Source organism: Nuphar pumila, chromosome 10, assembly GCF_984573655.1.
Source record: "Nuphar pumila chromosome 10, dmNupPumi1.hap1.1, whole genome shotgun sequence".
Lineage (NCBI taxonomy): Eukaryota > Viridiplantae > Streptophyta > Magnoliopsida > Nymphaeales > Nymphaeaceae > Nuphar > Nuphar pumila.
Genome location: NC_143258.1, coordinates 80,775,389 through 80,919,567, shown reverse-complemented (window position 1 = coordinate 80,919,567; position 144,179 = coordinate 80,775,389). Strand labels below are relative to the sequence as shown.

Sequence of the window (144,179 nt, the reverse complement as noted above, 5' to 3'; positions counted from 1 at the left end):
AGAGGTTGGATAAAGATTAAGGATCTACTCAGACCAGCAGTTGCAAGAAAACACTGGACAATTAAGTGCAGCTTCAGTTCATCATCAAATGGTAGTGGAAGTATGGCAGAGAATTTTAATGAGAATGATGAAGAATATGTTAATTCTAGTGTTGTTGAAGCTGGTATGCTATAATCTTTACCATTCTAGCATTACTTAAAGTTTAAGAACTTATCTCAGGACTATGTACTCCTGGTCAAGTTACTCATTAAGTTTATGCTGAATTGTTCTCAGGGTGTGCACTAATGCTAGATTCATTATTCCAGTGAATGATAGTCACTCAAAACAACAATTTATTGCATATCTTGTATGAACCATTTTTTCCATTCTTCATATAATGGATCCACACTGAGTTACTTTTAGAAACATACCCAACTTTATGAAATTTTGAAATATACAGAATTTTATGTCTATTTAACACAGTTAGTTATGCAGCTGTCTATTTTTCATTCCCTTTGTGAAAACATTTACCATGCCTTAACTCATGAGAGAACATGACATATGCAGCCTTTTGTGATTTAAAACTTTTTACTCCATTTTACATTACATTTTGTCTTTATAGTTGTCCCATGATATAGCTGTTAGGTTCCATGACCTGTTCAAGGATGTAAGCAAAATGCATGTTTTTTTCAATGTCAACTTGTTCTTTTAAATTTTACTTGTTTTTTAACTGTGCCATTAGTTCCTATTCATGTTTGACTGTGGTCTTCTCCATCTCTGAACTTTTGAGGCCATATATGAGCTAATTTATAATAGACATGATTTTCTATTTCGGTGAGTTATGCATTTGGGTCTGCAGTCATCAGTATACTTGTATTACATGGCATCAGGGTATGCAGGATTAGCTATGTCATTACCCTGAAACAATTTCTACGTGTTACATAATTTGAGTTTGTGATTGATTTCACTTACATCCTTACAATATTATTTTTGTTTAAAAATAATATAAACTTGTTGAAGCTATCAGATTCTCATGTGGACTGCTTTCACAGTTGAGGTAAGAAGTGGTGCAGAGGGTTTTCTAATTAAAATGCGGAATGGTCGGCATGTAAGGTGTGAGCATAACAACCCTCATGGTGGACCTCTACCAGATTATGCTTCTCATCCTGCAATTGTGTTGAAGATGGAAGATGGAAGTGGTCTTCTTCTTCCAATCATTGTCAGTATGTACTTGCTTCCTGAGAAACATAAGTTCGTGTTCCCCTATAAATTAAACTTAAAGGCATTTAATGACAAGTTATTATACGATGCATCATCATGTTTAACTCATTCTTATGCTGAGAACATGGATATGATATTGAACAATCTGTTGTTAAACGCAGTGGAGATGCCAAGTGTATTGCTGATGGCTGCAGTTCGCAATGTCCAGATTGTCTGTTCCCTGTTCCTCTAAAACCTACTCCATCATCTGTTTTATTGAGATCTGCTGTTTAGGTTTAGGATTTGGTTGCATCTGTCATGATTGGTCTGTAATTATACTGAACTTTTTACCCCAGGCAAGGCCAACACTTTATCAGATACTAAAGGATATGATTTCAAAGATGGGTTATGAGGTAATATTTTCTGAAAGGTGGCTTTGATATGTTTGTGTACTTTTCTCTTTATAGTGATTCTGTATCATCTTATTGTGGAGATACTGGATGCATCACTGAAGGTGATTCTCATTTTCAGGTAAAACTAGTTCGAGTTACAAAGAGAGTGCATGAGGCTTATTTTGCTCAATTGTATCTTGCAAAGGTACAACTACTATTTTTTAATCATTCAGACATAAAGTAGAAGCTATGCAAGCAGTAGAGTTCTAAATCTCAGTTATTTTTCTGTTATATAATTTACAGGTTGGTGATAGTACAGAAAGGTTCTGCTTTGATCTGCGTCCATCAGATGCTATTAATATTGCAGTAAGATGTCAGGTACCTGTATTGTTCATCAGAATTATAAATTATCAGTATATGTCTCCATACCTATGTTGTTTAGTACCAAAAAATGGCATATCAACTTAGAAATTCTTATAATTAAATCTCTACTGCTTAGTACATGCATGCAGTTTCTGTTTTGGTTTGAATCTTAAGGTTGATTCCATAATCTGTCTCGTTCTTCAACTGGTTAATATCATATCTTGGAAGTTCTCTTATACTGTGTTGCTATTAGTTTGTTTTCCAATAATGTTAATATGGATTAAGCAACCTTATGACCATTGGTGCTGATAAACAAGCTGGGCCTCTGGTGGAAATCTATTGGAATGGAAAGTAACAAAGTCATAAAGTTATTATTCACTCTTGGAGAAATTTATTTATTGTGCAGAACTACCATATTTGAGAACATCTAGCAAACTTTATGGTCTTTCCTTAAGGCGGTGAATGGTGGAGAAGAAAAACTGTGTTTCACAAGAATCAGCAAGTTATGTTTTAACACTACCAGGATAGAACTATGTCATATGGGAAGGGACATCCTATTATTTTGTAATTTCCCATCACAAATAGCACATAAGGGTACATGACACGGCAGAATTTGAATACTCCTGTAGGACAGTAAAAATTGAGGACTCATTGATCTTAAGAATGTAAAATGGCGTGCAGTTCCTGGGAAAACAGTGCTTCTAAATTAGAATTTCTCATTTGTTAAGTAACATTATTGGGCCTATCAACATACCTGAGAATGTGTTTGGAGGTAAATTGATGTGCATTATGGATGAGGAAGATAAAATGTTCTAGCTAGGAAAGATGTAAACAAGAGATGGCGAGGTGAACATGTCTCAGTTGGTAACTCTTGAGAGGTGTGATGATATTGTAGCATTGGCTTCATCATATTGTTTGTTTGCTTTTTCGCATTCTTTTAAGAGCCAAACAGAATGTAAGAATTTAACATCATTTTCTTGTGGATCGTGTCATGACTTCGATTAGCTTGGGAAAATGATTGAAAATCTTGTCTCTTAGTGCACTGATGAATGTAGTTTCAGTTTAGTCAGAATCTCAAGCATGTGGAGTATGATTGTATGAAATCTCTTGATGATAGACATTGGCATTCAAGGTCCTGTCAGTTGTTCTATGTGAAAGCCTTCACAACAGGAGCTAAATATTTGCTACCGTCCACAGTATGTTCAATCTAGTTGGAAAATCATAGTTGTAAGTTGTATACACTCAATCTGACATCATAGATGTGTTCAACATGTTTTGTTTTCTAGGTAACACACCTTGGATCATATTTTTTTGACATCAAAATATGTTTTTTTTATTCATGAAATTTTGGCACATTGTGGGCCGTTGATTATCGAAGCCCTTGAAAAACTTGCTTACATGTTGCAAACGCATGGTCCAAAACCTATTTTTTACTAAACAAATCATGTAGACCACATCTATAGGGTTAGATCCCCCCAAAATTTGCAAAAATTTGAAAAAAATGGTTTTGTTATTTTAAATTAGATTGTATGTACAAACGACTGTATCATATATATATATATATATATATATATATATATATACACAGTGTTGTTAGGTACTTGCCCTTCGAGGCATGAAGCGTACACATCAAAGTGCAGTGTGTGCTTGATACCTCGAAGCGTAAGGCTGAGGCACATGAAGTCTTGAGGCGTGTGCCTCAAACCATGAAGCACATGCCTTGCTCGAGGCATCGCCTCAAAGGTGAGCCGTGCATTTTATTTACATGAACAAATGAGGGGTCAAGGGGAGTGGGGATGCAGGCATGGAGTGGACCACACACATCCCATGTCCCCCTTCTTTACATTTTTTTAATGAATTTATTGGTCAAATGAAGGGTCCTGCATGCCCACTCTCTTCTCATTCTGTAGAATCTGTGTATAGCTGCTGCCCACCAGCACTGGACTGAGACACCACTGGTGGCTGATGAAAAGCCACCAGCCCACCTCTCTCTGTCTCTCTCAGTTTACAGTTATATTTAACCAGAATTTGTCATCTCTTGCTTCTCCTTTTTCTCTCTCATTTTGCTCTCATGTAGTGAAACACATAGGCCAGCCATTTATATTTTGCTTGTTTGGTTTAACTGAAAATAAACAGTAACAATTACACCTCTAATTCCATCTTTTTTTACCTTTTGGGTGATATATTATATGCAACATCCAGATTTTGCATTATTTTGATTAAGGTAAAAGTAGGTGTTCCATCAAAAGAATCGTATAATAAACAAAAAAAACTACTTAATAAGGGCAAGTCTAACTTTTTCTGACAGCTTTAAAATTAAGATAAGATGTCTAATTTTGCATTGCATTTTTAAAAGAAGATAGATACCCTTAATGTAGAGAAAAAAGATTTCTTATCAACTTTGTATTTATAAAAAAATTATATATTGGCTATTCTTGCCAGTATAATACTCATGTAAAAACCACCCAATTTATATTATATTACATATAATTCTCTTGGATTCAATGAAAGACCCGTACAAGAAAACACTCTATTAATTTAGGGCATTTTATAGCATAATATTTATCATTTTTATTTGTTGATACCTTTCCAAGATTACTACTAGCTATGAATTCCTTCTCTTTAAATATTGTTTAACTGTTTTATGCAAATAATAAATATTACTTGCAAAAGGATAAAACTCTTATAATCTTTTATGGACTTTGATTGTTTGTTGGCTTATGGTTTTTATAATTACTTTGAATTTAAGATATTTTGTTAATTAAATTGTGATACTAACGTTTCACCGCCTCAACACTTATGCATCGCTTCATGGATGTTGTAACGCTTAGCTTTGCCTCAACCCTTCTAACAACATATATATATATATATATATATATATATATATATAAGGAAATGGAAACCTTCAAACCGCAAAACCTACTAAATGAAATATGCTATTTGATTTTCATGAATTTCTGCTGTTTTTTTTTTAATTCTGACAATTCAGATGTGATCTATATGCTTGTTTTTATAGGAATCACTTCTTGGAACATTTGATTTTGATGTATGGATAGGTTTTTATAAGGTTTCAAAAATCAACAACCTACAATTTTTATAATTTTTCGATGCTCTAAATACCATTTTTTCATCCAAAATGCATGAGTCAATTGTCGATTTCTAGTAAATCAATCGTGATGAACACATCTATCGTGTCGGAATTTCGAAATAAACACCGGAAATCCAGTTTCATTTAGTAGGTTTCCATTTTCCTATATATATATATATATATATATATATATATGAAAAATATTTGCTACTTCACATTGAAAACAAGTTTTCTACTAAACAAACCATGTAGATCACATCTTTAACATTTGATCTACAAAAAATTGAATTTTTTTTGGAGAAAAGAGTGATTTCTACTCATCAGTTCCTTACCTTCATTGGTAGCCAATATATATATATATATATATATATATATATATATATATATATATATATATATATAGAGAGAGAGAGAGAGAGAGAGAGAGAGAGAGAGAGGAATGTGTAAGTTTCAGGCCATTTATCTCCCAAACCGTCTCTGACCCCTTTAAAAACATTTTTACATGTATTTTTTACTTAATCTAAATGCACAGATATGTTCTCTATGCTTTATTTAGTAGGAAACATGTATCGGTTTAAACTTTTTTTATGTTTAGATGTGTTTTTAGATGAACAAAAAAATCAACAGTTTATATTATGCCAAAAACTTGATTAACTAAAAATCAAAGTTTTTTGTTTAATTGATTTAATCCAAAGCATGATTCTTAGTGAATAAGTAATGATAAACACATCTACAAGCTTGGTTTAAGCATTCAACACATGCAAGACCCTTTTTTAGAGGGGTCTGGGTTGGCCTGTGAGATAAATGGTCTGGAACTTGCACATTATATATATATATATATATATATATATATATATATATATATATATATATATATATATATATATATATATATATATATGACCATGTCCCCATCTCCTAGTTTTACACAATATTCATTACTCATGTCTTTGGTCTATGTGACATAGGTTCTACTTATTTGCAGCAGTCAGATTGCTGAGTGCTCATGTATGCGGGATTATAGCATTTGAATTTATGATATTTGTCAGCTATTACTAGCTAAATTTTTAAGAGATTGGAAGCCTATATCCTATTTTATATTTCTAATGCAATGCAGGTGCCTATACAAGTAAACAAGCAGTTGGCATACAGTGATGGAATGCGAATAGTTGAGCCAAAGAAGCTTGCTATTGATACTCCTTTCTCTGATGGTCTGCTGTTCACAGAACTTGATAGGTGATAAGATAAAAAGCTGAAATTATCTACTCATGCTTATTCATTCATTCCATATCTATTATTCTGTCAGATGTTCAGATCACAAGTAAATGGTAATTTACATGGTTGAGAATCTTTCAGGCCAGATGGTCAACCTTGTATTGAAACCACGGAATTTGAGTTGGTTTGTAATATGCTAATGGCTGCTGGTGAAGAACGCTATGGGGATGCAGGTATTTTTCTTCTCTTATTCCAAATTATTATGTGTTTAATGATTATCAAATGGTTTCTGTGTCATATTGATATCAGTGTTGTGAGAGGTGTGTTGAAATGTAAAACTGTACACATATGTATATATAATAATATTATATTATATATATATATATATATATATAAATACATTTTTCATTTCTTTCTTTTCTGTAATTTTTTTCCTTTATTTTTATTTTTTGTCTTTATGTCATCTAGTTCAGTTTGAACTAGAATGACTGTTGCTAGTCAAGTCCTGTCCAGACTTGACTAGCAATGTCAGTCCAACAGCTCTTAATAGAGTTGTTGGACTGACACATTCCAACAGCTCTATTGAGTCTTCTTTCAGCTGTGTATATAAAGGGGTGCAGCCCCTCTTGTATTTCATTCCAATGCTTCTTAAGCAATTGGTTTTTCATATCAATAAAGAATACATTTTTATTTTTATTTTGTTTCCAGTTATACCCTTTTTAAGGGTTATGCTTTAGTGTCATTCTTGACACTTTCCCTTGTTAATCTAAGCTCGTGTTTCGAAGATCCCCATTTCATTTCATGGTATCAGAGCCGCGGAAGTACTAAATCTTGAGGAAAAGCTGCCTCGGTTTCCGTGCCCATTTGCAAAAGTGTTCGCCACTTGAAGAGAAGTATTTTATCACTTCATTAGAGAAGATTTCACATCTTGTTGTATTGTTTTTTTCCTTCTTTCTTTTTCATTTTCCTTCTTATTTCTCTTCTATCCCTATTCTTTCTCTCCTTGTAATCAATGGATGACAATGATAAAGTCACCATCATGCCTATGAAACTAAGCGATACGAACTATGTAACATGGGCTTCAATCATGAAGCACCATATATGGGGAAAAGGCTTATGGGGGATTGTGGATGGTTCCGATTCGGAACCTAAGCTATCTCTTACTAAAAATGAGGGAGATAAAGAGGTCCCTCTATCGGAAGAAGAGAAAATCAAGGCTATTGCCTCATACGAGAAGAAATGGAAAGAATGGAGAATATCTCATGCGAAGATAATGTCATGGCTTATCAATAGCGTTGACATTAAAAAATGCTCAAGTCTTGCCAAATTTGATCATGCCGATAAGGCATGGGAATACCTTAAGAATATGTATTCCCTTAAAGATATTGCACACGTGTGCAACCTCCAAGAAAAAGTTTGAATGATGACACAAGGAGACAAAACTATTCGTGAATATTACAATGGGTTGTCCGAACTTTGGGAAGAACTTTCTCTTTTAGAACCAAAGTGGCATTGTGCCGAAGACATCGAGCTTCGTCAGAAACAACTCGATGCTGAACATTTTTACCAGTTTATCACTAGATTAAGGCCGGAATTTAAAACCACTAAATCGGCCCTACTTCACCGGGGAAAAATTCCTTCTATTGTTGAAACTATTGAAGAGTTAACAATGGAAGAAAATCGTCTCCGGAAAGGTTCTTTAAAAATTGAAGATGATTCTGTTTTAGCCGTGTCTAGACCAGGGAATCATGTTCGATCATATAGGCCTCCTCACTTTAACCGACAAAATGGTGACTATGATAAGAAGAAAGTTATTTGTCATCACTGTCATGAGCCGGGATACTACAGGCCACAATGTCCCAAACTTAAGGAACTGAGAGAAAAAAAAGTTGCAATTGCTGGATCGGAGCCTAAAGATCAGGATGCACCAGTTTCCCTGGCCCAACTAATGGAGATTCTTCAGCCTCTCATCAAAGGTGCCTCTTCCTCATCTGAAGCTTCAACCGGCGCAGCAGCCTCATCTTTTTCTGATCTAGGTAAAATTTCTTGGCTTCTTGACTCTGGTGCATCTTTTCATATGACCCCAAATAATCAAAGTCTATCCAAATGTGTTAAAAATAAAACAAGTGTGTCAAAGGTCTTTACTGCTGATGGGACTTCTCTTGAAATAGAAGGAATAGGAAATTTTGAAAAAATTTATAAAACAAAAAAAAAATTATTCCAGAAATTAGACATGTTCCCAAATTAAATTTAAATCTTTTATCTGTATCTCGAATTTCTGATTATGGGTGTAATATTTTTTTTTCTTCTTATGGTTGTTGGGTACAGGATCGCCAGTCAGGCAAGCTGATTGGGGAAGGCCATAGAGAAGGAGGACTCTATTACATAGATTTTTTGGAAATGCCGAAAAAAGCTTTTTGTTATAATATTCAAAAAATAGAGTTGGAACTGTGGCATGAGAGACTTGGTCACCCACATATAGCCAAAATCCAACATTTGCCAAATCTAGGGAAATTTTGTAACTCTGAATCATTTGATTGTAAAGATTGTATTCTCGGCAAAATGAAAAGATTACCATTTCAGAACAGAACCTTTTTCTCTTCAAGACCACTTGAATTAATACACTCGGATGTTTGGGGTCCTGCACTAGTAATTTCTAAAGGAGGATTTGTTTACTATGTTATTTTTGTCGATGATTTCTCCCGACATACGTGGATGTACTTTCTCAAACATAAGTCTGAAGTATTTTCATACTTTCAAACTTTTCATAATATGGTTAAAAACAAGTTTCAAAATGATATTACTATTTTTCACACAGATTCAGGGGGAGAGTTTTTATCCACAGATTTTCAAAATTATCTTAAATTGCATGGCATCACACATTAAAGATCTTGTCCTTATACACCTCAATAAAATGGACTGGCAGAACGAAAACATCGCCATATTATAGAAACCACTAAGACTTTATTAATAGCAAATCAAGTCCCGAAAGACTTTTGGGCAGAAGCTGCCTTAACTGCCACCTATCTCATTAATAGGATGCCATCTTCTTCGTTACAAAATATCACTCTCATTGAAAAACTTATGAACATTTCTCTAGACTACTCTAGACTAAGAATATTTGGGTGCAAATGTTTCATATTTACTGACAAAAATGATAAACTTTCCCCTCGTGCGATTCCCTGTGCCTTTTTAGGATATGCTGAAAATCAGAAAGGTTATAGATGTTTTGACTTCAAAAATAATAAACTATATGTGTCTAGAAATGTTTCTTTTCTTGAAAAGGAGAGCTTCTTTGATTTTAGAAAATTAAAAGACGTCACTGAGTACTCCTTTTTGCTAGATCTAATATCAACATCTGATGAATATGACCTTGATTGTAACTTTGATGATGATCAAAGAATTATTGATCTTAATATTGAAAATGAAGAAGTTCATAGAGATACTAGTATTCAATATTCCAGGCGACAAGAGTCTAATCCTCCATGTGCACTTGAAAAATATTTTAACATTCCAACTAGACAATCATCCCGAATCTCGAGGCCTCCAGGAAAGTTTGTATCATACGAGTCTTTCTCACCCACATATAGGGCAGTTATTGCATTAATTCGCTCATATCAAGAACCATCCACATATTTTCAAGCAAAAAATGATATCAAATGGATAGAAGCCATGAAAGCTGAATTAGATGCACTTGAAAAGGCTTCTACATGGAATATTCAAGATCTTCCTTCAGGGAAGAAAACTATAGGATGTCGATGGGTTTATAAAATTAAAACCAAGAGTGATGGTACTCTTGAAAGATATAAAGCCCGTTTAGTAGCCAAAGGTTATGCCCAAGAATATGGGATTGATTATGAAGAAACCTTTGCTCCGGTGGCTCGTATGACTACTGTCCGAACCTTAATTGCCTTAGCTTCTATCAAAAAATAGTGTATTTTTCAAATGGATGTCAAAAATGTTTTTTTAAATGGAAAGCTAGTTAAAGAAGTATACATGGAACCCCCTCCTGGTCTAAGTATTCATAAGGGTAAAGTCTTTCGCTTAGAAAAAGTTCTTTATGGACTTAAACAAGCACCAAAAGCTTGGTATGATAGGTTTAGTCGTGTTATGATTGATATTGGTTTTCAATTCTGTTTAACTGACACTGCTTTGTTTATTAAGAATTCTGATGCAGGGATCATTGTGCTTCTTCTCTATGTGGATGATATGATCATCACCGGAAGCGATAAACAGGGAGTTGAAACAATCAAAACACTTCTTAAATCTCATTTTGAAATGACTGATTTGGGCTTGTTGAGATATTTTTTAGGCATTGAAGTTGCTTATTCTCTTAGAGGATATTTATTATCTCAGACTAAATTTGCTTTTGATATTGTTTTCAGGTCTGGTATTACTGATGATAAGAAAGTTGACACTCCAGAAGTTGTTAATGTTAAAATGAAGATTGATGATGAAGAACTTTTTGCAGACCCTACTCCTTACAGACAACTTGTCGGGGCACTTTCCTATCTATCCATTACCAGACCAGATATAGCACATGTTGTTCATACAGCAAGTCAATTTCAACATGCTCCTACTTCTGTTCATATGGGAGCAGTCATGCGTATTATCAGATACATCAAGTCCTCTCTTTCACGAGGACTTTTCTTATCTTCCTCCTCTTCTCTTGATTTAATTGCATATACTGATGATGATTGGGGAGGTGATCCCAATAACAGACACTCAACCACTGGTTTTTGTGTCTTTTTAGGGGAATCATTGATCTCGTGGAGGTGTAAAAAGCAACAGAAGGTATCTCTCTCATCCACCGAAGCTGAATACAGAGCCATGGCAACCACGACCATGGAAGTAGTTTGGCTCCAACGACTACTTGCTGACATGGGAGCTGAAGCAACAAAGGCTTCACAAATGTGTTGTGACAACAAAAGTGCGATCTACATTGTCAGTAACAGAACATTCCACGAACGCACCAAACACATCGAAATGGATTGTCACTACGTCAGAGAGGAATATCTACACGGGATAATTGATCTACCATATGTCACTTCAAAATATCAGTTAGCAGACTTATTTACAAAACCTCTCGCTGCTCCCCGATTTCACTTTCTCTTAGACAAACTTTCACTCATTGTACCGTAAGTTTGAGGGGGAGTGTTAAAATGTAAAACTGTACACATATGTATATATAATAATATTATATTATTATATATATATAAATACATTTTTCATTTCTTTCTTTTCTGTAATTTTTTTTCCTTTATTTTTATTTTTTGTCTTTATGTCATCTAGTTCAGTTTGAACTAGAATGACTGCTTGACTAGCAATAGAGTTGTTGGACTGTGTCCAACAGCTCTATTGAGTCTTCTTTCAGCTGTGTATATAAAGGGGTGCAACTCCTCTTGTATTTCATTCCAATGCTTCTTAAGCAATTGGTTTTTCATATCAATAAAGAATACATTTTTATTTTTATTTTGTTTCCAGTTATACCCTTTTTAAGGGTTATGCTTTAGTATCATTCTTGACACTTGCCCTTGTTAATCTAAGCTCGTGTTTCGAAGATCCCCATTTCATTTCAAGGTGAACACCTCAGTACCTGAAGCGTACGCCTCATAGGCGAAGCGCAAGCTCAAGGAACCGAGGCGCTGTAGTGAGGCGTTTGCAGGCTCGAAGCGCACGCTTCACATGGGTGAAGGGCACGCCTCGCATCGAGGCACCCTTCGCTTCTAAGGCGTACGCATCATGTTATTGTGAAGCCCACGAAAATAAAAAACACAGGGGGGGGGGGGCGAGGGTTTCTTTTAAACCTTTATTTCCCCACCCCCGCATTCCCCCCTTTCCCCTATGCAAGTAAGGAAACCCCCTTGGGGTTTCCCTTTTCGTGCCTCCCCAAACCCTCTTTAAAAATCGCAGAGGGGAGGGAGGGCTTTCTCAGCCTGTGCCTCCCTCCTCCTCTCCTCTCCTCGTCTTTCGCTCCCAGCGCCGACAACCTCGCTTCTGATGCCTCTCAGGGGAGCCAACGCCGCCTCCTCCCTCGTGTTTCAATTAACACCGTCGCCGCCATCGCCGGCGACCTCGAAGGTACGTACCCTCTCTACCTCTGTCTTCTTCTTCTCCTTCTCCCCCCTTTCTTCTGTGTTCGTCGGGAGGCCGACAGGAAGTCGACGCCCCCCTGTCGTGCCTCCCCTCTCTTTCTACATACGTCGGGGGAGCGGCAGGAGGTTAGCGGACCCCTGCCACGCCTTTCACCTCTCTCTCCCTTTCTGTTTTTGGTAGGCAGGGGCAACGCCCCTGCCGCCTCTCTGTTTTTGACAGGCAGGGGGTGATGCCCCTGCCACCCTTTTGTTTCTGGGCAGGCAGGGGAAGCCCCTACCGCCTCTCTATTGATGGCAGGCAGGGACTCGCACCCTGCCGCCTCTCTGTTTCCGATAGGTAGGGGCGATGCCCCTACCACCCTTTTGTTTCTGGGCAGGCAGGGGATGCCCCTGCCACCTCTCTATTGATGGCAGGCAGGGACTCGCCCCCTGCCGCCTCTCTGTTTCCGATAGGCAGGGGCGATGCCCCTGCCACCCTTTTGGTTTCTGGGCAGACAGGGGATGCCCTTACCGCCTCTCTATTTTTGACAGGCAGGGGCATGCCACCCTTTTGTTTCTGGGCAGGCAAGGGACGCCCCTGTCGCCTCTCTATTGATGGCAGGCAGGGACTTGCCCCCTACCACCTCTCTATTTTCGACAGGAAGGGTGATGCCCCTGCCACCCTTTTGGTTTCTGGGCAGGCAGGGGACGCCCCTGCCACCTCTTTATTGATGGCAGGCAGGGACTCACCCCCTACCGCCTCTCTGTTTCCGACAGGTCCTTTTGTTTCTGGGCAGGCAGGGGACGCTCCTGCCGCCTCTCTATTGATGGTAGGCAGGGACTCAGCCCCTGCCACCTCTCTGATTTCTACAGGCAGGGGCACGCCCCTGTCGCTTCTTTGATTTTCGCTGGCAGGGGCACACCCCTGCCGCCTCTCTTTTTTGGTCGGCAGGCAGGGGCGATGCCTCTGCCTGATTCTCTATTCCACCTCTCTATTGATGTCTGGCAGGGACTAGTGCATCCACTATCTTATAAGAGTATGTTTTAAGAATACTCTTATGAAAAAATTTAGGAAACTTAAGAATAGTCCTGTATTGAGCGTGATTTTGTAAATTTGATATTGTTTAAGACTTATGACTTGTTAAATATTTGATATTATTTAAGATTTGTGACGTTGAAAAGATTCAACTTTATGTTATTTGCCTTTAAGGAGACATTTAAGACTTATGTCTTTTTAAATATTTGATGTTATTTCACTTGAAGAGGTATCTTGTTTACATTTTGTTAAATATTTGAAGAGATGTTTTTAATTTTATTTATTCATTTGTGATTCTGTGAATGTTAGTTTTGTACAATAGTGGAGGAATTAACTTTTTTTATATTAATTGTGCATTTGAACTCCATTATTACAATAAAAAATTTTGTGCATAGAAGGTATTTCTAGAACAGGTCGATTTGGATATGGCCCCACATGTATTCAATATGATTTCATGATTGTAGATATAACTTGTTTTATTTTTCACTATGAGTCTAACTTAATTGTGGTTTACATGTGCATGCATATAAGAAAATGAATAATACAGGTTAATTATAGGAAAGTAGTATTTATTTTATATTGTCATTTATTAGTAGTTTTTATTTAAAATTTTCATTATTGTATTAATATTATATATTTTATTATTTTGATCATGAAGCTTACACTTCAACGCCTCGCTTCGCCTCATTGCATTTAACAACCTTGATTGATATTTTGTTAAAAAAAATTTAAATTATAGTGGAGGAGAGCAGAATCTCAACATAAACTTTTCTAGGTTTTGTCATTTTTCTTTAGGGTAATTAGTTTCTTTTGAGTGGGAGTGGCCCTTAGAAATTTGTGCTTGCAGTAATCATTTCAAGTCTGAAACAGTATAGATTATTTCTGAAAAGGACCATATCAGATCCCTGGCAAAATCTTGTAGCAGTTCTTTGGAAAACTATTTGATCCTGAGATACCAAAGATATTTGTGGTTTGAATAAAGTTTCGTTGAATTTTTCTTGGGAGCCTTTTAAAACATCTTTAAGAGTTATTGTCATCAACTCTAAACTTGATATCATTGTTAGGCCGTTAGAACTTCAAAACTAAAAGACTGTCACAATGATACTCCATTTGTGCTCCCATATTGCATCTCCTTGTATACCATTTGTAATGGAAAACTTCACCAAAACGGCCGTTTTCAATATCTGCAGCCCTGTCCACTTGACATAGACAGATGCAATCCAACTTTTTCTTTTCTTTTTGTTTTTTGCTTCTATATTCACAATTACAAAGCTTTTTTTATTTTTCAAACTGGTCCTTCATTGCACTTGTCCATTCTCTATCTGGGCCTGGAGCCTAGTCCTGTTACAATCGTCTGGTTGGAGCTTTGAAGCAGTCCATCCAATTTTCAGGGAGTGGTAGAACCTTCTCGCATCTTAATTAGTGCCTTTCGGATAGTGTTAGAACCTTCTCACGGCTTAGCATCCGTCAAAATATGACTGATAATGATATAGGGCATATTTATGGGCCCCATCATGCTGGCCACCGTCCAACTATATACTCATTCGTTGCATTATATGTTGGCCGTGCTGTAACATGCATCTTTGTACTGATTTATCGTGCTGTGTACTGGGTAAGTTTCACTCGGCATGCATCTATGGGCGTTTGAAGGTGTGATTTTCTTGTCATCATCGTGTGTTGACCCTGTTCATTTTCTTTTATGTTAATTCAGCTCAATGGAGAGACAAACTCACCCAATTGCGGTCCAAGATGAAGAATCGGGCTTGGTAGCTTGACGGGTATGACTTTCATGCGTCTGGTAACACAAAAAAATTTACCGAGTTCTAAGTTGGGTTTGCTTTGAAGGGCCAAGGAAAACACTGAACATCTTCCTTGTGGTCCACCATTCACAACCACCCAAGTTTGAGTTCCATCTTTTCACATGTTCACCCACTGCAATTTATATGGATCCACAGCGAAATACTCTTCTGAGTCTCTGACTATTGAGCTGTGTGCTGCAGGGATTTGGATGCACACATTGTACAGAAGGTTGTCCAAAGCATGCAAGCTCAGCCTTTTGGCTTTATGTATATGTATCTGCTAAGCGTTGTGTATAATGTGGTGTAAATGAATATTGACTCTTCCTAGTGTATCATCTGTACGTATATAATATCTCTTAATGCCATCCTCTTACAGTAATACTCTATATTGTGACCAAGAATTCTCTTCTCACTGAGATGGTCCATGCCTATCGAATAAAAAACAGAACAGGAAATGGTAATCTAACGAACCCATTATATTGAAAGAACATTTAGTAATTTAAAGCAACGTTTTGCCGACATTGTAATCTATTTGGTGCCTACTGCACGGTCTGTGCATATGAGTAGGGAGAAAACGATGGTTTTACCGCCAACCTTCCCTCTTACCACAGTGGGTCCCACTCGTGCAGTCTGCGCATAAGAGGTGATTGGTCTTGTCGACTCACATTACGACGCGTATGGGACTTCGTGCTTCCCCTTTCATTATTACGTGTGGAACACCTGTTCAGGTAAAACTTTTTACTTGCTATTCTGTCACCAAACGATATTAAGAGTTAAAGACTCTATCAGGAAAGTGGCAGTTGGGATGGGAGTTTATGCATTTGGTAGATACGTGGTCAAACCAGTTGGTGGTGGCTGTTTAGGAGAATGGCATTGACGAGGTAGACTTTGCATTTGGAAGAGGTGACGTCTCCTTTTTGTATTTGCACTAAAACTTGGGTTTGGTAACTACTACCTCCTAGAGTTGTAGCTTCCAAATCCAGGAATTTGCAGCTGACATTTCTCAAAGTGTTCGTATCAGGTCAGGGGTGCCCTTGGTGCTGCTCATCCATGTGATGAACAGCATGTGATGAACAGCATCGCGAAGGCAATGGTTTAGGTTCTAGATGCCGTTCTTCTAGAGCATCAATGGCTCTGAACAAAATTTGTGGAATCCATGTAAGGAGCCAGCAATCCAACCATGGCAACATGGATGTTGTCCGTCGCCTGGGTGAATGGCAGTATAAGGATCCCTTGATCTGATCCGCATTCTTTTCCAAATGCATTAGTTCCCTCCAACTGCAAATTCCCACAGAGAGTGGATTAGGTCAGGGGTACCTCCTGACGGTTATCCCTCACCTCTGATGCCGTTCATCGCCTGAAATAAAGTCAACTATCATTCCAAATTGTGATGTCAAGCATGTAAAGGAAACACTCTCTTGCTTTTGTGCAGGTAGCGGCCATTATTAATAGTTCTTTTGGCATCTTTGAGAAGCTTTTACTATTTACTGTTAAATTTACTGTTACTGTGAAAGCACCAACTCTGGATGTTTGCCACTGCCACCGTGTTGTCCTGTGTATTTTCTGACTCCCATCTGCGTTCGCATTAATGACTCGATGCAAGTCTCTGAGTTGTGGGATCTTGAGTCGCGGTATAAATGCGTTGTTGCGGTGTTAGTGTGAAACTTTTGAAAGATATCATTTTCTGAACACACTGTAGTCTGTGTCGTTTAGGTACTCGCTCAAAACCGCAAACTGATAGATGCTGGGCAGAATTTTTAATACATAAAGAAGTATAATAATTAGGTTGTGGTTGCGAAAGTCCTATCATTGATTATTCCTTTTGCTTTCGTCGGGCAATAAAGGTCATTGATGGCAACGAAGCCCGTTGATCGTGGAAAGGTCACCCATATGCGTCGTTGCATTTAATTGGGCCTTGGCTTATCTTATAAAAAATGATTAGGTCTGGATTTGTAGGTATTAATTTAAAATGCCCTTTTAAAGGGCGTTTGGTGGCACCGATAGAACTGTATACAACATGCCTGTCTGGACACTGCTGGCCGGGCATGGAAGTTTGTCCTTAATTTTTTTTTTTTTTTTGGATTTTTTGTCGCACCACTATTCCAAGAGGAGGGGTGAAACACCTAGATGCATGGGACACCATGTTCATGTGTCCACCGTTTGTGTCAAGTGCGTGGGGGCACAGACACCAACGAGCAACCTGAGGACACTGTTGTCCTCGTGATCTGACACCCCCTTAGGGTGAGAACCACACTTGTGAAGTGGAAAGCGCCATGCTATTCTGAGCACAAACTTACTTCTCACTTGTGGGAGTCCGCATTTTTTTTATAGGCAAGCTGGGGTTAGGCAGACCCCTACCAGTTATACAACTATACCATTGGGTTTTGAACCATCACAATCCCAACACAAGGTGACGTAGACTAGCAGTTCAGCACCATCAAACGCCCTACAGTTCGGGGGCTTATTTGATGGATTAACATAGCTAGAAACTTGTCAAGCACAAGTCAAGCTGAAATTTCTGCTACCACAGTTCCACTTGTTGGGATCCTCTACGTGTAAGAAGTTCGGAGGTGTACCTGAAGAAGCCATTCCAATCCGGTAATGACAGATGGTGTTTCGCAAAGCAGAAGAAACGAGAAAGATTCGCTCCTCAGCCGGATCGCAGCCCTCCAATGAGCGCATACACCTTAAGCAACCGGTGAGCAGAATCCCTTTCCCTCTTTAGTGAAAAATTCAAAAAAGGTAATTTTTTTCTTAATCCTTTTCTTTGTTTTTCTCTTGATACGGGTTTCTCATTGACACCCATTTATATAATGTAAATCTTTATTAGGGAATAGTTACAATAATTGTTTCTTTCCAAAATCGTGAAGTTTACGATAGGGACACCTTCATGGGAGTCCTTTAATGTGGGTAATGCCCACATTACGTGGGTGACTCCAACATTCTTCCACTTGTCCCAGCGATAAACCCTTGACCGAATACCTTCTGGGAATTGCTTGATGAATAGATTGACCTTTAAAATCTATTTTACAGATCTTTAGTTAAATCTCTAATCCTGATGAGATTAACAACAACTATAATGAGAATCAATAAACTCTATGTGATCATTTTATTCATATGCATATGTCAAAATAAAGAGTTTAACAAGTTCATCCTCAATACATGTTCGTAATACAATCCTGATGCTAGCTTTTTAGTAAGAAGATCAACAATCATCTCTTTGGTACCAATATTAATAATATGCACTAGATGATTCTTTGTCCTTTCTTTAACAACACAGTACTTTAATTTCATATGCTTACATGACGTAGTACTTTTATTGTTATTCGAAAAGGACACTGCAGCTTCATTATCACAGTAAACCTTCAGTGGCTTCTCAATAGAATCAATCACATTTAACTGTGATATAAAGTTCTTCAACATATAGCCTGCGAAGTAGTTTCATACAATGCTACAAACTCTGCCTCCATAGTGTGAGTAGCAGTGGTCGTCTGTTTCCCACTCCTCTAAGAGATCGCTCCCCCAACAAGTAAGAAGACATACCCATTAGTAAACTTTCTACTATCAATACATCCTCATATATAAGTCTGTATTTGAGTAGCCAATGACCTCGAGGTGATTAACCTTATGATATGTCAACATATAGTCTTTTGTCCCTTGCAAATACCGCAAGACTTTCTTAGCTGCCTTCCAATGTGATATGTCTGGGTTAGACTGAAATCTACCAAGCATCTCTACTGCGAAGAAAATATCTGGACGTGAATAAGTCTGTGCGTATTGCAAGTTGCCAACAACTGATGCATATGGATAAGTGCTCATCTGTGCTTTGTCAATTTTGCTTTGTGGACAATCCTTTAGGCTCAATTTGTCACATTTTGATATGGGTCTTGTACCAGGAGAATAATTCTTCATCCTATATCGCTTTAATACCTTATTTATGTAGGATCTTTGAGAGAGGCCTAAAAATTCTTTTGCTCTGTCTCGACAGATCTCTATGCTAAGTACATAAACAGCCTCACTCATATCTTTCATATCAAAATATGATCCAAGAAACGGTTTTGTCTTTGTAAGTAACTTTATATCGTTGGTTGTCAGCAAAATGTCATCCACATACAACATCAATATAATGAACTTACTCCCACTTTCCTTAAGGTATATACATTGATCAATAATGTTTTCTGTAAATCCAAAAGTCACAATGTCTTAAAAAAATTTAATATACCACTGTCAGGGGGCATGTTTAAGTCCATATATTGATTTGTTAAGCTTGCAAACCAAACAATCATCTTAAGATAAACCAAGAGGTTGTTCCATGTATACCTCTTCATTCAGATCTCCATTAAGGAACATTATTTTCACATCCATATGATGTAATTCTAAATCATAATGAGCTACGAGGGTCAAAATTATCCTCATTGACTCCTTAGTTAAGACGAGAGAGAATGTCTCATTATAGTCAATGCCCTTCAACTGAGTGAATCCTTTAGCAACTAATCTTGCCTTATGTCTCTTTATGTCACATTTGGAGTCTCTTTTGATCTTAAATACTCATTTATATCTTATGAATTTTACACTTTTAGGTAACTCGACAAGATCCCACACTTGATTCTTAGCCATAGTGTTCAATTCTTCTTTTATGACTTTTATCCAGTGTGAAAATTATTTGCTTTCAACAACTTTCATAAAAGTCAACGGGTCATCATCTATATCTATGAAATCATCAAGCTCCTGAAGGTACAACACATTATCAGGATATATGATAGATTTTTTAATTCTTGTGGATCTCCAAACAGGTCATTCCACAGGTTTAGATTGAATTTGTTCATCTTATTTGTGCTCTTCTGCATTATCTAGAATATATTTATTTTGGATTTGTGCATCAACAATCGGGTGATCAACCACATCATCATTATGGATAACAATATGGTATCTTTCGGTGTTTTCCTTAACAGGTAATAAAACTGGATCCTGTATTTCTTCAAAACCAAAGTTTTGAAGTGCACTTAATCCAACTGAATCATCTTCAAGGAATTTTGCCTTATTCATTTCAACAATCTGTGGTGAATGAGATGAGCAATAAAACCTGTATCTTTTTTATTTCTTTGGATAACCAATGAAATATCCATTGGTTGTTTTTGGATTAAAGACTTTAATGTAGAGGTGATACAACTTAGCCTCTGCAAGACATCCCCATATGTGCATATAAGACAATGATGGTTTTCTACCTGTCTACAACTCGTAAGAAGTTTCAGGCACAAATTTCATAGGAACCTTATTCAAAATATGCATAACAGTCCTTAAAAGTTCACCCCACAACTTCATGGGAAGTATTGAAAAATTCAACATGTCCCTGACCATTTCTTTAAGCGTACGATTTCTTCTTTTAGCTACACTATTCTGGTAGGCACTACCAGGTAGGGGTGGCAATCGGGTCGGGTTGGTGGGTCGCGTCGACAGGTCAGCATACCTCAACACGAACCTGACCCGTTTATTAACGAGTTGGTTGTGGCAAACACGAACCTGACCCATTTATTAAATGGGTAACCCGATACGACACAGTTAACCCATTTAATAAACGGGCCGGGTAAACGGTTTGGCGGTTTAGCGAGCGGGTTGGTGGGTCGGGTTCGTGTTAGCGGGCGGGTTGGTGGGTTAGCGAGCGGGTTGGGCAGGTTGGCGGGTCGAGTTCGGGTAAACAGGTTGACCCACCCACCTAACTCATTTATTAAGCGAGTCAGGCGGGTTGGCATACCCCTAACACGAACCCGACCCATTTAATAAACGGGTTAGGCGGATCGACCCGTTTACGACACAAACCCGTTTAAGCCAAACCCGCCTAAGAAGCGGGTTGGCGAGTCGTGTCAGATTTTGCCACCCCTACTACCAGGTATGGTATATTGAGGCACAATGTCTTCCTCTTTGAAAAATCGCGCTAATGGTCCTGAATATGCTTATTTTCGGGCGAATGCAGGGGGTCATTGAAGTCTTACTTTGGTAAGAACTCTAACATGCGTAATCACTTCTCCTACCGACTACAGTTGGTAAAACTAAGGCTCATGTGAAGCTAGACTATCAACACATAGTACCTTGGATACTCATGTACGATGTATCTCAACACACTTGTCTTATTCTGCCCTACTTAAAATTCTAAACACGATAAAACTATCTTTGAGTCGTTTGTCGTTTCATGAATTTAAGTACAACAATAATATTGGCTAAAGCTATATGATAGAACAAAAAAATTGACAACATACGTGTATTCAATCACTTTGGTGACATGAATTCACTAAGTCTTCTAACTATCCTTGATTCCAATATTATACATTCACCTATGCATGCATAATTATAAATAAAATACATGAACAATAAAGGCCAAACTTAAATGGGTAAAACCCAGGGTCCATAAGCAGGAACCAGTCTGAAAACACCCTGAACTGGTCTAAAACAGCCCCAAACCGGTCATCTAAGGGTCTGAACCAGTTCTAAACCTTATGAACCAGAGTCAAGTATGAACAAAAGTTCATAAAAACCCTATAATCGCATGCTAAAATCCCTATATCTTCTTATATTTACGAAAACAGGGTCTTAGCATCTCAAAACCGGTAAAAAACTGAAAAGAACCGGTAAAAAACAATTCCAAACTGATCCTAGAAAAGACTGAATCAGTCACAGATCTAGTTCAGTTTCAAATAGTGTCAGGATCCTGATTCAGTTCATATTAGATATGGGTCTGACCCGGTATATACTATATCCGGGTCTGACCCGGTTCTAACCGGAGTTGGGTCTGACCTGGTACATACTAGATCTAGGTCTGACCCAATTCTAGCTGGATCCAGGTCTGACTCGGTACAACCAAATTCGGGTCTGACCCGGTAAAAAAATGATTTTGGGTCTAACTCGGTACAAGTCGGATCCGGGTCAGACCCAATCCAATCATAACCCGACAATTCTGGATCAGACCCATACCCGGAAGCATTATGGGTCCGGGTCTGATTCAAGGATGACGACAGACCCGATCCACCCTGAATGGGTTTGGATCGGGCCTGTCACTGGGTCAAAAAATACCGGACCCGAACCGGTTCCAACATTAAAACAGAAACCCGAGTTCTGTTTACAGATCCTGAGAAACCGAAAGGGTTTATCTCAGGATTCACGGTGACCCATGTCACCTGCCAATGATCCACACCGGAGCCCCACCGGCGACCCACACTGGAGCCCCACCGACGATGCTCCTCCCACCTCGCCCAACGGTAGAGGGGAAGCCGAAAAAAGAAAAAAGAGGGCTTTGCCGCCTTGAATGCCGCATGACGCCGAACGAACCACGACACCGATGAAGGCCGACTCTTTTCGACGACGCACCCACAGTGTCTTGCAGACGTCAGCGAGAAAGCCATACTGCTCGACGATAGATAGAACAAAGAATGGGAAAAGGGGGGGGGGGGGGGGGGGTTTAAAACCCTTGTTGCTGCACGTCGTCGGACGGATGCCGACAATCCGACGAAAACAACTCCCCCACCCCCCATCCCTCGGCGACAGTCCGAGGCAACCCCGATGTCGGTCGGCCTCCCTGCAACCCAACGACGCAGGTAAAACCCCAACTCTATTTTTTTTTGTATCCGGTTGCCCCCGCCTGCGACCAACATCGTCCCACGGTGACTTCGCTCCACCGATGGCCGAATACCAATGAACTACATCACCTTCTGGTGATGAGCTGCTGAAAAACACTGTCGCCCCATGGCGACAGCCGCCGGAAAAATGCCAACAAGCCCACACAGCAGAAAAGCATGGCGTGGGCCCATAACCCAATGTTAGGATGCTCTACGCGTAAGAAGTTCGAAGGTGTACCTGAAGAAGCCATTCCAATCCGGCAATGGCATATGGTGTTTCACAGAGTAGAAGAAATGAAGAAGATTCACTCTTCAGCCGGATCACAACCCTCCAATGAGCGCAGGAACCTTCACCGGATCCATTTTTCTCTTTAGTGAAAAATTCAGAAAAGGTAATTTCTTCCTTAATCATTTTTTTTGATTTTCTCTTGATACGGGTTTCTCATTGACACTCGTTTATATCATGTAAATTTTTATTAGGGAACAGTTTTGATAACTGTTTCTTTTCAAAATCGTGAAGTTTATGGGAGTCCTTTAATTCCTTTATGGGAGTCCTTTAATTCAGGTAACGCCCACATTACATGGGTGACTCCAATACCACTAAGATATGATTAGGGGTGGCAATTTCTGACACGACCCGCCAACCCGCCTCTTAGGCGGGTTCGGGTTGGGCTTAAGCCAACCCGTTTATTAAACGGGTCGACCCGTGTAACCCGTTTATTAAACAGGTCGGGTTCGGGTTGGGGGTATGCCAACCCACCAACCCGCCAACCCGCCAACCCGTTTAATAAATGGGTTAGGCGGGTGGGTCGACCCGCCAACCCGACCCGTCAACCCGCCAACCCGACCCGCCAACCTGCCTACCTGCCAACCCGATCCATCAACCCGCCAACCCGACCCGCCAACCTGACCCGCGAACCTGAAAATCTGTTTACCCGACCCAACCCATTTATTAAATGGGTTGGCGGGTCGTGTCGGGTTACCCGTTTGCCACAGCCGACCCGTTTAATAAACGGGTCGGGTTCGGGTTGAGGTATGCTGACACACCAACCCGACCCGATTGCCACCCCTAGATATGATAATTTTACTCCACGATTTTTACCAAATTCTGATATGAAGCATCCCTTGATTTGGGCCGAATGCGGTGTGCACAGAAGATGAGAAAAACTAAATGTAGCAAAATGACAAACATGAGTGTTGAACTTACTGGAGTGACTAATTCTTCAGCAATCCTTCCCATATCCGAAACTGACAAAAGTGTCTATTTAAATATTAATGGCACATGGAATAAGATGCTTCCAGGATGTCCTCATTTTGGGAGCGTCCACCTCATAACAGTAATCATATTTTTATATCTGTGGGGGCAAGGGAACAGTTTTATGTTTTGAACTAGTGTTGAAACCAAGTTTAAATATCTGACGTGCTGTGAGAGACTTAAAACATGACCCAAATGGCCAACTCCAAAAAGACATCACATTTAGAATAGGATAGGGAGCAAGGAAAACAAAAAACAGGAGCGAGTGACCCAAATGCCTCTCAACAATTCAAAGTCTCAAGCAAGCCATTCACAATTATGGTTTGAGACAGAGAGAGAGATCCAAATGGCCCCCGTTGCTCATCAATTCAAATTAACAAGCAATCACAATTAGAATATATGATGATGACCGAGGGGGGTTGTTCCATTGAATGGAAATTTTGCAGAAGAAATAAAATTGTCAGCCAAAACGAACGGTATTCAAAAACATGGAACACGGATCCCATCATTTGAAATGGGATGGGTTTCATCATACATTCAATCCTAGTCATCCAATCAACGGCTATATGGTTATGCTGGATGGCTGGGATTGAATGTATGATGGAACCCATCCTATTCCAAATGATGGGATCGGTGTTCAAAAACATGATCCACATGGCTGGCCCTAAATCCACTGCCTTCATTTGAGTCAAGGCCAAACCTTGTGGATTGCATTGGTCTCAGGGCTCTGGTATTGGCTTGTCTTTGGCTAGGTCAACTTGGTTATGGCCGTTGATTCTGCTCCTCACCTCTGTCAACCAAACGGGATTTTAATAAATAATGAAAGAGTACTGTTATCTCACCGACAAGCTCTATATCAGGGGTGGGTCACACGGGTCCATGTGGCCGTTACTTGTCCATATTTTCATGGTTTTATCAAATCCATACAGCTGTTTGGAAGGTCTCTCAAATTTCCGTTGAGGATTCCCCACTTTTATTTCTAAGTTGTTTGGAATGGGGACCTCATGCTATTAATAACACTCGGAGGGTCAACCAAGAGACATTTGAGGCTCCATGGCAAGATCAATTGGGGGCCTCAGTTATAAATTATCAACTCCTTCTCATGGACGTCGATATGTGGAAATGTCATCGGCCAATGCATTTTGAAATGTTTTTTTTTCTCTCATTTTTCCAATGTTCCAAATTATAGTTGATGCTAGTAAATCCCCAGTTCCTCTCCAATGGTGGGCTCCCAAACAGAGCCTAAACTCTCTTTTCCATGTTTCTAAAACTTTAAGAGCGGCTGGATCACCTCCTTTTCAAGGAGAGCTAATGCTTTGTTAGTTAGTTTGGCATTGCTTCACACCTAAAAAGACGAGTGAGTCATGCCATGTCTGAGATAAGCTTGAAGATGAAAGTCTTTTTTCATTTCTCAACACCGAAGTAAGATTAAGTTTATGAGAGGTCAGAACAAGTTGATAAGGCTCCTCTTTTTAAGTCTCCATGTCTTTCTCTAATAGCAATATAGGAACACAAATAAAAAAAAAAAGGAAAAGAGAGGGATGGGGTTTATCTCACTTTTGACATAGCAGACCTCTCCACTAAAGGTACATTTGGAAGCAAGAAAAACTCTTATAGGAAAAAAAAATTGCAAATTTTTAATTGTTTGGATAGTATGAGAAAAATAAAAATAGAAAATCTTAAAAAAAATGAGAGAAATGAGGGTGGTGGCCGTGGAGCTTCTCCTACAAAGTGTTTTGGGAGGTGGGTGATGGTGGTTGGCAAGATGGATGGTGCTGGTAGTGCTGAAGCTTCTCTAATGCCGCTTTTGGAGGGGTAGGTGACGGTGGGTGGTGATGGTGAAAAATCATCGTGGGGTGGTAGGGGTGGATTTTCTCAAACGTGGTTTTCTGAGAGGTTGATGATGATGATGGTGGTGGTGAGATAGATGAAAAACGATGGTGAGAAAGGTTATTTTTAGTGATGGTAGGTGGTGGTGAGATGATGTGAGATGGGTGGTGGGGAATGTAAATAATCATATTTGATAAAAAAAACCTTAAGGTTTTTTCACCTTGCAACTTTCTCATTTTCAAATGTGCCTAAGAAATTCTGCAGTAAGAAATTCTGCAGTGGTAGAGAGTACCCTTGATAATTGTGTTGTTGTGTCAGCCACATGGATAATTCGATGTACTCACCAGCGCCTTAATAGGAGATGCAGATAATATTCAATTGGAGTTTGAAACAAAAGGTCTCTTTGGGAGGATAAACGAAGCAATTAAGGTGAGGCACCATGGCTTTTGTTCTAAACAACTGTCTTTGGATCCCAGCTTTATGTTAGATCTTTATGGAATAAAAGGAACCCCAAACAACACGTCTTCAAAAACCAAAACCTACGAGATCACCCCGAATATATAATGATTATTGTTGGTAAAAAAGACTTAAAATATATTTAATAAAAAAATACAGGTTTTGACCGCATTGTCGTGTTGTTTATTAATAATTCTCATTTATTTATTTTTTTTAAAATTATCTTTTACCTCATCCTAAATAGCCTGTTAAAAGATGTGTAGGTATTTTGCTCAATCTGACATAATTTTTTTTTTTTAAAGAAGTTAGTAATTCCTCTCCTTTCTTTGCTTTTCCAAGATATTTCAAAGTAATCATATTTTTGTAAACGTCTGGAACTTGTCAGGGTCATTTTCGTCTTTACACAGGGCTCCACGTGGAGCTATGAAAGTGGGACCCACACTGGAAACCCGCTCGACTCCCCAAAAAAGAATCCCGAGACAAGAACACCTCTCTCTCTCTCCTCGCAATAAAATCGGCGAAACTCGGCGATCTTTTTCCCTTTTCTCCTCCCCTCCACGAGGCCGACGCCCTCAACGCCATTGAAGAAGCTCCGGCACAGCTCCCCGGATCTCAGATCAAGATCTTCGTTGTGAATTTCTTTCTTTTTTCTTTTTCCCTCTCTATGCTTCTTGTTCTCCCGGCCCCGTTTGGATCGGATCTTTTCTTGATTCTAGTTTTTGTTTCTTGTCTCGTTTTTTTGTGCGAATTGCCGTTTGGTTTTGGCTAATGCAGGCAGGGTTTGTAATGAAATCAAGGGATTCTGGTTAGGTCCGAGGTTTCTTCTTCCCAATCATTTATTAGCGTTTCGATGTCGGGCCCTCTCGATCGGTTCGCTCTTCCCTGTGAGTAAATTTTCCATGTTTTTTAGTCTTCTCTCGGGGATTTGTGTTTCTTTCGTTTTTTTTTGTATTTTTTGAGATTTTTTGGTGGATTTTTTATACTTGATCGATGAATTTGGGATTCCGTGTTGTTCTTGCTAATGGCTCTTGGGGCGTTGTGGTTGATTTAGGGTTGGACCGTTTTGTCTTCTGCTAGGATTTGAAGATTAGGGTTTTAGCGATTGTTTTTTAGTGTTTACTTTTATATATTTTCTTTCTTTAAGTGAAATTTTGTTTTTTTTTTTCATACATTTGTGCATGCTGGGCATCTAATTGATAAGATTGATCTTGTTGCCTCTGGAAGACTTCTGATATTGTCTCTAAAATAATGTTATTATCGATGTGCTTCTTCTTTTTTGAAGAAATTGTTTGTGATATGGAAACAGCAAAGATTGATCTGCTTTCTATGTAACATTTTGTTTTTAGAGAAGACTGCGGCTGTAATGATTATCTTGTTCTCCGTAATTCATATTTGCAAGGATTGTATGAATTTCTCTTTCCCCACATTGTGCGGTTAGGGCTTGGGGATATGCTTGAGGTGGCACAAGAAAGAGAATTTGGCGTCGATTTTGAATGTTACTACTTCGTTGATGGTTAATGAAAAGCGTCATTGCCCTTCTCTTGTTGCTATTATTTGTAATGCGTCCATGGCTTTGTAGAGTTTTTTGTTGCATGGCATTTTTGGATTTTCCATGAACATGTAGATAGCAGGTCCTGGAGTTATCTCCTGATTAATATTTAGGTCTTCACAAGAACTGAATCAATATGAACCGTTGTTAATATGTTTGCCATACTTGGAAGATCTTCAGTGCAAGTGAGCTAATGATTAATTGTTCTAGATGAAAATCAGTCTAGCATTATGTAATATACTTCAATCCACTTGACGTTGAGACTGATTTAGCAAACACCGAGGTACAGAACACATATATAATGGAAATCAACACAATATATGGTGAGGAATTTTGATAAGTAAAATTTTGTTAAACAATCATGATCAGGGGTCTGCTAAGGCACCTCTTACAGATTTCTAATCCTTCAATATTCCAACTTTAGACTTTAGTCGTATGCTTGTTCTTGTTTCCTGAATTTTGTGACCACTGTTTCTCCTATTTTTCTTTTTTCACTTATCTTCATCTTTCACATTTTCCTTTGTTTGCAATATTTTCATCCATTCGTGCAACTTTATCAGCAGCAATTTACTCTATTCCATATTAACAGTCAGCGGTTCCAAGAGTAATTTTTTCATGTTCCAATGTTGGACCAGAGTTACCAGAAGCTTCATAGATAGCTGGGAAGCCCGCTTCCTGGAACTCGCTTCGAAAGCGCGATAATCCTTGCTTCCGAAACTTGATGGGAATCTCCATTCTCCCATGCTTCTCCTATGCTTTCCAAACGCTTCATATATTCTTCTTATATGTTCTTTTACTCTACTTTTCTTGTTTTTTATGTGTTTCCTCTCATGCTTCTCACTCACTTCCATGTGCTTTCTCTAAATTGACAGTCATTATTTTTTAGATTTTGTTTAAAATTTAATTCTTACACTAAAAAATCATGAAATTTAAGAATAAACACTTTTATTTTAGTTTTTATTTATGTTCCATTTTGATTCCCATTCAATTCTTATATTGTTTTTTTATTCCTCGCTTCCTGCTTCGTATACATTTTCAAATGCATCACTTCTCACTTCCGCTGCCTGCATCGTTTCCGCTTCCTCGTCTGACAACCTTATATTAGACTTATAGGTTTCCCTTTAATTAGGTTACAAATGTCATAATTGTAATCAATAATCAGGATTGATCTTTGTATTGATTGAGTAGTAGAACTAACTAATTTACATAAAGCCCTAAAGGTTGAAATACAAGCGAGATGGTTGAACCGTCTAGGTCTGTCTAAAGTTGTATAATAAATTGAAAATGTCAATGCTACAAATAAGTAAAACATAAGAGAATTATTTCATAAGTGATGCATTACAACATTGTGTAAGAATAAGAACAGGTGGAACATCAACAAAGGATAGCAGGTAGTGTAAAATGATATCTTGATGCTGATGGAATTTTATGTGGCCTTCCATAACTTTTTAATGAAATCCATGGATATTTAAATGAATTTCTTGTTTTGTTCATAAACAATTTCATATAATTGCATGCAATTGTAACTTGTATAAGATTATATTATGGTACTAACCGGTTGTTTACATGATGGGCTCATCTAAAAAATTAAATATGAATTGTCAATTTGATATGAAAAAACCTCAGCCTTAGAATTTTTGGATACATTGCTTTTCAAGTCTCACATATCAGGTTAGGGGTAAATCTCGAGTGAGTTGGGGTGATGCAATGTGTCTCTTTTTGTTTTTTCTGCAGTATGGTCTTTCGAAAAAGAGGCCTTTAAGAGATGGATCTACTCATGGTGCCAGTATAGGAAAAACACTCGAGGACCCAATAGAAAATCATGGAGCATGGAACTGATGCAGGGCAGGATGAACCCAGACCCATACCGCATGACCCGTGACCCGGATCCAGATGGGGCTTTTAAAAGCCTCATCTAGGGTTGCGTGCAGGAGGATAGATTTTTTGGAGAATACGTCAGTCTTTCTTTTTGGCTTTTCTTTCAGCATTTGTTCCCTTTTTTTTTTCCCCAGTCGTTCTTTCATTTGCTTAATACTGTTCAGAGTTTTGTCTTTAGTCTTCTTTAATATTCAGCATATTGTTTGGTTAACATTTGATTGAAATAAAATCAAGCTTCGTGGGCATTGCTATTCCATTTGTTCTGTGCACGACTGTGTGGGTCGTGCCTTTCACAACAGCCATCAAAACTCGTGAAGGCTGCATCGAAGAGTCGTGCCTTCATCACCACCAGCAAGGATCGTCAAGGAACGAGGAAGCCGACACCCCCACTGCATCAAAGTGGTATCAGAGCCAGCGCCTTTCCCCTCGCTAGCAAGATGGGTTTGGAGGTGAGGGGCGATCCGGCGACAAAAATCGAGCAGGATGCCGACAACGTAGATCCAATGTTGCGGATGATGGAAATGATGACAAAGATGCAAGAGAACGTGCTGCGTATCAGCCGGGACGTGGCCGACATATCCCGACGACTTGATGGGGTCGAAAATCGGGTTGCGAGGATCGAGTCATCGGCGGCAACACCTACGCCTTCTACACAGCAAATGGATCCGATTAGGGGCGGCAACGCTGTCGTCCTCGTTGAAGCGGTGGTTGACGATCCAGCCCAACCAACTCTTCAGGTTGTCACACCATCAGAAAACGCAGGGAGGGAACTGCGCAGGAACGCCAGCCTCGTATCGCCCCACTCCGAGGTATCAATGATGGCCTGTGGCGAGACAACCACTCGGCTGGGGGAAGAGGGGGGTCCCAGTGGCAACTTGGGTGCGCCTGCTTGGTACCGACCCACGCAGCAAGGGCTGCAGGTCGGGCACGACACACGTGGCCCGAACGTGATGTCAGACCAGACCGAAGCGGGGCTCCCCAACCGTAGTTTGGGTGTGCCTGCCTGGCACCGACCCACGCAGCAGGGGCTGCAGGTTGGGCAAGGCCCGCGTGGCCCGACCGTGCCGCCGGGTCAGGCAGCCGACGCGCCAGCCTTAGCCCGGACTGGGGAGGGTCTGTCGACCTTCCCAGCACCTGCGCGCGGGGGTACTGTCGCAACCCACCTGCGGGTTAAGGGGGCTGACCCTTTGTGGGCTGGATCTGACCTCTCAGGGTTCGGTCAAGACCCTATGTTAATTGGGTCCAGACTCGGTTACCGAGGACCACCCTTTGGGTTCTCAGGAGCGGGTCCGAGTCTAACACCCTCCTACCCAGTCTACCTAGTTGGGTTCGGTTTGCAGTTTCCTACGAATCTGCCCCAACCCGTTAATTTTGAACCCCAAAACGGATCCTATACCGACCCAAACTTGTATCGGACCTAGATGGAGCTCCAGTTTGATTTCGAGCTGGGTCAAAACCAGACCCATAATCGTATGGATCGCGGATCGAGTTCAAACCAAGCCTTTTACCCCCACAACTCAATCCCCGATCCAACCTATCCAAATTTGGGTTCGACGAATAGTTTAGGATTAGGCCCGATCCATATCCAGTTGGGCGAATCATCTCAGTCCTATACCAACCCAACCAGATACCAGAACTCAAACCAACCCATTAACCCCTTACCGATCCAAAACCAGGTCCAACACCCTTGTCATAACCCAAACCCGTTTTACCCCGTTCCTACCCACTTAGAGCCCGAGGCCCAACAAACCCGTCCGCCTTTAGTAGGACCTCCTTACATCCCGTTGCAACAACGTCAGCCACAGATGGCCCCCATCCGAGCCCGAGGCCCAACAAACCCGTCCGCCTTTAGTAGGACCTCCTTATATCCCGTTGCAACAGCGTCAGCCACAGATGGCCCCCACCCGCGGGCCAGCCAGATCGAGGCAGATTCAGCAGGGACCGACGCGACCTGAGCGTTGTCCACACATCGTCGGAGTACCACAACACCATCAGCCAGGCGAGCAGAACCACGATGATAGAGCAGTGTGGGACAATGCTGCTTTTTGGAACGAGTACCCTGCAGGCATGGTGGAGGCTCGTCAACAGAGAGCACCAGAGTGCCCCTCCACGTTCGGGGTAAAGTTGGAGCTTCCAGAGTTCGCAGGTCGGTTCGATGCAGAGCAGTTTTTCGATTGGTCATATGCCGTCCAGTGCTTCTTCGACTACCACGAGGTCGTTGAGCATCGTCGTGTCTCCCTAGCCTCTACCCGGTTGAGAGGCCTAGCATAAACATGGTGGGTTGAGCTGTAGAGGTCGAGGGAGCGACAAGGATTAGTGCATGTACAAACTTGGGAAGAGATGCAGCAGTTGATGCAGTCTAAGTTTGTGCTGTTAGATCACGCCGAGAGAGCCTACAAAGAGTACCTGATCCTGCGTCAAGGCACCAATACTGTGGCGGATTACACTACTGAGTTCTATCATCTTTCCCTACGAGTGCGGATCGAGGAGACCGTCCGCTAGCAAGTCACGAGGTATATTTTTGGTCTCCGTCCTGCTATTTTTGACGACTTCAGTTATATCACAATCGAGTCATTGGATCAGACAAGTAGTTATGTCATGAATGTGGAGGAGAAACTGACAAGGCGGCAGGAACATAGAACATCCCGTAGTGATCAATCCAGTCACCCAAAGTCGAGTTTCCCAACTAGGGGAGCGAGCTCCCCTAGGAAAGAAGACTCAAAGTCCACCCCAGGAGTCGACCCTAGCAAACCAGATCAGTCTGGACCCGCGTCCCACACCAGATCGAAGGGTAAACCCAGTGAGTCCACCGTTCGTTGTTTTAGGTGTCAAGAGTTAGGTCATATTGCGTCCAAGTGTCCCACCATGAGTAAGAACACCCATCTAACAAAGGGCATTGTTGAGTCTGCGTTCGATAGTGAGAGCGAGGGTGAGTCGCTTGTTGAAGGGAATGACGAGGTGAAAGTCGTAGAGTTCGATGGCAGCATCGAAAATTTGTTAACCATCCGTCATGTGTTGACTACATCTCAAGAGTCGGCCCCGACAAAATGGTTGCAAAATAATATTTTTAGAACCCGGTGCAACTGTGAGGGGCGTGCGTGTGATGTTATCATTGATACCGGGGCGTGCGTGTGATGTTATCATTGATACCGGGGCGTGCGAGAATATGGTATTCGAGAGTGTCGTATCCACCTTGAACCTAAAAACAAAAAAATTGTCTCAACCTTATAAAATGGCATGGTTCAAGAAAGGCAACGATGTGCCCATCACCCTGCGTAGTCTAGTTCGGTTCTCCATGAGGGAGCATTAACACGATGAAGTGTGGTGTGATGTGGCACTTATGAGTGCGTGTCACATCCTATTGGGACATCCCTGGCAGTTTGACCGTAAGACCACCCATGATGGCTGTAGTAATACATACACATTTGTCTTTAAGGGTCATAGGATAGTTCTCCTTCCCACCAAGGAGACCGGGTTGCCCCGGCTAGCGGGCCTATCTGACCGATCTTCCCTCCTTGGACTGACCGAAACTTGGCACCTTTCTCCTACATTTAATGTGTCTGATCTATATGCTTACTGTGGAGACAACAAGTCGTCAGAGCTGATTTCTTTCCCACCAGGGGAGAATGATGCAGGGCAGGATGTACCCAGACCCATACCGCATGACTCGTGACCCGGATCCAGATGGGGCTTTTAAAAGCCTCATCTAGGGTTGCATGCAGGAGGACAATTTTTCTGAGAATACGACAGTCTTTCTTTTTGGCTTTTCTTTCAGCATTTGTTCCTTTTTTTTTTCCCAGTCGTTCTTTCATTTGCTTAATCCTGTTCAGAGTTTTGTCTTTAGTCTTTTTTAATATTCAGCATATTGTTTGGTTAACATTTGATTGAAATAAAATCAAGCTTCGTGGGCATTGCTATTCCATTTGTTCTGTGCACGACTGTGTGGGTCGTGTTTTTTCACAACAGCCATCAAAACTCGTGAAGGCTGCATCGAAGAGTCGTGCCTTCATCGCCACCAGCAAGGATCGCCAAGGAACGAGGAAGCTGACACCCCCACTGCATCAGGAACACACATGCTTTCATGAGACCCCCATTGTCTCCCTATGTCGGTTAGACATTTCGGTGTACGAAGGGCAAGTAGTCGTCTTAAGAGATGATGGTTAGCAACCATACTCGTTAGTTACTTTCAGGTTGGAATTGACTAAGAGAACTTTGGTCTTGGACAATTAACGTGCCAATTATTGGTCTATATATCCATGTACTGAGGAAGCAGGATTTTTTTAATACCCGTTACGATACCCAACGTGAACACACTATACAAGCCAAACCTCTAGTACATCTTTCAATGTGACTTATATTAATATATAATAATAATTAAGTATATTGAGTTAAAAACATGATTTACCAAACAAATTTTTATAAATCATGTTTTTGTGGTCATGTTCGCAAACTAAAATTGTTAGCTATTATTTTGGTATCCCTAAAATCTCTACAAATTTCTTTTAAAAGGGTCTTAATTTCTTAATTAATATTACTTGATGAGAGTTTGACTTGGTTTTTGGAAAGTGTGGTTGGAGATAAGGCTAACTGGAACTCCCTATCTTAATGGGAGAAGGGGTCCCCAATACTATAAATAAGGGTCAATACTTTAAATAGGGGTCTCACTCTGGAGGGGACCATTGAAATCCTTCTGGGTAGCCTAGTGAAATTGAGTCAAGAGGCATGTAATGCCCCAAATTTCAAACTTGCAAACCTTTTCAAAAAAACAGGCAAGAGACTAGAAATATCTCTTTCCTTTAGAGTTTGTTTATGAAATCAGCGAAAGATTCTTCTTTTGTTAAATCAGAAGGCAAGCTGACAACTTTGGGCACGTTAGCTAAAAGAACCAAAACTCACAAAATTCGGGTATCCTAAGGGAAATCCGATACAAACCCAAAGCATCCAGGACGCGAGCTAAGAGCAGGAAGAGGAAGTCTTGGAGCCATCTTGCAATCGCGCCATCGCCCGTCGAGTACCTAATCATCACCTGTACCCATAGAATGGGTTAGTTTCGCGAAAAACTAGTAGGTGCACAAGAGAGGCTACAAGAAACTAAATTAAGTACATTTAATTCAGTAGGTTACGCAGATTAAAACAGATATGCAGTTAAACCGGTAAGCAATGCAAGCAGGTGAATAGTGCAAACGTGTAAGTAGTACAAGCGAATAAGTAGTGCGAGCGAGTAAGTAGTGCAAGCGAGCAAGCAATGCAAGCGCGTAAGCAGTGCAAATGCGTAAGTAGTGCAAACAGTAAGCAGTTCAAAGCAAGTAAGCAGTGCTACTGACAAACGCAGCATACGATTCAATTGATCGTAGACTGTGAACCACCATGCAACTAGCTTGTTCTCGTTCCTAGAACGAGGTCTCTGCATTGAATCAGTATCAAGACATCGTTTGTCGCTCTCACGACTTCTAATAAACGCTTTGTCCTGAACAACCTTAATCTATTCCCATCTCTCAAACCCTTACGCGGCCAACAGTCACTGGTTATGACTCACTAAGGCGTCATACTTTCTCAGAAAAGCCCACCCTTTCGTAGGAGGTCCAAAACATGATCACTAACTCAAATCACTAACAATCTGAATCTCACACCTGAGTCATGCATGTAATCATGCTAAAACAGAAAGCCGAAACTATGAATTCATAGTTGGCCATCACAAACAATCTCAGAAGATCATCACAGCTCACCATAACTTTTTATGGTAAGCAAAAACACAAGATCCACGTCGGATTGCTCGGTTCGGGTGATATACGACCTGACAAGGAATTACCGCCCTAGAGGGTATACCTGATCTTGAACCATACACTTCCTCAAAGGAGTTCACCGTCTTTGCGGCTACCCGTTCGTGGAAAGTGTACGTCCTCACAGAGAATCTCCCACTCTAGCTGGGTCACCTGATCTTGATGATACATACCCCCACAACAAAACCTTTGGGAAACCGGTCCCTAACAAATGCCATATCCAATGAAAATCATTGTGATACACACATCAACACAAATGACCGCTCTCAGGGTCGATAGCCACTGATACAAACAACAAGATCAACGCCGGATCACCTGGTCTGGAAAATGTATAACCTCACAAGGAATTCCGCCCTAGATGGTATACCTGGTCTTGGACCATACACTTCCTCACAGGAGCTCACCGTCTTTGCGGCTACCCGTTCGTGGACAGTGTACATCCTCACAGAGAATCTACCCCTCTAGCCGGGTACATGGTCTTGATTATACACGCCCTCGCAGATAATCCTTTGAAGATCCGGTCCTCAACAGACACCCTACTCGGTGATACATGCATCAATACAGCCGACTGCTCCGAACAATTGACCACTCTTGGGGTCAGTAGCCACAATATGGGCACAAGCATGTAAATTAGCATATGCATCGTATCACTTCACATAGAAGCATATAATCCTACACATCGTATTATTGCCACAAGGAATATTGCAATCCTCAAATAGGCCCTCAAAGCATGCGTAAACGACACATGAGAACGCGTAGATATGGCAATCCAGTTGATCTTATGGGCGAAGAGTAACTAACTCTACCCGTCAGCCAAACAAAACAACTGAATAAGACAAGCACTCATAACAATGCTCGTAAAACATACAATTACCATAAAATGACTCAGTCCATCAACAAGTAATTAAATTAATCGTAACGCATAAACCGTTGCATCATAAGCCATTCATAAGCAATCATACGACAACAGTTATATCACAATATGTAAGCAGCTTATAAGACAAGCGACCACATCAATCCTAGTTGCCACCAGTTTGTAGATTACGAGCTGTATGCAATCACATCAATCATAAGAGATGCAAGCCAACAAGTGCTACGCTACAATAAACACCAAACAGTTCGACCAAGGGATAAAGCAAGTCACATGCTAATATGTAGCAATTAACATAATGCTATTATTATAAACATTTAACTAGTATGAGAAGCTCCTTATTACTCCGCAAAAAACTGCGAAAGTAGTTTAACCAACTAAAATAACGCCTTGACAGGCGTGCACAGCTCAATGAGTAGCATACTGAACTACCGAGCAAGCAAGCGAATTAGTAGTGCAAGCGAATCTCACGACCCAACGACCAGTGTGAACAGACCTTATGTTTCGATAATTATTGGCCTGCGGGTACGCGCAGGCAAAACGTAGAAACAACTGAGACTAGTTCGGGCGTCTGTTATTCTATGTATTTTCAATAACCCGAATAGCTAGTTGGTTCCGCTCTTAAAGGGCCGGCTTTAGCCGAGAGAGGATTCCCTAAAGGAGGCTGTGCCACGGATGCATCCAACTTTTGCAGAAGTGTTGAGCTAACTAATGTAGCCCCTTTCCCCTTAACTCCAATGACTGAGGAGGCCCGATTATTGGCCGTGGGGTGGTTGTTAACAACCTGTCCATTGGAGTTTTGTATCGCTCTGTCCTCTCCCTTGACAGAACAACCAGAAGCGAATGAGTGCGTTAGGGGTTGCTTAACTAACGACCCATCCTATGTTGTGGTCTTTAAACCACTCGAGCATCTTGCCTGTGAAGGCGAATGTGAGGCCATTTATGTGATTACATCATTTTGCATTTAGCGTTGTTCGAGGTCGCACGACCGTCTCATCCGATCATCGCAGTACTAGACGTGTCGTGCACGACTACAAGTACTCTAGGATGAAGGGGGTATAGCTCCTCAATAGAAGCCTCAACATGAGTGTTTCATAAAGATGTAAAGTTTATCAACTTTACTTTATCTTTTGAAACAAGAGTACCTTGTGCTAACATTATGCATGTGATTATCTCGAATCACATTCGCTATCGGGGTATCCACATGTCTCGCATGACTCGATACCGGCCTCGATAGACGTGATACGGGTTTCTTAACAGAACACCCGCTAAGAAGTTCGCTCGAACCCCCCCAATTCAGGATCAGCCGAGATAAGCCAAAAAGGCGAGCAAAACCAGCCAGTCACATCATTCCAAATGCTTCGATTTGGAGCAGTCTCTGATGCTTTTGCGCAGCTCCCTAAAATCTCAAGTCGACTCTGCAGGACTGCGCACACGAAGAGCCAGGATCCTTGCGAGGTATCCCTCTCCTTAGACAAGGATGTGTCGCTCGCTCCCGACTGAACTCTTGTCGCAAGAGGGAGAGTGGTAAATGCCCCTTGCATCCTCCACGAGGATGCCTTTAAGGCATACGCAAAGAGCAAGAACCTGCACGTTATCTGCAATAGCAAGGCAATACCAACACATATGCAAAAGCAAGAGCCTAGGCGCAAAGCGCGACGACAAGGTAAAGGCGGTAAGCAGAAGTGCAACGCAAACCCTCGGCACAACGCGCAACGACAAATAAAGACTGTAAGCAGGAGCGCAATGCAAAACCTTTGCGCGATGCACAAAGGCAAGTAAAGGAACTGTAAGCAGACGTGAAACGCCAAACCTTTGCGCGATGCGCAACGACAAAGTAAAGGATAAGGATTGCGAAACCGCGTCCTTGAGTTAAATGCATATTCGTATAAATATATATATATTTCTCTATATATATTTATTTAATGGTCCCTTTTTAGTTAATTGAACTTAATTCAATTGTCCAAGTCTTCTGTGCAATCTTTCCCTACCTTTGAGAGTTGCAAGCTTGCTGTCGTCCGCGGATGTACGCGATTGGCGGCTCGGGTCGCGGAGCGCGAGCGGGATCCGTCGTACGAGCTGCAAAAGTAACGATCTTAGCAAGCTAATACCAAAATAGAAAGTCAGGGGCACTATCGCCGTCCTGACGTAAGGGGAAATAGAGGCAGGGGCATCGTGCACATGCGCACCTGCTATAAGCGCAAGAAGCAGGGGCTGCGAGCCCCTGCTGACTTGCTGTCAGCGGACTCCGAGGAGGCAGGGGGTTGCACCCCTGCCCTCATAAAGCGAGGTCCGGCAGGGTTGCGCCCCTGCCTGACAAAGTATAAGAGAGGCATGGTCAAAGCCCTTGCCTGTCAACAACGAACAGAGGCCCGCCTGATGCCAGGGAAAAGCGAGGCGAGGGGGCTTGCCCCGGCCAGCCGAAAAACAGCGAAGGCAGGGGCGATGCCCCTGCCTAACGAGAAAAGAGGCACAGGGAGGGCTCGACCCTTCCCTACCTAGTAAGCATAGGGCGGCGAAAAGAAACCCAGTCCTCCCATCGTGCCCACCGGTCGAAGAAAAGACACAGGCAGGGGGCTCTGCCCCGCCCAGCCTGACGTGAAAGAACAACGACAGGGGGCTCTGCCCCCCTTGTCGATCAAACCAAAGAGGGAGACAGGGGGAAGTCCCCCTGCCGACAAGCGGCGATGACAGGGGGCTCTGCCCCCCTGTCGATCAGCTGAAACGGAGAAGGTGAGGGTTTAGGGAGGGCTCGACCCCCTCCCCTACCGCATCTGTGAGCAGGGAGGGGCTGGACCCTCCCTCCCCTGCTGACAGGAGAGCAGGGAGGGGTCGTGCCCCTCCCCTGCCGAACAGAGGGAACAGAGGGGAGGGGGGCGAGCCCCTCCTCTGCCATAACAGGAGGCAGGGAGGAGAGCTTGGCCCCTCCCCTGCCTTGACAGAGGAAACAGAGAGGAGGGGAGGCGAGCCCCTCCTCTGCCGTAACAGGAGGCAGGGAGGAGGGCTCGGCCCCTCCCTTGCCTTGACAGAGGGAACAGAGAGGAGGGGAGGCAAGCCCCCCTCCTCTGTCGTAACGGAAGCAGGGAGGGGGCTCAACCCCTCCCCTGCCGTAACGAAAGAAGGGAGGAGGCTCAACCCCCTTCCCTACCGAACGGAGAGTAGGGAGGGGTGTCGTGCCCCTCCCCTGCTAAAAGGGGGCACAGGGAGGGGGTTTGATCCCTTCCGTGGCCACACAGAGAGGTGAGGGAGAGAGAGAGAAGAGACTGAGAGAGCAAAGAGGGGAAAGGGCGTACCTGGGGAGGCTGCCGGAGAGGAGCTCACCGGAGGAAGGGGTCCTCGATGGGTTGGCTCGGCAACGTAGAGGTCGACAAGGTGGGGTCGCAGGTGGCAGCGTCGGAGGCTGTCCAAAGGAGGAGCTCGTCGGAAGAGAGCTTGCCAGAAGGAGGGGCCGTCAATGGCCACTACTCGGTAGACGCGAGGTCGGGTACGGAGGCATCGCCGACGAGAGAGAGAGGGAGAGTGTCGGGGGGAGAAGAGAATGAGAGAGCAGAAGAGGGGAAGGGGTTTCGTATTTGAACCCCCCCTTTCTCGCTGTCTTTAGAAAGTGCGAGGGAGGCGGTGCCTTCATTTGCGTTCGGGTCGGGTCCGGGTCCGGGTCCGGGTCCGGATCCGACCCAAATCCAAGCTTAATTTTTTTTTCGGTTTATTACAAGGCAAGCTCGAGGTTCGCCCCATTTTGTTTACTCCCAAACCCATAGTTGGCTGAAAATTGAGGGGGAGGTACCAGAGGGTTTCTGGAAAATGGGAAAGGAGGGGAAGAGTCGAGAGACTCGAGCCTCGTGATATATTTTAAAGTTGATTTGTCTCGGAATCAACCGGTACTCATACCGGTTTGGCTCGGTGAATTGAGTCAAAATCGATATGTTTGAAATAGATTTGAATCGTCTGATTCAGCACTGACTCGGCGAATTGCCGAGTCATGCGATTCCTGAACGATTCCAGCCCGAACTTGGTTAAAACCTATGTCACACGGACTCGGCTAAGGAGGTGCCGCACCCGAGTCGACACGCCCCGACACGGGTGCGGACTCGGGTGCGGCTTCGGACTCGGCCCGGACTCGGTCAACGCCGAGTCGGACTCGGTCAACGAGTCCAGGCCGAGTCCGTCCACATTTTGGACTCGGTCAACTTTGATCGAGTCCAAAAATGTCTCTAAAAAACTAATTTTTTATATTTTTATTTAAAAAAAATATATATAAAAAAGGCACTGTGACTGTGCAGTCTTTGCAGTGTGCACAGTCTGTGACTGTGCACAGTGCACAGTCTTTGCAGTGTGCACTGTGCACAGTCTGTGACTGTGCACAGTGCACAGTGCTGTGCCTGTGCACAGTCACAGTCTGTGACTGCACAGACACCTGTGGCATTTTAAAAATAAAATAAAATTATATATATATATATATATATATATATATATATATATATATATATATATATATATATATATATTTTTTTTTGCCGAGTCCCCGTGTCCAAAAATTTTAAAATTGTGCCGCACCCGTGTCGCACCCGCACCCGCACCCGCACCCGCACCCGCACCCGCACCCGCACCCGCACCCGCACCCGCACCCGCACCCGCACCCATGTGACATAGGTTAAAACAGGTTTGGGCTGGATCGGCGGACCAACTACCGGACGAGCCGATCTGACTCAGACGATTCCCGATTTGGATCGCCGTGTTTGCCAACTATGCCTAAACCAAGGGTGGACATAAAACCTTGAGCGTTGTTCAGTTATTAACGGTGAATTAAGGTAAAAGTAAGTTGGTTCTTGTCTTGTGCTTTTTCTTTCTTCCTTCAACGTGTGTAGTGAAGCTTTGTCAGGCGGAAGGTATGTCTCGTCATCTCTATTCAGTTTATTAGTTAGATATTTGAATAGTTGTTTTAAGTTTTATGATTATCGGCCAAATAGTTTGGTTGGTTAATTGGTTATGTATGCAATTGGGCGAGCTACATGCTCACACCAATTCAGCATATTGGTGTTACCGATTGTTCAAGTTGGCAACATATGCAATGTGTCTTGCAAATTGTTTACACATGCATGCAATCAGAGGATTGTATATTTTCTCCTTAAATAGTTAGTTTCTTCTCCAATATTATTTTGACTGATTTTCCATGCCATTATAATTGATATCATTATGAAAGTTTTTGTCATAATGATTAGAAAATCATTGCATATTAAATTTTATGTCATATTCCCACTCTCATGTAATGGCATATACGGTGGTTAAGTTGTCACAATGCATACCATGCTCACATGGCCATCAGCCATGACAAATCCATCTGTGTGTCTTGTGTGTGTGTGTGACCGTGTGGAATAGCAATTTTATTTTTTTGGATGTTTGTGAGTTACATGAAAGACAAGTTGTCTTATAGACTGCTAGTCATATTTGGAATTATGTTGAACTTTGGTAAGTGCTAAAAGGAAACATGGCCATCATGATATTATTATTATTTTATACATGACAACAACAACCGTACATACATCTCCAATGAAACATGGCTAAGATATTTGTATTACCTATGGTGTGTCGTTTCAATGCATGAAGACCAGATGTTTGCATCTCTTGCTATTTTAGTAATATGTATGATTTAAACTAATTAATTTTTTAATGACATGTATTATTCGAACAAATCAATATTATTGATATATTTTTTAAGTTCTATAGGTTATTTATCAATCCTAACCTGCCACGTTTTCCAACAGATGCATCTTTGAGTTTGAAAAACAATCAATAACTGAAAGTTGCATCCTGCCATCTGTAAATTTATTTAAAATTTTCTCCCTAACATTTTCTTCATATGTTAGGCAAAAAAGTGCACAAGTTTAAGAAATTGGAAGAACAAGATAATGGTCTATATACTGAGGAGAGGAGGTGGTGGGCGGAGAACAAAGAGAAGAGCTCAGTATGTTCAATATCACCAATGACAGTACTCTCTAGAGGGAAATTTTCCAGGAGAGAGAGAGAGAGGTCTGCCAGTTTCTTATGAAACTTGAGAAATCAGCTCAAGCTGTTTATAAGTGCCTTTCTTTGAGCCAAATGAGCTTGTAGATAAGCTACATTTTTGAAGCTTGCAAGCAGACTAGCCAATAATTGGACATGTCTAATCTCTTGATTAACTACTATTAAAATATATACATGCACGCATGCAACAGATAATCACATACTGTTTTCTACTCTGGTTGGTTTCCTTTCATGCTTAGTGTATCTTGAAATGAATTTTTACTGTGGGCTATAAATGAAGCATCTGATGAGCATGTAGCTTTCTAAGCATTGAGTCAGTATTACTGCAAAAATTGTCCACAGGTACATGATTACTATCCAATTTAAATTTTAAGATTGTTTGAGAACATCTTGCAAAACTGTTGTTTTATTAGTCCAATTTTGTGTTATGTTCTCTTTCGCCAGTAAACAATGCAACTGCTCTATCATATTAGATCTTGTGAAACTCCAATTCTGTGATATGTTCTATTTTGCCTATAAATAATGCAACTGCTCGAGAATATTGGATTATTATAGCCTTGTAAGGAGTCTAGTTGTCGAGGCATGGTACTATTTCCATTCTGTAAGGGTGATATATAATGTTTCTCTGAACAGTTTTTGTTTGTAAAGGTTGAATCTAGTTCTTTTGATAGTGTTTAAATCATGTATTATTGTTTGCATGTCATAACTTGCTTGCAATAATATTACAGGCTTTGAGGGATCTTCTGGCCATGAAGAGAGAAGAGAAAGGAGGTCCGATTTTGAAACTTCAGAAGATGAGAGAAGGACGAGAATGGGGTCCTTGAAGAAGAAAGCAATCAATGCATCTACGAAATTCAGACATTCTCTTAAGAAGAAAAGCCGAAGAAAAAATGATAGTAGAGTCATTTCAATTGAAGATATAAGAGATGTTCAGGAGCTGCAGGCTGTGGAAGCATTTCGTCAAGCCTTAATTTTTGATGAGTTGCTTCCTGCAAGGCATGATGATTATCATATGGTGTTGAGGTATTCACTTTGTTCCTTTTTTTCTTGTCTTCAACTGCCATCTTTGTTTTCTATCAATTTCTGGCTTTGTTATTGATGTTCATGATATGAATTTGGACCCTTGTAATAATTTTCCATTATAAATTAAGCTCTTCGCTGCGTCTTACCTCAAGGGCATTGAACGAGCTGATGGTGTGTGTCACGAAATGGCAAGGAACCCGAAACACGAGAAACTAAACAATAACATAGATAAAACCCAAATGCGGTATAAAAGGATGCATTTGGCTAGATACAATAAAGCAATGCAAATACAAGAGAAGAAACAAGATATAAAAAGTTAAATATTTTATTAATGTGAAATAAACACAAAAAATATGCAAGAAAAAACTCATTACAACGCTCATGCACATACACTCAATATACATCCATCCTCTCTCACTTGAGCACACACATACACACCCTTTATATAACGGTGTGAGAGAGAGAAAAAAGCAGAGGACTAGCCTAACAGCTAGCTTGGTCAAAACAGTTTGACCAAAAAAAATTACAAAAATATTAGTCATTAAATAATGACTAAAAAACATATAAATGCAAATTAAAAATACCTATTCTAACCTTACAAGTATACATTTAAGTATACTTAATCTAAATACTAAATACCTAATAGGTATACCTAGAAAACAAAAAGGATACAAAGAATAGCAAATACAAAAGAAGCACCGATAAGTATACCCAAGTATACCTCAGTGACTAAACCAAAATATTACATTTATCTTAACACTCTCCCTCAAACTTAGGGTGGAAAACCGAAAGTTTGCAAAAACAAGATAAGAAAAGGTCTTCAAATGCCTCAATAAATAATCTTCAAGTTCCAAGTCTTCTTGGAACTTCAATCATCATTAGAATTCCAAGCACTTTAATCTTCAAATCTCCACGGTATTTTGGCTCAATCTACCACTTTCCTTAGTTCCTGCAATGAGGAAGCAATACAAAGCAACAACTATAACCAAGGGATTATAACACAATGTATGTATATATATTAAAATAAAATAAATAAAATATTTGATATATATATATATATACATATAGAGAGAGGATGGTTAAACATACCAAAACACAAGAAAATACAACAATCATTTAAATCACAATCATTCAAACAATCATGAGAAAAAAAAGAAAAAACTACTTAGAAATATTTCAAAAACATTTTTAATAATCATTGAAACAAGAGTTAATAAAAGAAAGATATACTAGAAAACTTAATTCAAAATATTTCAAAATAATTAAGAGATACAATAACCTATCAAACAAGAACTACGGAATACTAAGACATCAATGACATAGATAAACATTTCATATGAAGACCTAAATCATGAATAATTCTAAACAACTATATCGAATTACTAATAACCAAACATCAATGTCTTAAAAAAAATGCAAAGGCTCAAAAGAATCACAATAATATAAATTTTAACAACAATAACAATATGAAATAAATATAAATATATATCAATCTATGCAACCAAGGCACATGGTAATGCATAATGCATGCTAATGGAGTTTGCCAAAAAAACAATAACCATTTCCCATAAAGGGACAAAAGGGAAGCAAAAATCCTTAGAAAATACATGAAGAGGTTTTAGGAATCTCACAAACAACAAATTTTAACATGCATGATATATTTAAATCTTGACAATAGTTTGGTCATCACAAGCAATTACCTCATTGACCTCCAACACAACAACCTCAAAATCCAAGTGTATCAGCACATAGGATAAGTGATAAAAAAAATAGCAATACCATACCAGTGACCATGCACTAGCAATGTTAGCTATCTAAACTGATAATAAACACCAGCTACAACCACAAGTGGTGAATACACCTCACTTTATAAATGGTTAAAACTGTAAACAACACAATCAACTACAACGGCTGCACATAACTCACCAAACACATGGTTGTAAAATTGATAAACAAGATCCCTTGTCCAATGAAAAGATTACTGTAATGAAAACAAATTGATGTCACAAAAATGAGAAAGACGATTTGAAAAACAATATTCAAATCAACTCAAGAGCGATAAATTTTGCAATATTATAAGATTTAATCCATAACGACCACCATGGTTACAAGCAAATAACAGTTTAACCATCACAGATAAAGATCAAGGCAAACATTCAACATAATAACGATGGCCAAATAAGCAAATGAGTGATACAATACATTTAGAGAACCAGAGATAAAAAACTGTCAGTTAGAGCCAAACCGAGTGCCAACACTACAATCATAAATAGGCAATCTAAACTGACAAAATAATGAGGTGCACACAACTCACCCCCAAAAGGCCAAAAGAAAGATATGATGCATCAAAGAAAATATTGTGATGGACTAAACCAAAGCCATAAGAAAAATTTAGAAATCACAATCCAAAAAAGATGTTTTAAACAAAAATTGATTTGAAGAAACAAATTTCAAATCAAATCTAACAAAAGGAGTTTGAAACCTTGAATAAATTACAGTGCAATCACATGCAAAACAATTTTCATGAGAATCCACACATAAGACATACATAAGTCTCACAATAATATGTAACAATTTTTTTACAAGACATAACCTTATATGGAAGACGAATGAAAGGCAATTCAAGAGCAAAATAGTCAATAGTGGAATAATCACAATGCTACTAGGGCTAAAAACACACAAGCCATCAAAGGGCAATGGAAGCACTCAAGGCGATTAGGGACACATACATGGCCATTAATGCAAAAGAGCACATACTTAAAATATTAATTTTAATTAATTAGAAGGTGGCCATATACAAAGCCACTAAGGGCATAAACATGATAATAGTATGATTTTCATAAGAAAACATATCATGCATGAAAAAAGCATGATCTAATATTAAAATTTATATGTACTATAAAGTGCTCACACATGTATAAATATCATTTCACAAAAATCAAATAAATATTACAAACCTTATAAAGATATTTAATAAAATTTTAAATTAACACAAATATGAATGCAATTATATCTAAGAAAAGGACAATACTTAAGTAAGTTTGAAAACATATAAAGGTTTTTCTGTTTAAAATAACCCCATATACGAAAAAGAGTTCAAAGAACTCAATCATTTGCTAATTAACAAGCATAAAACAAGAAAATTTTACAAAAATAAAATTTCAAAAAATAGGAAAAATGGCTACTTTCTCATGCACATTGCATGAGATAGACAACTCAAGCAAAATAACCATAAGGATATAAGATATATATACTCGATCAAGATCTCCCTTGAATCCATGCCATATATCGATCACGATTCTTTCACGAAGCACAAACTCGCGTCCCAAGACCAAAGAAACAATATACCAAGAAAGCTTTTATTGAAAATACCATGTCACGAAATGGCAAGGAACCTGAGGCACAAGAAGCTAAACATAACTGTTGATGTTCTGAAAATAAACACAGAAATCGGGGTAGAGAGAGAGAGAGAGAGAGAGAGAGAGAGAGAGAGAGAGAGAGAGAGAGAGAGAGAGAGAGAGAGAGATGGCTGCTTAGAAAAAGAAAACTCGTTGCATTGGATTAGGGCTAATCTCTATATTAAATAGAGATAGTCCAAGGAACAAAATTACACCCAGGTCCCTCATTAAATATTAAGATTCAAATAACCTCTAGTTTAGAAAAACTTATTTACTAAAAGCCTCTTAGTCTCAACACTCCCCCTCAAGTGGAGCATAGATATCAATCATGCTCAGCTTGTCACAACATTTTGAGAAATTTGGTCTCGCCAGGGCTTTGGTAAAAACATCAGCTACTTGATCTTCGGAAGATACATGATCAATGCAGATATACCCAGCCTGAACCAAGTCGCGAACATAGTGACAGTCAACTTCAATATGTTTAGTCCTTTCATGAAACACTGGGTTGTTGGCAATATATGTAGCAACCCTATTGTCACACATCATCAACATAGGTAGGGATACTTTCTCCTGAAGCTCGGTCAAGACTGATTTTACCCACATAATCTCAGTTGCAGTCTGGGCCATTGCTCGGTATTCAGATTCAGCACTCGACCTGGCTACAACGGTTTGTTTCTCACTCCTCCAGGTAGCAAGATTTCCTCCCACAAGCACACAAAATCCAGATGTTGACTTCCTGTCTTCAACAGATCCTGCATAATCTGCGTCAGTGTAAGCAACAACATCCAAAGATGAATTTCGTTTAAACAACAGACCTTTACCAGGAGATGCCTTTAAGTACCGAAGAACCATCATAGCTGCATCCCGGTGAACTTTTGTAGGTTTGTCCATGAACTGACTGATTTTACTCACAACTAATGAAATGTCAGGTCTAGTAACAGTCACATATAGCAACTTACCCACCAAGGATCTAAAGCTGACACTATCCACATAGTCAGACTTCTCATCGAACATGTGAGTTTTGGGATCCATTGGAATATTAGCTGGCTTAGCTCCTAGCATTCCAGTATCTTTTTATAAGTCCAACACATACTTTCTTTGAGACAACACTAAGCCCTCTCTGTTTCTTGCAACCTCGATACTCAGAAAATATCGAAGGTGACCAAGTTCTTTAGTAACAAAGTGCTTCTGAAGATGATCTTTTGTTGCAGAAATATCTTGGGCACTGCTCCCTGTTAATATGATGTCATCGACATATACCACCATAACAACAATTTCAGCATTGGTTTTCTTGATAAACAAGGAGTGATCTAAAGGTGACCTGACAAATCCAAAACTCGATATTACCTCAAATAATTTGTGAAACCATGCCCGCGGACTCTGCTTCAGGCCATAAATAGCCTTCTTCAACTTGCACACCTTCTGACACTCCCCCTGAACCTCGAAGCCTGGGGGTTGTTGCATGTAGACAGTTTCATGCAAATCCCCATACAAAAAGGCATTCTTGACATCCAACTGAAACAGGGGCCATCCATGGTGCACAGCAACAGAAAGAATGAGACGAATAGTGCCAAGACGAGCAACTGGGGAGAAAGTTTCAAAAAAGTCAACACCATAAGTCTGAGTGTAGCCTTTTGCAACCAACCGGGCTTTGTACCGTTCAATCGACCCATCCGAGTTATATTTAATGCTATATACCCATTTGCAGCCTACAATATCTGCATCTGTGGGAGGATCAACCAAGTCCCAAGTGCCTCGAGACCATAGGGCATCCATCTCATCATGCATAGCCTGCATTCAGTTGGAGTCGACTAGAGCTTGACTGTGATGAAGCGGAACAGAGGAGGTAGACAGAGCAAAAATAAAATTCTTCATAAATGCCCCAAGATTAACTTCTGATACAAATTGCGAGATGGGATAAAGAGTGCACTGTCTCTTTCCCTTGCGCAGAGCAATGGGAAGATCAACATCAGATGTAGGGACAACAGTTTGCTCAGAAATACTTACCTGAGGAGAAGGAGGTGATGGCGGCATGGAGGTAGGAGGTACCCTGTGAGTGTATACTATGGGAGGGTTTCGGAAGCGAGACACACCCGACGCTGGAACCAAGGACTGAGGAGGAAGCGACTCTAACGGAAAGGGAGGAATCGACAGAGGAAGGATATCACCAAGGCTCTCTTGTAGTCTTGGAGTAGTACTTGAAAAATAAGGAATAAACTCAAAGAAGGTAACATCCGCACTAACATACTCTTTATGAGATATAGGGTCGTAGCAACGATATCCTTTTTGGTTCTTAGGATACCCAAGGAAAACACATTTAATAGACTGCGCAACAAGTTATCTCGATCCGGACCCAGCTTATGCACAAAACACACACATCCAAAAACTTTAGGGGGGATAGGGAAGAGAGGAGCCTCTGGATGGAGAATTTGAATTGGGATCTGGTCTTCTACAGAGCTTGACAGCATGCGATTTATAAGAAAACCGGCTGTCAAAACCGCATCGCCCCAGTATGAAGCAGGCATATTAGATTGAATCATAAGGCACCGAGCAACATTAAGGATTTGTCTATGTTTCCTCTCAGCCACCCCATTTTGCTGGGAGGTATGGGGGCATGTAAATTGAGGTTGAATCCCATTAACAGAATAGAATTGAAGTAAGTCTTTGGATTTGAACTAAAGAGCATTATCAGTGCGAACAATTTTAACACATACATCAAATTGAGTTTTTATCTCTGCAATTAAAGATTTAAGAATGACAGGACCTTGAGACCGATCTTTTAACAGGAACACCCACGATAACCTTGAGAAGTCATCAACAATAACTAGATAATAACGACACTGAGACCTATTCGGAATCCTACTCGGACCCCACACATCGACATGAAGAAGATCAAACAATCCTTGACTTGACGGACTCTGACTAGAGGGGAAAGAGCTTCGACAATGTTTTCCCAATTGACATGTTTCACACTGAAAAGAAACTGAGGGAGGTATATGAGGAATGACACGACGAAGTTTTGTCACTGGAAGGTGACCCAAACGATGATGCCACAATAGAGGACTTGAAGATGATGTAACAGCAGAATAGGCCGAAACTTCTGGTTGGTGTAGGTAATACAGACCACCTTCCTCATAGCCGCCACAAATCCTTCTCCCCGTCAGCAAGTCCTGAAAGGTGCACCCCATAGGATAAAAAATCACTCTACAATTCAAATCTTTTGTCATTCAACTGACGGATAATAAATTCTGTAGAAACGAAGGAGCATGAAGAACATGCGACAATTGAAGAGTAGGGGTAATAGACATGTTTCCCTGCCCTACAATTGGGGAAGAGCTACCATCAGCAAGAAGTACCCCTTTTTGACCAGTCACAGGTTTTAAACTAAAAAAATTACCCGAATTTCTGCACAAGTGACCAGAGGCTCCAGAATCAATGATCCACCTACCACCTTGACCAGATAGGCCATCACCTGCCGAGCACACAACCTCCGCACCAGAAGACTTCGAAGTGAATGATCGTAAAGCAAGGAGCTCGTCATATTCAGCCCTGCTAAGAGTTACATAATCATTGGAGGAATCTGCATCTGATTTAACAACTTGAGCCATAATATAAACTAATTGGCTTGATTCACAAAATGCAGGAGCAACCACACGCGCACACCCACAATCAACTACGAACCCGACTATATCAAGTTTTGACTTCACCAATGAAATCTGAGAAACACGACCTTCGACTATTCAGATCCAAACTTCAAAAATAGTTTTAAAGAAACTTGACCAAAACCTTCCACCTCAACCACGGATGGCTATAGGTTGCAAATCAAGATCACACATCCAACACGATATAGCGTGTGTTATAACCCCACGACAGGCAAGTCCACGACTACACAAGCTGTCACACCAGAAATGAAGACTTGACAGCAGTACTAATTGAAATGAATGTTTCCACACAGCAGTAGTACTAATTGAAACAAAACTTTCCACAAGCCAATACTACGACTAGCAGCAGTACCAACAAAATTTCACAAGCAACATATGTTTCCACACAGCAGGAATCACGCCTGCGGCTTTAAAAAAACTGCTGTTAACAATTTGTTTTTCACAGCACTCCTGCTACAACTGAAAAGAAATATTTCACGACATAGCCTGCTGCTCACGCTTGCTGCTTCCACGAACAAACATTGCTGTTAACATTCTGTTTTCACAGCACTCATGCTACGACTGAAAAAATAATCCATAACACAGTCCACGAACAGAGAACTGATATTAACATTCAGTTCTGATCACGTCTGAAATCAAACAACTCGGTTTCACGAACACAACCTGTTGTTTCCACGAACAGAAAACAAAAACAAATTCCACGACACAGCAGGAATCACGACTGCTGATATTTATGTTCTCAGAAATGAACAACCAAATAAGATTTGAGAGGAACTCGGCACTCAGGTTCACTAGCAACGACAGCATGTTACGAAAAAAAAAATTTATTTCACGATATAGCAGGTAATCACGTCTGAAATCAAACACCCAAATGGATTTTAAGGAGAACTCGACACCTAGATTCACGACCCACGATAACATGCGCACGCAGATGCATAGAGATCACGACCGCTGCTCCCATATAGATCGCGACATCCAGAACTTTCATTTTTTTTGTTGGAAGAAGATTGATCGCGCTCTCAAGATCAACTGCTCTGATACCATGTTGATGTTCTGTAAATAAACACAGAAATCGGGGTAGAGAGAGAGAGAGAGAGAGAGAGAGAGAGAGAGAGAGAGAGAGAGAGAGATGGCTGCTTAGAAAAAGAAAACTCGTTGCATTGGATTAGGGCTAATCTCTATATTAAATAGAGATAGTCCAAGGAACAAAATTACACCCAGGTCCCTCATTAAATATTAAGATTCAAATAACCTCAAGTTTAGAAAAACTTATTTACTAAAAGCCTCTTAGTCTCAACAATAACAACATAGATAAGATCCAAATGCATTATAAAAAAATGCATTTGGCTAGATACAATAAGTGATGCAAATACATGAGAAGAAACAAGATATAAAAAGTTTAATATTTTATTGATGTGAAATAAACACAAAAAATATACAAGAAAAACCTCATTACATCACTCATGCACACACTCAATATACATCCATCTCCCTCTCACTTAAACACATATACACACCCTTTATATTGTTAGAAAATAACATATATATGTATATACTTGAATATATATATATATATATATATATATATATATATATATTTATATATATATATACATACTTTTTCGTAATACAAGAGTATGTATATGTATATATATATATATATATATGTATATAACTATATATTTAAAGTATATACTTATATTCTTGTAATACTTTTTTATTTATTTATTTTTGTAATTTTATTTCTTTCTTATTTTTTTGTCTTTTTGTCAGTCATAATTGACTAGAGCTGTTGGGCTGTCAAAACAGCCAACAGCCTTTTTGTTAGTTTCTGTCAAACAGTCAAAATGTTGACTGTTTGAATAGAGTTGTTGGGCTACTCCCAACGACTCTAATTAGAGCTGTTGGGAGTAGCCCAACAGCTATCCCAACAGCTATTTTAATAGCTCCTCTCATGTAACCTCTCTATAAATAAGGGCATGCTGCCCATTGTAATTTTAATACAAAGGTAGAGGGTTTTACCTCTTACATATTCAGATTCAAGTGCATTTATGCACTATTCTTATGTTTGTGCTGTGAAGCATTTTGTATGCTATTTTGGTTTACCATATTGGGTGAATGTATGTTTTGTCAAGTTGTTTGTAGACTTGATTGTGTGTAAGACTCTTTACATGGTATCAGAGCTTGGTGTATGATGAACCGTGCATTGGTGAGCTGCCTCGTAAAGCGTGCCTTCTCTCTTTCGTGATTGGTGGTTCCTTTTTTTCTTTGGATTCATCATGGGTGAATTTTTTCCGCACAATACAAGCAACTCCAACTTCATTCCACCATTCAAACTTGAAGGAAGCAACTATAACATTTGGGCGGGACACTTGGAGACATTCATCAAGGGTCAAGGTTTGTGGGGATTTGTAAGAGGTACTATTCTTGAACCCACTCCCAAAATTACATTAGGTGAAAATGACGTTGAGACTAGTCTTGAAGAAAAAAACAAAGCCATGGAAGAATACTACAAAAAATTAGATGAATGGGAAATGAAAAATGCCAAAATTCTTTCATGGATGCTTAGTGGAGTTGAGACAAAAATTGCCTCAAACCTTTTGTGTAACAAAAAGGCAAATGAAGCATGGGAATATCTTAGAGGTATGTTTACCGAAAAGGATATGGCTCACAAGTATTATCTCCAAGAAAAAGTTAGAAACATTAAACAAGGAGATAAGAATATAAGAGATTATTTTATGGAGTTATCTTCCATTTGGACCCAACTTGCCCAATTTGAACCCAAATGGGAAGGAAAGTGTACAGAAATGCGGAGAGTTCAAGTTGAAGAAGAGAGACTTTTCGCTTTTCTCTGTGGTTTGAGACCCGAGTTTGAACAAACAAGGGCCTCTTTGCTATCATCTTCATCACCTTCTCCTATTCATGAGATTCTCACTAAACTTAGTGGAGAAGAGACTAGGCTAAACATGAGTAAAAATGTTAGTGTGCTTGTTACTTCTAACAATGGTCAAGAAGAGTATTGCGCACTTGCCGCATCAAAACCAGGACACTATATCAAGCCATATAAACCTCCTCATTTTAATAAGAATCGAGGAGAATAAAAAATCATTTGCCATAATTGTAATGAGCCCGGTCATATTAGGCCTCAATGTCCTAGATACAAATATAGGCCTCAAGAAAAGCGTGTTGCGGCTGCACCATCAAAACAAGATGAAGATACTTTGAATCTCAAAGACCTCACCAAATCATTATCTCAACTGACGGAGGCATTGCAACCACTGCTTAAAGGATCTACCTCAGGAGCGGCCATTGCAACCTCTTCTACTCCTGGTATGTGCTCTTGGCTTCTTGATTCAGGAGCTTCTTTTCATATGACCCCACATAGATTTATACTATCCGAATGTCAACCTGATTCAAATGCATCATTTGTTTCCACTGCCGATGGTACTGCCTTGGAAATAGAGGGTGTTGGAATTTTAAAAATGATTTGTCAAAACATAACAACTTTTATATTTCGAAAATAAGACTTATACCAAAACTTCATCTTAATCTACTTTCTGTTTCTCAAATCTCGGATCATGGATGTGATGTCATTTTCTCATCAAGTAAATGTTGGGTGCAGGATCGCCAGATTGGGGAAGGTTCTAGGCAAGGAGATCTCTATTATATGGATTTTCTTTGTATTCCAAGGGAATCATTTTGCAACACTGCCCAAACAAAAGACATACGGACTTGGCATCATAGACTTGAGCATCCAAATATAAGAAAATTAAATTTTGTACCTATTACCAAGAATCTTTGTAAAGATAATTTTGAATGCAAAGAATGTTTACTTGGTAAAATGACACTCTTGCCTTATGGTCAAAGAACTTTTTACTCCTCAATGCCTTTTGAATTAGTTCATTCGGATGTATGGGGTCCTGCTCCTGTAGCCTCTAAAGGCGGATTCTCCTACTATGTTGTGTTTATTGATGACTTCACTAGATATTGTTGGATTTACTTTCTTAAGTATAAATCAGATGTATTTGCAACCTTCAAAACATTCCATAACATGATTAAAAATCAATTTGAAAGTAAACTCAAAATTCTCAGAACTGACTCTGGAGGAGAATACTTGTCAAATGAGTTTAAACAATTTTTAGAAAATGAAGGAATTTTACATCAAAGATCATGTCCTAGAACCCCGCAACAAAATGAAATTTCAGAAAGGAAACACAGACATATTATGGAAACTACAAGAACTCTTCTTATTGCTAAAAATGTTCCAAAAAATCTTTGGGCTGAAGCTGCATTAACCTCAGTATATCTTATAAATAGGATGCCTTCCAAAACTTTATCTAATGAAATTCCTTTTGAAAAATTATTCAAATATCAACCTGACTATGAGAATCTTTGGTTGCAAATGTTATGTTTTGAATGATAAAGGAGATAAACTATCTTCTAAAGCTATTTCCTGTGCGTTTATTGGTTATTCATAAACACAAAAAGGATTTAAATGTTATGATACCAAAAATGATAAACTTCTCATTTCAAGGAATGTTAATTTTGTTGAAAATGAAAGTGGATTTGAAGAAAACATGTCGGAAGACATAAACTTTGATTATTCTTTCTTGTTTAAACTATTGTCTAATGATGAAAATATTTACGTAGAACCTCTTATTGAAAATAGAACAACGGTTGAACCAATAGTATACACTAGAAGAAATCGAAATGCATTCAATGAAGGTGTAAATCAAAGTAATCATGAAGCATCAGAAATTCCTTCAGAACAAACCACTATTCGTAGATCAGAACGAACCTCAAGAATCCCAAATAAATTTGTGTCTTATGATTCATTCTCTCCTAAACATAGAGCATGTCTTATGGCTATCCACTCATATTTTGAACCCTCATGTTACAATGAAGCAAAAAATTTACCTGAATGGATAAAAGCTATGCACATAGAATTAGAAGCTCTTAAAGATGCTAATACTTGGGAAATTCTGGATTTACCTATAGGAAAGAAGACAATAGGTTGTAGATGGGTTTTTAAAGTAAAAACCAAAAGTGATGGATCCTTGGAAAGGCATAAAGCCAGGCTAGTTGCCAAAGGATATTCTCAAGAATACGGAGTAGATTACGAAGAAACTTTTGCTCCTGTTGCTAGGATGACCACTGTTCGAATGCTTGTAGCTATTTCAGCTATTAAAAATTGGAATATATTTCAAATGGATGTTAAAAATGCATTTTTAAATGGGAATCTCAATGAGGAAGTATATATGGATATTCCACCTAGATTAATAATTCATTCAGGTAAAGTGCTTAAATTAAAAAAGGCATTATATGGCCTCAAACAAGCACCTAAATCTCAATGAGGAAGTATATATGGATATTCCACCTAGATTAATAATTCCTTCAGGTAAAGTGCTTAAATTAAAAAAGGCATTATATGGCCTCAAACAAGCACCTAAAGCTTGGTTTGATACTTTTAACAATGTTATTACAAGGTATGGTTTTAAACCATGCTATACTGATACAGCTTTGTTTATCAAGAACTCTTCTGCTGGTATTATAATTTTACTTTTATATGTTGATGATATGTTAATTACAGGTAGTGACAAGGAGGGAATCAAGAAAGTAAAACAGTTTTTGAAAAATTCTTTTGAAATGACAGATCTTGGGTTTCTAACATACTTTTTTGGTATAGAAGTTTCATACTCTAACCGAGGATACATATTGTCACAAACAAAGTTGTCTTTAGATATTATTGACATGTCAGGACTTTCAGATGATAAAGTTGTTGATACTTCAGAGATTGTCGGAATGAAAATGCGAGCCGATGATGGAGTTCTTTTGGACAATCCAACTCCCTTCAGACAGCTAGTGGGATCTCTTATGTATTTAAGTATTACAAGACCAGACATAGCCCATGCTGTACATATAGCCAGTCAATTTCAACATGCTCCAACATCAGCTCATATGAGTGCAGTCATGAGAATTATTAAATACATCAGAGACACTATAAATAAGGGAGTCTTTCTGTCCTCTTCTTCCTCCTTAGATCTTATTGCATATTCTGATGCTGATTGGGGAGGAGATCCAAATAACAGGCGCTCAACAAGTGGTTTTTGTATATTTCTAGGTGAATCTTTGATTTCATGGAGGTGCAAGAAATAACAAAATGTGTCATTATCATCTACAGAAGCTGAATATAGAGCAATGACAACTACTACTATGGAAGTCGTGTGGCTCAAACAACTGATTTCAGATATGGGGATTCACCTTCAGAATCCTACAAGATTGTGTTGTGATAATAAGAGTTCGATATACATTGTTCGAAATCATACGTTTCATGAAAGAACTAAGCATATAGAGATGGATTGCCATTTTGTTCGTGAAGAATATTTGAAGAAGACTATTGATCTTCCCTATATGACATCAGAATATCAACTTGCTGACTTCTTCACCAAGGCACTATGCTCACCAAGATTCAACTTTTTACTTGACAAACTTTCGGTGATTTCACCATAAGTTTGAGGGAGACTGTTAGAAAATAACATATATATATATACATATTTTTTGTAATACAAGAGTATGTATATGTATATATATATGTGTATATAACTATATATTTAAAGTATATACTTATATTCTTGTAATGCTTTTTTATTTATTTATTTTTGTAATTTTATTTCTTATTTTTTTGTCTTTTTGTCAAACAGTCATAATTGACTAGACCTGTTGGGCTGTCAAAACAGCCAACAGCCTTTTTGCCAGGTTCTGTCAAACAGTCAAAATGTTGACTGTTTGAATAGAGCTGTTGGGCTACTCCCAACTGCTCTAATTAGAGCTGTTGGGAGTAGCCCAACAGCTATTTTAATAGCTCCTCTCATGTAACCTCTCTATAAATAAGGGCATGCTGCCCATTGTAATTTTAATACAAAAGTAGAGGGTTTTACCTCTTACATATTCAGATTCAAGTGCATTTATGCACTATTCTTATGTTTGTGCTGTGGAGCATTTTGTATGCTATTTTGGTTTACCATATTGGGTGAATGTATGTTTTGTGTTGTTTGTAGACTTGATTGTGTGTAAGACTCTTTACATATATAAGGGTGTGAGAGAGAAAAGCAGAGGACTAGCCTAACTGCTAGTTGGACCTCCTCCAACTAGTCGTTAGGCATAATCCTAACAGCTAGATTGGTCAAAATAGTTTGACCAAAAATAAAAATTACAAAAATATTAGTCATTAAATAACAACTAAAAAAACAAATAAATGCAAATTAAAAAATACATATTCTAATCTTACAAGTATACATTTAAGTATACTTAATCTAAATACTAAATACCTAATAGGTATACCTAGAAAACAAAAAGAATACAAAGAATAGCAAATATAATAACTCGGTAACTAAACCAAATTATTACATTTATCTTAACAGTGTGTGTGTGTTACTTTGCCAAGTTTTGGGCAGTCCTAGGTCATTCACTAGGCTAACCCAGTAGGAGGCCGAGTTGGGTCAAGTCAACCGAGTCACTGAGTTGACTTGGTGAATTTTTTATACACTAGAATTTACTGCACTCTAGTGCAACAAAGTCTATTTCAAAATCACTTCATAAAATTTTATTGCATAACTGTATCGGGACATAGTTCTTCCTGTATATTTCATGGCCACCATGCTCTCGAAGCCTCCCATCTTGTTTGATAATCAGACCTAAATGTTTGAATTTACTGCACTTTCTTTTTAGTAACAACCAAGGGGTTTGTTTATGACCAGGTTTCTAAAAGCAAGGAAGTTTGACATTGAGAAAGCAAAAATTATGTGGGTTGAAATGCTTCAATGGAGGAAGGAGTTTGGAGCTGACACAATCATGGAGGTAATTTCCTTTGCTCAAGTACATTTGCAATCTTAAATTATTCTGGTTATGTGATTAAGTCAACCTTGTGGAAATAACTTCCATAAGGCATCTCATTTCATTTAAAATGGGGAGACACCATTTGGTGATTTCCATGTCGAGCATCTTGTTTTTTCATTTGAGCTTCTTTTATATTTGAACTTCTTTTATACATGCTATATGGGGCTCTTATGCAATAGTCAACTTGGCATATATCTAGTTGCATTGGCTTTGGCAGTTTGTAGTTGATTCTTAAAATGCAACCATTGCTTGGGATATATTAGTGTAGCTTGATGGTGACACTTTAAGTAACAATTACTGGAACGGCTTAAAGGAAGTCGGGATCCTTTTTTTTTTTGCAAAAGACAAAACCAGTCACAAATTCCCTTACCTATAAAATTTGAGAGAAGAATTAAGGAGTTGACAAAATGATTGGATAATCAATTTGGTAGTACCATAATGCTAACCAAAGTTATAAGTATCGTATCGTTACCCGTATCAGTCGGGCCAAAATAAGATATGTATCGTATCATAAAAATTCATAAATTTTTAATAAAATAAAAAACTCATGAAAAATAGCAAAAATTCTAAAAAAAATCATAACACATGAAACAATGATGAATTGCACAAAATATAACCATAAAATTGAAATGAAATGAGGATCTTCGAAACACGAGCTTAGATTCACAAGGGCAAGTGTCAAGAATGACACTAAAGCATAACCCTTAAAAAAGGTATAACTAGAAACAAAATAAAAATAAGAATGTATTCTTTATTGATATGAAAAACCAATTGCTTAAGATGCATTGGAATAAAATACAAGAGGGGCTGCACCCCTTTATATACACAGCTGAAAGAGGACTCAATAGAGCTGTTGGACACGTCGGACTGTGTCAGCCCAACAACTCTATTGCTAGTCAAGTCTGGACAGGACTTGACTAGCAACAATCATTCTAGTTCAAACTGAACTAGATGACATAAAGACAAAAAATAAAAATAAAGGAAAAAAATTATAGAAAAAAAAATGAAAAATATATTTATATATAATAATATAATATTATATATATATATATATATGTACAATTTTACATTTTAACACTCCTCCTCAAACTTATGGTACAATGAGCGAAAGTTTGTCTAAGAGAAAGTGAAATCGGGGAGCAACGAGAGGCTTTGTAAAGAAGTCTACTAACTGATATTCTGAAGTGACATATGACAGATCAATTATCCTGTATAGATATTTCTCTCTGACGTAGTGACAATCCATTTTGATGTGTTTGGTGCGTTCGTGGAATATTCTGTTACTGGCAATGTAAATCACACTTTTGTTGTCACAACACATTTGTGAAGTCTTTGTTGCTTCAGCTCCCATGTCAGCAAGCAATCGTCGGAGCCAAACTACTTCTATGGTCGTGGTTGCCATGGCTCTGTATTCAGTTTCGGTGGATGAGAGAGATACCTTCTGCTGCTTTTTACACCTCCACAAGATCAATGATTCCTCTAAAAAGACACAAAAGCCAGTGGTTGAGTGTCTGTTATTGATATTGTTAAATTATGTACCTAATCACTTAATGTAATATATATATATATATATTTTATATATAAGGTAATATATATACATATATTAATATATATGTATATGTATCTACTTATTATATATATAAAATATATATTTTTATTTGTTTAGCCGTAGGGGTAGTTTAGTCTTTTCCTCTATTTTACGCACATTCACTTTATGAATGTGTTTGTAATTTATTTTAGTTTTCTTTTTTCTTTTATTTTTATTTCTTTTATTTTTGTACCTAAAGGTACCTTGGGGGGCCCACTCAAATAGACGTTGGGCCCCTCCAACGGTCACATTTGTGACCGTTGGAGGGGCTCCAACGTCTATGAGTGGAGCCCCTCCAAGGCTCCTTTTGTGTGGTTATAAATAGGGGCTCTCCCCTTAGTGTTCTCTCATGGCTTTGAGTCAAAGCCCAAGTGCTCAATAAATTGATTCCATTATTTTTATGCCTTTGTGCATTTGTGAGTTATTTGTGAGTTGTGCTTTTGTGCACAAGTGTTCTAAAGTGTTCTTATTGTGTATTCGTGCCGGGTTTATTATCAAGAATATTAAGGTCTTGATCTAAGTATCTTGTTGAAGATACTTTTACATGGTATCAGAGCCTCGTTGAAGGAGGAGGATCATGCGTATCGCCACTTGTGGAGTACCTTGAAAATCGTGCCCTCAAGTTAGTAAAGTTTTGGAGTAAATCATCTACTTCGGGCAATATTTTAGAAGCAACTTTTGTCAAGAAAAGTTTGAAAATCCTTTAAGGTACGCATTATTTTCTATCGTTCTTCCTCTCTAATAGGTGAAAAAGACTCCCACTTCTCCCTTGGGTTTAAACCATGGTTGCCAGTTGAGCGGGAGCGGGAAGCGATACGGGAAGCGGGAGCGGGAAGCGAGGCACTTTCAAAATTTTAGGAAGCGGGGAAGCGTGGGACCACTTAGGAGCGATTCGGGAAGTGTCTCGGAAGCGACCTAGGAAGCGTCTCGGAAGCGACATAGGAAGCGTCTCGGAAGCGACATAGGAAGCGTCTCGGAAGCGAGGGGGAAGCGAAAAAAATAAAAATAAAAAATAAAAAATAAAAAATACAAAAAAATTGAAAAAACAGGGGAAGCGAGGGTGAAGCGAGGGGAAGCGCGCTTCCCATTAAAGGGAAGCGCGTCCCCCATTAAAGGGAAACACGTCCCCCATTAAAGGGAAGCATGCTTCCCAAAAAAGGGGGACACACTTCCCAAAAAAGGGAGACACTTCCCCCCACGCTTCGGAAGCGCGACGTTCCGCGCTTTCGAAGCGCGCTTCGGGGAAGCGCACGCTTCCCCTTTTAGGTAGGCGCTTCCGGTAACCCTGGTTTAAACTTAGTGGTTCAAACTACCATGTTTGGGCCGGCAATATGGAAGCCCATATCAAAGGGAAAGGCCTTTGGGGATACGTTCAAGGTTCCATATCGGAACCCGAACCCAAACTTTCTATCATAGAGAAAGGGGATATTAAGATTCTTGAAGGCGAAGATAGACAAAAGGCCCTAGAAGAATATTCAAAAAAGCATGATGAGTGGGAAATGAAGAACTTCAAAATATTATCTTGGATTTTTTCATCCGTTGAAACCAAGATCAATGCCAACATCATTAAGTTTAAAAGGGCCTCCGAAGCTTGGTTGTACCTTGAAAAAATGTATACTTCAAGGGACTTATCTCACAAATATTATCTCCAAAAGAAAGCTTTGACTCTTCAACAAAACGATTTGTCCATTCGGGAATATTTTGCCGAACTATCATCTATTTGGGACGAGCTTGCTATGCTCGAACCAAAATGGTGCGGAGAAGCTATTGAATTAAGACACAAGCAACTAGAGGAAGATCGATTCTTCAACTTTTTAAATGGTCTTAGACCCGAATTTGAGCAAATTCGGTCCTCTCTCCTATCCTCTTTCACATCTCCCTCTATTGAAGATGTCATCACCAAGCTAAGTGGTGAGGAAACACGTATGGGGATTAGTAAAAATAACCCAAGTATCCTTGCTACACCTTCTCAAAGTGATTATGAAGTGGTTAATGCTGTGTCAAGACCCGAAAATAATTTGAAAACCTACAAACCACCCTATTTCAAAAATCAAGGGCAAGGAGGAAATGATCGATATGGCAAGAGAGACTATAGCAAATTAACTTGCCATTTTTGTAAAGAACCGGGGCATATTAAACCCTTTTGTCCCAAATGGAAGAAATTTCTTGCCGCGGCTTTAACATCCCAATCAGAGGAACGACCTTCGTCATCAAATGAATCTCTTTCGCTTCAACAAATTATGGATGCTCTTCAACCTATTCTCAAAGGAGGCATTTCTGGAGCCGCTATGTCATCCTCATCCTCTCTCGGTAAGACATCTTGGCTCCTTGATTCCGGTGCTTCATTTCATATGACTCCAAGTCCTTGCTTTCTTTCTGATTATTCTAAAAATTTTCTTCCATCTTTTGTCTCAACGGCGGATGGAACACCTCTTGAAATTAAAGGAATGGGCAATTTTGAAAAACAAGACTTCTTTATCCCAAAAATTCGTCTTATACCAAAACTAAACTTAAACTTACTTTCCGTTTTTCAACTCTCGGACTATGGTTGCGATATAAAGTTCTCTTCTGATAAATGTTGGATACAGGATTGCCAGTCCGGGAAGTTGATTGGGGAAGGCTCTAGGAGAGGAGACCTCTACTATGTTGATTTTCTTAAAATTCCCAAGAAGCAATTTTGTAATGTTGCTCAAAACAAAGATATTCATGTATGGCATAAGAGATTGGGTCATCCCAACATTGTTAAAATCTCTTATTTGCCTTTTATTAAGCATCTTTGTAATGAAAATTTTGTTTGTAATGAATGTATTCTTGGAAAAATGAGAAGTCTTCCTTTTCCTCAAAGATCCATGTTTACAACAAAACCTTTTGAAATTGTTCACTCCGATGTATGGGGTCCGACTCCGGTAATATCTAAGGGAGGTTTCTCATACTATGTTATCTTTGTGGACGATTTCACTAGGTTTAGTTGGATATATTTTCTTAAACATAAACATGAAGTTTTCTCAACTTTTAAAACATTTCATATGATGGTCTTAAATCAATTCAATGGAAATTTAAAAATTCTTAGAACCGATTCGGGTGGCGAATATCTTTCCAATGAATTCAAAAATTATCTTGAAAATTATGGAATTCTCCATCAAAAGTCTTGTCCTAAAACCCCCCAACAAAATGGGTTGGCAGAACGAAAACATAGGCACATTATTGAAACAACACGAACTTTGCTCATTCTACAAAGTATTCCGAAAAAACTTTGGGCTGAGGCAGCCCTTACATCTGTCTATCTCATAAATAGACTTCCATCTAAAAACTTGAACAAGACTTCCCCATTTGAAAAATTATACGAAAAAGAACCTGAATACAGCAGGTTAAGGTTTTTGGATGCAAATGTTTTGTCCTTACTGATAAAATGACAAACTCTCTCCCAAGGCCATTCCTTGTGCCTTTCTTGGTTATTCTGAAACTTAAAAAGGCTTTCGCTGTTATGATATTAAAAGTGATAAACTATATGTTTTAGAAATGTAAGCTTCTTGGAAAATATTAGTGGTTTCGAAAAACTTGAAACTGATGACGAGAATATTGACTATTCTTTTCTGTTTGATTTATTGACTGATGATGATGATACTAGTGATGATGAATCAAATCAAAATAACTTAAGTAATAATGAAACCCATTCTGAGTCCTCAACACTTCATCAACATATCAGTGAAGAACCACATAGAGATCCCATAACCTACTCTCATAGAGATAGAAATACTTTCAGAAGTGCCCTTCGAAAGATATGATAATGAGACTACTCCTTCGAGTGAAGAAAACCTTCGTAGGACCGAAAGACTAAGAAGACCCCCTTCTAGGTTCATCTCATATGAGTCCTTTTCGCCTAAATATAGAGCCTGTCTAAGCGCCATTCACTCTTACGTAGAATCTAGGAACTTCGAGGAAGCACGAAAATGTCCGGAATGGATAGTCGCTATGAATAATGAACTTGAAGCTCTAAAGAAAGCAAAGACATGGGAGTTTCAAGACCTCCCTAAAGACAAGAAAGCAATAGGATGTAGATGGGTATTTAAGGTCAAGACTAAGAGTGATGGGTCCCTTGAGAGATATAAGGCCCGCTTAGTTGCTAAAGGTTATGGTAAAAAATATGGGATTGATTATGAGGAGACCTTTGTCCCGGTAGCTCGGATGGTCACCGTTCGATGTCTTATAACTGTTGCCTCAATCAATAAATGGAATATCTATCAGATGGATGTTAAGAATGCTTTTTTAAACGGAGATCTAAATGAAGAAGTATATATGGATGCTCCTCCTGGAATGGAGTCTCCTAAAGGAAAAGTGCTTCGCCTTCGGAAAGCACTTTATGGTTTAAAACAAGCTCCCAAGGCTTGGTATGATAGATTTAACTCTGTAATGTTAGATAATGGTTTTTCATCCTGCTTTACTGATACTGCTTTGTTTGTTAGAAAATCTAATGCAGGGATTGTTATTCTACTACTATATGTGGATGATATGCTTATAACTGAGAGCGATTCTAAAGGGATTAAAAGCATAAAATCCATTTTAAAGGATAAGTTTGAAATGTCTGACTTGAGTTTCTTAACTTATTTTTTGGGTATTGAGGTAGCATACTCTCATAGAGGATATTTTTTGTCTCAAACTAAGCTGACATCTGAGATTATTGACAAGTCAGGTGTTACGGATGATAAAATTTGTGAAACTCCTGCTATAGTAGGAGCTAAAATGAAGATTGATGATGGTGTTCCTCTCTCCGATCCTACTCCCTACATGCAACTAGTAGGATCGTTGATGTACCTAAGTATCACTAGACCAGATATCTCACATGTGGTGCATACGGCAAGTCAGATTCAGCATGCACCAACCTCTGTTCACATGGGTGCTATCTTACGTGTCGTAAGATACCTAAAGCACACTATTAATAAGGGAGTTTTCTGTCTTCCTCTTCTGAGTTAAAATTAATTGCTTATACTGACTCTGATTGGGGAGGTGACCCAAATAACCGTCACTCCACCATTGGATTTTGTGTTTTCTTAGGAGACTCATTAATCTCATGGAGATGCAAGAAGCAGCAAAAGGTGTCTCTATCATCAACTGAAGCTGAATATCGTGTCATGGCGACTACTACCATGAAAATTGTTTGGATTCATCAGTTGCTGGAAGACATGGGGATCACTATTGAAGGACCTACCAAGCTTTGCTGTGACAACAAAAGTGCGATTTATATAGCTAAAAATCACACTTTTCATGAAAGGACCAAACACATAGAGATGGATTATCATTATGTTCGGGAGGCGTACCTCAAAGGAATCATTGACCTTCCATATGTCACGTCCGAATATCAATTGGCGGATTTCTTCACCAAAGCCTTGTGTGCTCTGCTTTTCAACTTTCTTCTTAGCAAACTCTCGGTCATCCTGCCCTAAGTTTGAGGGGGGTGTTAAATTATGTACCTAATCAATTAATGTAATATATATATTATATATATATAAGGTAATACATATACATATATTAATATATATGTATATGTATCTACTTATTATATATATAAAATATATATTTCTATTTGTTTAGCCGTAGGGGTAGTTTAGTCTTTTCCTCTATTTTACGCACATTCACTTTATGAATGTGTTTGTAATTTATTTTAGTTTTCTTTTTTCTTTTATTTTTATTTCTTTTATTTTTGTACCTAAAGGTACCTTGGGGGGCCCACTCAAATAGACGTTGGGCCCCTCCAACGGTCACATTTGTGACCGTTGGAGGGGCTCCAACGTCTATGAGTGGAGCCCCTTCAAGGCTCCTTTTGTGTGGTTATAAATAGGGGCTCTCCCCTTAGTGTTCTCTCATGGCTTTAAGTCAAAGCCCAAGTGCTCAATAAATTGATTCCATTATTTTTATGCCTTTGTGCATTTGTGAGTTATTTGTGAGTTGTGCTTTTGTGCACAAGTGTTCTAAAGTGTTCTTATTGTGTATTCGTGCCGGGTTTATTATCAAGAATATTAAGGTCTTGATCTAAGTATCTTGCTGAAGATACTTTTACAGGGATCACCTCCCCAATCAACATCAATATATGCAATTAAATCAAGAGAAGAGGAGGAAGATAAGAAAAGTCCTCGTGAAAGAGAAGACTTGATGTATTTGATAATACACATGACTACTCCCATATGAACAGAAGTAGGAGCATGTTGAAATTGACTTGCTGTGTGAACAACATGTGTTATATCTGGTCTGGTACTGGATAGATAGAAAAGTGCCCCGACAAGCTGTCTGTAAGAAGTTGGGTCTGCAAGAAGTTCTCTATCATCAATCTTCATTTTAACATTAACAACTTCTGGAGTGTCAACTTTCTTATCATCAGTAATACCAGACCTGAAAACAATATCAAAAGCAAATTTAGTCTCAGATAATAAATATCCTTTAGGAGAATAAGCAACTTCAATGCCTAAAAAATATCTCAACAAGCTCAAATAAGTCATTTCAAAATGAGATTTAAAAAGTGTTTTGATTGTTTCAACTCCCTGTTTATCGCTTCCGATAATGATCATATCATCCACATAGAGAAGAAGCACAATGATCCCTGCATCAGAATTCTTAATAAACAATGCAGTGTCAGTTAAACAGAATTGAAAACCAATATCAATCATAACACGACTAAACCTATCATACCAAGCTTTTGATGCTTGTTTAAGTCCATAAAGAGTTTTTTCTAAGCGAATGACTTTACCCTTAGGAATACTTAGACCAGGAGGGGGTTCCATGTATACTTCTTCAACTAGCTTTCCATTTAAAAAAGCATTTTTGACATCCATTTGAAAAATAGACCATTTTTTGATAGAAGCTAAGACAATTAAGGTTCGAACAGTTGTCATACGAGCCACCAGAGCAAAGGTTTCTTCATAATCAATCCCATATTCTGGGGCATAACCTTTGGCTACTAAACGAGCTTTATATCTTTCAAGAGTACCATCACTCTTGGTTTTAATTTTATAAACCCATCGACATCCTATAGTTTTCTTCCTTGGAGGAAGATCTTGAATATTCCATGTAGAAGCCTTTTCAAGTGCATCCAATTCAGCTTTCATTACTTTTATCCATTTGATATCATTTTTTGCTTGAAAATATGTGGATGGTTCTTCATATGAGTGAATTAATGCAATAACTGCCCTATATGTGGGTGAGAAAGACTCGTATGATACAAACTTTCCTGGAGGCCTCGAGACTCGGGATGATTGTCTAGTTGGAATGTTAGAATATTTTTCAAGTGCACATGGAGGATTAGACTCTTGTCACCTGGAATATTGAATACTAGTATCTCTATGAACTTCTTCATTTTCAACATTAAGATCAATAATTCTTTGATCATCATATTCATTAGATGTTGATGTTAGATCTAGCAAAAAAGAGTACTCAGTGACGTCTTTTAATTTTCTAAAATCAAAGAAGCTTTCTTTTTCAAGAAAGGAAACATTTCTAGACACATATAGTCTATTATTTTCGAAGTCAAAACATCTATAACCTTTCTGTTTTTCAGCATATCCTAAAAAGGCACAGGGAATCACACGAGGGAAAAGTTTATCATTTTTGTCAGTAAATATGAAACATTTACACCCAAATATTCTTAGTCTAGAGTAGTCTGGAGAAATGTTCATAAGTTTTTCAATGGGAGTGATATTTTGCAACGAAGAAGATGACATCCTATTAATGAGATAGGTGGCAGTTAAGGCAGCTTCTGCCCAAAAGTCTTTCAGGACTTGATTTGCTATTAATAAAGTCCTAGTGGTTTCTATAATACGACGATGTTTTCGTTTTGTCAGTCTATTTTGTTGAGGTGTATAAGGACAAGATTTTTGATGTGTGATGCTATGCAATTTAAGATAATTTTGAAAATCTGTGGATAAAAACTCTCCCCCTGAATCTGTCTGAAAAATAGTAATATCATTTTGAAACTTGTTTTTAACCATATTATGAAAAGTTTGAAAGTATGAAAATACTTCAGACTTATGTTTGAGAAAGTAAATCCACGTATGTTAGGAGAAATCATCGACAAAAATAACATAGTAAACAAATCCTCCTTTAGAAATTACTGGTGCAGGATCCCAAACATCCGAGTGTATTAATTCAAGTAGTCTTGAAGAGAAAAAGGTTCTGTTCTGAAATGATAATCTTTTCATTTTGCCGAGAATACAATCTTTACAATCAAATGATTCAGAGTTACAAAATTTCCCTAGATTTGGAAAATGTTGGATTTTGGCTATATGTGGGTGACTAAGTCTCTTATGCCACAGTTCCAACTCTATTTTTTGAATATTATAACAAAAAGATTTCTGCGGCATTTCCAAAAAATTCATGTAATAGAGTTCTCCTTCTCTATGGCCTTCCCCAATCAGCTTGCCTGACTGGCGATCCTGTACCCCAACAACCATGAGAAGAAAAGGAAATATTAAACCCATAATCAGAAATTTGAGATACAGATAAAAGATTTAAATTTAATTTGGTAACATGTCTAATTTCTGGAATAAAAAATTTCTTTGTTTTATAAATTTTTTCAAAATTTCCTATTCCTTCTATTTCAAGAGAAGTCCCATCAGCAGTAAAGACCTTTGACACACTTGTTTTATTTTTAACACATTTGGATAGACTTTGATTATTTGGGGTCATATAAAAAGATGCACCAGAGTCAAGGAGCTAAGAAATTTTACCTGAATCAGAAAAAGATGAGGCTGCTGCGCCGGTTGAAGCTTCAGATGAGGAAGAGACACCTTTGATGAGAGGCTGAAGAATCTCCATTAGTTGGGTCAGGGAAACTAGTGCATCCTGATCTTTAGGCTCCGATCCAGCAATTACAGCTCTTTTTTCTCTCAGCTCTTTAAGTTTGGGACATTGTGGCCTGTAGTGTCCCGGTTCATGACAGTGATGACAAATAACTTTCTTCTTATCATAGTCACCATTTTGTTGGTTAAAGTGAGGAGGCCTATATGATCGAACATGATTCCCTGGTCTAGACACGGCTAAAACGGAACCATCTTCAATTTTTGAAGAACCTTTTAGGAGACGATTTTCTTTCATTGTTAACTCTTCAATAGTTTCAACAATTGAAGTAGGGTCGATTTAGTGGTTTCAAATTCCGGCCTTAATCCAGTGATAGACTGGTAAAAATGTTCAGCATCGAGTTGTTTCTGACGAAGCTCGATGTCTTCGGCACAATGCCACTTTGGTTCTAAAAGGGAAAGTTCTTCCCAAAGTTCGGACAACCCATTGTAATATTCACAAATAGTTTTGTCTCCTTGTGTCATCATTCGAACTTTTTCTTGGAGGTTGCACACGTGTGCAATATCTTTAAGGGAATACATATTCTTAAGGTATCAAATTTGGTAAGACTTGAGCATTTTTTAATGTCAACACTATTGATAAGCCATGACATTATCTTCGCATGAGATATTCTCCATTCTTTCCATTTCTTCTCGTATGAGGCAATAGCCTTGATTTTATCTTCTTTCGATAGAAGGACCTCTTTATCTCCCTCCTTTTTAGTAAGAGATAACTTAGGTTCCGAATCGGAACCATCCACAATCCCCCATAGGCCTTTTCCCCATATATGGTGATTCATGATTGAAGCCCGTGTTACATAGTTTGTATCACTTAGTTTCATAGGCATGATTGTGACTTTATCATTGTCATCTATCGATTACAAGTTGAGAAAGAATAGGGATAAAAGAGAAACAAGAAGGAAAATGAAAAAGAAAGAATAAAAACCAATACAACAAGATGTGAAATCTTCCCCAATGAAGTGATAAAACACTTCTCTTTGAGTGCCGAACACTTTTACAAATAGGCACAGAAACCGAAGCAACTTTTCCTCAAGATTTAGTACTTCCGCAGCTCTGATACCATGAAATGAAATGGGGATCTTCGAAACACGAGCTTAGATTCACAAGGGCAAGTGTCAAGAATGACACTAAAGCATAACCCTTAAAAATAGTATAACTGGAAACAAAATAAAAATAAAAATGTATTTTTTATTGATATGAAAAACCAATTGCTTAAGAAGCATTGAAATAAAATACAAGAGGGGATGCACCCCTTTATATACACAGCTGAAAGAGGACTCAATAGAGTTGTTGGACACGGTTAGTCCAACAACTCTATTGCTAGTCAAGTCTAGACAGGACATGACTAGCAACAATCATTCTAGTTCAAACTGAACTAGATGACATAAAGACAACAAATAAAAATAAAGGAAAAAAATTACAGAAAAGAAAGAAATGAAAAATATATTTATATATATAATAATAATATATATATATAATAATAATATATATATATATATATATACAGTTTTACATTTTAACAAAAATCACATATGAAGCATTTATGTCTTTATGAGCTGCATAAGACATCATCAAACATTAACTATCTTATAAGAACAATACAAAATATTAAATATCTTGCAATTAATAACATGCTAGAAGACTCATACTTTCATATTACATAAACAAAAAAAAAATAACCAAGTTTATAAATACTTAATAGTTAAATAACCAAGTTTTTAAAAAATATACCCTCAATTATCTCCCTTGTGCACAGATCTGCCCACAAATCGCTCTCACGACTCCTAGGGTGCATGGATACCCCTCTAATGGCCTCTACACAAATGAGGGAGTCAGCCCTCAAGAGGTCTTTAACCCCCCCCCCCCCCCCCCCCCCCAAAAAAAAAAATGATTCAACGATTTTTAAAGTGCATCGAAGGTGTTGTGAAAATCTCTATAAAAAGAGATCTTGAGTAGAAGCGCAATGCTAGAAACACGAAGTGTGCACAAAGTCACAAGGGAGAACTCTCACAAGTGCACAAAGGCACACATACACATGCACAAAAGCATAAAAATATCAACTTCAATATATTGGAACCCAAGGTGGTCTTTACAAAAGCATAAAGGGGGAACACCCCTATTTATACAACATGAGAGGCCATGGAGGGTCTCCCAATATGATCGTTGGGACCCCTCCAACGGTTATAATTATAATCGTTGGAGGGCCCAACGATCATGTTGGATGCCCCCCTCCATGTGCTAAAAGCATAAGAATTAAAAAAGAAAAAAAAGAAAGAAAATAAAAGGAAGAATTACAAGCATATTTGTATAATGAATATGCACAAGAATGGTGAAATGTCTAAACTATCCCTACGACTAATAATAAAGAAATATATATTATATATATATATATAATTAAGTAGATACATATACATATAAATAGTATATGTATCACCTTATATATATAATATATATAAGATTACAATATTTGATATATAATTTAACACCCCCTCAAACTTAGGGCAGGATGACCGAAAGTTTACCAAGGAGAAAGTTGAATCGCAGAGCACACAAAGTTTTAGTGAAGAAGTCTGCCAACTGATATTCTGAAATAACATATGGAAGATCGATAACTCCCTTCATATAGGCTTCACAAACATAGTAACAGTCCATTTCAATGTGCTTAGTCCGCTCGTGGAAAGTATGATTTTTAGCAATATAAATTGCACTCTTGTTATCACAACATAGTTTGGTGGGTCCTTTTAATATGATCCCCATATCTTCTAGCAGCTGATGTCATGGTAGTAGTTGCCATGACACGATATTCAGTTTCAGTTGAGGATAAATACACTTTTTGCTGCTTCTTGCATCTCCATGAGATCAGAGAATCTCTTAAAAACACACAAAAACCAATGGTGGACTGACGGTTATTTAGGTCACCTCTTCAGTCAGAATCAGTATAAGCAATTAATTTTAATTCAGAAGAAGAAGATAAAAATACTCCCTTATTTAGTGTACCCTTTATGTATCTTACGACCCGCAGAATTGTACTCATGTGAACCGATGTTGGTCCATGCTGAAACTGGCTTGCAGTATGAACTGCATGAGAAATATCTGGTCTAGTAATACTCAGATACATTAATGATCCCACAAGTTGTCTGTAGGGGGTGGGATCAGAGAGAGGAATACCATTATCAATTTTCATTTTGGCTTTCACTATAGCGGGAGTTTTATAAACCTTATCATCTGTAATACCTGACCTGTCAATAATCTCAGAGGCAAGTTTAGTTTGAGATAAAAAATACCCTCTATGAGAGTATGCTACTTCAATACTCAAAAAATAAGTTAGGAAACCTAAATCCGACATTTTAAATCCATCTTTTAAATTTGATTTTATACTTTTAATCCCTTTAGAATCACTTTCAGTTATAAGCATATCATCCACATATAAAAGAAAAATGACAATCCTGACATTGGTTTTTCTTACAAACAAGGCATAGTCAGTGAAATAGGAAGAAAAATCATTTTCTAACATTACGGAGTTAAACCTATCATACCAAGCCTTAGGGGCTTGTTTTAAACCATAAAGTGTTTTACGAAGGTGAAACACTTTTCCTTTGGGAGTCTTCATTCCTGGTGGAGCATCCATATATACCTCTTCATTCAGATCACCATTTAGGAAGACGTTTTTAACATCCATTTGATAGATGTTTCATTTGTTGATTGAGACAACGGTGATGAGACACCGGACTATTACCATTCGGGCTACAGGGGCAAAAGTTTTTTCATAATCAATCACATATTCTTGACTATATCCCTTAGCAACTATTCACGCCTTATATCTCTCAAGAGATCCATCGCTCTTAGTTTTTATCTTAAATACCCATCTATATCTTATTATTTTCTTACCCTTAGAAAGATCTTGAAATTCCCAAGTTTTGGCTCTTCTCAGAGCACCGAGTTCATTCTCTATAGCTTCTACCCATTCAGAACATTTTCGTGCTTCCTCAAAATTTTTAGGTTCTATGTAAGAATGAATGACACTAAGACAAGCCCTATATTTAGGTGAGAAAGAGTCATATGAGATAAATCTAGAGAGAACTTTCCTATGTCTTTCAGTCCTTCGTAGGTTCTCCTTTTTTGGGGAAACAGTCCTACTGGTGTCATTATATCTTTCAAGAGCACTTCTGAAGGTGTTTTTATCTCTATGGACATAGGTGATGGGCTCTCTAAATGATCCCTCATTGATATGTTGATGAAGGGGGAGAGCAGAGAGGTGATAGTTTCCTCGGTTTCATTATCGCTTGAGTTATTCTGAGTTGACTCATCATCACTTGTATCATCATCTTTAGCTAACATTTCAAATAAAAAGGAATAATTTATATTCTCATCATGAGATACAAGACTTTCGAAACCACTAAGATTTTTCAAAAAACTCATATTTCTGGAAACATACAGTTCGTTATTTTTAACATCATAACATCGAAAACCCTTTTGGGTTTCTGAATAACCAAGAAAGGCGCAAGGAATGGCCTTTGGGGAAAGCTTATCATTTTTATTCATAAGGACAAAACATTTACATCCAAACACCCTTAATCTGCTATAGTCAGGTTCCTTCTCGTATAATTTTTCAAAAGGGAAAATTTTCTTCAAATTTTTTGATGGAAGTCTATTTATGAGATAGACCGATGTAAGGGCTGCCTCAGCCCAAAGTTTTTTTTGGAATGTTTTGCGAAATAAGCAAAGTTCGAGTTGTTTCAATAATATGCCTATGCTTTCGTTCAACTAATCCATTTTGTTGAGGGGTTTTTGGACAAATTTTTTGATAGAGAATACCATAATTTTCAAGATAACTCTTGAATTCGTTTGATAGGTCTCCTCTTGAGTCGGATCTAAGGATTTTTTAAGTTCCCATTGAATTGATTTAAGATCATCATATAAAAAGTTTTGAAAGTCGAAAAAACTTCATGCTTATGTTTGAGAAAGTATATCCAATAATACCTTGTATAATCATTAACAAAAATCACATAATATGAGAATCCTCCTTTAGATATCACAGGAGCCAGACCCCATACATCGGAATGGACGATTTTAAAAGGTTTTGTTGTAAACATGGATCTTTGATAAAAGGGTAAACTTTTCATTTTCTCAGGAATACATTCATTACATGTAAAATCTCTTTTACAAAGATGTTTAACAAATGGCAAATATGAAATTTTAACAATATTAGGATGTCCAAGTCTCTTATGCCACACGTGAATAGCTTTATTTTGGACAACATTACAAAATTGATTCTTGAAAACTTGGAGAAAGTCGATATAGTAGAGATCTTCTTTCTTAGAGCCTTCCCCAATCAACCTTCTGGACCGGTGATCCTATATCCAACATTTATTAGAAGAGAATTTTATATCGCAACCATGGTCCGAGAGTTGAGAAACCAAAAACAAATTCAAATTTAGTTTTGGTATGAATCTTATTTTTAGAATAAAGAAATCTTGTTTTTCGAAATTACTTATTCCTTTAATTTCAAGAGATGTTCCATCCGCCGTTTAGACAAAAGATGCAAAAGAATTTTTAGAGTATTCCAAAAGAGAACAAACGCTTGGGGTCATATGAAATGATGCACCAGAATCTAAGAGCCAAAATGTCTTACCGGGAGGGGAGGAGGTTGACATAGTGGCTCTGAAAATTCATCTATTGAGAAGAGGTTGAAGAGCTTCTATAATTTGTTGTAGAGAGAGACCCATTGGAAGAGGATGTCCGTTCTTCCGGTTGAATGGTGGTGGCCATTGCAAGCAATTTCTTCCATTTTGGATACATTGGTTTGATATATCCCGGTTCTTTACAAAACTGACAATTTAATTTGCTATAGTCTCTCTTTCCATTTTGCCAATTTCCTTCTTGACTTTGATTCTTAAAATGAGGAGGTTTGTAAGTCCTCACATTGTTACCCGGTCTTGAAACGACATTCACCTCTTCACTTTCTTCTTGAATAGAGGAGGTTGCAAGGATGCTCGGATTGCTTTTACTAATGCCCATACGGGTTTCTTCCCCACTCAATTTAGTAATAACATCTTCAATGACGGGAGATGTGAAAGAAGAGAGAAGAAAAGACCAAATTTATTCAAATTTGGCTCTAAGACCATTTAGGAAGTTAAAAAAGCGATCTTCCTCTAGTTGTTTGTGTCTAAGCTCAATAGCTTCACCACTCCATTTGGGTTCAAGCATAGCAAGCTCATCCCAAATGAAAGACAATTCGACAAAGTATTCCCGAATAGTCATCTCATTTTGTTGTAAGGTCAAAGCCCTCTTTTGAAGGTAGTATTTGTGTCACAAATCTCTTGACGTATACATTTTTTTAAGATATAGCCAAGCTTCAGAAGCTTTCTTGAATTTGATGATGTTGGCATTGATCTTTTTTTCAACGGATGAGAAAAACCAAGATAATGATGCAGAGCAGGCTCAGAACAATGATGCAAAGCACGTCCCAGATCCAGCAACAGGCAAAGTTCGTCTTGGGTCCGGACCCGAGACCCGGATCCAGCCAAACCCTTTTAAATAACCCAACTTAGGGTTGCATGCAGCGATGAATGGGAAAAATCATAATCTCTGTTATTTTGTTTTTTTAGCCGCACGCCTGTTTTTGCTTACTGTGGATTTTCCTTTTCCTGTTTGTCCTTTTTCTGTTGGTTCACTGCAGCCGTAGGTTTCTTTCGCGTTGTTTGCATTTATTTCTTTACATTCAACCAATAGTCGTCAGTTTGTTTACCTTTTGAACCTTGTAATGGTTTATTAGTCCATTGAAAAGAAGAAAAAAAAGAACGAAATTGCAGCAGCCTCTTACTTTCCTCCTGTTTTCTTTATTTTGCTTTTTCTCTGTCACGTCAGTTTTGCAACAGTCCTTTATTTTCTTTTTTTGTCATTACTTTCTTTCTTCCCTATTGTTTATTAGTTCCATTTATTACTTTTCTGTTTCATGTCAGGTTTTGTAGCCTTTCCTCACTTTGTTTATTTTGGTATTTCAGCCACACATTATTGTTTGTTTATGTCTTTATTCCTTTTGCATCAATTTGTTTAATCGCTGTCAGTCTTTGTCTTCTTTACTTTGTTGCATGCCGCCTCCGCCATTGCTTGGGTTATCGTGTATTGCACGGTCATGCAGTGGAAGAGTGCAGCCAACGACAAACTAGCAGCACATCAACACCCATTAACGCGAAAGTTCACGCCGCATCAACGAGTATCGACGCAGGCACCCATTAGCGAGAGTTTTCGGTTCCTGCACTGCATCAGATAAAATCTTGAAGTTTTTCATTTTTCATTTGTCATGTTTCTTTGAATAATCTTCAAGTGCTCTTTGCCTTTCTTTTTCTTCAAGAACCTTTATATCTCCTTTTTCAATAATGGTGATTTTTGGTTCGGGTTCCGGAATCAAACCTTAAACATACCCCCAAAGCCCCTTCCCTTTAATATGGGCTTCCATATTACCGGCCCAAACATGATAGTTTGAACCATTGAATTTAAACTCGAGGGAGAAGTGAGTCCTTTTCGCCCATTAGAGAGGATAAAAATAAGAAAAGAACACATACCTCAATAGATTTTTAAGTCTTTCTTGACAAAAAAGACCTCTAAAATATTGGCCGAAAGAAATGATTCACTTCAATCTCCAATAGCTTGAAAGCATGTTTTCCGAGGCACCCAAGAATGTGGAGAAACACACGATCTTCCTTCCTCAAACCAAGCTTTGATACCATGTGAAAATCTCTATAAAAAGAGATCTTGAGTAGAAGCACAATGCTAGAAACGCGAAGTGTGCACAAAGGCACAAGGGAGAACTCTCACAAGTGCACAAAGACACACGTACACATGCACAAAAGCATAAAAATATCAACTTCAATATATTGGAACCCAAGGAGGTCTTTACAAAAGCATAAAGGGGGAACACCCCTATTTATACAACATGAGAGGCCATGGAGGGTCTCCCAATATTATCGTTGGGACCCCTCCGATGGTTATAATTATAATCGTTGGAGGGCCCAACAATCATGTTGGGTGGGCCCCTCCATGTGCTAAAAGCACAAGAATTAAAAAAGAAAAAAAGGAAAAGAAATAAAATAAAAGAAGGAAGAATTACAAGCATATTCGTATAATGAATATGTGCAAGAATGGTGAAATGACTAAACTACCCCTATGACTAATAATAAAGAAATATATATTATATATATAGAATTAGGTAGATACATATACATATAAATAGTATATGTATATATATCACCTTTTATATATATAAAATATATATAAGATTACAATATTTGATATATAATTTAACAAATGTATCATATGATACATCCAGTATAATACAAGGTTGTATCGTACGATATAGATACAATAATACACACTCGTATCGCGATACGAGTGTATCATATCGTTTTTTTTTTTCATAGTAACGATACATATCATACTGTATCATACAATACAATGTGATACTTACAACAGTGATGCTAATAGCTTTATATTAAGGATAATTTAAATATCGAATTGAACTTATGGATGTTTTACAAAATTGCTGTCTTGAGAAAGAAGATAAAGAATGAGCAGTAGAAATTTTTGACAGAATATATGAGACTTCTCCAGCTGATCATATTTTTTTGTAAAAAATGAGGCTCCACACATCCCAAATTCTTGTTATTGGTTTACCCATCGGCCAGGTGAGGAATCAACACTTCCTTAACTGTTGGCTCAATGTTGTTGTTGATGCTACAAATTTTATTAATACTTTTCATTAGTGCTTCTATGTCTTAATGTATCTGTTTTCTTGTTGGGGCTTGCACTTATAACCAATGTTGTAAGTATCATACCGTATCATATGATACGGTACAATACATATCGTTACTATGGGAAAAATCGATACGATACACACTTGTATTGCCATACGAATGTATCGTATCCGTATCAGGTGTATTGTACGATACATCTATATATCGTACCGTATTGTACAATACACCTTCGACACACTTTAAAAAGGGCCGAATTGTATTTTTGCTTTTTTGAGTTTTAAAGACCTCTTGAGGGCCGACTTCCTCATTTGTGTAGAGGCCATTAGAGGGTATCCACACACCCTACGACTTGTGAGAACAATTTGGGGGTCAATCCGTGCACAAGGGAGAAGGCTTTTGCAGTTTTCTAAGTAAGAGTGCATTTCCACTATTTTTCACTTAAGGAAGTGGGTTAAGGTAAAAAATCTCAAGAGTGCATGTTCTTAATTGCAAGATATTTAATATTTTTCATTGATCTTGTGAGATATGCATGCTATGTCATACGGACTCGGCTAAGGAGGCACCGCACCCGAGTCGACACGCCCCGACATGGGTGCAGACACAGACTCGGTCAACACAAAGTCAGATTCGATCAACGAGTCAAGGCCAAGTCCGTCCACATTTTGGACTCGGTCAACTTTGACCGAGTCCAAAAATGTTCGTTTTGATTTTTAAAATACGGTTTGGATCCGGGTTGGATCGGGTTCGGACCCGATCCAGATCCAAAATTCATCTGCAGCCGAACCCTAAAAGGGGTTTATCGATAGGGGGAGGGGCTTACCCTCTCGATTTTGCCTCTCCCCCTCAGCCCCTGCAGCTTTCTCCTACACCCACGGCAGCGATCCAGACTCCGACGATGGTACGCACAAGTGCCAGCCACCATCTCCCCCTCCGTCAACACTCAACAGGTATGTCGACCCTCCTGCACTCTCTGTTCGCAACCTCCCTCCTTGCACCCTGCTCGCAGAAGAGGGTTTCGACCCCTCTTTGTGCCTCCTATTCACAAGGTAGGGGCTTGGCTCCTCCTCGTTTCGCTTATGTCAGGCAGGCCCCTCCCCCCCTGCACCCTCTGCTCGCAGAAGAGGGGCTCGGTCCCTCCCTGTGCCTCCGATTCACAGAGGAGGGGCTCAGCCCCTCCTCGTTTCCCTTTTATCGCAGGGGTAATAAGTAGGAGTGGGGGAAGGAGGGGGCTTGACTGACAGGCCGAGCCTTGCCCCGCCGGACAGAAGGGAAACGAGGAGGGGCCGAGCCCCTCCTCGTTTCCCTTTTGTTCGACAGGGGTAAGAAGGAGTAGGGAAAAGAGGGGGCTCGGCTGATAGGCCGAGCCTTGCCCCGCCGGACAGAAGGGAAACGAGGAGGGGCCGAGCCCCTCTTCTGCGAGCAGAGGGTGCAGGGAGGGGGGGGGGAGGGGGGGCTGCCGGAAAATAAGAACAAGCAAGCCCCTGCTGCCTTTGGCTTTTTGGCAAGGGTGAAGCCCCTGCCACTGATAAGGTTCAGCAGGGGCTTGCCCTGCCCCTCCTTTTTGCATCAGATAGGGGTAAGCTCCTTATCTCGAACCTAGTTTGCAGATGAGGGCCTGGTTTGAACAGGGGGAACGAACCTGGAGCTCATATTACTATTATTTTGAAGTGTTTATTATCTTTATTTTATTTACTTATTTTCTTTTCAGTTATCACTTTTCAGATATAATGGCGAGTTCTAGCGGTAGTGTCAATACATTTGATTCAAGTTCTAACCCTGAATTAGAAGTTTCTCAACCACTTTGGAGGCTTGTGACAAAAGGGGTAAAAGCTAGTAGTGGTGGTGGTGGTGGGAATGTGCAGTTTCATTGTAATCTATGTAAGACTGTTTTCACAGATTCTTATACGCGTGTGGAAACACATCTTTTGCATATTCGTGGTCAAGGAATTAGGGCATGTTCTGGGGTTGACAAAGACATGTTAAAACAATTAAAAAAAGAACAAGAGGAAGCTGAAAAGAAGAAAATTGTAGAGATGAAAAGCGATTCGATTAATTTATCTTTTCCTACTGCTAGTGATGTACAAGAAGAGCTTTTAAAGAAAAGAAAGATGGAAAGCAATAAAACAATACAAGCGTCATTTAAAAACATGGCAAGAGCAAAAATTGATAAAAAGATTGGTCAATTCTTTTACTCAAGCTCAATTCCTTTTAATGTAGTTAGAAGTCCATACTGGAAAGATATGATTACATCTTTGGCTAATTGTAATTTGAGTGGTTATGTGCCTCTTAGTTCAGAAAAACTAGGAACAGTCATTCTTGCAGAGGAAAAAAATAGAATTGAAGACTTGTTAGAGACCCAAAAATTTGCATGGAAACAACATGGAGTGCCGATTATTTCTGATGGGTGGACTGATATACAAAGACGACCACTGATAAACTTCATTGCTTACTTACTTAATGGGTCAATCTTTTTGAAGACTGTTGATGCATCTGGAGAGTATAAAGATGTTGAATATTTAACGAGATTATTTGTCGAAGTGATAAAAGAAGTGGGTGAAGAAAGTGTGGTGCAAATCATTACTGACAATGCTCTAGTTTGCAGTCGTGCATGAATGAATTTGGCATGTGAAGATACATATTCACATATTTTTTGGACTCCTTGTGCAGTACACAGTTTAAATTTGACATTTAAGAGTATATGCAATCCATTAAAAGATGATACACATGCACATGAAATGTGTTTATGGATTGAAATAATAGAGCATGATGTTCGAAATATTAGAAATTTTGTTGTAAACCATCGTCATGCCCTTTCTATATTTAATAGGCATTCTGATCTCAAGTTACTGAAAGTTGTTGAAACTCGTTTTGCTTATCTCATTGTTATGATAAAAAGAATTAAGCAACTCAAGAATGCATTTATGATGATGGTGGCTGATCAAGATTGAGATTTTTATCGTACTGAAGATGATGTCAAGGCTCAAGCTATCAAAAAAATGCATCTGTGATGATTTTTGGTGGGATAAAATTACATATTTTGTTGAATTTACATATCCTATTTGGGAAATGTTGAGAGAAGTTGACAGAGATGTACTCATGCTTCATAAAATTTATGAAATGTAGGACAATATGATTCAAAAAGTTCAAAGTATCATTTTTAAACATGAGAAGAAAGATATTGCACTTGATGATTCAGAATTTTATAATCATGTACATTCAGTTTTAGTGAGAAGATGAGATAAAAGCAATACACCTGTGCATTGCATGACACACTCTCTCAATCCAAAATACTATGCAAAAAAAATGGTTGACAGCAGGTGTTTGTCGTGTTTCTCCAAATGAAGATCCTGAGATATCAAGAAATAAAATGATATGTTTGGGAAGACTTTTTAATGATCCTCACATGTTTAAGGTTGTAAATAGTGAGTTTGACAAGTTTTCTACTAGGAGATTTGATTCTTTAGCAGCACTTGTGGCAAAGGACGAGGAAGATCCCCTTAATTGGTGGGCAGCATATGGATCAGAGACACCAAATCTGCAACGTCTTACAATGAAGTTGTTATCCCAACCTGCTACATCATCTTGTTGTGAAATAAATTGGAGTACATATGCTCAAATTCACAACATTAAAAGAAACAAACTCACTAGTAAAAGAGCAGATGATTTAGTTTATGTTCACTCAAATCTACGATTAATTTATCGCCGCACCAAAGAAGAGTATAGGTACTTTTTTTCTTTGTATTCAAAGTTTTAAGTTAGATACTAATATAGTCATTTTTTGATGCAGTTGTGGACCATCCAAGAATTGAGATTTAAATCCAGAAGATTTTGATTTCGAGGGAGAACATAATTTGCATACTCTCAATATGGACTACCTCGATCCTGTTCTTCCCTCTAATTCAGACGATGAGGCAGATTTATGATAAGTTTTGTTGTTTATCACACTCACAAACTTCTTTTATGTGTTATATTTTGGTAAGTTTGTGTTGTTAAGAATTGTTTTTTTATTTTTGCTTTAAAATTTACAATCTTTATGTGTTAATTTATTGTTATATATATAATTATATATATTTAAAAAATATATATATATATATATATATATATATATATATATATATATATATATATATATATATATATATATATATATATATATATAGCCGAGTCCCCGTGTCCAAATTTTTTGGAATTGCGCTGCACCCGTGTCGCACCCGCACCTGCACCCGCACCCATGTGACATAGTATGCATGCAATATTATCTATATTAGTTAATGTTTGATGATGTCTTATGCAGCTCATAGACACATAAATGTTTCATATGTGATTTTATGGTTGTATTTTGTGCAATTCATCATTTTTTCATGTGTTATGATTTTTTTAAAAAAATGCTATTTTTTTCTGATTTTTCTTGATTTTTTTGGGGAAAAAATTAAAAAATTACCATTTTTTACGATACGATGCAATACGATACTCATCTAACTTTGAGCCCGACCGATACGGGTAACGATACTCTACTTACAACCTTGCTTATAACCTTCAAACTGAGTCTTGGTCATTGGCAGCATGATCCTGTGCCATTTCCTTTTGAGCAATAAGTTACATTCTACTTTTGTCTGGCTTACCTTTTGGATGGCTTCATAAGTATTCATGATTACTTGTCTTCCATCAGGATTTTGAATTCAAAGAGCTGGATGAAGTCCTAAGTTACTACCCACATGGTCATCATGGTGTTGATAAGGAGGGAAGGCCTGTTTACATTGAAAGACTGGGAAAAGTTGATCCAAACAAGCTTATGCAAGTGACAACTATGGACCGATACATGAAATACCATGTGCAGGGATTTGAGAAATGTTTTCTTGTCAAATTTCCAGCTTGCTCTATTGCTGCAAAAAGGCACATTGATTCAAGTACAACAATCATAGATGTGCATGGGCTGGTATATTACTTTTCACATGTCAACTTTCATATTTGCCTAATGGGAACATTCGATTGAGATTTTTCTAGTCTCTTCTTTCTTGTGGAGCTTCAATTGGTGCCCTTCTATTCAGATGTCTCTAATAATTGATTTACTATCAGGGCTTAAAAAATCTTAGCAAGGCTGCACGGGAACTAATTGACCGTCTGCAGAAGATTGATGGTAATAACTATCCTGAGGTATAACAAATGATTCTTCATTCGGATAGCTTTGCTGCTAATTATTCTTATCAATGAAAGGACAATCCGTTACAGATTCTCCTTATGAGAACTGTACTGAATTCCTAAAGCCTTTATTAACTTGGAAGTTGCATGATGCAGACATTGCATCAAATGTTCATCATCAATGCTGGTCCTGGTTTTAGACTTCTATGGAACACCATAAAGTCCTTCCTTGATCCCAAAACTACATCAAAGATTCATGTATGTAGCAACTGCTTCTGTTATGTTTCCGATATGGCCATCTATGTTTTCCTTCAGAAGTTTTGAAAACTGCCTGAAATTTTAATGGTTCATTTCTTATCAGGTTCTTAGCAATAGGTACCAGAGTAAGTTGCTTGAGATAATTGATGCCAAGTAAGTTGTGAGTTTGCAGCAATGGAAGGATCTATTAATTTATATTAAGATGCCTCCAAATCTTACAAAGATATTATGTCCTTTCCCAGCGAATTGCCAGAATTTCTTGGTGGTATTTGTACGTGTTCCGATCAAGGTGGATGCTTGAAGTCCGATAAAGGTCCATGGAAAGATCCAAATATATTAAAGGTTTTAATGCTTTCTATTTCTTATGTTCTGTTTGTATTCCACATGAAAACGTAGCAGTTGTCTTTCTTGGAGTTGCTTTACGTGCATGTGTTTAAGCGTGTTACTTGCCTTTGAATGTTGGTCTGCAGATGGTTCTTAGTGGCGAAGCACGGTGTGCCAGACAAATTGTTACTGTTTCAAATACTGAAGGAAAAGTAATTGTGTATGCAAGGCCACTTTACCCACTGGTGTGTCCTCAAGCAGACCATTTTCTTTTGAGCTGTGGAAACAAGTTGGTGTTTCTTATGATTTAATGTGGTAGTTGAAATGTAATTTTGTTCCACTGGTTGGATCAGATGAAAGGAGGTGATACATCAACTGCAGAATCAGGATCTGAAGCTGAAGACATGGCTTCACCAAAAGCCACGAGGAGATATACCTCAAGTATTCGGTTGACTCCAGTTCGTGAAGAAGTAGGTCACATTTTCTCTTAAGATTTAAGGCAACATTTAGTTGATATGATGGAAACATATCTGATACTGATTGATCACCATAGATACATATGAAGCTTTCTTAAAAGCAGAATAGCCATATCTTGAAAGCAATTGATGGCTTCTTGTGCAGTTTCTGATATTGATAAACTGCTTCAATTGTCTTACTATTTCTTTGGATTTGTGGTACTTCAATGCTTGGATACATATGTCAGTGGGGTAGGTATATTCCATATATTGCAGCTGCTAACTGCTCTTATCAAACGAGCATGTGTTATGGTTGTGATGCTTGAAGCAGTATGGAGCCAGAAACTAAGAGACAATAAAATGCCTAAAATGAAATTTTGATGGTTACTTTATTGTGTTACACAAAATGCCCAACTTTCTAGGATGGCTAGAAGGCACTTGAATGCTCCAACTCTGTGTCTACCTGATGCTTTGGGTGCAACTTTGTTTGATGTTGGAATAAATTCACTGTGATTTTCATATTATCATGTCTCATATGCACCAGATATATGGAAAGCTATATATTTTAGTTTCTTTGATATTTTGCAGGCTAAACTATCTGGCAAGCCAAATGCTTATATAGGGTATGACGAATATGTTCCCATGGTTGACAAGACTGTGGATGCCGGTTGCAAGAAAGAAGTATCTGCACAAAAAGTGCCTGTTTCTAAAGGTGGGGCAACCTGATTTTGGAACCTCTTTTACTTTTATCTTTTATTGATTAGATTAATTTTTAGAGAGAGAGAGAGAGAGTAAACTGAAGAGATTATTGATCTTCTGCCGTGTTAGTTTAGACTCCCAAAATATAGCCCTTTGGTGTTCAAAAACTTGAGGAATTTGTTGCCCTTATTGGCTTCACTCGAGCATATATTCTGTGATCAAGCTGCTTTAGGTCTAGTCTTTAATCTGAAAGTGGGAAATGCTACAATATAGGGCATCAAGTGAACTTTTTAACCCCAAAAGTGAATAAGATCCTTCAACCCAAATACTTCTCCGCCATCCTTTGCAATTAAACAACCCAATATCTGTAATGAGTGACAGAGTGTAATCCATTTATTAGCCTCTCATTTAGGTCCTCACAACCTCATGAACTTGTTTGTGCATGGAAATTATATTTTTAAACTTTCTTGGACTAGCATTTCTCTCAGCTTTCTTGCTTTAGCCCATTAGCTAAAAAACAACTTGATTTTCTAAAACCGATTTTATTAATCTTTTAAAATGGTGTTTACTGCTTGAGACTTTAAAGTTGTTTGGCTGTCACCTTGATTTTAAATGATTTTTTTAAATTAAATCTCTCTTTCTCTCTCTAAATTATGTGGATACTGAGAGACTTTCAACTCATATCCTCATCAGGTTCTCTGCGGGCAATGAGTACCTCCTCACCCTCTTCTCTTGCCACCCAACCACCCTCCATATCATCAAGCTTGTCCAATTCCACCAATTGCCCCAAGCTCAACTGCCTCCACATACTTATCCTTGCCACTAGGGATGCAAACAGATCGGATTTTGGATAGCTAAATACATTGGAGAGTCAGATCAGTTTGGAACAGCCAAAAATCAGAAAACCTTCATCCCAAATCTGGTCCGTTTGCATCCTTACTTGCCACTAATTGTCCCAAGCTCTGCCATCTCCACCTTGCTCACACCTCCTTCCTCACTTCCCCAAGCATTGACCTGATTTGTATGAGTTCTTGCCAGAGGACACCTGGATTTATCATCTGGATGGTCAAATAGGTCTTCTTCACCATAACCACACTCAAGGACCTATCTAGAGCTTGTGCGTGTGAGGAAGAGTGAAAGAGGAGGGCCTGAGAAATAAAATTCATTTTACCAAAAGAAAATCTGAAATTAGCTGTTATTTTCTATTTTTCATAATGCTCTTAAGTCTCAAAAACACATTTTCAAAGACGCAGTTCTGGGGAGAGCATTAGCCAAACAAACATGAAACAATGTTTTAAGAAAAATTAAAACAAAGTTTCAGGAAAATTAGTTCCAAAAACATTGTTTTGTGTGTCATCTAAATTCTAAATGGCCCTTTGTTATCTTATGGACTCACTTTTTTCAATTTTTGCATGTTATCATGTTCCATACAGATTTTTGGAGATGTACTCAAGTCCAATTGGTTAATATCTTCACTGCAGGTTTACTTCCTCTGACTGATGCGAACAAGATTGCAGTTGGGATCCATGCCCAAATTTATGCTGGAATAGTGGCCTTCCTAGTGACAGTTTTTGCTGTGATGCGTGCCCTCATCTGCCATGTAGCCAAGAAGCTCCCTGACAGAAGATTGGATCGGGATTACCATGATGTCATTTTCCCACTTGACCCAACACCTCAGGAGTTCCATCTCCCTTCACCATCTCCAGGATTGACTGAGAATGACCTGTCTTCTTTATTGAAAAGGCTAGGAGAGGTTGAGGAGAAGGTTGATGCATTGCAAGCAAGGCCTGCTGAGATGCCATCCGAAAAAGAGGAGTTGCTGAATGCTGCTGTCTGCCGTGTGGATGCACTAGAAGCTGATCTGATCACCACAAAAATGGTATTTAATAAAATGACTACAGGACTTTTTTTCCCAATTATATATCTAAGAATTCGTGGAACAAATTTCATTAGGAGACAACTGCAGAAAGTGTATGGGGAACCACCCCTCCAAACAAGTGATCAGAAAATTCTGAATTTGTTGATTGTTTCCTCTTCAGGCTCTGTACGAAGCTGTGATGAAGCAAGAAGAGCTGCTTGCATACATAGACCGTCAAAGGGAGTCCAAATGCCGGGTAGATTTTCTTTCCCCCTCCCACATTTGAAGCTTTTAATATGTCATAATGCTTATTCTTAAATCAGGGACTTGGGGGGGAACCTATTTGAGTCACTAACTGGCTTCCTGGGTCTCTTAGCCTACGTGTTCAAAATTGTAGTTTAGCTGCATTCAGCAAGTTCCTCATCCGTTTGCCCTTAATTTGAAAGCTTATATAAGATGTTCTTTTTTGCAGAAAAAGGCATTCTGTTGGTGAAATCGGAGACCTGCTTCTAGTGTTTTTTCCATACCTTTCGCCTTTGTAAGTTCAGAGTTTTACAATGAACTTATCTTTTGAAGTAGTCATATACATGGGAAGTCTGGGTTCTAATAATAGATGAGTTTATATATTTATTACCCTGAGAAAACATTACTGCCTTTCAAAAATATCGAGTTTTTGTAGATGTTTATACGATAACAAACCAGGGACGAGGATTGGTACATATCTCGACTGTGCTAATTTCAAAGATGGATGGTACCGACATGAAGTGCCCATCTTTGTGATTGAATTTATGTAAACAACCTATTCTTCTTTCACATCGATGACAGTCGTGTGCTTTTATTTGGATGCTGCGTTATAGAATATAACATTTTTCCTTCCTGCTGTGGCGTTTCAAAAGAACTGCTCTTATGCACCAACGGGGCTCCGCTTGTCTGACTGCTAGTGCACGTCACCTTTTGTAGGGATGTTGCAGGTTCAAAACCCAATGGTATAGTTGTATAATGTTGGATCTTGGTATGGATCCAGTGTAGCCAAATGAGTTTCACTTAGAATTCAATGACTCACTTGAGTAGTGGGCCATTGAGATATGCACCACCAGGATAATGGTGGAGCTCATTACACATTGGATTTTCAACATGTTTGGAAATCTAATGGGACATTTAGGGTTGGATAATGGCTACTTAGGAAGTTAAAAATTATTTAGCCTCTGCCTCTGCAGAATACTGAAGATGTCTCAATGTTCATATCGAGGATACCCTTGAAGCAAGTCGTTAATCACTTCTCTTCTTCTCAAGTCTTCTCGGTGCACACCCCGATCTTAGATCTATCAGTGGTATTAGAGCGTCATTCTGATAGGTTTGAATCCAGCTGGTACATGTATTTTTGTAAAAGACCTCGTTGGATCTGGTAAAACTTTTGGATCCTGAAATTCTTAGAGTTATTATATTGTTCTTATGCTTAATATTATGTTCATGTTTTGGATCTGGCGTCGATCCAATTTTTTGGGTCTTAATGTATATGGATCTGGATATAGTAGGACTTAGTTTAGATTCAATTCTTATATAGATCAAGTTTATTTGTAAGATCTATTAAATATAATGTTTGGGTCATGATTGAATTTGAGCAGTATTAGATTAGATGTATGGATCTAATTCTGATCCAACTTTGTGATGGATCAAGATAAATATAAATTACTGTATATGGGATATGGATCTAGTTTGATTCAGTTTTCATGATTGGATCCAGATAAATATATATGGGATATGAATCTAGATTTGATTCATGTTTGGATCTAGATAAGTATATATGAAATATGGATTCAGAATTGATTCAGAAACATATATATATATATCTTGTCAGATATATTTTTTGGATCTAGATTGGATTAAGCTTTATGTTGGATCTGGATAGTATCAAGCTAGATAATTGGATCTAATAATGATATTATATGGATTCGGGTTTGACATAGTTAGATCCAGATAAGTAGAATGTTGGATGTGCAATATGGATCTATTTGCATTTGAAATATATGAATTTAGATATGATTTTAGATTATAGTCAAATCCTGTTTGATTCATGATATTATTTAAGCCTGTATGGAGATCCATTTTATACAGACCGTGTTGGACTTGATAGATAACATCTCAAGTTGGCTTTGGATACGGACTCCTACAAATCAAATAAATTTGGATATATATATATATATCTGTGTGTGTGTGTGGATCTAGTAATGGATTTGAACTTAAATGTTCAAACTTATGGTTTGATTAAAGTTTTGTAATCAACTTGTTATATTTGACCTATTCAAATGATAATGAGATAACTTTTATTGGATATGGATCTGGTGCATATTCAAAAATTGTTTTTGGATATAGAGATTTATGATTTACTTCATGATGAAAAATCATCCTAGTATGTAAGTATTCTCATGATGGTGATATATCATGAAGGAAAAGTCCAGTTAGTGTATGTAAAACCTCATCATGCCGTAGCTTAATATAAATATTGCTTAAATGCAATGCATTGAAACAGTGAGAGCTGAATTATAATTTTATACGTGCATGTGAAAATATTTATTTGTAATAATGATAAATAATCATAATGCTTCCTACAATATGCTGATATGAATACATGAAAAGATATTTTTTCATGTTTACATTTTTTGCATGAAATGCTAAATGGTGTTGGTCAGTCACATTTGTGACTATTTGGATCTAGATATACTGATATAAAATGATAAGATAATGATCAACATGTGATAATATACATGAAAATTAGGAGTATAAACTATGGTAAAAATTTGAAAAGTAAAAGTATTTGTTATGTTTGGCAAATCACAGATTTATGAATTAATAAATTTTATATTACTCCACTAGTGTGCATGCTTATGGTATAGTCATGGAAGAACCACATAATCCCATGACTATGTGAGACCCGCATTATGATGTATTCATTTTTTATCTATTAACTGCATGACTTAATATGCCGTAAATGTTGAATACTTAAAATAAACTAAAATACATGATAAAATTTATGACATGATGAAAAAATAACCTAGTTTATGAATAACTTTATGATAGAGATATATCGTGAATGAGAAATCCAACTAGCGTATGCAAAACCTTAAAATGTAATGAGTGCAATACATAATGAATTGGTTATGATAAAATATAGGTGTTCACCCCATATGATCAAGTGGGAGATATTGGTGTAGCCAACTGGGTCTCACTTGGAATCCAATGATCCACTTAAGTAGTGGGTCATTGAGATATACACTACCAGGATAATGGTGATGCCCATTACACATTGGATTTTCAGCATGTTTGAAAATCAATGGGACAATTAGGACTCGATAATGGCTACTCAAGGGAGGTTAAATTCTTCAGCCCCTGCATCTGCAGAACACTGAAGAGGTCTTGATGTTCTTATCGAGGATCTCCCTGAAGCAGGCCGTTAATCACTTATCACTCTTTTCCTTAAGTCTTCTTGGTGCACACCCCAATCCTAGATCTAGCATATAACGGGTAGGGGTCTGCCCAACTCCAGCTTGCCTTTAAAAAAAAAAAAGAGAACGGCTCTTATGCAGTTGAACTGAAACATGTTGATATAACCATCGTGGGAGTAGGACGGTTCAAAGTTGGATGTCCGTGGTCAGCCACTTAGAACCAAGATCATCATCATATATGCTATTCTCTTTGACCATGTTTTAGCTAACTCTTTCCTTGCAACAAAGAGTATGCCACACTATAACTTGAAAAACAAGCACCAATCCCTTTGCTCGCCTCTTTTTTTTTCCTTTTTTCTTTTGGTTGTATTACACGGGAACCGGTGTTGGGACGAGAGACCTGCTAAGCTATGTTTGCTACACACAACTGCATAAACTGTTGAGGCTGCTCCCTCACCCACCAGGGGGCCGCTTGCAATGGCCTTGGGAAGGGATGCACACCCTGGGAATTGAACCTTTGACGTCTTGCAGCTTGAACGCCTTAAGCTGACCAACCTACCCTGGTGTGCGAAACCTTTGTTGGCTATTTATTTTGAGGCAACAATGGAAAATGGAGATTTGGAAAAACTTTTGTTTGCAGATACTTGTTGCGCTGACTTTTCAAGTTCGACACCATGCTCATAGTCACCTTGTCTAAAGCTGTGTTTGAGAGCTTTGCGTTTGGATGGAAACACCATTTCCAAGCGTTGCCAAGATGTATTGTTTGGGATAAAGTTGCTAAACATTTTGTAAATGTTAAAACGTGGTTTTGGGATTGCCAACCCTATTTACAATGCAGTGTTTTTAGCGACATTATTGCCCCCAACAATAGGTGGTGTTGAGGAAATCGTAGTGAATTGCTCCCAAATATCAGAGGGTGCTGGATAAACCACAAACTCGCCTCCGATTCAAGCTTCCCAAATAGAGCCTAGATCGTGGGAGTTGAGATCAAAGGAGCGGATAAGTGACATTGGCTAAGTGCCATACAGCATTGCATGGGGCCCACAGTTACAGAGTGCAGTCCCCACATGAAATGCCTGTCATGTGATTGGCTATGACAATTAGACATGGCACATTGCCGCTCCCTGGATCCCTGCTCGGATCGTGGTTGCACAAGCAGCAGCTCACCTTGCCTGTGCACGTATATGCAACAATGCTGGGTTGTGTGCTCGCCTTGCAAATCATGCAGCCCGACAAGTGTTCGGATTAGGTGAAAGTGGGTTCCTAAACAGGTTGAGTCTGACTCGGTTCTGACCTGGATCTGTCCTTTATTTATTTGGCAGACTCCAACCCTGGATACGACTTATTCTGACACTGATTGTTCCGAACCCTACCCATTTGTAAAATAGACCTCATTTGGCCAACCATACACTTGAATTAGCTTCAGTCAGGTCAGAACTGGGTAAAGATCCAACCGGTTTGCAACCCTAAGATGCAGGCCCAACTCGGTTGCTTGTGTAAGGTGATCAGTTCCCGACCTAACTCTCCCTTGTCAAAGGCTGCTCATTGTGCTTGATCATGTCTGGATCTTCTCTGTGGCTAATCTAATCCATTATCCATTTAGAACCAAAATTATACTCTTATATACAATGATATCAGATAGGGTTAAAGGTCTGGATCACTTGTAGCTCTACCGACCTCCAATGCAATTCAATTGCATCTAAGAAAAAGTTAAACACCTATGTGTTCAATGTGCAACTTGTGCTGATAGAGACTTGACCTATGGGCTTCATTCTCGATCAGCATATCAATGCTCGCAAGAACATGTACTACACCAACTGCAATAGAATTACATGACCTGCTGAGTAAACCACCAAAATCCAACATAATCAAGTTCTTAAACCAACAAAACCAGTGAAATGAAAAGATAAAGGTCTTCCTAAACATGAAGAGGTAGCGTATGCTTAGACTGGCCTTTTGATCTTGTTTAATAATAGAGACTAGAGACATGTACCAACCAACACAAATTAGTGCATTTCATGCTGCAGAGAATAACATCTCTTAGATACCGGTACAAAGTAGGAGAAGTGTACGAGTTCTTCGCCAATCCACATACTGCTAATCTATAGTAATGTACATTAGTTAAAGCATTGAAATTCTGTTTATCCTACATATTACTAATAGATCTTAACTAATTGATACACTGCTCGGGAAATCTAGGTCTGTATATGAACTGCATTAATAAATAATGAAAACTGTTATCTCACCGACAAGCTCTATATCAGGGATGGGTCACACGGGTCCATGTGACCGTTGTCCACATTTTCATGGTTTTATCAAATCCATACAACTGTTTGGAAGGTCACTCAAATTTCGGTTGAGGATTCCCCATTTCTATTTCTAATTGATACACTGCTCAGGAAATCTAATAACCATACCATTCAAAACACATTCATGGTATGCATGAATCGGTAGAATTCTTTGCTAATTCATTGTCTTGTACTGCTGTACATTAGGTACAGCATTGAATTTACGTGTACAACATATACTAATATATCTCAGCTAATTTATACATTCTCAGGATATATAATTACCATACCATTCAAAACATCTTTATATTTGGATAAAGCCTGCAAAGATGATCAACTAGACTGCTTGTAAAATACAATTGAATGGATAGAACTTCAAATTTACTGTGGAATCACGAATATACAAACAATCAAAGACAAGGATGCTATATTAGTTATAAAAAAGAAGCCACTGATTCAATTCAGACAGTGAAATTAAAACCAGAAAGGAGAACCACATTATGTTTTTGAAATGGTGTCAACCACAGCAGCAGCCTCCTTGTGAAACAGTGCCATCTCTCCCACCAGCAGGAATTCGTCCTCCATATCTGATTTTGATTCCATGTGACTGGAAATCAGACGAAAATAATTCAAAGATTAGACACCTTACAAATATACTGAAACAGAACATTAAAAGATAAAAATAAAAATAAAAATAAATCTAAACTAAAAATGTTCAACACTAGACCTACGTGCACATTAATATTCTCTCTCCAAACCATCACAACAATCTCTTTCACTTCCACACATCAAGATGAAGTTATTATTAGCTTTCTCCATAATCTGCGAACAAGGGGAAAGAGAGGAGGCTGCAATGAGTCACGGCTTTCATTAAGAGAAACCGTAGGCAAAGCCCTAATACAGATTTTGAGAGTATTTACAAGTATACCATTATGATGTGCGCATGGTACATACAAATAGTTTGGATCCGGATCCGGATCCAAACTTAAATACAAAACAATGCATTGTCTAATAGTCTCCCTCAAGTTGTGCATGATTTTGGATCATGGACAACTTGCTCTTTAGGAACCAAAAACAATACTTTGTGAGTCCTTTAGTAAATAAATCAGCCACTTGGTCTTCTGTTCTAACATAGTGAGGCTCAATCTGTTTTTCTTCAATCTTCTGCCTGATAAAATGTTGATCAAACTCAATGTGCTTGGTCTTGCTATGATGAATGGGATTGAGAGATATTTGGATGGCACTTTGGTTGTCACAAAAGAGAGAACAACTCGCAATCGGCTCTTTGAGCTCTGTCAACAAATGTCTAGTCCATATTACTTCTGTTGTAGCAGCAACCATCGCCCTGTATTCTGCTTCTGTACTAGATCTAGCCACTGCTTTCTGTTTTCTACTACTTCAAGAAACAAGATTGGCACCAATGAAAATATCATACCCTGAAACTGACTTTCGATCATCAGGATCCCCGGCCTAGCCTCATCTGAATAAACAATGATGTCATGAGCAATATTCATGGATCTGCTTTTAGTGTACAAAAGTCCATCTCCAACAGTACACTTCAAGTACCTCATTATCATTTTCACCGCATCCATGTGTCTCGTCCTTGGCTCATGCATGAATTAAGAAACTTGATTGATTGAATATGTAATATTGGGCTTGGTAAAAGTAAGATATTGAAGCATTCCTACTATACTCCGATATTTGGTGGGATCATGATACAAGTCTTCGTCTTGCACACTTAGTTTCTGGTTAAGCATACTAGGGGTAGCAAGAGGCTTGCAATCTTTCATTCCACCCTTTTCTAACAGATCCAGGGTGTATTTATGTTGGGTCAAGGTAAGCTTATTTCCTTGATTATCCACCTCTACTCCAAGAAAGTACTGAAGGTTCCCAATATCTTTCATTTTGAACCTATGACTCAGAAGATCTTTAGTTTCTTAAACATGATTCTTACTACTTCCTGTAATAATTATATCATCAACATATATTAACAAGAAGGTAGTAAACTCCTTACCTCGAAGAATAAATAGGGAGTGATCTAATTGGGATCAATAAAAAACATGTTTTTGAATTTTTAGGGAGAAACTCTCAAACCATGATCAAGATGCTTGTTTCAGTCCGTAGAGTACTCGATTTAATCTGCACACATACTCCTTTGAATCTCCCTCTGTATATCCTGACAGTTGTTTCATGTATACTTCTTCCTTCAAATCCCCATGAAGAAAAAGCATTCTTCACATCTAGCTGACTTATTCTCCAACCATAATCTACAACCAATGGAAGAACAATGCGAATTGTGCCCATTTTCACAACTAGACTAAAGGTTTCATCATAGTCCTGTCCAAATTATTGAGTGAATCCCTTTGCTATGAGATGAGTTTTGTATCGTTCAGCACTCCCATCCGATTTGTATTTGATCTTATAGACCCATTGTGACTCAATTACATTTTTATCTAGAGGTCGAGGGACAACTATCCATGTTTGACACTGGTACAAATCTTCCATCTCTTCATTCATAGCTTGAATCCATTTTTTGGAATTAATGGCTTGATGAAAATGTCTAGGCTCGGTCTCTTTCTCAATTTGTGACAAAAATAACTGAAAATCCATGGTAAAATTCTCATAACTGACCCACCTTTCAATAGGATGCTGAGCTCTTTCAGATCATCTGATCAGAATTGCTACTGGATTAGAAAGTGGAGAAGTAATGTCGTTGGATGGATGAAACACATGCTCTTCTTGTTCAATACCATCCGGGGTCAAGAGTGAGTCCCTTTCTCTTCTCCTATAAACTTGCCCAATAAACTTGTTAATCTCTGGAGGATGTTTTACTTCAAGTTCCTGTATGTCATTGTGTCCATCTTGACAGGATGTTCCTTGAGTACAGGAGGAAGAACACTTATTGTTGATTGCTGGAAAGAGTTTTGAACTCAGCCATGAATCATAAAATAGTGCATTCATATTAGTTTGGGCAGAAACATATTCTCCATCTCCAAAATCATTTTCATCAAAAACTACATTCCTAAATATTTGGATTCGTCTGCTGTCAGGATCATAACACCTGTACCATTTGTAATGATCTGCATATTCGACAAATCTACACTTTGATGCCTTAACCTGAAACTTGTTTTGCAAAAAAGAGTCAATATGAGCATAACACATGCAACCAAAAATGTTTAGTTTATCATAATCAGGATGCTTCCCAAATAGGATGAAATACGGTGATTTATTTTCTAAAAGCTTCATGGACAGACAATTAATAATGTGAACAACAGAGTGAAAAGCCTCTGTCTAGAGTCCTTTGGGGGTATGACTTCCATGCATCATGCTCATAGCACTTTCAATAATATGACGATGTTTCCGTTCTGCAACTCTATTCTATTGGGGTGTATGCCGGCAAGATACTCTACGATTTATTCCATTATCTTGAAGGTAATTGATAAAATCCCTGGAGGAGTATTCCCCCCCACCGTCATATTGGAAATGTAAAATATTACAAGAAAAGTGAGTTTTGACAAATGCATGAAAACAACGGAAAATAAAGAAGACTTCCAATTTATTTTTCATGAAATATATCCAAGTGAAGCGAGAGAAATTATCAATAAAGATAACATAATATTTGCTGCCAGAATGAGAAGGATTAGGAGTCGGTTCCCATACATCAGAACAGACGATTTCAAAAGGCCTTGAAGCTCTCTCATTTATTGAATGAAAAGGAAGAACATGACTCTTACACATTTGACAACTCAAACACATTTTATTATCTAGTCTAGGAATCAGGCTAGACTCAAGAATAAGACCATTAGATACTAGTCTTTCAACAAAGACTCGACCACAATGACCAAGACGCAAATGCCAGAAATCAGGCTTATTATATTTATTTGAAGATTGCAAATTGAACACATGAATATTCTTTGACGATATAGACTGAGGAGATGGCTTCAAGGTAGGTCAAACACAAGTAGAAGAGTCCTCCTGGAAGACATACATATTTTCTCGGCGTTTCCCTCTAGAGAACGTCTCATTCGTTTGTAGATCCTTGACATAAACAAAAGACCGAGTAAATTCAACAGAAGAATTGGTATGATCAACAAGCTTAAAAACAAAAACAATATTTTTTTGTAATATCTGGGGCATGAAGGACATTGGAAAGATGAAGTTGGGATTTAGACAAAGGGATAGAAACACTTCCAATGTGAGTAATGGGGTGGTGTGATATGTCTTCAGTGACAATGTTACTTCTTTCAAAATAGAGAGTTAAAGTAGAGATTTTATTCGCATTACATGTGACATGCGTAGCTGACCCAGAATCAATATACCACATTCCTTTATCATCATGTTTCAGATCAAGCTCAGACAACGTTGCCAAGAGAAGCTCTTTCACATCTTTCCCGAATTTTGGAGGATTCTCCTTTCGTCCTGATGAGCTTTCACCCTTTTGGAACTTTCCTTTATTCTGAGGATTGTACCAACAATTGGCTTTTATGTGGCCTCGCTTGTTGCAAAGATAACATGTGGGTACGTTTCTTGCATTATAAAGATGGGAAATATTCGAGGTAGGCAATAGCCCACGTCCCCCTAGAGTACCTTTTCCTCGTCCTCTGCCGCCACCAAAATTATTATCACCACGTCCCTGTCCAAAGGAAACACTAGTAACAAGAACCTGTCCACCAGTCTCATGTGACATCCCTTTCAAAGTCATCTCATATTGAAGTAATTTTGCTTGCAAGTCTTCAAATGATGGTAGATCAGGTAGACATAGCAAAGAAGTTGAGAGAACATGAAACTCCGGTCCCAATCCATTCAAGGTTTGTTTGACCTTGTCTTTATCTGCCACTTCATAACCCACAACTACAAGTTGATCACTGATGGTCTTAACCTTATTCAAGTATTCCATGACAGACATGGAACCCTTAGTCAGGAGTTGAAACTCACGCTGAAGAAAGGAAATTCTAGCCTCTGATATCTATGAGTATGTCTTTACTAGTTTGTTCCACAATTCCTTTGCTGAGCATTCATCTGTAATTCCCACTAACACTTCTTGAGAGATAGTTGAAATAATAAAGGCAACTGCAGCTTGATCACGTTTCATTCAAATCTCATATTGGGGATTTGGAATTTGTTGTATGAAATCAGCCTCATTTTCATTCTTAACTTCTTGTATGAGAAATTCTGGAGGAGCTGGGGTTGATCCAGTGAGATGTCCAGAGAGACGTTGGCTTGTAATAAAAGGGAGGATTTGTCTTTTTCATATAAGGAAATTTGAATTAGTGAGTTTTTTAGAAATGAGTTGATCGAGAAAATTAGATGAAAGAAATGACTGAGAAGAAGAGTCCACATGATTAAAGGTAAGAGAGATTTAGGTGAACAAAATGATAATAAAATGACGTGTGCAATCGGTATAACAAAATGAAGGCTTCAATCCGTATAACAAAATGAAGGCTTCTGCAGATACCGATGCAATAAGTCTCGTCCCCCCCCCCCCTTTTTTATAAAGAAAATTCGAGTACTTAACTTGATTGAGAAAAAGCAGATCTGGTGTACAGATCTAATCTAATGTCAAAGCCTTATACTTGATTGCACACAATCGTACCAAGAAAGAAAGATTCTTTTTTTTTATATAGAATCAAGTAAACCCGATATGCAACTCTAGCAAGTTATCAGATCTGACGCATAGATCTATTTGATTGCACACAACAATATGAAGAAAGAGAGACCTTTGATGGGATCAAGCAAAGAAAAGTCGTAAAACTAATTTTAACATGAACCCAATTCAGATTACAAGAGATAACAATTACGTTGAATCAAACCCAACTTACTTTCAGGAAGGAAATAACAAAAAACAAAACCCAATTCAATTTCAGAGATGCGATATGCAGAGAATATAAGATTGAATACTCAGTTTCAAATTTGAAAGACAGAATCAGAATCTAGAATGAAAACAGATCTGAAAAGAACAAATCGCAGAAATGAGATGACCTAAAAAACACTCAAGGAGAACAAATCGCATAATCGTGAATAAGAGAGTAAGATGAGAGAGAGAAGGATGAGAGAGATCTCTTAGGAACGTACCTGCTGGAAAACCTCCAGCCCTCGGATCAGATTTGCTCTGATACCATATTAGCTTTCTCCAGAATCTGCGAACAAGGGGAAAGAGAGAAGGAGGTTGCAATGAGTCACGACTTTCATTAAGAGAAACTGTGACCCCTTTTTCATTAATATATAGGCAAAGCCCTAATACAGATTTTGAGAGTATTTACAAGTATGCCATTATGATGTGCACATGGTACATATAAATAGTTTGGATCCAGATTCGGATCCAAACTTAAATACAAAACAATGCACTGTCTAAGAGTTATTTCAACAGGAAAAGCAATGCCATAATAATCAAATGGTGTGATTTTGATATTTGACTATTCTCATTATCTAAAACCCTCCTTACGGGATATGATCATGGATAACAGCTCTAACACTTTTGTAATGTTTGACTTCCCCAAATGTGTCTTATGCTTTAAGAGAAATATCAAAAAATAGTCCAGACTCAATACCAGGACACACAAGTGTCGCCAATCAGTCAAAATGCCTGGTCTGACAATATTTCAACTCTGAAGTTACACGAAATGACATCCATGGAATTTAACTTGGCACACATCAAGAGTGCAAATCTATATATAACTGAAGCCAATTCCCCAAAAAATGAAAGAAAAAGAAAAAAGGAAAAAAAACTACCATGTTTCACTGGGTATTAGGCCTCTACAGTGTACAGAATCATGCAGAGCCTGAGACCTAGCCCCCTTGGTGGCCAAAATATGTTTCCTACCAATTTGGATGATTCATATTACTATAACCTTCCGAAAAGTGGAGACAATTCTCCATTTTGGAAGGACAAGCATCCTCTTCAGCTGAGAATATTTTAGCTAGCCAAAACAAAATATATTTGACACCAAAATCTAAACCTACAGTCGAAGGATCTCACCTCATTTGAAACATCAAAGATGCCTTCCTGTACCTTTTGTAGATAGTTGTGGTCGTACTTATAAAGTCCTGCAAACACATGCCCACTAAGAGTTGCAGCAAGGGCGTAGTTACACAAGGCTAAACAAATGCAACAACAATCAACATAATCTAAGAGAGTGAAATGTGGCATGTAAACATTATGTAACCTCCTCAACATTCTGCGCAGTTTTTGCAGATGCTTCCATAAATATCAAACTAAGGTTGCCAAACAAGGAAGCGGAAGCAGGAAACAATACAGGAAGCAAAAGCAAAAAGCAAGGCATTTGAAAATTTATATGAAGCGGGAAGTGAAGTTTCAATTTAAAAGTGAAACATGAATAAAAAATGAAGCAATATAGAATCAAACAAGAAACAAATAAAAACTAAAATAAAATTGATCATTCTTTTATTTCATGATTTTTCTATAAAAGAGTTAAATTTTTGTTAAAATCTAACAATGATGGATAGCAATTTAAAGAAAGTACATGGAAAGTGAGTGAAAACGTGAGAGAAAATACATGAAAAAGATGAAAAGAAACGTGAGAAAAGAATATAGTATGCATAGACCATGTGTATGAGAAGCATAGAAGAAGCGTGGGGGAATCAAGCTTCCCATGAAATTTCAGAAGAGAGGAGTATCGCGCTTCCGAAGCGAGTTTTCGGGAAGCGAGCTTCCCACCTACCTAAGAAGCTTCCGGTAACTCTGTATCAAACCACACTCCTTTGCAAATTGTTCACCTTCTTCAATGCTGACAACTCTTCTGTGGGCAAGATCTGTCATATTTTCATTTGTGTGTTGCCTTGTATCCTCCAACTAACTTGGCGGATGGTTACAAGTTTCTCTCCTAAAGAAGGGGAAAAAAGAAAAGAGTTTGAAATGCTTTTGAACTCTAATGTTTCTAATACATAAAGTGTCAGAAACTTGCGTAGGACATTTTTTTTCTAGAAATCAAAAGAGATATCAAATCATTACCTTGTTATATAATAGACCAACAATGTGTTAAATTATACGAAATAAACTAAGAATCTTAGTTTATTTTTAGTTTAGTTAGCATAGGTCTAGTTTAGTTAGAATATTATTTTTTGTCTTTGTTTTTTTACTTTATAATTTTTTTGGCTAGTCAATGTTTGACTTAGTCAAAAAGGTAAAGAGACGTTGGGCTTCCAACGGCTCGACGACTTCCTCCTTCTAGACATTCTCATTATGTATAAATATGAGGCTTTGGCTCCTCATAATGTAAGCTTTTCTTGAGTGTGATTTTTAATCAATAAAAAATATATTTTGCTTATTGTTGCATACCCTTCTTTAAGTATTTTGTATGAACCTTTGTGGTTCTTGTGAGTAATCTTTCTCGACACTTTCGTTGGTGCTATTTGAAGTTTCAATTGGTGCTGATCCAAGAACTCACATTCTTACATGGTATCAGAGCGAGGTGATCAAGCTAAGTTTAGTTTTGATGCATAGGAAAATATGTTATTCAAAGCTTGAAAAAGAAGTGAAGTTTTTTTCAAGTATATATGAAATCGTGATCACGTAAAAGCTTGGAGAAGCACTCATACTCGTTATCGGTGGTAGAGTACTCATTATCCTCTCTTTCATCTCTTCTCTTCTTCTTGAGTCTTCTTCTTTTCTCTTTTTCTTTATTTTTCTTCTTAAACCTTCTAAAATGAATGACAATGATAATGTTACCATTAAACTCAATAAGCACAATGATTCTAACTATGTTACATGGGCTTTAATTATGAAGCACCTTATATGGAGAAAGGTATTGTGGGGATTAGTTGATATAATTGATTTGGAGCCTAAGCTAATCATTACAGAGGTAAAAGGTAAGAAATAAATACCTCTTACGGAGGTTGAAAAAAATAAAGCCATTACCACTTACGAAAAAAAGCGAAAGGAATAGAGAATGGGACATGCCAAGATTATGTCTTGACTCATAAGTAGTGTCGATATAAAAAAATGTTCAAGTCTTGCAAAATTTGAACATGCAAACGATGCTTGGGGCTATTTTAAGAGAATGTATTCTCTTAAAAATATTGCACATGTGTGCAACTTATAAGACAAAGTTCAAAATATGGTTCAAGGGGACAAAAGCATTAGAGAGTACTATAATAGCTCATCCAAATTATGGGAAGAGTTGACTCTCCTTGAACCAAAGTGACATTGTCCACAAGACATAAAACTTTGTCAAAACCAAATAAATATGAAGCATTTCTTCCAATTTATTAGTGGATTAAGATTGGAATTTGAATCAACTAAATTCGTTCTTCTTCATCGAGAAAATGTTCCTTCAATAGAAGACACAATAGAAGAATTAAGCATGAAAGAGAATATGCTTAAAAAGAAAATCTCCAAGTATGATAATGACTCAGTTTTAACCGTATCTAGACCGAAAAACTATATTCGTACATACAAACCCTCACACTATGGGAGAACAAATAATGAGAAACAAGAAAATGAATTTGAAAAAAAGAAAGTCATTTGTTACTATTGTCGAGAACCGGGACACGTGAAAACTTATTGTCTGAAATTAAAGAAATCCTATGAAAAGAAGGTTACCTCTGTCGAACCTCCACAAGAATTAATGGAGGCATTTCAACCTCTACTCAAAGCAGCAACTTCATCCACTAGAATTGCAGACTCTTTCATCGACATCTTTGATCCCAGTAAATCTCTTTGGCTCCTTGACTTAGGTATCTCTTTTCATATAATACCAAGCATTGATATGTTATCCGGATGTCATAACTCAAATGGGTCAAATGCTTTTACCGCTGATAGAACATCTTTTGAAATCAAAGGAATAGAAAATTTTGAAAATATTTTTCAAAACTCAAAAAGATTATGTATTTCACAAATTAGATATATTCTTAAACTTAACCTAAATCTTTTAATTGTCTTTCAATTATCTAACCATGGATGTAATGTTTTCTTCTCCTCTCATGGTTGTCGAGTGCAGGATCACCAGTCAGGGAAGCTGATTGGGGAAGGCTATAGAGAAGGAGGCATTATATGAAAGTTTTTTTACTGTCTTATAACACATATATGCATGATTGAATCAATATGAAAGTTTTTTGACAACCTTAGAACACATATATGCATGATTAAATCAATATGAAAGTTTTTTGACAACCTTAGAACACATATATACATGATTGAATCACTATGAAAGTTTTTTGACAACCTTGGAACACATACAAGCATACTTTCATCACTATGATAACCTTAGAACACATATGAGCTTGATATTATCATATATGAAAGTTTTTAATGCCTTATAATACATATATCCATGATTGAATCACTATAAAATTTTTTGACTGCCTTAGAACATGATATGCATGATTGAATCACATATAAAGTTTTTTGACTGCCTTAGAACACATATGAGCACGATTGAATCACTATGAAAGTTTTTTGACCGCCTTATAACACATATGAGCATGATATTAACATATATGAATGTTTTTTGACTGCCTTATAACACATATATGCATGATTGAATCAATATGAAAGTTTTTTGACAATCTTAGAACACATATATGCATGATTGAATCAATATGAAAGTTTTTTTACAACCTTAGAACACATATATGCATGATTGAATCACTATGAAAGTTTTTTGACAACCTTAGAACACATACATGCATGCTTTCATCACTATGAAATTGTTTTACTGCCTTAGAACACACATATGCATGATTGAATTACTATAAATTTTTCCTTAGAACACATATATGCATGATTGAATCAATATGAAAGTTTTTTGACTGCCTTAAAATACATATGAGCATGATTGAATCACTATGAAAGTTTTTTGACAACCTTAGAATACATATAAGCATGATTTCATCACTATGAAAGTTTTTTGACTGCCTTGTAACACATATATGCATGATTATGATACATGACACATTTATTTGACAGCCTTATAAACCATATATGCATGCATGAATCACTGTGACATTCTTTGACAACCTTAGAACACATATCTGCATGATTGAATCACTATAAAATTTTTTTTGTCTTAGAACACATATCTGAATTCTGTTAATGTCCTTCAGTTTATTGCTAGTATATGTGTCATTCAGCCATTTACTTTGTTGTATTAGATTAGGTGCATTGCATATAATTTATTTTATTATATTTTTGTTTATAAATACTAATATTTTGATTCTCTTGTAAGATGTTGAAGATGATCAGCGTAGATGAGCTGATGGAGGTATGGATGGAGGGGCAGATCGAGAAAATGAAGAGGATAATGCCCCAAATCTTGGTGATGATTAGATTCATGTGTTTAATTTAATTGACGTACTTGTAACTAATTATAACTTGGCAAGGATTGTATTTGGTTGTTAAAGTTGCTTAACTTAGAACTTGTGTTAAATTTGTTTCACCTGTATATATATTTTTTATGTGTACTTTATTTTTTATAAGCAGGTTATATGAATTGTATAACGAGAATTTTTTCTCGAGTTTCATATTTCAAAAAAACAATTTTTAAAAAAAAAAAAATTAGCGACGGATATTATCCGTCGCTAATCCATCGGCAATTTAAATCAGTCGTTGGTTTGTGACAAAATTTAAGTTGTCATTAATGTCCATCGCCAAATTGACGACGAACATTAGCGATGAATATGTATCCCTTGTTACAGTTTAGCGACAGATTAGCGATGGATTAAATTCCATCGCATAACCAAATCAGTCTCTATTTAACGACGGATTAGCGGCAGACTTGATCTGCCGCTAATCCGTCGTTAAGTCATCGCTAAACACATTAGCGATAGATTAGCAACGGATAGCGTCTTTCGCTAATATACATTTTTCTTGCAGTGATTGAAACACAAATTTAAAATGATACAAGAAGTTGACTGATAAGAAATCTATTAGTAGATAGTTCTCACAGTACTAGAAAAAGGATACTTAGCAACTTCCAATCAGTAGCTTAAGGAAGCATATAAAACATGTTGAATTTTAAGCAATAAAAAGAAATATTGATAGGCTTTAAATCAACAAATCTCAAAAGAATCACTAATGGGCGACAAAATTATAAACTAACAGTGTCCCATATCTGGAGCTTGATTGGCTTGTTGTCAACCGTTATCATCCATGCATCAAATTCAACACCAATAGTTAAATCATGCACGAGTTGGAAGCGCTTGTCTGTGAATTGCAGGAGAAGGCATGATTTACCTACTCCTATAAGAACACAAAATTAACAATTTTCAGTCAACCAGAGTGCAATAAATGAAAGCAACATCAGAACATTAATCACATGAAGGGAAGAAAGAAAAGTATCCTCACCATGTGAGCTTCACACCTAAGAAAACATACTACAGGAAGAAACAGACAGAAAACGAAAGTTAAAGCTAAAGTAGACAAAAAAGGCTATGCCAAGTAAACGAACAATAACATACAAAGGTGGTTACCCATGTGGTCAAAGGGGTCACGTGTTAAGCTGAAGACCCAGGATCAAATCCTGCTGGTGCATGGGGGCTGCTGTTGCTTTATCACGGTTGGGGCTCGTACGGCTAGGTGGTCTTGACCTCAACCCAGAGTAATTTTACCTCACAGGAAGGCGGTTTTTTGGAGAAGATTCCTTTGTCATAAAAAAACATACAAAAGGATATTTAAAAACTTTAAACAACATCAAGTTTGGATGCTAGAGCAAGCGTTGTGGACGTATATGAGCGCCCTCACATCAATTGGATCAATTGAAATTCAAACAAAAACCTATTTTGTGCACCAAGAGGCAATTTGATGTTATTCCAACCTTGTGAAAAAAGGATTTCAGAAAAGAGACTTCAAGCCTAGAGGCACGTTCTTAAGATCGCTATCTTTAGAACTTCAATCGCCCCACTTCAGGAATTCCGAAGATGCGAAAAAGGGTTTTGTTACGACTGAGTTCCCAGGATACAACTAGGCTTGAACCTCAAGAGAGTCACAGCTTTGCAAGAACAAATGACCTCTCCCACACATGAACTCTACAAGCCAAACCGAGAAGAAAGAAAGGTGAAAACTGGAGAGTCAGAAATTTCGATGTCTTCTAAAAGACAAAAATAGAAGATATTTATAGACTTTTAGAGAGGCCAAAACGTTTTGCGATAAATGAGATTAATGGCCATAAATCTGACAGTTTGAAAATAGGATGAAAAGGTACCTGAGTGGTCACCCACCTTTGACTGTCAATCAAAGGCCTTCAAAATCGTCCAACAGTCACAAAGCGCCTTAAACTCAATATAAATGTTATTAAAACCTTTCAAACAACCAGATATCTCAAAACTGAAAAATCAAAATGGACATTTGTGCCTCATATGCACCTTGCACCGCTGCGAGCGTGCGAAGTGCAAACTGCGCCATCAAAATGCCACATTGCGCCTCAAGCGCCCAAGCGTGCGCATGCGCGCATGCGTACGCGTATGCACGAACGACGCATCCGTTGCTGCACGATGTGCAGCAACATCCGCAATCCACCTAAAGACTCAAGGCTTACCAAAGTAAAGAATAGATAACAAACTCTCTATTTAAACCTCTTGAAAAACTTTTCTCTCTTAGATATGGGACTAAACTTTTTCAAAACACTTTTGGTAGTATACAAAATCATCAATATTTTAAAACTTTCATAACAGCCCCCCACTAGTTTTAAAATATATTTGGCTTGCATAAAAACTTATGCATCAGTGAGAGTGTCTGCATGACTTGAACCCCCACTATTTGAAAGAAAACCTAAATTAACCAAGGTGCTAAGTGGACTTACCTTGAACTTAGCTCCTTATATTGTTAACGGAGTTTTCAATCATACACAGGTTTCCAAAAGTTCGATTGTATGGATTTCATGTTGGCACATTTAGAGTCTTGTGCTTTCCTGGATTCATGAGTGCTCTAGAGAATTGCCAATTCTCATAAGAAACGACTCACATTTCTACACTCATATAGGTGAGTTTGTCTAGGTGTACTGTAACACACACCCTAGCCTTAAGGCCTACAAACTCATTAAGAGCTATTAGTTCAACCCTCATATTAGTTACAGCTCATGAGCACACATCAGTAATGGGCTTACATAAATATGCTCAATATCTGTCATTCACCAATTCGTTTCCCATTGAACCTATGCATGTGTGATCTCCAATGCTCTAGGTTGGGTATTCTTAGGTGATGACTTAATTGGCTTAATTCTCATTCCCCTCGATGTTTTATTGATGACATCTCTCGAAAGGCCTTTTGTAAATGGGTCTGCCAAATTTTGACATGACTTCACATATTTCAATGAAATAATATTGTCATCAATCATTTGTCTTATAAAACTGTGTCTTAGACTAATATGTCTAGACTTCCCATTGTATTTCATATTACCTGCTTTACATATAGCTGATTGACTATCACAAAACATTGTAATAGCAGGTATAGGCTTCTCATCTAGTGGAATATCCACTAGCATATTCTTAAGTCATTCAGCTTCTCTACAAGTAGATGCCAAAACAATAAACTCAGATTCCATTGTAGAATGAGTTATACAGTTCTGTTTCTTAGACCCCCCATGTAACTGCCTCCACCAAGGGTAAAAACCCAACCACTCGTAGACTTGGAATCTTCAAAGTCGATATTCCAACTTGCATCACTATACCCTTCAATAATAGCAGGAAACTCGGTATAGTGAATTCCATAGTCTAAAGTATGCTTTAGACATATAAGAATCCTGTTCACTGCATTCCAGTGTTGATGACCAGGATTATTAGTGTATCTACACACTTTACTCATTGCATAGGCAATATCAGGCCTTATGCAGTTCATTGCATACATAAGGCTACCTACAACATTGGCATATTTTAATTGTTGAACACTTACACCAACATTAGGAGACAATTTCATATTTGGATCATATGGGGTGCATGCTGGTGAACTATTAAGATATCCATACTTTGTAAGAATTTTCTCAATATAATGTGATTGACATAATACAATGCCATTTTTTTTTCTTATAATTTTGATTCCTAAAATAACATCTGCAACACCCAAGTCTTTCATATAAAACAAGGAAGATAAAAATCTTTTTGCACTACAAGAAAACCTTGGATTAGCGACGGCCTCTATCCATCGCTAATCCATCACTAAGCCGTCGCTAAACTGTTTAGCGACGGATTAGCGATGGATAGAGGCCATCGCGAATTTTTGCTCGCTAATTAGCGAAAAAAATTATTTGTCGTTAATTCTGTCGCTAATTTGCGACAGATTAGCGACGGACATTATCCGTCGCTAATCTGTCGCTAAATTTTAAAAAAAAAATTGATCCTTGTCGGGCGGTATTCCGGCAGCACTAAGCCGGACTTATACCGCACCCGACAGGCATTGCATGCACATAACGATCGCTCTGCCTCATCGCGAACCGGCGTCGCCGTCCTCCATGAACCGGTGCTCTCCGGCGTTGCCATCCTCCATGAACTGGCACCGTCATCTTCCGTGAACCGGCATCGCCGTCATCCTCCGTGGACCGGCGTCATCGTCCTTCATGAACCGGCGCCAACGTCCTCCAGCGATCGCCGACCGTCCTCCGCCGTCACCGTCCTCCGTGAATCGACGTTGTTGTCCTCCGTGAACCGGCGCCGACATCATCCAGCGATTACCAACTGTCCTCCGGCGTCGCCGTCCTCCGTGAATCGGCATTGTCGTCCTCCGTGAACCGGCGCCGACGTCCTCCAGCGATCGCCGACTGTCCTTCGGCGTCACCGTCCTCCACTCCCATGTACATGCTCTCCAATAAGCTCTCCGACGTCGCTCGGTTTAAATCGAGCGCAGTCGATTTAAATCGAGCGCGGTCGATTTAAATTTCAAACAGAGAGAGAGGGAAAATTTCGCGCTCGGTTTAAATCAAAAATTAGCGACGGATTAGCGACGAAAAATTTCCGTCGCTAAATCCCTCGCTAAAAGTTGTCGTTAATTCATCGCTAATTAGCGACGGATTCATTAAGAAAGTTTTCTCTAGCTAATCTGTCGCTAATTTGTGACGGAAAAAATCCGTCGCAAATTTCCGTCGTTAATTAACATTTTTCTTGTAGTGTTGTTTGATTTATTCATTCACTATTGTTACCCAAAATAAGCATATCATCAACATATAAACAAATAATAATAATTGAGCTACTATCTACCTTACTGTAGACACATTTATAAGCATCATGAATTTTAAAACCATTATGTACCAGAGAATTATCAAATTTTTCATGTCATTGCTTAGGGGCTTGCTTTAATCCATATAAGGATTTTTCAAGTTTGCAAACTTTGCGCTCTTGCCCTAGCACTACAAAACCTTCAGGTTGCTCCATATATATCTCTTCATCTAATTCTCCATTCAAAAAGTCATTTTCACGTCCATTTGTTGGATTTGAAGCTTATATATGGCAACCATGGCAATCAGAATTCTAATAGTAGATATTTTGGTTACAAGAGCAAAAGTATCAAAATAATCAATACCTTCTTTTTGTTTAAAGCCTTTTGCAACCAAACACGCTTTAAGTTTATCGATTGTACCATCAACTTTTAATTTCTTTTTGAAAATCCATTTGCAGCCAATAGTTTTGCAACCAATAGGTAAATCCACTAATTTTCAAACATTATTAGACATAATTGATTCTGTTTCATCATTAATAGCTTCTCTCCAAAAGGCAACATCTTGAGAAGACATAGCCTCTTGAAAAGACACTGGATCATTCTCAATTAGAAATGTATAAAAGTTAGAACCAAAATTAGTTGGTTTTCTAATGTGTTTACTGTGTCTAACTTCAGTTTCTAGTTCATCAGCACAATCATTAGAATATTCATTCATGTCATTAACATGATGTTCATCTATTGTAATGCGATTTCCATCAAGAAGAGAATCAAATGCATTTTTATGTTCTATGAAAGATGTATCTCTAGATTCTATAATAATATCATTAACAATGTCCAGAAATCTATATGCTTTACTATGTTCAGCATACCCAACAAATGTACATTTAAATGCTTTAGGTCCAACCTTCTTCCTTTTATTTTCTGGAATTTTAACATATGTTAAACAACCCCAAACATGAAAATAACTAAGATTAAGTTTCTTACCAAAACACAATTCATAAGGTGATTTTTCAGATTTGGAATAAGGAACTCGGTTAAGAATATAACAAGTAGAAAGTATAGCCTCTCCCCATAAGTTGGAATGCAAACCCGTATTAAGAAGCATAACATTCATCATTTCTACAAGTGTTCTGTTTTCCCTTTTTGTTACTCCATTTTGTTTAGGAGTTCTAGGTGCTGAAGTTTGATGGATAATGCCATTATCTCTACAGAATTTATCAAATTCTCCTCCTTTATCTGTTCTTAAATGTACAATATTTGTATTAAACCTATTTTATACTTCAGCAAGATAAAGAAGAAATTTGGAAAATGCTTCAGATTTATGTTTCATCAAATAAACATAACAGAAATTCGAGTAGTCATCTATAAAGGTAATGAAGTACCTATTGTCGCTACGACTTAAAACATTATCTATTGTACACACATCAGAATGCACTAATTCAAGCAATTTATAATTCTTTTCTACACTAGGAAACAAGAGTCTAGTTAGCTTAGTTTGAATGCATGTCTCACACTTATGTTTATGTTCTATTCTAACATGACAAGGAAGGAGACCAAAGTTATTCATATTATGAATGCAACGAGAATTTATATGTCCTAATCTTGAATGCCAAAGAAAATAGGAGTCAACCATATAAACAAAAGTAATAGATTCATTTATGCTCATCTTGAATATACCACCAGTGGCAAACCCTTTTCCTACAAAGATTTTTCCTTTGGTCACAGTTACAATCTCAGACTCAATAACAATCTTAAAGTCATTTCGTGACAGTAGATCTGCAGAGATTAAATTTTTTCGAACTTCTGGAGCATAGTGGACATTCTCAAGTGTTAGGACTTTCCCGGAGGTGAACTTAATTTCCACACTCCATTTGCCCAGCACTTTAGTTGAGGAAGAGTTTCCCATAAAGAGATTGCATCCCTCCCCCACTACTTCATACGACTTGAACAAGTTCCTGTTGCTTGTCACATGAACAATGCTTCCAGTATCCAGGTACCAGTCCTTATTTGCAGCCACCATAAAGGTTTCAGAGATTACATCAACAAGCCTCTCTTCTGACTCCTTTGGCTTAGGACCAGTCCTCTTCCGTTCTCTGCATTCTCTAGCAAAATGACCAAACTTGCCACAAACATAGCAACTAATTTTCTTTTTATCAGTTGACTTTTTCCCTTTCAAGATTTTTTTTTTGATTTTCTGGGTTTTCATGATTTTGCCACCCTTGTTACTAACAAAATTCACTTTAGGATAACCTTCTTTAGGACTCGATTTTTTTTTGTTACGAAGACGAGTCTCCTCCTCAATTCGGATGTCCTTAAGAAGACCATCTAAAGTGATTTTCTCATTTTTATGTTTTAGGTGATTCCTATATTCTTTTCAGGAATCCGACAGTTTCCCAATGATGACAGTAACTTGAAAGTCATCATCAAGATACATACCTTCTCCTTTGATCTTATAAGACAGAATTTGCATCTCATGAATTTGAGCAAGTATCAGCTTATCATCAACAATAGAAAAATTAACATGCTGATCTACGATAAACCTTTTGTTACCAGCATCTTCTGCATTGTATTTGATCTCGAGAGCATTCCACAACTCTCCAGCCGACTCCAATGGTGAATACAGGTCAAAAAGAGAATCGGCTAAAGTGTTCAGGATATGCCCTTTGCATCGATAGTTGTCAGTATGACACTTCACTCGCTCTTTCTTTTGTTCTTCTGTCTCAACTTTTCCAGCAACGACAGTGAGACAAGGTTTTTTGAGGACATAGTCGATATGCAGCTCAGACATCAAGAAAGAGACCTTTGATTGCCACCGCTTGAAGTTTGACCCATCAAATCGATCGAGTTTTTCAAGGTCCCAACTAAGAAGATTGATGGAGTTGGATGTCGAACCAGAGGCCATAATTGAAGTTCTAAAATTGTTATGCCAACCTTGTGAAAAAAGGATTTCAGAAAAGAGACTTCAAGCCTAGAGGCACGTTCTTACGATCACTATCTTTAGAACTTCAATCGCCCCACTTCAAGAATTCCGAAGATGCGAAAAAGGGTTTTGTTACGACTGAGTTCCCAGGATACAACTAGGCTTCGCAAGAACAGATGACCTCTCCCACACATGAACTCTGCAAGCCAAACCGAGAAGAAAGAAAGGAGAAAACTGGAGAGTCAGAAATTCCGATGTCTTCCAAAAGACGAAAATAGAAGATATTTATAGACTTTTAGAGAGGCCAAAACGTTTTGCGATAAATGAGATTAATGGTCATAAATCTGACAGTTTAAAAATAGGACGAAAAGGTACATGAACGGTCACCCACCTTTGATTGTCAATCAAAGGCCTTCAAAACCGTCCAACAGTCACAAAGCACCTTAAACTCAATATAAATGTTATTAAAACCTTTCAAACAGCAGATATCTCAAAACCGAAAAATCAAAATGGACATTTGCACCTCATATGCACCTCGCACCGCTGCAAAGTGCGCCATCAAAGCGCCACATTGCGCCTCAAGCGCCCTTGCGCGTGCGAACGGCGCATCTGTTCGCAATCCACCTAAAGACTCAAGGCTTACAAAAGTAAAGAATAGATAACAAACTCTCTATTTAAACCTCTTGAAAAACTTTTCTCTCTTAGATATGGGACTAAACTTTTTCAAAACACTTTTGGTAGTATACAAAATCATCAATATTTTAAAACTTTCCTAACATTTGACCCAGATGGACAGTCCCCATCCTGTGTCAATCTGGTGAGACCAAGCAAAATCGAGATAGTGCTCATAACAATAACTTAATACAAGACTTCATACTGACCCCAAAGCTATTTATCTCACTTTTTATCTTTCTTTGAACACAATGGATACCAAACAAACTCCCACTAAGAGTACCAATTCAAATGAAATGGAAAAACAGCAACAGAAAGGGCATTGGATTCTAGCTAAAAGTGAAAAACTGAAAATGTTATGAACAAAAAAAGAAGAAAAAAATGAAACCATCCACCCCAAAATTTTTAGATTAGCATTGACACAAGGGCAACTTCCTGATGATTGAAACTAGACAGAAACTTTACACACACACAACACACACACACACACACACATATATATATATATATATATAGAGAGAGAGAGAGAGAGAGAGAGAGAGAGAGTACATTGACAGTGGAATAAAAAACATAACAAAAAAAGATTGCATATCCAGCCATATTGGATATTGAAATATAATTACCAGAAAAAATGGGGGATAAAAGTACTTACCCGCATCTCCAATGATTATGTACTTGAACAGGTATTTGTATGACATGGTCGTTCAGGGTCTTAAGTATCACAATTGTTCAAATTGACAAATTAACTAACCTGCAAATATGAAAAGAAGTAATGTTTGCAGGTTAGATGTCCCAGGTTAGAGAACACCTCCGTACGCCAAGTAAATATCGATAGTGCAAGAAATTCATTAAAGCCCCTAAAAGCATATGAACAAATATATTAATGAATAAACGGGGGCTCCGCTGGTCTGGTAGGAGGAGCAGCTAGTGCACGTCACCTTGTATTGGGACGTTGCAAGTTTCGAATCCCAATGGCATCGTTGTACAACTGGTAAGGGTCTCCCTAACCCCAGCTTGTCTTTCAAAAAATAAAAAATAAAAGATGTTGCACACTTGCATGTTAAAACTACAAGTACATGGCCATGTTTTGTGGCTGAGAGGCGCCATAGCTTTCACCCGTGCACGGTAGGGAAGACAGCATAATACACTGCGTTTGGACAAAGTTAGTGAAGTACTTCAAACTATTAACGATTAAGAGAGAGAGAGAGAGAGAGAGAGTTACAGCACTCTTCCACCTAAGTTCTGTTCTCGCAAGGCATTCCCCATTATACCCACAAAAAACAAACTCCAAGAAAGAGAGAAAGGGAAAACAAACTAACACCACATAAAAAGAAAAGAAGGAAACAGGAGGAGGGGGAGAGCATGAGGCATAAATAGTTAGAAGAAGACAAGTCGTTTTCTTGGTGTTTGGGGTAACCTCTTTGCGCGATCCTGGCTGTACCTTCTCCCTACCTCCAAGGAAACTGTCTCCAACTTTTCTAGTTTCTTCTCAAGGTTTTGACAACACAAATGTTGTCAGAATCGGTTTTTGAATCGAATCAATTTAAAAAAAAAAACTCAAATTGGTTTATAAAAAAAATACCCAAGCAACACAAAAGTTCATAATATATTGGGATAACATTGAGCCAGACTATGTAGAGATGTAAATGTTAATAAGGGTTTGGGGATATCTGAGGAGTTCAGGATTAGTTAATCAAGTTAGATTCAGCTTTACGGACTTTACATCTAATCCAAATTTGGCTTTAGGCCCAACTTAGATTGGACTCTGTTTATATATAAATATGTTTCCAATTAGGATAAATGACTAACCAAATATGAGTTCATCATCCTATTCTGAATCCAAGTAGGCTAGATCCGATCATGTTCTACCCGATTCAACCTAAGTGTGACAATTTACATCCTACATCACAGGGACACGCCATTTAGAGACCTATGCCTAGGACACACGTTACGACACATGGACTTTCCATGTGATACATTATGGCATGTATAAAAAATGTTTTGTGGTTATTAATAGTCCATTTAATAGAGTAACTAGAATATGAGAATAACTAGAAATATTGGCATTTCCGACACTTTTTTTCAAATCCAACCATGTGGATGTGCTTGGCATGGTGAATTTGCTAGGAATCAACCATTGGATCATGTATTTTGGATGAAAAAATATGATTTTTGAATGCTTAAATATTTATGAAGATTATGAGCCATTGGTTTTAAAACCTTAAAAAATCACATTTATGCATCAAAATAGGATGATTCAAGAGCAGGTTCTTATAAGACGAAGCATGTAGATCACATCCATATGGTTAGATTCAAGAGAAAAGAACAAAAAATTCATAAAAATAATGGTTCACACGGTAGTTCCCATATTTTCTGTTCTCATATTCTAGTGATTCTATATATTTAAATATCAAATATATTTTTTAATTAATTTATAGCTTAAATTATGTTTGTGTCGTAGTTTTTGAAAAAAAAACTGTGTGAACTCGTATCTCCTACTTGTATCGAGTCACAGTTCGTGCCTGTCTTTGTGATATACAAAGACTGTCAATGGGTGTTGGATCTAGTGCCAAACCAGACCCAACCCTAACTCAAAACTATTATTGAAACTCGTTTCTATTAGCATCGTCATGAAATAAGATACCCTAGATTGATACTTTTGGATAGATTACGGTGATGGTTCGACCCCAAACATATCTTTCCCAAAAGAAGACAGGTTTTGGTGCAAAAGAAAAAAATTATATCATGTGATCAATGCTGGGAACATTTCTGATCCAATGATTCCTGAACCCGAAACCGAATTTAACTACCATACAAAAGCATGGGTTAGCGTAGACCGTTGACTAACCCTGGCCCTTGGCAACCTTATTCACAACCTCAACAACAAGATTGTTGATTGCTGGGATCCAGTCTGACATTAGACTAATGTGAATCCAACTTAACTGGATTAACTCTTCTCTGTTCTGACCTTTACTCGTTTTGCTGTTCTTTTGGTGGCCGTTTGCTTCACTCTTCTCTGGATAACGTTTTGGCAGAAAAGAAATTTTCCTACTTCCTGTTTTTTTCCTATAACTTTTTCTGTTTATAAGTATTTGAAATGCCCAAAGTGGTGGTTGGCGTGGTGGGGCCTTGGCTACTAGACCGGGTAGTTAATGTTCGATTCAGATGGGCATTGCCCTTCTGCGCAAGCCAATGCATAGCATAGGCCCTGGGGGCAGGGGTCTTAGCCTTGGAGTTTTATGCTGTTGGTACAATGACTGTAGGTATGGCAGGCTGAGCCAGCATGATCAGGTCTTTGTACTAGGTGCGGTTTCTTCGGGTTATAAATCCAAAAAAAACATTTGAAACACATCGAGTGTATCAGATGTATCCTTCAGTGACAAACTTCATCATTTTGTGATGGGTTGGATCTGGATCAGGACCCACAAACTTCATTATCAAAAGTAGCCTAAACTCGCCTCATGGAACCCCTCGAAAGAGGAGAGGCTCATATCATATGGATACCAGCGGAGGACTTCACACTTAAGGGTGCATTTGATTACCTCAGATTAGAGATCCGAAGTCTTTGAAGCAGAGATCCTTGGGACCCGTGCCGGGGGGAGCCCCCGGACTCCCTCCTGTAAGGGAAAAAACTCTAAATCAGGCTTCACAACGAATCAAGTTGAACGATGCTACCCACGCTGGGAGGATCTCCCAAACCCCCCTCCTGTAAGGGAAAAAACTCTAAATCAGGCTCCACAACGAATCAAGTTGAACGATGCTACAGTCAGTGTGCAGGTCAGTCGGTGTTTGATGGAACAATGTAGGATCGTCTGCTGGATGTACACAGAAGTAGAAAAAGAAAGGAGAGTGAGTGAGAGGGTTGATGTTCATGGCTTTCTCTAGGGGGAACTCTTTGCCTCCCTTGATTTCTTGTCTAGAGAGAGAAAGAGAAAGAGTTTTACAGTGTTTTATGGAGAATGAAGAAGATGATGAAAAGTTCAAACAAGCATTTTTGATGGCTCAGGTTCGTTTCGCCGGATGATCATCGGATTGCCGGCTCACCATCGGATCGTCGGCTCACCATCGTTTCGCCGAATCACCATCAGATCGTCGGCTAAGGTTCGTTTCGCTGTGTAGACTTTAAAGAGTCAACATCATCCTCGACTTTCTGGATGAAGGACATGTTTGTCCTTTTTTTGAACCGTTTGTTTTCCTTTTTTGAATGAAGGACATTTTTGTCATTTTCTCAAACTGTCGTTTTATTGCAAGAATAGCAAGAAAGGGTACTTAAGTCTTTGCAACTGAACCAGACTCCAATGCTGAGTGATGTCAACATACACGGGAATACGAGCCCCATGTGCTTATATACGTGGTGCTTTTTGGGACCCCCGAACATATATGTGGGATTCAGTGAATCATCGAGGGTGAACATACACCACCCTCCTCGTAAAGGGATACTTCCGAACTAGACAAATCCAATGAGGCAAAATATTAGTGACAGCCAGTTCATGAGCCTCATCAAAAAATGTGTTCAGGACTCTTTCCCAACAAGGCAAATGTTAAGAACCACCAAAGTGACAAGAATTGCAGCATAGGACATTGTAATGGATGGGCCCTGTAAACTGTGTGCTGGGCAACCTTTAATTATACGATATTTATGCATGAGACCTTAATGCTTAGAAGCAAAAATAAACCCCGTGATTTTGTGGTGTTGCATCACATTAACCAGTCACAACCGAGTTCATAAAATCTAGGATTACCACTAGTAAACAATTTAAAGTTCATGAACCTCAGTTTTTCTTTCAGGTTGTGTTTGGACTTTTGATGTTGAACATAAATTCTCTTAACCTGAGAACTCAAAAAAGAGAAGTGGATGTGTGATCTATAAGATGGAGGGGGGCAGCCACTAAGTGGCCCTCTCTTGTTATAGATGTTCGGCCCAATTATGAAAGAAAATAATTGAATCATTGCAATTTGCAAAACGTTCAAAGAGTAAAAAATAAATCTTTCATCCATAAAAAGCATGGATTTACATCGAGATAACAGAAGAAAAAATTATCTTCCATCTATAAATAGTGATAATGAATTTACACCTAACTATAAACCAACGATTTAGTAGCAGAAAATGATTCAGAAACCCCATAACCATCCTCAAATCATAACAAAAGAGAAACATAACAAGCCATTCATCCATAAACAAAATCAACCAACATCATGAATCCTAACAAAATTCAATTGGAGAACACATGTTTAAAGATTCAAGCAAACAACAACTAATGTCAAACTATCCAAATCAAAGATAAAGGCCAATCTAAGAACCTGAACCACAAATTTCAGCAAAAAAAAAAAGATGGGTACAAAGAGAAACCCATAATCAACATTAACATAACTAATACAATAACAGATCCAAAAATCATTAAAACAATAAAGCCAATCAGAGATACGAAAAACAGAGTCACCTAAACGAATCATTCATGCAGAACAACCAAATGGGTATTGGAAGGGAGTTCGAGTTTGGTTGGTATTACTTTCCAGAGGGAAAGAGTACAGAGTTCACACAGAGAACCATGGTTAATTTTTTTTTTCATTCTTATTGACAATAACTCATTTTATTTCATAATGTTCATCATTCATAACAAAAGAGAAACAACAAATACATTATTGTTCAAAGACATAAAAATAAAAACTACCAAATACTCTGCCGAATAAGTAGTCGATCAAGCTCTGTCTGTGCTAGTGTGCCTAAAATCGACAATTGTAATTAAACAAGGGGGTGAGTCTACAAACCAATAAGAAAAAATTATAAATAAATAAATATTTAAACTTACAATTGTAGTGAGCTTTAAGCTCCTAGTCTGAGTTTAGTTTTCGACACACCACACAAGTTTATATGTTTTAATTACTCCCCATTTACTCCCTTAAATACTCTGTCATACCAAACTAATCCTAGGTCGGCTATACCAGTCATAGCCATCTATGTGAGTAGAAGCCCCCGTAGAACACTTCAATTCTACATGTTGGCCAGACAATGAATCATACACTCTCAGTGGTTTCCAGACTACCAGGCACTGCAGTGAAACAACCACGAGGACCCAACGGTAGCTAACCGAGAGGTCAGACTCTCAATCTATGTATGGTTCATGCTACATCCTAACCATAATAGTTAGTAATCATACATGGTCCTTTAGAGTCTCAAACACTGTATGAGTGTAACCCTAAGTCATAAACTAAGTTTAATATGTTGAACCATATTTTTAAACTTGTAATTCACTCATCCTCTCATGATTGATGTTGTAAACTGATCGCGACAGATCTCACTCTTTAATCTCATGATAACATTAGGACTCACACTATCTCATATTAAGCATGCAATGATGTAGTATCTCCATATCGTTAAATCACCGGTGGCCCACTCTCCATGGAGGTTGCACTCTGGTCGCGAACCATGTAGCCCTTTCCACAAGTCATCACTTTCGAGATTTAAGGGGTCATGCGTGCTAATCTCAAAATATTCATTCATGCAACATGAATAAAATAAATGGGACTTTAATCTAAATATAATCTCATCACCATGCATGTTATCAGTAATTACACAAATATGCTATCACAATATAATCTCTTTCTAATATGCATGATATACCAAAACAACATATATGTCACAATAAACATGTATATGAAATCATCTCAAAATGTCAAGCATGGTAATTTGTATGCATGTCATGTTCTCACTCGAAAGCTATCATGCTAATCATATTAATTCATAATATTACAATAGCATGCAACGTAAAATTATTTATTTACATCTAAAATTACTTATAATATCTCGTACTTCGAGTGCAAATATTGTGCTCTGGTCGCAATCAAGTCTCAATATACTCTAATAGTATGATCTGGTCATTACACAAATATGCTCGCATTAATGCATAAAACTTCTTATAAAATTACCAAAATACCTCTCCTAAATTGACTCATAAAACCATGATTTGTGTATCATAAATTTAACCAAAACCAATGAACAAGTAGATTTTTCTCTACGGTATGAGTCCAATGCACCAAACCTCACTCAATTATGAGTTCGGAGTGCAAAGTTATGTTCATTTTACCAAAATGGATCTCAAGTATACCTAAAGGTATTTTGGTCATTTCATATTTATTTACAATTCGAGATTAACTCACAACCCGATCTAGATCCATTTATGATCTAGATCTAACATTGTTTAACTGAATCTAGATCCATTACTGATATGAATCCAGAACAACCTCACTGGATCTAGAACAGTCTGATTGGATCCAGAACAGTCTGACAAAATCTAAAATAGTCTGACTGGATCTAAATCCAATTTTGATATGGATCCAGGATTGATCCAATCAGATTTAAAACAGTCTTTGCAGATCCAAGTTTGGTCTGGTCCAGATCAAACTGGATCTGAACTAAGAATCGAGACCCAGTCAAACTAAACCGGTTTGGCTCCACCTGAACCGGTTTAGTCTGAACTGAATCCACATGAACCGGTTCAACTTGAATTGGTTCAATCACAACCAGTTCAACCAACAATTTTTTTGTCTAACTCGGTCTGACTCGACCCTGGTTCGGTCTGGGTGCGACCGAGACTGACTCAGTACAGTTTAGGTAGCACCCAGACCGACTAAGTCTGGTCTGGGTCACACCCAGACCGACCTGGTCTCACAAATTTTTTTGTTTTAAAAGTTGGCTCGGTCTAGGCACGACCCAGACCAGCAAGCTTGGTCTAGGTCATGCCCATACTGACCCGGTTCGGTTCGGGTCACACTCGAACCAAGTCAGTCCCCCTTAAAAGAAAAAAGAACGTGGAAGGGGCAGAGCCCCTTCCGTCTTCTTCATTGCAGAGGGGGGGCAGCCTCTGAGCCGACACTTCCCGTTCCATTCTGCAACAGAGGGGGCTGGTCGCCGATGTCGGTCGACCGACCCTCTCTCTCTCTCTCCTGCAATTCCTCTTTTTTTTTCTGCAACACTCGTTGGCAGCCATGGCTGCCAACCCTCAACTCGTCGAAGACGAAAAAGATGAAAAGAAGAAGGAGGAGAACGATTACCTTGTCATCGTCGTCGTCGTTGCTATCGTCGGTAAGCCCTCTATTTTTTTCTTGCTCGTTCTCTGCCTCTTCCTCTCTCTCAGACTCGATGCAAGGTGGGGGAAGAGGGTCTGCGTGAGGGTTTTTATAGCCCTCACGCAGAGTGAGGGGGTTGAGGATAAACCACACCCCCTCCTGCAGATTTTGGGGGTGAGGTTTATCCTCACCCCTTTTCTATTTATCGAAGGTGGTTCCCCCAAATGGGGAACCACCCCTTTTTTTATGCTTATCTCCTCTGACGTTTCAGTCAAAGGAGGGTTTTACAATTCTACTCCCTTAAAAGAAGATTCATCCTGAATCTTACCTTAAAATAATTATGAAAATTGTTCACGGATGTCTGATTCACGCTCCCATGTAGCCTTCTTTTCGTTGTGATGACTCTATCTCACTAATGCCAGAGGTATTTCTTTGTTTCTCAGCTATTGTACTTTCGCATCCAAGATTTTGATAGGCTTCTCACTTATGCTTATGTCATCTTAAATTTTTTCAGTACTGACTTAACAACATCCAGTATGTGGGAGGGATCAAGCACATACTTCCACAACATAGATATGTGAAATACGTTGTGAATTCGAGACAAGAAATGTGGCAAAGTGAGTCTGTATGTTGTTTGACCAACTCTCGTGAGTATCTCAAAGGGTCCAATATATCTTGGATTCAATTTTCCTCTTTGACCAAAACACATTACTCCCTTAAAAGGAGATATCTTCAAAAATACATGATCACCTTGCTCAAATTCTAACTCGTGACGTCTTTGGTCTGCATAACTTTTTTGTCAACTTTGCACTACCAAAAGACATTCTCGAATAAATCTCGCCTAGTTTGTCATCCGTTGTACCAAATTAAGCCCTAATAAACTTTTTTCTCTGACTTTATTCCAACACAAGGGTGTTCGGCACCGTCGACCATACAGTGCCTCAAACAAAGTCATGCATATACTTGGTTAAAAACTACTGTTGTAGGCAAACTTCGTCAGAGGTAGGATGTCATTTCATGAGTTACTATACTCTAAAGTACACACTCGCAATATGTCCTTCAGGGTCTGAATGGTCCGCTCCGACTATTCATTTGACTAGGGATGAAATGTCGTACTCATTTTTAATTGCATCCCCATAGCTTCTTGAAAACTTTGCCAAAATTGTGATGTGTACTTCGAGTTTCTATCCAAAACAATCAACTCAGGTACTCTATGAAGTCTGACAATCTCTTTGATGTACAATTAGGTCAACTAGTCACAAAGTGTGAGTTGTCTTACAGGCCAAAAAGTGAGCTGACTTAGTTAGCCTGTCAACAGTCACCCATACTGAGTTCATCCCATTCTTGGTTCTTGGAAGTTCTGAGATGAAATCCATAGTGATATCTACCCATTTCCATTCAGGTATAGGGAGTGGTTACAATAATGCACTGGGTCGTTGGTGCTCAATCTTTACTTGCTGGCACACCAAACACTTGCTTACAAACTCAACAATATCTCTTTTCATATTTATTCATCAAAACACATCTTTCAAGTCTCGATACATTTTGGTGCAGCCAGGGTGGATGGCATATCTAGAGTGGTGTGCCTCTTCCAATAATTGTTGCCTGAGCTGGTTATCTTTAGGAATGCATACTCTATTACAAAATTTGAGAAGTCCTTAATCATCAACTTGGAAGTCTAACTCCTCACTTTTCAAAATCTTTTACCTCACTTGGGCCAAGTCAGGATCTAAAGGTTGCTTTTTCTTAATTTTCTCCCACAATTTTGACCTCAATGTAGTTTGCACAAATAATAATCGACCTGGTAAGCATTGGGCTTCTGCTTTCTGATATGCAACTAAAATAAATAAATTCCTATCTGCGAGTCTAGCTAATGCTCCTGACTTTTTGCTAAGAGCATCAATGATAACATTCACTTTTCTTGGATGGTACTTCAGCTCAAAATCATAATCTTTTAAAAATTTCAGTAACGCCATCGTCTTTGCCTCAAGTTCAAGTCTCTTTGTGAAAATAAATATTTAAGGTTTTGATGGTCGGTAAAAACTTTAAATTGCTTGTCATATAAGTAGTGTTTCTATATCTTAAGGGTGAAAACGACCGTTGTAAGCTCTAAGTTATGCGTTAGATAATTGACTTCATGCATTTTGAGTTGACGAGATGCATAAGATATCACCTTACCATGCTGCATCAGAACGCAACCCAATCCTTTATGAGAGACATCATTATAAATAGTGAAACCTCCGACTCTAGAAGGTAAGAGCAACACTAGAGCAGTGGTCAAACTCTTCTTTATCTCTTAAAAACTCCACTCACACTTGTCATTCCACTCGAACTTTACGTCTTTCTTAGTGAGCTTTGTCATTGGAGCTGTTAATAGGGAAAACTCTTCCACGAATCATTAAGCCAATCCCAAGAAACTACAAATCTCGGTAGGATTCTTAAGTCTAGACCAATTGGTGACTGCTTCAATCTTCGCAAGGTCTACCATGATTCCGTCTTTAGAAACAATATATCCAAAGAAGAACACTTGTTCTAACCAAAAGGCATACTTAGAGAATTTGGCATAGAGTTGATGTTCTCTTAGTGTTTGCAGAATCATCCTCAGGTGTTCTTCATGTTTCTCCATCGTAGTGAAATAAATGAGGATGTCATCAACAAATACCACCATGAACTTATCTAAATATGGTCTGAAAACCCTATTCATCATATCCATGAAAGTTCACTACAAGAAAAATATTAATTAGCGACAAAAATTTATGACAAATTATTTTCATTGTAAATTTATGATGGATTAGTTAGAGAAAACTAGTTGTCCCTAAAATTGGTATTAGTTGCGAATTTAGCGACGAAAAAACTATGTCTCAAAATTCACTGCTAATTAGCGACAGATTCATGACAGAAAAATTCTATCTCAAAATCTGTCGCTAATTAGCGACGGAAAAATTTTATCTCAAAATCCATTGCTAATTAGCGACAAATTTTTTTGTCGCTACGACATCACTAATTTGTAGTCAAAAATTCATATTGGTTACTATGTTGGCAATCCGTGTGTGGTAGTGTTCTACCAATCAGAGCACACAACGTCGTGCACTTCAAACCTTACACAAAGTGAAGAAATTGGTTAACCTTGTCTAATTTCTTGAACGAATCAACCCGACAGGGAACCGAATCTTTGATAGCTTCTCCTACCACTGTCGTGAGCTAAGAAGGCCATTCCGCCACAACCTGCTCCCCCTTGACCCAGTTAGGCATATTGCCAACCCACGAGTCGTGATCCTCATTCGCGGTGAGATCAACGGTGGAGCGCCTCTGGTGCTTTCTCTGCAGCCTCTCAACCTTCCTCTCGACGTGCTACATATTCGTGGTGATATCCAAAATTTCCCATTTCCCGGCGCACCTCTGCAGCTCGAAGAGTTTCCATTGCCGTTGTGATTTCAGGACGCCCTGTGATGCCGCTGATTATTGATTGTCGGTATTCAGGTGCTAAATCGAGCCCTATTCTGGTGAGGTTCGTATTCTATTTTTTTGCCCCTATTGCACTAGTGACTCGACCAAAATTCTCAACAAATGCCCAATGTGGTCGATGGTTTTCTGGGAGCACACTCCTGTTGCGTGCATAGCTGGCCTGTCAGCCCATCTCATGCAGGGTGCCACATGTAGCAATGACCCATCGGCCCCTCTTGCGCACATGCCTCAGCTCGAACTGTGATCTTCACTGATAGTTTGTGTTAGTGATCAGAAGGCTGACTTCGATCAGACTACCTACCACCGTCTGACCATCTCCACCATCAGGTTCGTGTCAATAGGCACTCCTCCATGAGGTGCACCCCGAGAGCCACTTGTTGCCCAGGGTGCCAATTTTGCTGCAAGCAGTGCCTCAAAGTGGGTCCATCGATCACAGTCATTCAGATTGCGACAAAATTGTTTTACATTTTTTTTTTAATTTTACAATGGATTAGAGACAGATATTATCCATTGCTAATATTTGGTTTTGCAACGAAATGTAATCCATCGCTAACATAGCGATAGATTAGCGACAGATATGTATCTGTCGCAAAACCAAATCCATGCTTATTTAGCGATGTATCATGGTCGTCGCTAATCCATCATAAATTAGCGACAAATCAGTTCTATCACTAATTAGCGACCAAGAAATTGCAATGAATGCTATCTATCGCCAATCTGTCGTTAAATAGTTCAGCGACGAATTAGCGATGGATAGCGTCCGTCGCTAATCCGCATTTTTCTTATAGTGGTTGCAGGTGCATTAGTTAAACCAAAAGGCATGACTAAGAATTCATAATGGTCATATCATGATCTGAATGTCGTCTTAGCAACATCTTCTTTCTTAATCTTCAGCTGATGATAACCTGATCTCAGATCCAACTTTGAGAAACATACATCTTCTTAAAGTTGATCGAACAAATCATCAATCTGTGACAATGGATATTTATTCTTGATAGTCACTGCATTTAGTTGTCGATAATCTATACACATTCGTAGTGATCCATCTTTTTTCTTAACGAACAGAATTGGAGCACCCCAAGGAGATACTGATAGTCGAATAAAACCTTTCTCTAACAATTCTTGTAGTTGCTTCTTGAGTTCTTTAAGTTTCGCAGGTCCCATCCGATAGGCAGTCTTCAAAATAGGCATTGTTCCCGGAATAAGATCAATCTGGATATCAATTTCTCGATTGGGAGGGAAGCCTAGAAGTTTCTCTAAAAAAACATCAGCATATTCATGAACTGTGTCCACATCAGATAAGTTGAGGACTTCTCTCTCTTCGATTTTTATGTAGGCCAAAAATGTCATGCATCATTCTTGAATACATTTATTGGCCTTTAGACAAGATATGATTGTTGGTTTCGGTAGTTTTCTAACACCCTAATATATGAAAATTGGAGTATGGGGGGTTTAAAAACTGACACACTTCTTTCTGCAATCAATGGTGGCATGATGATTCGACAACCAATCCATGCCAAGAACGTTTATATCTTTAAAATCGAGTTGCAATAAGTTCACAGGCAACTCACAATTTTCTATTTTTACTATACAATTGTTATACACAGTGTCTACTACGGTGGACTTGCCTATAGGTATTTCAATCAAGTAGGAAATACTCAATCATGAAGGTACAATAGGAAACTGTTTCCCAAAAATTGATATAATGAAACAATGTGTAGCTCCTGAGTCAAATAACACATGTGCTATATTGATATTATCATGTAATTGACTTATCATTATTTGAGTCAGTTAGGTTATATTTGCACGTAATTCTATTATTTTTATGTAATCATGATACTCGTTTAGTAAAAATTATTTTATTTCATGAATCAATCTTATACATATAATGGAAATATTACTAACAAGTAAGAAGAAAATAAATGCAAGACAAGAAAGTAGAAATAGACTAAATAAGGTAACTATTCCTAATGTTTCGCCATATCACTCTTCAATCCACTCAAAGCTTGGTTATTTCCTTTAACTCCTTCATGTCTGATGAGGGTGACTAGCAGGAAGAGCATTCAGGTCATACTGGGGCGAAGCAAGAGTATAAGTAGGTGAGGAAGGACTATGGGTAGGGGAGGAAAAGTGTAGGTAGGTGAGGCAGGATCATTAATAGAGTCTTTATCCTCACCTCCTTCCTCCAAACTCCCTGAAGCTTCCTGTCTGTGCTATAATCCTGGGCAGATTCTGCTTGCTTCTTCAACTTGCCATGTTATTTGTGCTACCTCAATTGCTGCCCTCCTAGATTCTTCAGACAAAAACTCTTCGATTGGATGCGGAACTCTTCAATTTGCTGCTTATGGCAGTCACATAGCTAGCTCGGGACATATATCATCCCCGTATATGAGACCCTTCTCGAGACACAAAGTTTACGCTAGGAGATGCTCTTCTTGCAACTCCCTCTCGAACTACCATTCAATCTCTCGTCATCCAGCCACGTACTGACCGAGCTCTATGACAGTGGGACTAGTGAGTCCCTCAACCGTAAAATTGTGTCTGCCACCCCCGAGTAGTTTTGGGGTAGTCCTACTGGTAAGCGTCTCTCTCTCAGACTATGATATAAATCAACGGAGGTCGTGGTGTTATATCTCTAACTATTTGAGTCATGCCCGCCATGACTCTAGTAACCAATATCGTTGTAGTGATGAACTCTTCTTTTTCTATGATAGGTGGCTCAGAAAGGTCTTGTACCCTAAGGACTTTATAATTTTCATGCTCACTAGTCATTTCTAATCATAAAACAATCTAATTACTAACATGTTCTTATCGAGCAGAGACTTATATCATATCCTATGCCATTAAACTTATTAAAAATGATGAACTTCTTTGTGTGAATCTGACACTGATACCATTTTGTAACACCCTGATCTGGGACCTCGGGAGTCCGAGTTCGGTTGATATTACTTTCCAAAGGAAAAAAGTACAAAGTTTACACAGAGAAACATGGCTAAAACTTTTTTCATTCTTATTCACAATAACTCACTTTATTTCATAATGCTCATCATTCATAACAAAAGAGAATTAACAAATACATTATTGTTCGATGACATAAAAATAAAAACTACCAAATACTCTACCGAATAAGTAGTTGATCAAGCCCTATGTGTGCTAGTGTGCCTGGAACCTACTGTTGTAATTAAACAGGAGAGTGAGTCTACAATCCAGTAAGAAATAATTATAAATAAATAAACATTTAAACTTACAACTATAGTGAGTTCTAAGCCCCTAGTCCGTGTTTAGTTTTCAACACACTACACAAGTTTGTATGTTTTAATTACCCCTCATTCACTCTCTTAAACACTTTGTCATACCAAATTAATTCTAAGTCAACTATACCGGTCATAGTCGTCTATGAGCGTAACAACCTGTATAGAACACCTCAATTCTACATGTTGGTTAGACACTATACACTCTCAATGGTCCCCGAACTACGAGGCACTACAGTGAAACCACCATGAGAACCCCACCAGTAGCTAGCCAGGAGGTCAGGCTCTCAATCTCGGTATGGTTCATGCTACATCCTAACCATGATGGTTATCAATCATCCATAGTCTTCTAAAATCTCATACATTGTGTGAGTGTAACCCTAAGTCATAAACTAATTTCAACACATTAAACAATATTCTCAAACTCGTAATTCACTCGTCCTCTCATGAGTGATATTATAAACTAGTCACGACGGATCTCAATCTTTAATCTCATGATGACATTAGGACTCACACTATTTCATACTAAGCATGCAACAATGTAGTGTCTTCACATCGTTAAATCACAGGTGTCTCACTCTATATAGAGGTTGCACTCTAGCCATAAACCAAGTAGTCCTTGCCACAAGTCGCCACTTTAGGGATTTAAGGGGTCATGCATGCTGATATCAAAATATTCATTCATACAACATGAATAGAATAAATGAGTCTCCAATCTAAACATAATCTCAGCATCATGCATGTTATCAATAATCACACAGACATGCTATCACAACATAATCTCTTTCTAATATGCAAGACATACCATAACAATATGTACGTTACAATAAACATGTATATGAAATCATCTCAAAATGTCAAGCATGGTAATTTGTATGCATGTCATGTTCTACTCGAAAGCTATCATGTTAATCATATTAATTCATAACATTACAATAGCATGCAACGTAAAAATATTTATTTACATCTAAAATTACTTATAATATCCCTTACCTCGAGTGTGAACATTATGCTCTGGTCACAATCAAGTCTTAAGATACTCTAATAGTATGATATGGTCATTACACAAACATGCTTGTATTAATGCATAAAACCTCTTACAAAATTATCAAAATACCCCTATTGAATTGACTCATGAAACCCTGATTTTTGTGTTACTAATTTAACCAAAACCAATGAACAAGTATATTCCTCTCTACGATACGAGTCCAATGCATCAAACCTCACTCAATTCTAAGTTTGAGGTACAAAGTTATGTCCATTTTACCAAAATGGATTCTGAGTATACCTAAGGGTATTTTGGTCATTTTAGATTTTTTTACAATTCGAAACTAACTCATAGCCTGATTCAAATCCATTTATGATTTGGATCTAATACTATTTAACTGAATCCATATCCATTATTGATCTGGATCCAAAACAACCTGACTTGATCTAGACCAGTCTAATTGGATTAGTCCTGGATCCAAAATCCAATTCTGATATGGATCCAGGACTAATCCAATCAGATTCAGAATAGTCAGTACAGATCCAGATTTGGTCTGGTCTAGATCAAACTAGATCCAAACTAAGAATCGGGACTCAGTCAGACCAAACCGGTTCGGTCTGACTCGGGTTGATTCAAACTGGTTCAGTCTGAACCGACTCCACCTAAACCGATTTATTCTGAATCGGTTCGGTCTAAACCGACTCCACATGAATCGGTTCAACCAACACTTTTTTTTTCTAACTCGGTCTGACTTGACCTTGGTTTGATGTGGGCACGACCCAGACTGACTTAGTCCAGTCTAGGTCGCACCTAGACCGACCCGGTTTCACAAATATTTTTTTTTAAAGCTGGCTCAGTCTGAGCACGACTCAGTCCGGCAGGCTCGGTCTGGGTCACGCCCAGACCGACCCGGTTCAGTTCGGGTCACACCCGGACCGAGCCGATCCCCTTTAAAAGAAAGAAGAACGCTGAAGGGGCAGAGCCCCTTCCATCTTCTTCATTGTAGAGAGGGACGACCTCTGAGTTGACCCTCCCCCTTTCATTCCGCAGCAGAGGGGGCTGGCCCTCTCTCTTTTGCAATTCCTCTTTTTTTTTTTTTTTGAATCTTGGATTTTCAATTTGGGCTTAGGTATTAGTTTGGTTTGGGTTTCTTCATGGTCATAATGAACCTTTGATCTATCCTTTTAATACTTGAAACAATTTTATTCTTAGGACCTTGATCAATCATATAGTAAGCATTAGCCGACCATTTTTTACTTTGACCCGATCCAACTTGACCATTCATAGCTGCCTTTGACTTAGACCATAGCAGTCTAACATCCTTGCATGCACCTATTTATGGTCAAACGTTTTTCAGCCATCCCTATTTATACCATACCATTTGACCAACAGTAACCATTAACTAGCACCCTAAATTTTGCACAATCTTGTCATCAATAGGGTCATTTTGGATTATGACTACCCTTTTAGTTTGTTGATTGTATCAGCCCAGCTAGTCATCTTTAACTTGCTGTTTTTTGCCACCATACCTAGTTGTTTGGCTTTTATAGCTAGCCGTTAACCATTTAGTAACGGTCGTTGAGCTTGGTCTTATATAAACCCAAAGTTTATCCCCTCTTTCTTCTCTCGAATTCTTAAACTCTGGTCTCCTTTTTCCTCTTTCCCTCTCCATGCTTCTCTGGGCTTATATAAACCCAAGTCCACCCTCTCATTTTTCCCCTCTCTCTCTCTCTGACTTAGTTTAAGCTTAGACTGGTTCGAGTTAAGAGGTTACTCAAAGGTGGTCTGTATCAAGTAAGATCGATCTCACCTAGTGCAGGGTATAGACTGACCAGACCAACCATCGTCAGAAGGCAAGGCTTGATTGTATCCTGTGAGTGAGGCTACATGTAGCCCATTGCAAGGACTTGATCCAAGTAAGGCAATTATTACTTTAAAGAAAGTGAGTCTAACGAATGCCTCCTAGCCTACCTTCATATCAAGCTTAGGTTCCATACCCCAACCTTCACTTAGGTCCAGAGAAACCAAGGTCAAGCTGGACTAAGCTAGAAGTGAATTCGGATATCAGACATTGGTCGTGACTTAGGAGTTTCGTGAGACCTTGATCAAGCTGACAAGTTGATTAACCAAGTCAGTCAGTTTCAGTTAACAGTGATCCAATCCAAGCTGACTAACAGAATTTAGAGTACAGTGGTGAGTGCCTAGATTTAGGATGGTCTTTGAACTTGCCAAGTCAGCAGGTCCATCATCCAACTCACTCGGTTTCAGCCCATATGAATTCAGCCAATGCTGGCCAATTCACCAATAAAATTTTTATGCCAATCAGCAATATATAGCTTGAGTCGTGTGCATTCATGCAGAAAGCTGACCAGAAATGAAGTGAATTACGAAGTGCCAAATTAGATAACTTTTAAAGGGTTCCATGAAAAAAAAAAGTCCACACCACTTCCATGCATTATCTCACTGTGAACACGATGCCAATGGCGAAGGAACACAGGATACAATAGCAATGCAATGTCATTTAAATTAGATATGAATCACACATCCAACATATATTTTGAAAGTTTTATTTCCGTTCATGTTTGTCAGAAGCCACGAGACAATCACAAAGTCAGCTGTTTAAAGGTGATGAGAGAATCACAAACCGAATTGTTTTCAAAGTTGTAAAATTACAACATGACACGTCATGGCAGAGGTCAAAACAACAAAGTGGGTTACAACAAGAAGCCACCCGATTCTGCCTTATTCATCTCACAAGCAATATGTACAGCTTACCACAGGTACAGATTCTGCAAATACGAATGTATAAAAACATTCAAGATTAGTGCGACCCATAAAGACCAAAAATATAACATATAAATTCTTAAAAGAATTAAAAATTAATGTTAGTAGCATGACGTGACACATGATACACAGAATTGACCAAGACAACCAGATGGGGAGCTCATTTTCAATGAAAAAGCCAGGAAAAAAAACGGGAACAAGGAAAAACATAACATTATATCAACCTTTGTTTTTTAAGCTTTAACCAATTTGAACAAAGATTTTGAGGCAGTTCTGTGTTTCACTTATTACCATTTGAAGACAAGTAAGCTTCATTACATTATCCAACAAAAAGAATGAAAAAAAAATTATATGTATCATGTTTCACCAAAATATTTTCTTTTAAATTTTTACTTATTAGGTGGAATGATTAAGTGAAGCTACTCTGCTAATTATATTTCACAAAAGGAAAAGAAAACTTGCATCATTTCTTTATATTTGATAGCAAGAAAATTTTAAAAAATAAAGAACATAATCTGATAAACAATAATAGTCCAATCACTTGGAAATCACAGTTAAATGGAAGACTGCAGGAAGCCACTAAATGGAACATCTGAGAATTATGCATTATTCGGAAAGTTGAAAACGTTATGAGCATATGTCTTCTTAAAGTTCTACCAATGTACTATCAGGTCTAGAACATGTAAACAAACATACCCTCAACTTCTTTTTCTTCTTCTTCTTCTCCACATATGCAAGTAGCTCCTCCTGTCGGACAAGAGCTTCTTGAAGAACCTGAAACCAAACATCAAATTTGGAAGGAATGAAACACGCCAATGAAATGGAAGTTAAAGAACCCAAAAAAAAGAAGTGCAAGTAAAAATTATGCAAGGTGATACACGACAAGCACATGCAAGAACAAAATATCTGACACCTGCAGAACACTCCTGCTTTATCTAGGGTCTTATCATCACTCTTGTGCAAGAACTAGCACACTCACCTTCTTAGTTTCCGCAAGTTCAGTTTCCAGGGCATCAACACGTTTCAATGCAGCATTTAGGAGTTCCTCTTTCTCAGATGACAACCCTGCAGGTTTGCTGAGAGTGATAACCTTTTCTTCCAATTCACCCAAGCGTTTTACAACAGATGCATACTCAGCGCCAGAAATAGCAGGCATTGGTAGAGCACAAGGCATTCCCCGTCCCTTCTTCATCGAGTCAATGCCAAAGGTAGGATCAGCATAATCAAGTGCAGCTTCTGTGATCTTCTTTGGCATTGTACGTGTAAAACGAACAACAGTGGCAATGCCCATAACAAAGGCCATGACTCCAGAAAAAATGTGTCTGCTGATCCCATTGGGAGCCACATTGCAGTCCATTGGAGAAAAATCACCTGTTACCAAACAATTTGGAGAAAGCTGTAAATGACGATCAAGAAAAATTTTCATGATATGGTACACTGTTACAGAAAAATGACATACATGCTTCAAAAAAAAAAAGCTAAAGCTTTAAATAAAGGGATTCTTCAAAAATTCATCCAGTAATGAAAGAAGGATTGATGTCAAGTTGACAGTACTAGCAAACCATATACAACCCACATAGATAAAAGACTTTCCAGGCTTCAATGAAGCAAAAACGCTCAAAGAGAGATTTTCAGCCAAAATGCCAAACTAGAAAAACACTATCCAGTATTCAACATAATCTTCAAGACTCTTATCAGTGTGGCCTTATGGGCAAGCTCTGATTTTCTTTTCAGCAGTTTAACTTATATCAGCATGCAAGTCCAGTACACTAAAATATGTCCACACCAGCATAAGTTAGAGATGAATTTAAAGCAGCTGGCAGAATCTGGGTCATAGTCAGAAAACAACCAAAAATCAAATGTAAAATGCAAGACAGAATTATACTTCTGTAACTTCAAACCTGAAGGCATGAAAAACCAATCTCACATTCTTTTTTTAACCGTCAAAAGTTTCCAGCATGTTAAATTGAATGAATGACCTATGCTCAACCTGATGTAAAATATATTACCATAAAGAACTAAAACTCGTTACTGTCAATGTTAGAAGTATCTTATACTATCTATTGAATTATGTCATCTATCTATTTATGTGCAAACGAAGGAAAAAGTTCATAAAGTCCAGAAGGCAATGCAGCTAGAGTGGAATGTGCCTGAACTATGGATCAATGTAAAATCAAATCATTTCATAAGTCCCTGCTTATATACAATCTAAGAATGTGCCTGAACTATGCAGCTAGAGTGAAAACCAAATCACTTCATAAGTCCCTGCTTATATACAATCTAAGAATCAAGAAATATATGCTTCCTTACCCTTAGAGAGTGTAAGGTTGCCATCTTGTGTGTCTTTCATCCAATTGCTGACTACAGGCTTGTCAACCATTGGGATGTCATGACATTCATAAGACTTTGGAGAAGTCTCTTTCTCAACCTATGAAGTTTCACATGATTAGAACAAAGATTAAGGAATTCTAGATCTAAAAGGGGAAAAATAAATTCAGAGAATATCGATTTCTTGGCTGGAAGAAGAATGCCAGAAAAATGGCTGAAGAGACCTTTTGAAAAACAAAACAAAAAATACTGTATATTTCCATATAATGAGAAAGAAACAATGTTTTCATATGCTGAAATTCTCTCAGAAATCAAACATCATCTTAGTCATATGCACTTTTTGTTCGTCAGCATTTATAGACTTTTTACAGCAAAATGATGAAAAAAAAACACCTTGAATAACTTAAGAAGCATGAAGTTCAAGTATCAAAAAAACAAAATAAGTGCCCAGAGAAAACAACTCAGATATTTTCAGAAAATAAATCAGGTCTTAGGATTAAAAACTGAATTATTATATAGATATGTGCATTTTTTTCTGGCTGGGTTCAAATGGAGTACTAGTTATGCCATGTAATAAGCAAATCAAGTGTCATGCACTTTCAATTTCTTCCAGTGATAGGCAATAGCCATGCCGTATGCTTCTCCCATCTCTTTCAAGACACACACACACACACATATGGATAAATGTTTGCTAATGTCTACAATATGTACAATCATTATCATCAAGCCTTATCCCAACTACATGGGGTGTACAATATGTACAATCTAGTTGAGAAAACATAGATGCAAGTTACATCCACTCAATCTGACCTCACAGATGTGTTTCCTAGCATCATGGATCATATCTTTTCAATGTAAAAATATGATCTTTTGATCCTTGAAAATCAGGAACATTGTGAGCCATTGTGTTTCCTCTTCTTCTATGGAGCCTACAACTTCTGCTACTTCTGAAGCCCTTGGAAAACCTGCTTACTTTTGCAAATACGTGATCTAAAACCTATTTTCTACTAAGCAAACTATGTAGACCACATCTATAAGGTTAGATCCACAGAAAAAATGCAAAAGGGTTGAAGAAAATGGGGTTTTCTACTAGATTGTATGTACAAACGACTGTAGCAATATATATATATAGGGCCACTAGAATATGAGAACTAAAGTGTAAACTAGGCATTTCCAACATCTTTTTTGCAAATCTGAACCTGTAGATGTGTTCCGCATGGTCCATATGTTAAGAATCGACTGTTGAATCATGTTTTTTTGATAAAAAATGGATGCTTGAGTATTTACAAAGATTCTGAGTCATCAATTTTCAAGACATAAAAAATTCTGTTTATGCATCGCAATCAGATGATTCAAGAGCCGGTCCCTTCAAAACCAAGCAGATCACATCAATAGCGTCAGATTTAGGAAAAACAAAGGAACAAAAAACCCATGAAAAACTCTATTCACACTCTAGTTCTCATATTCAAATGTCAGGTTTAAGTCAAGTTGCATATGTTTGATAATCATGGATAGCTTGCTTTTTATTTACAATATTGCAATATTTTCATGTTTTTTCCAGCTGCTGCAAAAAAATGTTAATATCACGACATTTCCAAAATATCTGCGATATTGGTGGCCATGGCCCATGGTTTTTGCTTCAGATCCAGGTTTAACCTGCAGCATCACTGAGCATGTAGGTTGATCAAGGGTTTGAAACTACCAAATCAGGTATGTCCATGTTACTTGCTATAAAAGAGAGCATCCATGGTTCTTATTGAAATTTATGTCCACATTTTCTCTGATCATTTTCGCTAAGGTCAGACCTCCACTGGGGAGATATTATTTTCTGACCGGCATAAAATCTTATATCAACTTTTAAAGACTTGCGGCAGACGGTTGATGAAATATGGTAGTATGCTAGTCTTTGCGGTTACGCAACCAGAAATCAGATATGTTAAAAGTTGCTACCGTGAAAAAAAAAACTGAATAGGTAGGAAGTATGCTTGCTTACTGCTTCATGGACGGGAGACAGATGAGGATGCTCTACAAAATCCCTTGGAGCTCCTGGAGCCTGCATGTCTTCAGCTTTAAACCCAGACTCCCCACCACAGGTATAAAGACCCTTATGATGATAAGGATTGAAATAAATGGTTTTCAGTGAAAATCTTAGGAAATGCAAATACTCATTCACTCTTAAAAAAGGAAAATGACAATTCAGGAAAATTCATATTAGAAAGAAGATAATCTCAAGCTGTAACAACCTTAGGGCACACTATGTCAGCTTCAGAAATGGTCTTTTCTTCACTGCCTGAAACAGTAATCTTCCTTGAACACTTAGCCTCTCCATTTTGAATCATCTGCCAAAAAAGAAGAACAGTCAAGAAGAATCCCATGAGTTGTTTATCAGTTATATCACTTTCTTACTGATGCAGTCATCAGAATACTCTCAAATTTATATACATGTAAGGCAATCATAACCTTCAAAAGTTCAGGATCTTTCCATGGGCCTTTGTCTGAACTTAGGCAACCACCATATTCTGCACAGGTACAGGTCCCTCCCAGAAACTCGGGCAATTCACTAGTATGATCCCAGTTCCATAACAGTGTAAGTGAAAGGATTGAAGGTCAGTCAATTAAATGATTTAAATGTTGACATCAGCAGGCCTGCATGTCATTGAACAAAGGAAGAACAAAACCCATGCAGACAGACATATTCACAGAAAGACACATGCACAGAATAGCAACAGCATGAAGAAAATCCCTCTTTTGAAGAAATAGAATTTATGTATTTAAGTAGGCAATGGAAAAATGAAATAGTATTCAGAAATAAAGGTCTTTGTTCTCAAAATTTATTTAGATTATTAAAAATTAATCCCTCAGTATGAAAACATAAATACTGAAATAACTGGATTTTGAATATATTTCCATCTCGATCCCCAAGCCCCCAACCCAGAAAAGAATCTGGAATTCTCATAGGAAATTTGTTAAAACCATACCTGGCATCAATTATTTCAAGCAACTTGCTCTGATACTTGTTTCCAAGAACCTGACATGAAACAATTCATAATCAGGGACAGATCTATTAGACACTATAACATAATTATGTCTCAGTTATACAAAAATACATTTCTACATACATGGATCTTAGATGTGGTTTTGGGATCAAGAAAAGACTTTATGGTGTTCCAGAGCATTCTGAATCCAGGACCTGCATTAATGATGAACATGCGACACAAGGTCTGCAACAACATGAAAAGAAGTGCAAAATCAAATCCAAGAAGTCTCAGTTCAAGCCAAAAAATTAATTTCTGTACTACAATTCAGAAAATAATTAAAAAGAAATACCTCAGGGTAGTTATCACCATCAGTTTTCTGGAGCCTCGCAATTAGATCCCTTGCTGCCTTGTTGAAATTTTTAAGACCCTGAGAAATAAGAGTCACAGTTTCCCAATAGAAATAAGAACTCGAAAGATCACAGCAAGTAGGTAAACATTTCTAAGGATTGATAAAAAGTGACAGCCACGTACCACACCCTGAACATCCAGGATTGTTGTGCTCGAATCAATGTGCCTTTTCGCTGCAATGGTGCATGCTGGGAACTTGATGGCAAAGGTCTTCTCAAACTCCTGAACATGATACTTCACATACCGCTCCATGTCTGTTACTTGCATCAATTTACTAGGATCAACTTTTCCCAGTTGCTCTATGTAAACAGGCCTCCCTTCCTTATCAACCCCATGATGACCTTGGGGATAGTACTTGCGAACTTCATCAATTTCCTTGAAGTCAAAATCCTATAAAAAGAGTAGGAATCAGAAAGTCAAAAGGAAATATGATAGCAGAAGAAAATGCCTCTAGAATTCTGGTCAAGCATCAAAGAAAATATGCCTATGCAATAAGTGCAACAAACTATAACCCTAATTTTTTTTTAATTTGAATACAAGGCTGTAAACAATGAAAATGACATGAGACGTATTGCACCAATATACACTAGAATCTAACATTTGTTCAAAGGTATCATTGAATGAGTCATGATTTAAAAAATAAATTACTTAAGGTTACTATGTTTTTCTTTGTTTTTTCCCTTTTTTGTTCTCTAGGAGCCGGGATTGCCGAGGCCCCTAAACATTAGAAATTCAGTTTGTAGAGTACATATCACATGATGTTCTTCAGTTGGGAGGTTTACCTTTCTGCATAAATCAGAAGCAATCTTCCTTAGTAAGCCAAGTTTCCATAAACTTGCTTAAGCAGTTTATTCATTTGAAACTGTAACTATTAAATGACATCATGGTGCCTATTCCAAGGAATCTTGCTTTCAACAATGAAAAAGGAGCAAGAGAGAACAAGATGAATAGTATTGCTGCTAAAAGAGGAGATTGTTAACTATATCACTGCACCGGACACATGTAGCTGTGTAAATTGAGGTAGGGGATGTTTATAAATTAGAATAACCTTCATGAGAAAAATGAGTGAAATGTGTCAATTTCACCAACTCGCTGCCATCAGGGCCCTAAAGACCCTATTCGCCAAAAAAAAGGAAAAGATGAATTTCCTCCTTCATTTATTATACTATTAAATCTGATATTTGATGTCATGATGGTTGATGCTTTATTTCCATCTTATTGCTAGATTGTAATTTTGCTTACATTCCTGATATCTAACAAAATTGTTGTTCTTTTACCAATTTTCCTAAATCATTGTTAATGGATTACAATTATTAGTTTTATTCTTAATATCACAATTCACATGTTATTTGTCATATATTATAGATTTATTATGCTGTATTGTCACCTCCATAGTTTTTTATGCATATTTCTTTTTGCTTTATATCACTTTTTTTGTATGTCATTTTTTGCTTAAATTTCTTCCATTATTTTATATGTATATTATACTTTATTTAATCTTACAATACAAGAATGATTTTCCCATATCTTAGACCATACCAGTATGTTATGGAGATATGTTCAGTACAACATCGCAATAGAATATCAAATTACATCTTGTATTAATGCATCCAAATGAATATTCCAGCACTATGTACAAATACAAAAAAGACCTGAAAGACCAAGAAGATATAGATACCAAATGGCCTCAAGAAATAAAAATGCATTTAGACCCCAAAAGAAATCTAAAACATGAAAGGCCAAGAAGATACATATACCAAATGATTTCAAGAAACAAAAGAGCACTTGGAAGCAAAAAAAATCCACAACACAGGAATATTAAAATACACTATGTAAATAAATGTCCACACGTTTAATGGAAGCCATATTATTGAGTTCAAGAGGACAAAACTATCATGTGACTATCAAGAAGATATAGATACCAAATGGCCTTAAGAAATGAATGTATTTAGAGTCTTAGACCCAAAAAAAATCTAAAACGTGAAAGGCCAAGAAGATATAGATACGAAATGGCCTCAAGAAACAAAAGAGCACTTGGAAGCAAAAACAGTCCACAACACAGGAATATTAAAATACACTATCTAAATAGATGTCCACACATTTAATTGAAGCCATATTATTGAGTTCAAGAGGTCAAAGCTATCATGTGACTAGTTAAACAACAAGAAAGGGATAAAACATCCATTGGTTAAGTCCTCCACTAATAATACCAATTATAAGCGACACACAAGAGAAAGAAAAGGAGAGAACAAACTTGATTTTCAAGGAACCAATATTACCTCCATAATTGTGTCGGTACCAAATTCCTTCCTCCATTGGAGCATATCAGCCCACATTTGTTTTGTTTTTTCAATGTCAAATTTCCTTGCTTTTAGGAATCTGCATCATGAGAGCATTGTATTTGCATACAATTAACAGAGAACAGAAATAACAACCTGTATCAAGTATCCATCTTGAAAGTAATCTAGGAAAAATATGCATGTGATCTTTATGTGTCTATGTATTATATTACATACATACATATGAACATACTACACACACACACAATGTGACTTGTATAGGGAAAGAATGAACCATGATAAGATTATAGATGTGGACTATCAATATCTGATATAGAAAAACTGCTTTTATTGCTGTAATAATCATCAAGGTCCATTGGAATAGTCCTGACCTGAAAGTTCAAGTGAAAGAGATTTCCTTTCTCTACCAGGAAAATAGAACATGTGGGGATTTTTACCTCAACATCATATGATAATCATCATGCTTTGAGGGTAATAGTTCCTCTAGGATAAGTGCCTGGCGGAAGGCATCAACAGCCTGAGCCTCCTCTGCATCATGCACATCTTCAATGGAAATAGAATGGACTCTACTGCTTCTCCTACTCCTTTTTGTCAAAGACTGTCTGAACTTTGCAGATGCATTAATTGCTCTCTTCGTAAAAGATCCAATCCTAGTCTTCCTCTCATCCTCCAAGTTTTCAACATCTGATCTTCTCTCTCGCCTTTCATCATTGAAGGACTCTTCAAGAACTATGAACCAAGAAAGCATAGAGAACTTAAAAATTGTGTACATATCAAACTGGCAGACATTAAAAATTTCTGCGCATCACAAACTCATTAAATATTCTTGGAAAAATATGGATTATACAGAACAAAGGCACCAACAGTGACTTGAATGTTAACTATATCAGAGCCAGTTCTTGCTCCTTATCCATGATATAAAAAAATATAAGTGTGAAACTTTTATCTATTACGACTCACTGGAGCTGCACAAGTAGACTTAAACAACTGCTACATGCATAACATACATGATAGATTTGTTATTCTCAAAAAGAAATTTAAAAATGCAACCATTAGAGCTCAGATGACCAGTGAAATTGGCGAAACAAATTCAGACTTCTGTTTGTGATGTATTTACTAGATAAAAGAAGAGCATGGCATATCCTTGATTCTGTTATGTACACGGTTTTTGCACTGGTGATATTAAATTCTCTACCCATGTGTCAGGAAAGTATGTGGAGTTACATATGTACTTGTGATAAGGATTTTCTTTTCTGCAATAAGGAGACTTCATCATCTGTCTAAAATATCTGGCATGTTTGCTTTTGCAACTATGTGATAAAAGCAATTAAACAATGAACTCTTCCAGAAAACATATAATCCATGTTTTTGGCATCTATGCACATTGTACCAAATTACAATGTTTAACTTAAGAAGTGAACAACAATGTGCACAGACCACTGCACAAGGTGTGTATTAGTAATATTTCTGGAAGCAGTAAAAGAACAAATGTACATTTTATGGCTAGATATAATATTTTTTGTAACAATAATATTATTCAGATATGTGACAGATTAATTAAATTAGTACCAAGTCAAGAGCTGTGGATGCATCTGCATATTATAAGAGGAACTTCACGACACTGTTTTTCTTCCTCTCTTTTTCCCCTTCATGCCACTAATAATTTTGTTCCATGTATCAAGCCCAAAATTTCCATCCCCAAAAAATTAGAAAACATATGATAGTTTCGAATGTATTCTCAACAGGAATATTTACATGTGATTTTAAACTCCCAATTCCAGAATATGCATATGCCATATGTAATATATTGGCTGTTCTCATCAAGGAACACAAGTAGAAGTTGCCACCTCTAAATCTAGCCAAAAAATGCAGTTCCTGGTTATCAGACATGCATAGATTTACACAAAAAGCTACTTTCCTGAATGTAGACCCATTTCTCAACTTCAAATCTGTGACTCAAATTTATAGTTTCAATGATTTTGGGATGCACCAAAAAGAAAATAGAAAATCTGCAGGAATGCATTATGGTAGCTCAAAATATTGGGATTTCTGGTTTACAAAGATTCTATTCCATCAGCAACACATGTAATCCCGAAAAACACAACAAAAATAGGAATCATTACATAAGGAATTAGTTGGTTGACAATATTTATATAGCTTCAAGGGTAAGAAGGAATGCAAATTTTAACCCCATGAACCATCAATGCAGCTGAATTTATCTAGATTAAAGGAATCCTGACTACTTCCCAAACTGAGGAACTCTGGTGTGCCATTTGGTTGTCAAGTTATTAGAAAACATAATTGCATAAGGTCCTCTTTTTAACAAATCGACAGCCACACACACACACACACACACACCTGCGCATATATGCATGCCATAGTCACCAAATATAATGATATTTTCTATGTAGCCTTTTTAAAAAAATTCAAAAATAAAAATGTGAAAATATCACAATAAGGTTAAATCAGCAAAATAAATTTATTATGATGATGTCCGATATTGGTCAAAGCACAATATTTTTAATTTTAAAGAAATTCTTTTCTAAATTTTTTATATTTGATTTTTAAAAAATTTCCAGATATGTTCGCATGTAAAACAAATTATTTATAAATTATCCCAAAGAAAAACCCTTACTGATACCATCACAAGATCAATAACACAACTGCATGCATATGAACAGACATACATATGCATGCACACACACACAGAGACTAATGTGCATGCTACTCTACTAGACTCTAGACCAAAGTTTGGTTCAAATCGAGATTGGCAACCTAGTGAAATATGGCCTTTTTTTCTAATGCCCTCAACAGCAATATATACACATCATTGGCAGATTTGATTGATATCCAACTGTTATCAATGTGAAACCTGGTTGATCACATACTCTCATGATGGATTCCATTCCCTTAACACATAAAACATGAAGGATGGAGGTGCAAGGCTGTGGTCCTTAAATCCAAATTCTACTCTCTCTCTCCAACCAAAATCAGTGGAGCATCTCTTCTAGTTATAGGTACTAGTTCTACCTTACTAGTGTCAGAATGTCATGAGGTGACAGAGACACCAAGGCATGCTCACAGTACTAGCCCTGTAATAAACATGCCTCTGAGCACATAGCAACATCAAAACACTTGCAACAAATTACATACATTTAGCAAGTTACCAGGTCTAACAAGTTTATTAAGTGGTCCAGACATCGACATTTCGCCCATGATGACTCCACGTGAGCTCATCTCATGGAAAAACAAATGGCAAGAGATTTGAAAAATGCATCAAACGACCAAAGAGAGCCTGCGAAGAACATATAACAATTAGTTTACATATTTAAAGAACTATACCTACCAACAAACTATCTAAAACTTAATCAGCTAAACTCTTGTTTATCATAAAATTGAAGATCAAACATCCAAAGAGATAAGATATAACATATAAATTTGGTAAACATTCGATAATAAGAGATCTAGAATCCAGAATAAAAAAGAGACCTGTATTTTTAGATTCGCATGCATATATCAATAAATTTCAAGGAAAAAAATTTGAAAAGCTAATTTGATAATTGCTCAGGTATCTCATAAAGCTAGAACATGGTAGATTATAAGAAAGAAAATTAAATTGCAATTCCTCTTGATAAAAATGAAAGAAAATCCTTAATATATCTCTAATTTAAATACGATTGAGATTTCTCTTAAAACACCCATCATCAGGATTTGAATATGAAACGCTGAACTTTTAAACGCCAAATCTCTAAAAAGCAAACAATAGATAGAAACATGAATTCCCAAAAACATATAAAAATGAAAAGGAGCTAATCGCTACGAAATGTATCAAACTTTAATGTCAGAGAGAGAGAATGAAAAGGAGCTAATTGCTACGAAATGTATCAAACTTTAATGTCATAGAGAGAGGGAAAGAAAGAGAGGGAGAGAGAGGAAGAAGAAGAAATCTCCAGAAATCCACTACGTTATAGCAATGCAGATAAAGACGAACATTAAATTCACAAATACAGATAACATTAGTATGTCTAGAGCAACAGAATATAGGAGAGAGCCGTACCTTCTTTTGAGCAATTTGGATAGGCAGAAAGAACAAGAGAGAGAGGACGGATGAAGAGTGGATCGTGAGGAGGAGTTTGATGAACGACCCTCTAATTCGTCGAGGGGTAGTGAGGAATGCACGACGTTTACTCCTGCCCCACCAAATTTGACACAGTCGTCCATTCTAGAGAGAGAGAGAGTAAAATGGCCGTTGGAGAAACAAGGGGCACTTTGGTCAATGAGAGAGAAAGATAAGATGTCCGTTGGAGAAACAAGGGGCAGTTTGGTCAATGAAGAAAGAGGAAGCGAGAGAGAGAAACTCTCCTTCCTCTGCCGTCCAAAACTCCTACGGGTTGGCGCGCATATCGGTTGGGTGGGAGATGGCCACCAACTAAAATAAGCATTCTCTCTCTCTCTCTCTCTCTCTCTCTCTCTCTCTCTCTCTCTCTCTCTCTCTCTCTCTTCGTTGACCACAGTGCCCGTTTCTTCAACTGCCATTTATATGCATACCCCAATAGCCAAATTCTGTTAGTTTCAATTTTATACTATTAAGCAAAATAAAAAAATTGATGGTCTTGGATCATGCTTTGGTTTCTTTTCTTTTTCTCTCTCTAGATTGCATGTATCATATTCCCTGCTTGTCTATTGGGTTTGGTTTGTAGGTTACCGGCTTGGAAAACTGAGGACAATCAAAGGAAGATTTGTCCTTCCAAAGCTTGTTGGTGAAGAGGATGATTTTGAGCAAATGTATTAAACTTTTTTTTTGTTTAATTTCTAACTCAGCATATATATGCCAAGAAAATGCGAAGCCTGGAATTTATGTCTACCACGACCTCCGGGAATATGGTCCACTTACCATGCTACATCCCTTGTAATAATAAATTTTTAATAGATCATGCACTAAGAGCAGTGGGACTTATGGCATGAGCCAAAGTGGTGCAAAACATTGCAAGTATGCCTACCACGACCTTCCCAAGTTTTGGACCACTTACTCTGCCATATTTCCTTCTTTTAATCAAACATTATTTACTATCGAAAACATTATTTAATTACAGTTCATGATTGCCGAGTTAAATTTCGTTCTTGTCAAGATTACATGATATTATAGAATCTTTTGCATTCTTAATTCTTGATTACATCATTCAAATGCTTCTCAAGTTCCATTTGGCTTTTGTATGGTGTTGTTTGTTGATTTGATATATAATTATTGCTATTCTTTTTGCAAAAAGTGATTAAAATTTGTGAAGCTGATAGATTTTGCCCTTTTCAATCAAATATTTGTGGACGAAACAAGTATGCAAACACACGATGTAACGAAAGAACACTAAAGAAATCAAACACACAAGATAACAAATTTATTTAGCTCAGCAAAACTGCCTACCTCCACAAGGAGAGTAAGAGAGAGATCTTTATTGAAATTGGCAAGTACTGGATGTTACATGGCCCTCAAGAATAAAAAAATACAATAATATGCAGTCAATGCAGATTACCTCAATGTGACAAGTCGAAACCAAAGTCTACACCATCTTTTTTTTCTTCTCTTGTTGCAATTTGAACAAGTTGTCTTTCACACTTATGCACAAGAACCCTCAAGGTTTTCTTATTAAAGATCCCACATTGGAACAATCCTTTATATGGGTAGTTTCTAAAACAAAGAAAAAAAACCTCTAGCATATTGGGTTTCCTTGGAGACATAGGAAAGAGACTCTAAGTGGGTTACATGTCTTATGTGGCAAGTCAAAGCCACATTATCTAAAAATTCTCTCCTTCAATGCCCCTTTTATTGAGGCCCAACATTAACCAAGTCTAAGCAATGCTTGAACTTATTACCTGTAAGCGGTTTAGTCATCATATCAGTTAC

General features: G+C 38.0%; 3 protein-coding genes across 5 annotated transcripts in view; 2 read left to right on the top strand and 1 right to left on the bottom strand.

Moving 5' to 3' along the window:
- The window catches only part of LOC149827009 (bifunctional nuclease 1-like), an 18,434-nt gene extending 2,904 nt beyond the window's left edge, over positions 1-15,530 (top strand). For both annotated transcript variants that reach the window (XM_090019110.1, XM_090019111.1), the window contains exons 3-12: positions 1-163; positions 1,032-1,202; positions 1,362-1,411; positions 1,536-1,592; positions 1,711-1,776; positions 1,875-1,949; positions 6,140-6,258; positions 6,379-6,470; positions 15,059-15,125; positions 15,348-15,530. The exon at positions 1-163 is cut by the window's left edge and continues 170 nt beyond it. In XM_090019110.1, the coding sequence (XP_089875236.1) occupies positions 1-163; positions 1,032-1,202; positions 1,362-1,411; positions 1,536-1,592; positions 1,711-1,776; positions 1,875-1,949; positions 6,140-6,258; positions 6,379-6,470; positions 15,059-15,117 (852 nt within the window). In that variant the 3' untranslated portion in view covers positions 15,118-15,125; positions 15,348-15,530. The remainder of the gene's footprint in view (positions 164-1,031; positions 1,203-1,361; positions 1,412-1,535; positions 1,593-1,710; positions 1,777-1,874; positions 1,950-6,139; positions 6,259-6,378; positions 6,471-15,058; positions 15,126-15,347) is intronic.
- An 11,219-nt stretch (positions 15,531-26,749) lies between these two features.
- Positions 26,750-87,102, top strand: LOC149827008 (phosphatidylinositol/phosphatidylcholine transfer protein SFH6-like). Of its 2 annotated transcripts, none has more exons than XM_090019108.1 (15): positions 26,750-26,925; positions 27,069-27,178; positions 43,122-43,416; positions 58,234-58,333; positions 82,226-82,492; positions 82,633-82,710; positions 82,852-82,953; positions 83,057-83,106; positions 83,196-83,295; positions 83,424-83,522; positions 83,631-83,747; positions 84,321-84,444; positions 85,913-86,310; positions 86,471-86,545; positions 86,762-87,102. In XM_090019108.1, the coding sequence occupies exons 2-15, from the start codon at positions 27,145-27,147 to the stop codon at positions 86,780-86,782; spliced, it is 1,860 nt and encodes a 619-aa protein (XP_089875234.1). In that variant the 5' UTR covers positions 26,750-26,925; positions 27,069-27,144; the 3' UTR covers positions 86,783-87,102. The 2 variants fall into 2 exon arrangements, with proteins under 2 accessions (XP_089875234.1, XP_089875235.1); XM_090019109.1 differs by having other exon boundaries at positions 26,795-26,922.
- Positions 87,103-129,983: 42,881 nt separating this feature from the next.
- On the bottom strand, positions 129,984-141,730 carry LOC149827007 (phosphatidylinositol/phosphatidylcholine transfer protein SFH12-like). The gene is made up of 14 exons (XM_090018410.1): positions 141,448-141,730; positions 138,718-139,009; positions 138,260-138,359; positions 136,104-136,370; positions 135,922-135,999; positions 135,714-135,815; positions 135,573-135,622; positions 135,055-135,154; positions 134,835-134,933; positions 134,588-134,698; positions 132,577-132,694; positions 131,246-131,637; positions 130,963-131,040; positions 129,984-130,271 (listed from the first exon to the last, which is right to left on the bottom strand). The coding sequence occupies exons 1-14, from the start codon at positions 141,515-141,517 to the stop codon at positions 130,254-130,256; spliced, it is 1,875 nt and encodes a 624-aa protein (XP_089874536.1). The 5' UTR covers positions 141,518-141,730; the 3' UTR covers positions 129,984-130,253.
- Positions 141,731-144,179: the final 2,449 nt, after the last annotated feature.

What these genes read in the sequence shown, in the direction of transcription:
- LOC149827008 (XM_090019108.1), top strand. Translation starts at nt 27,145, where the DNA reads ATGTCGGGCCCTCTCGATCGGTTCGCTCTTCCCT. An exon ending in CGATCGGTTCGCTCTTCCCT is followed by an intron (nt 27,179 to 43,121) that starts GTGAGTAAATTT and finishes ATAATATTACAG; the next exon opens with GCTTTGAGGGATCTTCTGGC. An exon ending in GAGCTGACACAATCATGGAG is followed by an intron (nt 58,334 to 82,225) that starts GTAATTTCCTTT and finishes GTCTTCCATCAG; the next exon opens with GATTTTGAATTCAAAGAGCT.
- LOC149827007 (XM_090018410.1), bottom strand. Translation starts at nt 141,517, where the DNA reads ATGAGCTCACGTGGAGTCATCATGGGCGAAATGTCGATGTCTGGACCA. An exon ending in ACATAGTGTGCCCTAAGGTT is followed by an intron (nt 134,699 to 134,834) that starts GTTACAGCTTGA and finishes TATCATCATAAG; the next exon opens with GGTCTTTATACCTGTGGTGG. An exon ending in CAACCTTACACTCTCTAAGG is followed by an intron (nt 131,638 to 132,576) that starts GTAAGGAAGCAT and finishes GTTTGGTAACAG; the next exon opens with GTGATTTTTCTCCAATGGAC.